Consider the following 144179-nt stretch of genomic DNA (forward strand, 5'->3'; position numbering starts at 1 on the left):
CAACGCCTACTTCAAACCCACAAGCTATCACTTGCAACCCCTGGGTTTATATAGACTCCAGACCATGTGGTCTCCCAAACCCAGTGAGTTCCTGTGTGTAACCATGACAAGTGTCCCCTGTGCAATCCAGCCAGGTGGTTTCATCATCCATGGCTATGTGCACCTAGACACTAAAGTGTCCTTGAGCCAATGAGCATCAGCTGTGCTGATCAACCTTGTCCTTCTGCTGAAATGCTCATGGTCAAACACACACACATCAAGCATTTCCCTGTGTGCTGTGTTTTAACCCTTCAAATCCCTGACAAGATAGACATCAGCTAGTTGTATGATACATACACATTTGATGAGACAGAGAATTTACATCATCAAATCAGTATTCAAACCCTGGTCTTCAGAGTCCTGGTCCAACATTCAACCACTATGACATGCTAGCTTTCAGTTCTATTGCCACCAAATTATTCAGCCAGCCAGTTCTACAGAGTCCTACACTGAGGTGAAAGTGTTATCAAAGTGTGCTCAAGGCTGGCCTGTAACAATTGTTCCTTGTAGGTAAGAGGTAATTAAACACACTGGGTGATATTGGGCAAGTCATATTCTCTTAGCCTCAGAGGATGGCATCAACAAATCCCTTCTGAAGAAACTTGTCAAGAAAACCCCATGATAGGTTTACCTTATGGTTGCCATAAGTTGGAAACAACTTGAAAGCACGCACCAACAATAGGTGGCCATTAAAAAAAAAACATTAACAGCCGTATGATGGAGACCAACAGTCTATAATATGCACAGGAATGCAATATACAGTATAAGAAAAATTCACCCACAGTGGCCAAAGAGGAAACAGCCTCTATCCATTACCAACACCAGAGGGACCCTGAATTCATACTATGGAGACACAACTGTTGAACAGTCAGGTGTCCCAATATTGTCACAGACCATGAGTGTCAGAGGCGAGAGAATTATTTATGCATTGCCAAAAAGACAAAAGACATCATAAAAATGGGACACAACAGAGCACAGACATGCACAAAGTATGCTCATCTCACCAAGATGGGGAAGACTGTGACCAGGTGATCTGTGTATCTGCTTGGTTTGCTGCTGTTACCAAGTTTGGTTTTATATAAATTTTGGGTGCCAAGCGATCAAAAATCATGACCCCTGACTGACCCCATCGCAAGCCGCCATTACCCTAAAAGTGAGCTGACCACGTAGCCAGCCTGCCTTGCTGGACTTGGTCATAGAAAAGGGTAGATTTAAACCTTAAGAAACCAGTTCTGGGAGTTGCCCTACAAGTTTCACAGGCAGCCCAAAGAGAAGAGGACAAAGAAGTAGCCTCTCTCCTAATGAGCAAGTGATTGTATTAACAACTCTGCCATTCAGATATTTGCCTTCCCCTGAAAGGTGTCAGACCTCTCCTTTTGTACATCCATTATGTAAGTTTCAGCTTAGACGAAAGATAGCCATCAAGACCTTTGTTCACCAGGCAGCCATAGCCTGAGGATACGTTTCGCAGTATAAACAAGTCCAATATTTCTCCCCTCATTGGGCTTGTCGAGCTGAAGTTCCAAACTTCAAAAACCTTGCTTGTAGAGCTGCTGCTCCAGGCTTGAGTTCCCCAAGCCTTGGGCTCTGCTGAAATCACTTGAGCTAAGCCAATGCTCACTGTCTCTCTCGGACCTCTAAGTTAGCTCCCAGCCACTGCGGTCGCCACTTGCTTTCCCCGTTCCTGTGGCCGTGTTTCACTATCCACCATCACTCACATCCATCGCTTGGAGAAGACTCCTAAGGTAATTATTCCAATGGTGCCTCTATCCTTTCTCCTTTACCCCCAAGCTCTCCCTCTCCCTTGCTTTAGTATTGAATGTGTGTGTGCATGTGTGATCCCTTTTGTTGTGTGACTTTAATAAATGTTTATATTTTAATTGCATCTAATTGGCATTGGAGTCTCTGTTTCTTGGGGTTGGACTAGATGACCTCTGGTATACACATAGGGACCCTATCCGCTGCGTGTGTTGTTAGGACACACCTCTCGTAAATTTGAGCTAATTAAATTCCCCTAATTCAATCCTTCTTAACACTGCCCAGGTGCTAACTTGATGGACAATTTTAGGCATACTCTCCCTTCTTTCAGTTGTCTTTAAACCAAATTAAGAGTAGTTCCCTTCCATGTACAAGACACCAATGGGAATCCTTCTGGGGCATTGCAACTCCTGGCTAGACAGATGGCTGTATTAATCAGATGTTTACACAAAGAGGTATCCAATACCCTCTTATGCAAGCAGTTCCTCATTTTGCCTACAGCACAATGCCATCCAGGCACAGCTCCACCTACATATCCCTCTCCCAGATATTTTCCTCTCCCTGCTGGTTTTAGGAATGCTAGTCCACTTCGGAAGTCTGAAGAAAGATTTAGCTGTCAATGTGGTTGGCTTCTGTACATGTTGGTGGTACAAATATTGTACAAAAAATGCAAAATGTCAGGCTGCAAAATATCTTGGGCTATCCCTCATAGCATATCACATCAGAGTCTAAGTCATCTCACTTTGCAAAATATTGACCATGCCATTGTATTCCCAATTTCTATGTATGATTTGGAAAGCTGGAGAGCAAAAAACACTGAAAAGAAGAAAAGACAAATAAATGAGTCCTAAAGCAAATCAAGCCTGAGCTCTCTCAAGAATTCACGATGGCTAAGCTGAGATTTATACTTTGAATATATCATGAGAAGACAAGGCACACTAGAAAAGGCAATAATGCTTGGCAAATTGGAGGGCAGCAGGAAAAGAGGAAGACTGCAAAGCAGATGGATGAATTCAGAGAGGCCATGACTTTGCACTTTGCAAGACCTGAGCATGACTGTTGATAACAGGGTGACTTGGAGGTCTTTCATGCTTAGGGTTACAGTAATTCAAGCTCAACTTAATGGCAGTTAATAACAACTGCTTAATATGTCCCATCTTCCTAGCAGACACAGGACTGTCCTTCTGAGCAAATCTAGATTGTGTGGGAAGTAAAGAAATCTTGGCTGGCAGCCTATGAATGACAGATGCAGACATAAGTCTAACTTAAGCTGATGTACATTTTTGCTGTTGTTACAGAGGGAAGATGCTACTACCTCCTTTGTGCAGCAACCAAATGCCCCTTAAAACCCATTTCTTTCATTTTTGGTTCCTGGACTTAGCCATTTACTGGTATCTGGAAAGGTGGGTAGTGGAGAAGGAGCATCCAGTTCTGTCCCTATAATCCAGAGGTGGGCAAAGAGTGAACTCAAGATGCATGCAGCCCACCAGGACATTTCTGTGGTCCTCAACACCTCCAGAATCCCCACCCAATGTTTTTTCTGGCCACAAAAAGAACAAACATTTGCATTTCCCAGGAGTGCTCCAGATCTCCTGGAGGTTGACCTTAATCTTCCAGCTATAGAGATACAGCTGATGTTTCTCTATTATCACAGCCCACTTTCCACTGGCCAGTTAATGACTGAAATCAGTGGACAACAAGCATGAAAACTGTGGGGTGGTTTGTTTGTTTTTTTATATATTATTATTAAACACATCATTTCAATACTATAAAACAACATACAAGGGGGAAAATGGGGATGGGAGATGGGAGACAAGGCCTAATTCCTCTTAGGCAGGATTTCAGCCCTTTGTTGACAAAAGGAGGTGCACTAGAAACTGTTGATTTGTAAACCTTTATTTAGAAATATCCTCAATATAGTCATTATATATATATTTATTTATATATACATACACATTACAACAAATGTGTTTTCTAAATAGCACATCACCTTGTGGGCTTTACAAAGGTAATAAGAATAAAAAGGTACCAGTTCTGGTTACTTAACTTCTGCTATAAAATGCAGAAAAACAAAGTGAGCAAAGAAAGAAATCCATCACATAGTACAACACTGACCAAAAGTGCTGCCTCTTCAGAACTTAACATTTCAAAGGTGTTATATACAACAAGACACAGAACAGGCAAGAAAGGAGGTGTGGGAAAGTAAAGATGTACCATCCAAACCACAATTTAAAGTACATATCAACAGATCTTGGATGCTTGGGTGCTGGGAGACAACAAGAAGACTGTATTTTTGGAAAGGGTCATGGGATCCCCTCACATTTATTTATTTGGAGTATTTATACTCCTCTCTTCAGCCACGAAGGCTTTCAGAACGGCTTACAAATTATTTATTTTTTAAATTAGATAGTTCCCTGCCCTCACATGGATTGGAAGTGGGTCCGTGTCTCTGTGTGGGCGCATGCATGCTTGTGTGTGTGTGTGTGTGTGTGTGTGTGTGTGAGAGAGAGAGAGAGAGAGAGAGAGAGAACAGTCTGTCTAAATATCAAGAATTGTCCTTCCTGACACCCAGATTTCACTCACTACCAAGAGATGACTGTGTAACCCCATGCATTGATCCATAAAATTCTCTTGAGCCATCTCTACAGAGATCTTCTGGAAGGCAGAGAAAGGAAGGAAGAGCAGACAGAAACCAAAGGAGATGCACTGTATTTCATGGTGTGGCCTCCACACATCTTGAAATGTGTTGAACCAAATGAACCTTGCTACTTATTTATTAGTACACTTCCATTGAGCAACTTCCTAGTAGGTCATGCACATTTCAACTCAAAATCAGGCCTAGTGTGTTTTTCCCCTTTACGTTCTCCACCCCACTCCTCATTCACATGCATTATCTGTGATTTGGGATACACATGTCATTTTTCTTCTCCTTGTTCTTAGTTTATAATTGAAAATCAGATGTTGGGCCCTTTCACAGTTATAGCACTTTGATTCCAGTTTAACTGCCATTGTTTGTTCCTATGGAATTCTGGGGTTTTCTGAAGTTTTAGCAGTTTTTGGAGGGGGGCATTTAGCATTCTCTGCCAACGATCTATAGTGCCTCCCCAGGCTACAAATCCCAGGATTCCATTGGATGCAGCAATGTCAGTTAAAGTGGAATCATAGTGCTATAACTGTAGTTTGAAAGACTGCTTTATCATAGATGTAGCTATTATCAGAAAGACTGAGGGAAGGAAGTCCAGGACCTTACTAAAGGGAATGAGCATCAAGGCCTGCAAAATTACATTCCGGCCAAGATCAAACATCAGATTTGCATAGGGTAATGTGCAGAATTATATGTGCAGAATTATTCAACCCTTGTGTTGAGTGTTAAAAAATTGCATAATCAGATGCACAATGGATTATGCAACTTAATGCACAACCAATTGTGCAACCAAATGCACATGCACAATGGTACCACATATGCAACTCTTTTTCCATGATCTTGAAAGGAATATGGACAAAAATATGGACAAAAATATCTGACCACATTCACAAAGGAAGTTATACATGTGTAATACACCAAGAGGAGTCCAGCCTCTGATTTAAGTTAAGTAACACATATTATTATCTAAGCTTTAGAAGGAAAAGCCACCCCATCATTACCACCACAAGATGATTAAGTCTAAAATCTACAAAAACAAACAAACCTAGCTGCACAACTGAGACTCTTTAATATAAACTCCTGGCATACCTTTTTAGAATGGTTTCTCATTTTTTGAGTGAATGCCATGAACCAGTACCAACAAACATACATGGGAGAATTGTGGGTTGTGCTTTGTGTTTTTACTTTGGAGGGGATTGGTACCTAGTCTGGTGCAGCAGAATGCAAACCAAAATAAAGAATGGTTAACACATCAATCATTAACATTGCTTTTTTGCTGTTTCTCCTGTTTTGCTTTGTCACTCTAGCAGTTTCAGTTACAACATGTCCTCCCTCTTCATACGCATTCCACTAACATCTTAAGTATGGGCGCAATCCTGTGTATACATGCCCAGAAGTAAACCCTATTGAATTCAGTTGACTTTCTTCTAAATAAACATAAAATTGTCTATATAGCTGCAATCCTTAACACGCACATTGAAGGGACACTACCTTTTGAATGTGCCTTACACCGTTCCATTAAAATGGCTGGGTTATCTTTCAGAAACCTTAGCATTTCAATTATGTCTTTAGGGCAGCTATTTGTACCATATATTTTGCTTTTTTTTCTGTCACATTTAAAAAGTAAACTGTCTAATATATTGTGTCTCAACCAACATACTTTAGAATAAGAGAACCATTCCCTTTATATAAGGAAAGAATGTAAGGAGCGGTGATGTTAATCAGCAGTGAGAAAATGGGAATTGTTCCATCCATCCTGGACAGTCTTCCCCAATCTGTTTCCCCTCAAATGTTTTAGAATACAACTCCCATCACCCCATTTTCCATGCTGCCTGGAGGGCACCACCAAGTTAAAATAGGCTGATCTAGAATATAATGTGAAAACTTAAGTAAAGCATGAACAAAGGTATCCACATGTTGTTGTGCCACCAGACTGGTAATAAATGTGAAACTATCAAAACAGATAATTGATCCCCCACCCACTTTTGATGTCAACATACATCAAATGATAGAATTCAAGTTTCTGTATTGGTACAGATAAAACAGTTTCTACAAAAGCAGGGCATTTTCATGGGGGAGGGAGATAATTTGTCAGAAACTATCACATCAGTTACTATATCAGTGACAAAGATGTATTTTTATCGCTTTCATGTGGGTGAGCTAGATTGTGGTGGGGAAAAGGGAACAGCCTTTTCTCCCCAGAAGTTCCTCAACAACAGTTGGATGTGAAATGGTGGCTCATGAGACACCAGTAACCTATTGCCATAACGTGGGATGACCCGCATATAAATTTGGGATGGGGAATTCTGTTTGTTTACAAATCTATCAACCCCAACCAGCATAGACAAGTTTGAAGACTTGATGGAAATTCCAGTGCAACAACATCTGGAGGGCCACATATTTCCCTTGCCTGTTAATAAAAGTACATGTCAACATTTGAATTAGTATAGACAAGTGACTTAGCAGCTTGACTGGAGGGGGGACATTTTGTTACAGCCAGTGTCAAACCATTGGGAAACAAAAACCCTTGCTAATCACCCAGAGGTCTATCAGTACATCCTGATCTTCTTGTCTTTGCTCTGGCCAATTTGTAACTATTATAATTACTAGGGCTGCTAAATTAAAGCATCATTTGCTCCATGAAGAAGAGCATTTGAACTTCGGTTTCCTTTACAGGCTGATCAGGTCTACATTTGTCATAGTGTTCCCAAGGAAGTGCTGTCAATACAGTATTAGGAAGGTTTCAGGTTTTTTGATGGCATGAGGTACACATACCTCCATGCACCCATTCTCAGACCAATGCATTTAAAAAGTAGTGCATTTCTCCTGCTCCCCTACATATTGTTAGCACAGCAGTTTGATAAATTCCAATCTTCTCTTTATTGATGCATGGGCAACCCTGTGCCACAGCCTTTGTTAGCTAAATAGCCAGATGAAGCTGCATTCAACTGCCCATTTAGATACTTATCTAGGAAAAGAGTCTGTGTAAACAATGAAAAAGCACATCTTGGTCTGGAAGAAAATACTCCAAACCTGGCGTAATGATGATGGCTACACAAAGCAGTGCCTGAGTGAAACACAGAAACAGCAGAATCCTGTGGTTAGTTACTCAGAAGTGAGTCACTCTGTTCAATGGGGTTTATACACTAATTGTATTTTATATTTATCCTTACAGCCTAGGAATTAGAATTCAATGCTTTACAAGTCATTTACTCTGACTTTCACATTTCTTTTCCAGACTATAGATTTCTTTTTGTTGTTATTTCCAGCTAATAAAAATATATTTTCCAGCCAAAAAAAATTGAAGGGAGATGTTCAAATGTAGCAGCAATAAGACAATGCTACAGCACCTATTGTTGGGTATTTATGGGGCTGCTGTCCAACAGGGTAAACAATCTTTCTCTCTCTTTCATTCTTTCTCTCCCCCCCCCACACACACACAAAATCAAACACAAACACAATCCTTTTTCCTTTTCCCCCAAAATTGTCTGCCCAAAGCAATAATATTTTACGACATCCAACAATCTCACACACATCGGAAACCATTCAGCATTTCATTAGAAATTTTTCTATGAAGCTGTTTGGATTCCCAAGCCATTTTATTTTCTGAAAACAAAATGGCTTCCCAGTGGCAACCTTATGATGGTCATCTTATGGCCACCTTATGCTGGGTTAAGTGTTTGAGCTGAATCAGTGTATGCAAAATGGCCAGAGCAGGTACGTGTAAAGGCACACACTGCAAAAAACACACAACCATAGGGCTAAATTGTACAACAGAATACAAAGGAGCTCTCCATCCATGAAGCTACTGAGAACAGCTGATTTTGAGCAGTTGCTCAGAGGCATCGCCTATAAAAATCCCTCATGGGTCCATGGTACAGCACAGTTGGCCATTTGCCTCTAGAGCCAAGCATGCAACTCAGCTGTTCTGACCAGCTAAGATAAATGATTCTTGGTGGATTGTGTTTGATAACTTTTACGTAAGTAAACCCAAACAAGACAAAAGTGCATTTCCGAAATGTTGTTTTCTATATATAAGACTGTATGCGCACACACACACACACACATGCACACACACAATTTCTCATCACTCTTGTTTCAGGAAAAATTAAACAAGGAACCTCAAAACAATATGTCCAAAGAAATACTACTGCTCACCCATGTCAGAAGAAAACATTGTGATGAATTGTCAGAAGCTAGATAGCAAGACCCCACGCTGATGTACCTTTTTAAAAAAATAAAAATAACTTCAGCAGATACTGCAAGCTGGCATTAAACAAAAAGAATTCCATGTGATAAATACAAGATCTCAAACAATCCAAAACTGGACTATATTTAAAAAAATGAAAGCAAAACAAAGTTAACTGTTCCTTCACAGGGGGTATTTTCTTTCTTCCTTAAAAAAAAAGGCAAAGCTGTTGTCTGAAGAACAAAGATAGATTGCATAAATTTCCACCATGTGAGCTGTGGGAGAAATACCACCACACAGCCTGAATTATTTTTAAGGGTTTCCATGGTCAAGGATGTACATACAGGAAGGAAGATGCTTGATCTGACCAAAAGAGGGAAGTGGGGCAACACAATGCAGAAACAGAGGTAATCTGAACAAGGACAAAGCGTCAGATCTTTTCTAAACCTGGTACAAATCTATGATGAGCCACCTACATATTTCAAGCCCACAGTGTTAAATCTTTCAAAAACACACTAGTAACAAAACAACCTTTGCAGGCTGATGCTGCATCAGGGACTGAAGCAAGGAAGAGGGACTTCATTTAATCCAGTTATTCTCTCACATCCTGCTGCTCTGTCCTTTCTCAGATTGTTGAGGCTGAATGGAAAACTTAAGAAGTACCCATTTTATTCTTTAGCTGAAGAGGACATGCATAAATTCCAAATACCAGGTATCCAGGGGCTTGCCTGTGCCTCTCTGTAGGTTCATCATCGCTGTGTGTTGCTTTCAATAGGAAGAATAGAATGGTGGAGAGCTCTCGTATGCTTAGGATCTAATGTCTCATGCTCCTCAGTGAAACTGTCTGGGCTTCCAGCTCCATCTAATGAGCTTCCACAGCTTGAGTTTGGAGACAGCATGTCCTGAAGAAGATCTTCTTGCACTATGCCAGTGTCTTTGCTTACTTTGCCCCTTTGGTTCCCTTCTTCTTCCTGGTCATTGAGCAACTTGGCCAAGAAATTGATGTACTTCATAGCCAGTCGCAAGATTTCGTTTTTGCTGAGCTTTTTGTCAGGTGGATGGGTTGGGATCAGCTTACGGAGCTCAGCAAAAGCCCCATTGACATTCTGCTGCCTCCACCTCTCACGGCTATTTGTAAATATTCTACGAACCACCTTTGTATGAGGACCTAAAAATGACAAAAAATAGAAAGCATATTAGTCTATACAATACACTGAATGAAATAGCTCTGATTCAAAAATTGTGTGGCCCATTAAGCAGTAGATATTTAGCAGACCTAGCATGGTATTCAAAGATAACATGCATATATCTGCCAGCATAGAAATGGAAGATAAATATTAGATGTCCATTTCATTCCTCCCATATGATGCAGGGCAAACTACAATCTGGCTTGGGAAAGTTTTTTTTTTAATTAACAGCAGCTGCAAGAATTTGAGGGCTACTGCAGGTTTCTGGGAGTTGTAGTCCAAAAGGTGACTTTTCCAAGCATTGCCTTAAGAGCTTGGTGTATACCTCTCCCATTATTTCTGGTAAAACACCAGAACTTTCTACAATGCATGTGGCTGGTCTGCAATCAGTGCATCTGCAAGGAAAGAAATGTCCATGTAATATTTTAAAAAGATAATTGCCCCCAGCTAAAACATGCTGCTTCATTATCCTTATGTTGCAAAAGAAAGACTTGTTTTTTAAAAAAATGTTTTGTTCTCACATGATTTAAACTAAAGACAACAAGAACAGTTGTGAATATTTGAATCTAAGGTGAAAAGGGGATTTCTCTGTCAAGGAGAATCCTGGATGGATGTGAATCTTCATATTCCAGGACTTATTCTGTGTGGAAAATGCCATTTTTCTGTGCAGAAATGTTAATGTGCAGAAAACATGACTTTCTATGCAGAAAACATTTCTGCACAGTCTATGCAATTTGCTACATTAAAAAAAGATTTATGGCAGTATACTGATTTATGGCAGTATAAATCCCAAACTGCGAATGGTCCTTGAAAACTGCACAGTTGTTGAGGACATTCTCACAGTGTAGAGAAACATATATAAATTATCCATTCTTGTCCAAGAGAAGAAAATTTATGAAGATTTACAACTCTATTTTAAACCAGCTATTCTTATAACTCATATCCAAAACAATTCACACTGTGGCATGCATAGCTCACTTGTTTCTCTTTAAAATAATGCCAAGTGTTTGATATTTTGGAATGTGTAACATTATCAGAAAAGGGATTCATTGCCCACATTTCAACAATAGCTCACTTCAAAGCAGGAATCTCATTCTGCAAAACACTGGTTTAATCCAAAGGTGCCTAGTGCAACTGAAATTCAAAGATGGCCACCCTTTCTGCTAACTCCCTTCTCCAAATGCAGCCCTTTCCGTGCCATTCCAGACAACCCCCTGAACACCAAGAGCAGATGTCCAGGAAATACAGAAGACTACATTGGAACCAAGGTACTAAGAAAGCCCTCTGCTATACGAACTAGACTCTGCTTGTGCATGCCTTGATCTAAAGAATTATATGACTTCTGTGTCCGAACCATGCATGAAAATCATGCAGCCCTTCACATGTTGTGAATTGCAGCACCCAACATTCTTCACCATTGATTCTACTAGTTAGGATTGATAGGAACTGCCTTCAATAACATCTGCAAGGCAACACAATTCACACCCCCGGTCTAAACCATTATATTCTATTCCAGCTATACATATCCCTGCCTCTCAAAATTAAGTTTAATGTGCCTAATAGTTGTCATTGTAGAGAGATTATCAGTAAAGTTTTCACAGCAGATGTTCCTTGAAACCACTTGTCTTCCTAATTGTTTGTTTAGATTAACATTGTTTAACTTGAAAACCTTCATAGACTTAGGATGCAATATATGTCTGTGTTAATTCATTATATAAAAATCAGACTGTTCAGATATGGATTGTGTGTCCATCTGTTTCCTTACACATGTGTACATTGCCTGGTACAGATGTCCCAAGATTTATTCCTAGTACTATGGTTGAGAAGAATTAGGTTTGTGATTAATATTTGTAAGTGTATCTTCAACAGACACAAACCAGAATTATATCATAACAGGTTAAATGCTATTGTTAACACAACTAAAGCATAACCACTTAGGTCCAAAACACACTGCAGAAATAATCCAGTTTGAGACTCTTTTAACTGCCCTGGCTCAATGCAAAGAAATGCTGGGAATTATAGTTTATTGTAGCACTAGAGCTTCCTAACAAAGAAGGCTAAATGTCTCACAAGACTACAGTTACCAGAATTCTATAGCATTGAGCCAGGGCAGTTAAAGCAGTCTCAAACTGCAGTGTGTTTTGGACATTAGTCAAACTGATTTACATAAATGTTGATATAACGCGAGTCTACTCTTGAAACTAACAACAGGATTTTGTTAGTTTGTTGTTTCTCTACAGTTTTAAGTTTGGACTTTGACTACAGAATTAATGGGAAGAGCAGCTGTACAGCACAGATGTTGTATTCAAGCAAGCATCCAGAAGAGATCAACAGTGAGAATGAGACAACAATGGAAGATCATAAACTGAGCCATGTTGTTACTTTACCTCATAAGCTTTAATCTTAATGTCTCTTTAAAGCTCAAGAACTGCAATTATTAAGGTCATATTTTGGGAGCTTCCAGCAAAAATTTAAGTTCAGACTTTAAGCTCACTAGGGTAGGTAAACCACTGTTTTCTCAGTCTCACATCTATAATATAGGACTAATCATATCAACCTTTTATAAGAGCTTGTAAGGATGTTAAAATGAATATGTTAACATTTAGCAAAAACACAACATAAAATACTAAGTACTGTCATTTTTATGTATCTTTCAATACTTTTTCAGCTGTTCAGTTAAAGCACTGGGGATAAAAATATATGGCATATTATTTGGACTGTCTCTGGTGTAAATGCCATCTAATTGGATGATCTAACATGCATGATGTGATAAATACACTGAGAGCATTTGGGTCCTTAAAAGCAAAAGGGCTGGCAAACAAAAAGGGATACAGTTGTACATAGCCTGAGGGATGAATCCAATGAGTGCTTCTGTTTTACTGGAAAATACCATCATATGTAATGTGGGGCACCCGATTTTTACCAGTTCCCCCCTACCAACCCACCTCATATGGTCATTCAGGAGTGGGTTTTCAAAGTAATAGGTAGGTGAGACCAATGACATGTAGGTGTGCTACATTGTGCAAACACAAGTACTTCCCACTAGTGTAAAGACACCCTTGAAAACAACCCTGTAACACACACACACACACACACACACACACACACATTACCAGCAACTTGCACACAGCCTCGTCAATGCTAAAAAGCAAATATGCTGGTTTTCTGGATTCCTGTGTTTGGCGGGCCTCACAAGGGAATTAAGACCCAAGATACCTCACTGTGTGCCACCAGCTAGCCCACCCTAAAATCAAAGCAGGAAGTTGATCGTGTGGGATACGCCCACCTGATCCTAACAGATGATCCTGCTCAATGCTCCAGAGGAAGGCGAAAAAGCCCCGGTGTCTGCCAGTGTGCCGCAGGGGAAATTTCCTTCCCGATGCCAACCCAGGCGACCAGTTCAACCCTGTGCATAAGAGCAAGAATCACCATATGTTAAAGCAGAAGGCAGCAGCAAATGTCATTCTCCTTTCTTTTCTGTAAGCAATATTTATCACTACTCAGCACAGATTATGCATTACGCAGACTGAGAAACCACACACAATTGACTTAAATGGCATCATTCGCCTGGCCATGAAATTGGCTTCTTTTATCAGCATCTATAGTAAAAACCTACTGGGGGTGAGTGAATGAGTGGGAAAGTAATAAGGAATATCTGGAGAGGAACTGCGAAAAATACAGCTACTGAGGCTTTAAAAAAAACTTTTCTGTTAAACTCCTTAAAATAAGAGGTACTTCGGGTTGTTGTCTAATCTCCAATACAAGAGAACTGTCAATAGCAGCACCAGCTCTAGCCTTGAAAAGGGTCCTTAGAAATAACCTTCTTTCATTAGTGGACCACTACTTTATCTGGTGCCAGTGGTGAATGGTTATAAGCCATCATTTTAAATTTCACTGAAATTCTATTTAAGTAGGCATTCTAGAAGTGAATAAAATAAATAAAAGGTTCCTAGCCCATCCCACTTTCATCTTGATATTCATCATTATGTAAAGGGCAATTTTCTGATGAGGGCAGTCTCCTGTATTGGAGGTACTAAACTGCATGAAGAACTTCAGGCATAGGAGAAGAATTTCCATTCAGGAAGTCACTCTCCTTATGTACAAAATAATGGAAATAGAAAGGAAGGAGTCAGGGATAGCACGTTTCCCCTCCTTGTACATTTATTTGATCTGATTTTTGAGGTCAGTTTAAATGCACCTGACAAACACCTATTACATTCTGGGGACACTAAAATTGTGGTTCTTAGTTGAAATTGCAAGCACTGTGGAAACTTCAAAATGGTGGCTAGCAGATCTAGGACCTGCTGGAAGACTGGGGCCTTGGCAACTGCCTAAAGATTTCAGGTGTTGATGTTGGATCTAGACAAGTGTGAATTAAAGCTCAAGGAAAACACCTCCTAATGTATTCACAGACTCGACTGGTCAGCAAGACTAAAAGCCAGATCACTTATGAACTTGGAGAAGTTGCATTTGGGGACAACCATTCCCTAAATTCCCCAGTCTGTGTGGAGGATTCTGGAAAATGTAATCCAAAGAAATAATTTTTTTCAAGTTCTGCACCTGCTTATATTAGTAAGAATTATTTTGAAATCTGAAAATGGACATCTTCTTCAAAATCATCATATGTTAAGAAATTTCTGCCAGGATTGCCTTGCTAGTGTGTACATCTGAAAAACCTTCAGATTCTGCAGATGAGGCTTTGATCTTACAACCACTCTCCATCAAAGAGGGTGTTTTACCACTTGCAAGACCCTGTGTTTTCCCACCAATACTTCTACCTTTTTTTTCTTACCATGGGGAGGAAACAGTAGAAATAGTGAAGAAAACCTTTTGACTGATAATGGTAGGAGACCTTCATCTAGAAGCATCCTAAAGATGTATCTAGGAATTCTTTTGACTGGACTCATGGAAGGACTGTGTAAGACCATGTTTAACAGTACATTTTGAACAGTAAATTTTTAATTTTGAACTGCAAGCAATGGCCTCTGGTAAATCCCTTCTGGATTTTAGTTGATTTGTTAAAGGAGCTATCCAAAGTCCTGAACTCTATCTCCAAAATGAGTTTAGTACCTTGACATTCAGGCTAAAATCACTTAACCTGACTTAAAGTTCCAGATGTGTTGAGCTTCAATTTTCCTATTTCCCAAACAGCATGATAAACAGCGGTGGTGGCTGGGAATGATGAGAGTTATAGTCAGCCCATCTGAAAGGCTGCTCTAACCTAATGTCCTTCAGTTGCTAGTTGATTAGCTTCTTTTAGTAAGTTTTCTCATGCCTGGCCATTAAAGCCATAAAGCAAAATGATAGGTAAAATAGATTAAATCAAGCAAAGTTTGTATTGTGAATTTGGATATGGAGGGAGGGGCTGTTCTTTATTGTTCAATCTTTTTTGATCTTCTTTTCGCTTGACCATCTTGACACTGAATACCCTAAGCACAGAAATACCAAACAGAGGTGATCCAAAATAAAATTCATCCTGCATATTCAAAACACTTACAAGCATAAATTTCATGACCTTCATTTGTGAATGCAGTGTGATGCCCTTATAACAACAGAATTCTAATTAAGCAAGAGAATGGCTGACAAATAAAGTTTTAATTGGGGAAAAACGGTGTCCTTCTTTGCTTTCTCATTTTAAAATGTCATTATATCACCAGATAAATTCTAGAATCTCATTCTACTCAGGTGTGCAATTGGAAACTGCCTGTACCTGTCATTGTGGCATGATGATTCTGCTACTTAGAATGATAATGTCTGATTCTGTATTCTCTTCAAGTCAGAGAGTTTAATTGTGGTCACAGTAGGAATTTCAGTTCAAACAGCAGCTTGCCTAAAGCCCTGCTCACCAAGGAACATTTTGCTGATCATCACAGCACTTTAATGTTGCTACCTGCCATGCCAATACTTAGCAAGGCTGTCAGATAACAAAATCTAAAGACACTTAATTGGTCATCATGTCCTACCCTTAAGATGAGAATTTCCTTCAGCATTTCCAACAGAGCTGTGACATGGCTCCATCATGTTCCAGAATCAAGGATGGTCAAATTATCATTCTTGATTTCAGAACATGATGGAGCCATTTTATAACTTCCCTGTCCCTCTATTTTTGAGGAAGGGGCTTTTGGGATCTTACAGACCTCATGCACATGATCCTTCTAGAATAAGCCCATTTTTAGGCACATGCAGTAGTGTGCTAGCCAGTGTGCATATCAGATCCTATTGCCATGTCCCCAAGGGAAATCCAAAAAATGCAGGCAGTTGTGTTGGTCTCAATGAACAAACCAGTTCTAGCAGTTCTGAACAGCTCTTTTCTAAAATCACTGGGTCTAACAGCATTACAATGGAATGAATTCACAACAATATATGGTTGCCGGGGAAATCCATTCTGCAGCCATTTTGATATTGTGAGGATTACTGGTAAATTCAAAAGGGAATGGAAAAGCTGAAGTGGATTAACTGCTAATAAAGATCTCCTGGTGCTCTGGCCCTTTGAGTTCTTTTTCCACTCCACTACTGCAGGCATTGTCTTATTAAACTCAGAAATGTTCAGGAATCATAGAATCATAGAGTTGGAAGAGACCACAAGAGCCATCCAGTCCAACCCCCTGCCATGCAGGAAATCCCTGACAGATGGTCATCCAGCCTCTGTTTAAAGACCTCCAGAGAACCTGAAAGATTGCTCATTATTTTGCAGAGCTTAGGAAAGATACTGATTTGGACTACTGAATGACTATAGGAAGGTCTGGGAGTTAATATTCCCAAGTTTTTAAAAACTCTATTCTCTCTGTGTGTGCAGGCACACTTCAAATTGCTTGTTGACCTATGAATTCCCTAGGGGTTTCTTAGGCAAGAAATACTAAGAGGTGGTTTTGCCAGTTCCTTTCTCTGAAATATAACCTGGAGTACCTGCTATTTGTTATCCAACTACTAACCAGGGCTAACTATCCTAGCTTCCAAGATCAGATGGGATCTGGTGCGTTTATTTTGTGCTATTTGGGTTAGCAGATGTGGAAGCTATGTGGCTTTCCAGGTATAGCTAGACAAAGTCCTAGCAGCCCTGGTCAATCTAGCCAATGGAGAAGAATGATGGAAGTTGTGGTCTCACAAACTGGGAAGGCCACATGATTCCCATCCCTGTTATAATGGTATATCCAACTATGGGTTTTTGAATCTTTTCAAATTTATGGAACAGTGCTGCTTCCTTTGCCTTTTGTGGCTGAATTGATAACTGAACCATTAATTTTCCAGCTCACACTTTTTGCCTCTTTACTTCAATCAAGGAAAGTACCACTCTATTCTGCTTTGGTCAGACCTCACCTGAAATGCTGTGCCTAATTCTGGGCACCACAGTTCAAGAAGGGTATAAACAAGCTGGAATCTGCCCAGAAGAGAGGACCCAAAATAGTAAAAGGTCTGGAAACCAAACCCCATGCAGAATGGCTTAGGAACCTGGGTATGGTTAGCTTGGAGAAGAGGACACAGAGAGGATATATGATAACTCCCATCAAATATCTGAAAGGATGTCATGTAAAAGATGGAGTGAGCTTGTTTGCTGATGCACTAGAGATTAGAACATGAACCAATGGATTCAAATTGCAAGAAAAAAGAATTCACTTAAACATTAAGAACTTCTACTAACCTCCTTACTGTAAGAGATGTTTGACAGTGAACTAGCTGCCCCAGAGTGTAATAGACTTTTCTTCTTTGGAGGTTTTCAAACAGAGGTTAGATGGCCCATCTCTCAGAAGTGTTTGTTATGCATTCCCACATGGCAGGAGACTGGACTAGAATCATCAAACTCTATGATTCTGTGATTCATCAACATTCCTGTTATCATTGACTTGCAAGGTCTGACACCCATTTGGCTGGGCAGAGGTGTTTCTCTATTCCAGACTGATAATGCATGGTTATATTCCCATTCAGTTCCACCCTATGAATTTAATGCAGTTTTCTATCCATGCCAAATGTTTTTTACCGAATGCCCTGAATAGGCATAAATACTACAATTGATATTGCTTATATTAGTTAAACTAGAAATAGATACGTCCTTTCTTTTCACTAGTATTCCTAACTCACTGGTAAGATTTAGTCCTATTTTGTCAACTGTTTACTTCAGAAATGTTCTGACTAGGAGAATATTTTGCCCTTTTTAACCTAATTTGCAGAAAACAGACTTAAGCCTCATTCAATGTTCTGTCATAAGCCCTCATAATTACAAAATCTAGCATAGTTGTATTGAATTGGTTGTCAATCATGTCCATAAGTGGCCTTAAAGTGAGGATCAGCCTCCAATGTGGGACTGACCCAGTCTGCAATGTTAGTCCACAACCATTATGCTAAAGAATATAACCGCTGCCTGGCAAATCTGTAGAAATAAGAAATAATATAATAGCGAACTATGCTTAGCAACTTCAGGTACTTTATCACTTTGAACTACAGAATTATTGATTATGTGTTTATTTAAGCTCATGTTCTATTCATCTGCTACATAGATATCTAGATATGAAATGGGCAGAAAACAGATAGGGAAATACTGTTATGTCTCTGGATGATTTGCAACAGATCAGCAAAGATTTCTGACTCCTGATGGTGTGGTCGCAGCAACAACAAAATGGCTCTTCCTTTTACATGATACCATGAAAATGAAGATGAGTGGGGGGGGATTAGAAGCAGATTTATGTTTGGAAGCACTGTTAACTCTATTCATTTCTGCTAATCAAAACAAATTCCTTATTCTGGCACCAGGCTATAGTTGGTGGCTCTTGGGCATCTGGTGAAGAACAAAATAGAGATCCCACAAGTCTATTTCTCTAAAACTCTCCATTTGGCACTTTCACTCCAAATTAAAAACAAAGGAAGTACATCTAGTATAGGTATCTTAAAATCATTATGAATCAGAGCTTGGAAGCTCCCAGCACCTCCAAGTCAGCAAATGTAATTGCCACTCCTAGATTAACTCCCATGTACTTACTGCAACATCTTTTCTTTATAAGTGTATGACCTTTCCTGCTGCATTATAATGGCATTTATTTTCATATTGTTGCTCTAATCCATTCCTAGAGCTTTGCTGTCTACTAGCCCTACAGAATAAGAGAGCTCCCTCAGGCAAGCTGAGATGCCAAGGCACATGGAGCAGTGGCAAAATCTGTTGGCGGACAGAGCTATTTATATGTGCAGCCTACCCTGAACTCCCTAGATTAGCCTATTGCCCTTAAGTGTAGTGGAGACTGGACTGCTGGTCCAACTGGCTCCTATACATGGCATGAAAAGAGGCGCCGTTCTGTCCATCTTTTCAGGCAACTCTTTTTTTATTAAATGTAATGGCACAGAAAGCTCTATGTTTGCAAAGGATTGGGCACACAAGTGTTTTCTCCTTTGCTGAAGTAAACGAGAAACCCCTCTTCCACAGGAAGGTACACTTGCCAGAAGTTGCATGGAGCTTTGCCTGAGAGGCATTGTCTTTAAGATTGTTGTTGTGTGCCTTCAAGGATATGATCCTAATTTGGCACCTTAAATCCTTTTTCTAGTATTACTTGATACCGCAGATATTCTCACATGTAACATGTGAGGTGGAAGCACAACAACAAAGGTGGCCACAGTCAACCACAGGCACCAACTCCTAGTGCTTGGAGAGATACATCTCGCACAACACACATGGCATGTTTAACACAGCAAGCGCCACAATTAGTGCATGAACATGCTTACAGTAGTTTGTCTCCCACTGCAACAGACATGACACCCATTTAGCAGGCCGAAGCTCAGAGCTAAACTATCACTGATATTGATACGGGTTTTGTTTTAAATGGAAGATTTTCTTCATTGAAGATCAGTCCTACTGCTCAAACAGCTTAGCAAAGAGCCTTTGCTTTTCAAAATGAGCTGCCCAAATGACATCCAATCTATATATAAACTGCAGTAGCTTCAATTTAGGAATAAATGAATCCCTATCCCAAATGTTACATTTGATAAAATGATGTGCTTATTAATAGAGTCTATGGTATAACGTCACAGCTAGTTAGAGGTCATTGTTAACACACATAGCAAATATTAATAGAAGAATATAAAGCAAAATACCTACAGAGAAATAGGAGTGAGGGGGAAAGGACTTTGCCCATATATGTGAACAGGGTGACTGGAAAAATTTAAAACCTGCTTTTTAAAATTCAAAAGCTGAAAAAAGATAGATATTTGGATCTTTTCTCTACCTGGGATTTTCTTTTGATTTTTTTTTTTTAGTTCAATTGAATGACTTAAAACAAACAAACAAAAAAGAATCAGTACATGCAGAAAAATAGGAAGATCATGGACAAATAACCCTGGTTCCCAGGGTTGCTAACTGAGATTCCTACTTCAAATTATTACTCCACATCAGTAAACCTCATCACCATCCTCACTAGTACTTCCTTTAGTCCAGGTCTGAACAACATGTGATTCAGCAAATGTTGTGTAGCTGCCATGCATGAACCCTTGTTAGCAGTAAAACCTTGATTTTGCTGCCTGATTAAGACCACTACTGAAGCGTTGTCAAGAATCTGTGTTTAGTTTAATGGGTCAACTTTGTACAGGCCTGATTTCCATAGATTCTACAAAGTTGTTACTTTGGGACTTGAAGTTAACATTTTCAAACTGTAGCAATAGCAATAGCAAAAACATTTCTATAGTGCTTATCAGTGCACTTAAGTGCTCCCTAAGCGGTTTACAGTGTGTCAGCTAATTGCCCTAACAAGCTGGATACACATTTTAGCAATCTTGGAAGGATGCCAAGCTGAGTCAACCCTGACTCCCTAGCTGGTATTGAACTCACAACCTTATGAGTGGCTGCAATACATTTAACCACTGTTCCACCAAACAACCCTACAGTTCAGTTCGGAGCAACCCCAGAGGTGGGAGGAAGTGATGGTGGAGGGCTGTATGCTGCATCAAGCCCTGTTTTGTGGTCCTCCAAAGCCCCCCAAGGAGACTCCTCCATGCTTCTCACCAACGCCTCATTTTTTACATTCATCCCCCAAGGTTTCCAGAATCAGCTGGAAAATGGCCAAACCACCACAGAAACATGCCCTCCTGTTCTCTCATAGATCAAAACATCCCCTTCACTAAATTTCAATTGAAAGTCAAGTGATATGAGGTCCAGGAAATAATTTAAAGCAGGAGTAGGCGACTGTGCAAAGGCTCAGTTTTTGTTCCCATGCCTTCAACCAGGAGGGCCAGTGTGATGCAGTGGTTTAAGCATTGGATTACAACCCTAGAGACTAGTGTTCGAATCCCTTCTCAGCCATGGAAGCGCACTGGATGACCTTGGGCAAATGACACCCTCTCAGCCTCAGAGGAAGGCATGGGCAAACCCCCTCTGAACAAATCTTGCCATGAAACCCTGTGAAAGGGTCGCCTTAGAGTCGCCCTGTGTCCGAAACAACTTGAAGGTACACAGCAACAGCAACAACAACGCCCTTTAGCCAACCACAGGGATATGTCTCAAGCCTGGAAGAGAAGGTGATACCACTTCCAGTCTGACTGAGACACATCCCTGTGACCAGCTGAAGGCATGGGAGCAAAAATGGACTCTTAGCACAGTTGCCCACCCTTGGTTTAAATTATTCCATGGGCCACAGTGCTGGTGTGTGTGAGAGAGGGAGGGAGAGGTGTGTATGTGGCTATCTGTATTTCAGCCTTACCCTCTCAGTGTGTTTTCGAAGGTAACAAATATAGCAGAAAGAGCAACAGAATGCTATTAAGACACAATGCTATGTCTTGAAATTAAAATTTAATTGGCACCTCCATCCCCATCCCCTACAACACACACATACTTTTTTGCACTAACTCAACCCTAACTTACAAATACCAACCTCTATAGAAAAACCTGGCACCACTTCCAGTATTTGTTTCTCTGTCTTTATAAAATCAGTTTCTTTAGTCATAGAACCTGCCTTTGGGTCCCAAAAATACCCCATGGCAACAAATATATTTTCTTCTTATTGGTTTGATTTTGCTGTTATTTCTGTTGTCATGGATAACTGTAAAATCAAACCGATAAGAAGAAAAGATATTTGTGATGAATTCCATAATGGGAATCAATTCCAGAGGAGAACTGTATACATGTGGCTGGTATAGCTGGCTGCCTATAACCTGCTGGAAGCTGCTCTCACCCTCCTTTTATGGTGAAATCAACCACAGAATTGAGAGATGAGCTGACTGTGGCTTCTCCATCCTATTTTCCTCCCCTCTCCAACTCATAAAACATTTTCTCATCTAGAATTTAATACTGTGGGGCAGCTACTTAGTTCCTGATTGCAGTCAGTGCCTCTCCCCCTTTTATGGGGCTCTTTTACATTCCATTATTATAGCACTATGATTCCACTTTAACCACCATTGCTCTGTCCAATGGAATCCTGTAGTTCGGTGGCTGAAAGTGCTAAATACTTCCCCTTAAATACAAATTCCAGGATTCCTTGTGATGTTGCTACAGCAGTTAAAACCATAGCAATATAATTTTGCAGTGCAGAAAACTGCCCATTGCAACAGGGAAGGGAAAGGGTTGCATTACAGGAGTGTGGGGAGATGTATACGAGAAACCAAAGCTGCTTTGTCTCCCAGTTCAGCACAAAATGTCATGGTAAGGGGGGAATCTCTATGGTTGCAGTCTACTGACCCCACTTTGGAGATCCACACCAAAATAGAATAAAAACCACCCAACACAGTTATTGCTCTTATTATCCGTATGCAATATGAATATTATGTGCTTCAATAGCAGCTCCATGAAATGAAATTTTATGACCAGCACTGGAAAAGCCACAAAGCACTTGGTGAATATTGTCTTCTCTCGGCTTCCAAATTCTTCATACTTAATCCTGAACATATGCATAATCTTCTTTGTCATTGTCACCACCACTGTTTTTCCCCACCTTAGCCATCCTATATATTAACAGCTAATTAATATATACTAATGGCCAATTGTTCTTTGGGTATTGAAAAAAGGACCACAACTACTCACACAACAGAGAGCACTTAGGGTAACCCCTAAATTTGCCATTATTTGTTTAGGTTGTGGAGCAAATCCTAAAGGGATTTTTAAAAAATTACAATTCCTAAAATGGTTTGGGGGAACTGAATATGGGCTTATAGCTGGAGGAAGGGCTGTTCTAGAAAAGGGCATGTCTGAATGACCCAAACAGGAGACTCCACTGTTGCCAGTCCCACTTGTGGGGAAATAAGCCAGAAGAGTTGGGATATTCCAACAATCACCCTAAGCGTAGAGGAGAGGGGAAAAGGGGGATTTCTCACCATCAGAGATCTCCACTTCATAGGGGGATGGTCTTCTTTTCACTCGGTTGTTGTACATTGAGAAGTTGTCTGGCTCTCCAAAAAAAACCACTGCAAAGCATGAAGCAGAAAAACAACAAAATGAGGGGGAAATGTAGGTGGTCCAACTCAGCAGAACACCACTAAAGCCTATGGTACATTATTAATGTAGTCCCTTCAATAGACAATGTATATACAAAGGTTCATTTCCTTGTTATGGGTGTGTGCCTGTGTGCGCTGCATGTGGTAAGTGCTTGCGGTGTGTGTACCTACAATATAAATGCTCTCAGACACAAAGCACCAGAACTGCAATTCTAAGCAAATGTATATGGATGTCATTTCCATTAAAATCCATTCATCTGATACACCTGCCTTCAGTGCTGTTAAAGTATATCTACGAGAAGAATTAAGGGGCGTGTTGCAACCTATTTCTTTTCTTTTTAGATCACAGGGATATTTACTCGGCTTAAAGTATTTTATTCCATGATATCGTTGTCAACGCATCAGCTAGCCTGGACAAACTCAAAAGGGCTGTGGCTGTTACAAAGCCTTCATGCATAGCACAGAAGTGACTTGTCCTTTAAATTGCATGACATTTCTGATGGCAACAAAAATATATCTTTTTAAAAAAAAATCTAAGATCCTCCACAATAATTTAAGTAATTGTGGCAAAACACCCAAGAGCACCTATTCAACACTTTATACAGTCTCCCTATTCCACCAGCAGAGGCTTTACATAGATTATATGTATGTGTGTACATACACACACATATACATACAGAGAGAGAGAGAGAGATTGAATCTAGAAAGAGGGAAAAGTCCAGAAGAACAAGTAATTCCTTTGTCACTTTGGTGCAATTTGTTATCACTGTGCCAGTACTAGTAACAAACCGTTCCATACTATCCGAAGGTAGGAGATGTTTAACAATTCTTCCGTGAAATGAATTTCCAAAATGAACAGCATTTTTAAAGAGCTTCCTAGAAAGGGGTGTGTGTGTGTGTGTGTGTGTGTGTGTGTGTGTGTGTGTGTTGTAAATGCTACAAAGGATGTCTACATAGATAGCGATGAGCCGCTGGATGTTGGCACTTCCCCTGACTTTTGCCCTGTCTGCAGAAAAAGAACAATTATCTAATTGGTAGTTCGCTCCAAAGAAAGGGATGAATTCTTTTGCTGGGAAGGCCTGCTCTTTTCATGTGGCAGAGTCTCTGGAGCTCATCCAGGCACCGCTTCTACATCGGCCATTACAGCAACAGCAACAACGACAACGACAACAACAACAACAACACGGTTCCTAGTAGAAGTCAGGCCCCTCAATGAGAGGGAAAGACAAAAAGGGATTCCGTTATCGAGTTTTGGTTCTGAAAGAGAACACAAAAAGGAAGGACAAAAAGAAAACTGGGAAGGAAAAGAGAGAGAAAGGGGAGAACTGAGAGGGGAGGGGAGGGGAGGGGAGGTGGAAGAACTAAGTGGAAAGGAAAGGAAACAAGATATGAAGGAGGCAACTGAAGCAAAGTTGGAGAAAGGAAAGGAAAGAGAGAGAACAGAGGTTGGACGAAGAAAGAGATAAAGGGAAGGGAAAGGAAAGGGAAATAGAGGATGGAAAACTAAGCAAGAAAGGAAAGGAAGCAGAAAACATGGAAGAGGCAACTAAATGAAATTGGAGAAAGGAAAAGAAAAGGAGAGAAAGAGAACACAGTGGAACCAACTAAGGGAAAAGGGAGCGGAAAGGAAAGGAACGCTGGAACAACTAAGTGGAAAGGAAAGGAAACGAGATATATGAACGAGGCAACTGAAGCAAAATTGAAGAAAGGAAAGGAAAGGTGAGAGAGAAGAGAAGGTTGGAATAAGAAAGAGAAAAAGGGAAGGAAAGGGAATGTGCGGAGGAGGCAACTAAACGAAATTGGAGAAAGGAAAGGAAAGGAAAAGAGAGAAAGAGACCAGAGGGGGAACCAACTAAGGGGAAAGGGGGAAGAAAGGAAAAACGGAGAGGAGGCAACTAAACGAAACTGGAGAAAGGCAAGGCAAGGGCTGTCCTCTGTCAAAAGAAAGAGCGACAAATGAAAGAGGGGACAAAGACAAGCGAGAAAGAGAGAGAAGGAAGCGGGTCGGGGCGGCTGTCCCGGGCCTGTCTTTCCCGGTGGGTTCCCGGTAGGACGTCGGGGGGGCTTCGGGCGGGAAGGCAGTCGGGGGGGCGGACCTGGCGGGGGGGGGGGGGGGGGGGGGGGGGCCGTAGAGCATGGCTCGGGCGGGCGGCTGGAGCGGCAGGGCGGGCGCCGGGCTCGGGCTGAGCTGCACCATGCGGGCGTCGAGGCTGCTGCCGGTGCTCCCTCCTCCTGCTTCTCTGTCGGGGGGGCGATCCAGGGCCGGCTCCGAGGGGGAGGGCGAGGGCCAAGGGGCTGCTGCTGGCGCTGGTGCTCCTCCGGATGCCCGGCTCTTGCTGGCGGCGTGGCTCTGGGGCTTTTAAGGCCCTCCCCGGGCGTCCCAGCTCGATCAGGGGCCCCGGGGGGAGGGGGCCCGGCGCCGGTGCCGTCGGGGAGCCCGCCTCCTTGGCCGAGGCCCCGTTGAGCAGAGCCGGGGAGGGCAGCAGCAGGAGGAGGGCCCCGCCTGGGACGGCCCCGAGGCGGCGGCGGCGGCGGCGGCGGCCCAACTCCGGCTCCCCCAGAAGGGCCCCCTCGCCCTCGCCCTCCCCCTCACCCTCTTCCTCTTCCTCCTCCTCCTCCTCCTCCTCCTGGGCTCCCAAAGGCGCCGCATCCCTCGGAGGGTCGCCGGGGGGCTTCTCCATCAGCATCCTGGGCAGAAAGAGGCCGGAGAGGAGGACGGAGGAGAGGAGGGGAAGGAGGGAGGGAGGGAGAAAGGGAAGGAGGAGAGCAGGAAGGAGGGAGGGAAAGGGAGGGCGGGGGAGAAGGAGATGAAAGGCAGAAGGGGCAGAGGAGAGAGAGAGAGAGAGAGAAGGAGACGGTGGCAGAAGAGGGAAAGGCAAAAGGGAAAAGGGATGGAGGAAGAGGGAGCAAGAGAGGAAGCGCCGCCTTCCGACGTGGCCCTTGGCCGGGCAAGAGAGAGGCTGGCCACTGGCTCAAGCTCAGTGGGGGGACTTCCAAGGGGCCCCCAGGAAGAACCCAGCAAGGCTTCCATTGGGGGGGCAGGAAGGCTAAACAGAGCCCCTCCTTTCCCCCGGACGGGTCCTCCATTGCCGCCTCCTCTCCAGGAAGAATCCCACAATGCCTTCCTTTTGGGGCAGGGATTATAAAGAGCAGGGAATGACAGTCCGACGAGGATCTTTTTTGTGGGTTTTTCGGGCTACGAGGCCGCGTTCTGGAAGAGTTTATTCCTGACGTTTCGCCAGCATGGCATGGGACAGAGGGGGGTATATATACTTGGCCTTGCTATTCAGCAACCCAACAATATACAGTTTGACATGGAAGATAGATAGATAGATAGATAGATAGATAGATAGATAGATAGACAGACAGACACACACACACCCCACTCTCCTCCATGCCAGCCTTCTCTGAAGATGCCAGCCACACATGCCAGGAATAAACTCTTCTAGAACATGGCCACAGCGCCCGAAAAACCCACCAAAAAGCTATCGATGCCGGCCATGATTTGTATTTGGGGGCTTTTATATGTGGTCATGGCTTCCTTCCCCCCCCCCCCGGATGTCCTCCATTTTACGGTGCCTTGTCCTCCTTCGGGGTGGAGATATCTGTTCCCTCTGGGGCGTCGCTGTCGTCTAACTGAAGCGGGTAACAACTGGAGTACCATGAAAGCAATACCAAAATAGTTATTTTTATTGAATAATCAATAATAATCAATAATCCTATCAATAGTTCCTGAAGGGGCTCGGCTACATAGGAGTCTCGGTGGCCCCGTTTTGCCTGATCTGAGTCTTATGTGAGAGGAGGGGATGAGGCCCCTCTTCCAGGCTCCATAACAGGCCAGATTAGGAGCGAACAGAAATCCTATCACAACCGAGGAGAAAGAAAAGGGGAAAATGTCACCCCGGCCTGGGAAAACAAAAATCCAGCAACCAGTGATACCTTTCTTGGCCAACCGAAATGCACAATATATTTGTTGCAAGCTTTCGAAGCTCAACCAGCTTCTTCATCAGGCAAGATGTCCCAAACCAAACAGGAGAAAGCCTGGGAAAAAATAGTGCTGTGACTAGATTCACAAGGTTAGTATGTTCCACTCGCTTAGACTGGCCTCGGACAATAATAGCGTGGATAGCATAAGGAGGTGGAGGGCGCCTGTGTTTGTGGCCTTCAGGTCGTCTCCGAGAGATTTGTTGGCAAGGCTTGTTCAGAGGAGGTTAGCCCTTGCCTTCCCCCTGAGGCTGAGAGAGTGCCACTTGCCCAAGCTTCTTTGGAAAGAAGGGAACGCTCTTCCCCAGCCTGTGCCAAAAAAGTCTAGACACCTGACCCATTTACACGAAATCAAAGATATAGCCGAGTTAGTCTGTAGAATCAGTCTGTAGAGAGAGATCTTGTGGCACCTTTGAGAGTCACTGAAAGAAAGAAGTTGGCAGCATGAGTTTTCCTAGGCTTCAGTCTCCTTCCTCAGATGCAGTGGGATGGAGGTGGGGCTAGACGTTGCTTCCCTTTCCCCTTGTGCAAGAGTGAATTTTGCTTCTTTTAATAATACTGCATTTCCAAATGCATCTGAGAAAGTAGACTGAAGTCTAGGAAAGTTCATGCTGCCAATGTCTTTCTTTCAGTTGGTTTCAAAGGGGCTACAAGATCTCTCTCTCTCTCTCTCTCCCCCCCCCCCCCCCCCACAACTTTGAAATTCTTGGAAGTAGGATGGATTTTTGACCCGAGTTAACCAGTTTAACACAAGAAGGTTAACCCAGGTTTTGCTCCTGGGATTTGCTACTTTTTGCAGGGCCCACTAAACATAGGATGAGATTTGGTCTCTAATTTAAAACGTGTGTTAGGATTGCAACTTGAACTGCCTGTGGTCCATTTACAAAACCCATACACACTATAATAAAGCATCCAGAAACAGGGGCCTTTGGAAGAAGGCGGAAGAAAGAGGAAAAAGCCCCATATTTCAGAGCGCTTAAGTGCAACGTAATTATTTCCGTCGGGTTTTCTCCGCTGAGCTGCGGGTTGTTTAATTTCACGCTTCAGGTCTAAACCTCTCTCGGCGGCGAAGAGGAAAATAATAACGGATGCCGAAGGAATTGAACTCCGAAATCCGTTCCTGTCCTTTCAGGGCCGCCTTGGGATGGTTTTTTAAAGAAATTACCGGCACCGCAAGACTCTACTCAAGAGTAAATCCCATTGACCTGAATGGCTCTAGATTTTCAAGGTGTAGATCCTTGCAGTCTTGACCCTTAAAAAAGACGACAGTGATGTCTACTAGCTAAAGCCTGGGGACCTTTTCGAACTACTTGTTGTTGTTGTGTGGCTTGAAGTTGTTTCCGACTTGTGGCGACCCTACCGTGGGGGTTTGCTCAGAGGGAGTTTGCCATTGCCATCCTCTAAGGCTGAGAGAGTGTGAGTTGCCCAAAGTCCTCCATTGGGTTTACATGACCAAGCCGGGATTAGAACTCAGGTCTTCAGAGTCATCTATTGTCCAGCGCACAAACCACTAGGCAACACTGGCTCTCGACTTTCACACTTGAATTGTATAGAACTTTACAGTGGATTTATTGTTGTTTTCGTGTGCCACACTGGCTCTCGACTTTCACACCATACGATTTAATTTAGCAAGAACTTAACAGGGGGTTTGTTGTTATTGCCTTCAAGTCCTTTCCGATTAATGCTGAACCCTAAGGCAAACCCATTGGGGGGATAAACCTGTTATGGAAAAGCCCGTGTTGGGGTCACCATGGATATGAACGACTTGGAGGTACTCAGCAACAACACATTTACAATCCTTAGCCAGAAAACCCATCCAGTATCTCTACAAAGTCCAGAATTTCCTAGGTCGAAACCATGGCAGTTAAAAGGGAATCATAATGCTACAATTGAATCGAGTGGCAGGTCCCCCCCTGGGAGGCAGAAAACACACGTTGGAAACCTCATCTCTTTGGTGGCTCAACTCTCTCCCAGGTTTCCTTGTTGAATTAATGGGATGTATCCATATTTTGACCCACCATTTTATGCATTGATCCAGTGGGTCTGCTCTAATTGAGACTAGCCAGGTCTTTGCAGGCTAAAATGGCTCTCTAAGCTTCATGTACTTCCTAAAAGCTGGCCATCCTATGCACACTCCTCTGGGAGCCATAAGCATCACTACTAATTCTGAGTAAATTCTGAGTAAATGTGCCAAGAGGTGCCCTGAAAGATGCGAACTGCACGTTTAGGCCATTGATTTCAGGGGAGAAATTCCCTCTCTGTTGCAGGTAGTACTAAAAATGGGTTGGTCTTTTTGCCAAGAAACCCCTATGATAGGTTCTCAACAAGTCCAAAATGATTTGGAGGCACACAACAACGATCTTCAGCTTGGATAAGGATGTGGTTTTTATCCCTGAAATATGATGTTGGGACGCAGGGCTCACACCGATTTAAGGAGCTAGCCAGATACATCAAGCCCTGTGTAAATCCTCCCATCTTGCAACACTTTCACTGTTTGGGTTTGGGGCACAATTCGAAGTGCTGGTTACAACTTTGTTGTGTGCCTTCAAGTCGATTCTGACTTAAGGCGATCCTAAGGCGACCCTATCACGGGGCTTTCTTGGCAAAACTGGTTCAGAAGGGAGGTTTGCCTTGGCCTTCCTCTGAGGCTGAGAGAGTGTGACTTGCCCAAGGTCACCCAGTGGGTTTCCTTGGCTGAGTGGAGATTCAAACCCTGGTCTCCAGAGTCGTAACCCAACGCTCAAAAACCATTACATCGTGTTGTAGTAGTTTTATAACATATACAGCCCTCTATGGTTGGGTCGAGGCTGTCTGAAAGACCATATCTCCCCATAGGAGCCTGTCTTTGTTTTGAGATCTTCGGGAAGAAGTCTTTCTCTCCATAGCCCCAGAGATATATCTTGTGTGGCAATGGAGGAGAAGGCCTTCTCCGTGGCTGCTCCGAAGCCTCTAGAACGCTCAGATGCAGCAATGGCTGTTAAAGTGGGGTCATAGCGCTAAAACTCTGTAGTGTGAAAAGATTTCTTCACTGGAACAAAAGCAGGTTTGAGGTGGTGCTTTTTGTGTCTTTTGGTCAAGTATGTGAGGGGGAACAGCAGAGAATATGAGGAAGCCTATTTTTTAAATATATATATCAGCAATTCGGGGTCCTTCTCTGGCTGTCTTCCTATCAGTTTAATTCAATCCTGTGACATTCTTCCAAGGGAGGCAAGGAATTCCCCTCTTTAGCACAGCAACCTGTTATCTCCTATTTCCACAAAGCCTGTATGCTCTTCTTCTCTTTTCCATCCATCTCTGCAAGAAGTCGCAGGAGACACCTAAGGAAGGAAAGCGGCTTTAATTCGGTGTGATTGTGGGATTTGGCACCATGGATTTAAATCGCGGAGGCAAGAGACAAGAGGGAGGCAGGAGGTTCATAAACTGGGGGATTTTAAAAGCCAGCTCTCTCACACACACAAACACAAACACACACACACACCCCTTCTTGGACAGAATCAGAAACTACAGTTCAGGGTGACTGCCATATTCTTCACCAGGGTTTATCTTTAACATGCATTTTGTTTGCAACACATATTTTGTGCATTTTGGTTGGCCCCACCTTTGTGCCACTGTTTTGTGGATTTGGGATGTTATTGTACTGATCATATACACAGCAATATTCAACCCTGAAACCGTGTATTCCTGTAATCGTGAATTTCGGGTTATTTCTCTGTCAGTCCATGGAGGAAGGTCAGCCATAGCTCTGGCGCTGGGAAAAGGGTGGGAGAAACCCTCTTGGAAACCCCAAAAAGCTGTGGGAGGAATAACACACAAAAAGGAAAACCTGCAGGCAGGGAGGGAGATTTGTCTCCCCTTTGAGATATCTGGGTCTCTTTCCCACTACACAATTAGAGTGCTCTGTATCCTTTTTAACTGCCATGACAACGTCCTGGATGCTATAGTTTGGGGGAGGAACTAGAGCTCCCCGCCTAAAAATTCTAAGCAAACCTCCCTAAACTCCAAATCCTATGATCCATTGGGATTGAAACCCTGGCAGACCAAGTGTCATCAAAGTGCAATATGCTAGGCAGGGCGAAAGGGACCTGACTCTATGTCACATTCAGCCTGTTTAGGAGTGCAGCCTTCTTGCCTTTCCCAGCTGATGGAAATTTCTCATTTTCTGTATGAAAACTGCCATCCTCAAGCAGAGCAGTCCATCTTGGAAGGAAGGCAGCACTTTGGAGCCCCCTCCCCTCCCCTCATATTGGGAAATTATAATCTCTCATATGGACGCCAAGTAGAGAGTGAGGACGAGGCAATGCCTTCCATCTCGCCTTATGCACCCCCAAATATTCCCCTTTTCCCATCTCTGTAGTTGAGGCGGCAAAAGTCTGCAGAGAGAGGCTCCTTACCAGGTGCATCCACATTGTAGAAATCACGCAGTTGTACCCTACTCGAACAGCCAGGGCTCCATCCTACACAATCCTGGGATTTGGAGTTTTGTCAGGTAGCAGCACTCTTTGGCAGAGAAGACCTTGTAAAACTACACATCCAAGGATTCCGTAGGACGGAGCTACAAGCACTCAAAGTAGTATCAAACTGCACTATCTCTTCCCGTCTTTACAGAACCCCGCCTCTCTTTTAGGGTGCTTTGTCCCCTCCACAACCCCCCTCTTTGTCTAGTCGTCCACTTTTGAGACCGATGTGATCTAGAAGCTTGCTTCAGCGCCCCTACTTTTCACAACCTTTGCTCGCCTTAAGCAGGGAAGGCGGCCTTTTCCCTTGGCTCTTTGTTCCTCTCCCTCCTTAGCTCTCTGCTCCCTCCCCTTTTGTGGGCGTGTGTGTGTTGTGTGTGTGTTGTTTGCCTTCAAGTCGTTTTCAATTCATGGCGACTCTAAGGCGAACCTATCACAGGGCTTTCTTGGCACATTTCTTCAGAGGAGGGTTGCCGTGGCCATCCTCTGAGGCTGAGAGAGTGTGACTTGCCCAAGGTCGCCCAGTGGGTTTCCACGGCCGAGTTTGGATTCGAACCCTGCTCTCCAGAGTCCTAATCCAACACTCAAACCACTACGTTGTGTTTGGAGGGCCTTTACTTTAGCAAGGAAGCCCCGTTCCCCGAGATAGTTAGGGCGGAACTATTTGAAACCACAAGCTCCTTTATCCCTCTTGAGTCCCCTGGAGAAGTCTACCAACTGGGATGCTATTATTATTATTATTAACCTTTATTTATGAATAATAATAATAATAATAATAATAATAATAATAATAATAATAATAATAATAGCTGTAACCATAGGCGCCGCGATCAAATAACCTCTCTTCCGCCTGATTCGTTGTTATCTTTACATTTGTCAGCCCTTTTTTATTTTACGGGGGCGTTCAGGGGTCTCAGAATCGGTACCCTGGAGATAGAATCAAATCATTTTGTTCTAACCCACAGTTCAAAATTTAAATTCCAGGACATTCATAAAATAGGGAATTAATTTTAAAAGCCAGTTTACACACACACACACACACACACACACACACACACACACCTTCTTGGCCACAATCAGAAACTACACATGTTGTATTCTTCACCAGGATTTACGGTGAACCATGCCCCTTTGGCATATATTTTACTTGCAACATGTATTTTGTGCATAGCTTTTCGTGGGCTTTTTCAGGCTATGTGGCCATGTTTTATAAAGAGTTTATTCCTGATGTTTCGCCAGCATCTGTGGCTGGCATCTTCAGAGAGATTTTTTATTTTGTGCATTTTGCTTGGTCCCATAAAGTTATCACTGTCTTGTAGATTTGGGATGTTGTTGCACTAACCATATACACGGGACTGTTCAGACCTGCAATCCTATATTCCTGTAATCGTGTACTCCAGATTATTTCCCTGCCAATCTATAAACACACACACACACACACACACAAAGACTGGAATCCTTTTGGGTATAATTGTGGATCGGAATCCCAAATCCGAATTAGAGAAAACCTAACATTCAGAGGGCTTCCCTCACCCAGTTATTTGGTGGATTTCCTCTAGTCGGGACTATGGGCCGTGATGCTTGTATTTGATACTAATCTCAATTATCTGCCCGAATGTATAACAAAGACACAGCGCTTTCTATCTCAGAAGACAGTCTTTATCTGTTTGATGTTTTTTTTTCCGGCAATTAAAAATGGCTAAACCCAAATATGTCGACTAGAGGAAACTGACTTTTTTTAAAAAAGTGTATTATCTGTGTTTATTCTTCGACAAACGAACAGTACGAAGAAGCTTCCTCGACTATTCTTGGCTCTTCGATCTCTGAAATGAGAAGGGAGGAAAAAGGAGGGGGAGAAAGGAAACACTATCCTGGAGGGGGAAGGGGGGGGGGTATCGGAAAACATTCAGGATCAGAGGAATGGTGGGAAAGGGGAGATATTTTTATTCTGACTATCATAATCAGGATTCTGGACATTGATGCCCATTTCTTCTGCAGAAAAGGTTAGGAAGGAGTTGCATTTAGCAAGAAGACCGTCCAATTTTATAGGACTTTTGTCAAGCTGAGAAATAGTGCTCTGAAAACAACACGGAAAGTCCCTCTCTTTTAAAATGATCCAGATTCAAATGCGCCCTGTATTTTATCAGGAGGTTTAAAAAACACGAATAGCTCTCTCTCTCTCATTCTGTACACACACAAACCCCGATCCAGCCTTTCCTTTACTTCGAGGAAAGGATGGGATTATTTTTAGTACAAATAGCTCTCTCTCTCTCTCTCTCTCTCTATCTATCTATCTATCTATATATATATATACACAGTATATATATATATATATATATATATATATATACACACACACACACACACACACACACACACACACACACACTCACACCCTGATCAAGGCTTTCCTTTTCTTCGAAAGGAAGAATATATACGTGTGTGTGTGTGTGTGTATTTTTCCTTTCGAAGAAAAGGCTTAATCATTGTTTGGATTATTGTTAGTACAGACTGCATTCTCTCTCTCTCCCCCTATCTCTCCCTTCTTCCCTCTTTCTTTCTCCCTCTCCTTCTCCGTTTCCTTTTCTTCGATATATATATATTCCTTTGGAAGAAAAGGAAAGTCTCAATCAGAGTCTGGATTATTTAGTAGCACAAATAGCGTTCTCTGTGTGTGTCTCTCTCTAGATAGATAGGTAGACAGATGTTCTTACTGTCCAAGGAGAGAGAGAGAGAGAGAGAGAGAGAGAGAGATCTCCTTGGAAAGTAAGAGCGCCTATCTATCTATCTATCTATCTATTGATCGATCTCTCTATTATATATTCCCCCTTTTCTAGAGCATGTGCCTGTGTGTGCTGGCTCCCCTTAGCCACCCTCTTTTTCCTTTTCTCCCCAAAAGGCAGGCAAGGGCACCCAAATGCCCAGCGGGCCTTCGGAGGTTTCCCAGCGCCCCTTCCTTGTGTATCTGCCGAGAGAAAGGACTACTCCTCCAGCCTCCTCTTAAGGTAGCCTTTCTTCTCGCAATCCCCATTTAATTCCCTTCCCTTTGGCAGAGAGGAGAGACGAGCCAAGAAATGGGGGATCCCTCGAAAGCTGGAGGCCTTCCTCCTCCGCCAGCCTTGCCTTTGTTCGCCTGGTCGGGAGGGCGCCATCCTCATGTTCGCAAAGATCTTTGTATGGTAACCTCAAACCCACCACCACCAATGCCAGGTCTGCGTAAGGATGCGCGATGGTCCATTGGAGGGGGATGCATCTCCTCGGGAGTAATCCCCACTGAACCCGCCGGGAATTACTCCCCGGTCGGTACGCGTAAATTTGGAATAAATGTAATATACCATGGAGCCTACCCCTGATCGCATCGCCTTTATTCTGCAGAATTAGAAACCAGGGGCCTGATAACAAATAGTAGTAAAAATCTTCTCGCCCCCCTGTAAAAGCACAGATCCGGATTCAAAGCGGTTTAGGAAACAGCCGCTCCGAGTCGAGATGGCGGCCTTCAGTTATTGTTCACTTCGCGCTGCTGAGAATGGCCTGGCCTTTTGCAAACGGAAACCAGCTGCCTCGCCACCAAATAATCTTTCTTTCTTTCTTTCTTTCTTTCTTTCTTTCTTTCTTTCTTTCGTATCTATCCATCAATCTATGTATCTATCTATTTATCTAAATTGCAATCTATCTTAATATATTAATCTATTTTAATATATATTATCTACATTAATCTATCATACATTATATATAGATACACACACACACACATACAGTCAGTATATAATCTTAATATAGGAATCTATCTTAATATATACTAAAACAAGGGTAATTTTGGAATTTCTCCTTCCTTATTAAATATTTCAGTGAGAAATATTAAATGTGGCTGTAAAACAACACACATTGCACACACACACAAACACACACACATTGGGGCGAGACTCCTTTATTTTAGGAACGACCCAAATTATTTTAGGTAATCTTTTTTATATTTTTATTATTTTTAAATTGGCATCCCTGTCTGAACCTGCGACTTCCCACAAACACCCGACGCAAAAGAAAAACGCAGAAGGGGGTGGCAGGGAGGGAGGGAGGGAGGGAAGGAAGGAGAGAAACCCGTGAGAAAATAAATAATATTGGGTTCTTTCTATTTTAAAAAAATAAAATGAAAATAAACCTCCTCTCTCTTTACTCACCATTTGGCTTTTCACGGGTGAAAAGGACTGGAGCCATTTGGGGAGGGGAGGGGGAATCTATTCGTGGCGGCTAGATGTGTGGTTTTGCTTTTCTTTCTTAAAACAAATAAATAAATAATGAAAATCTAAAACTAAACCCGCCTCTCTTTCCTCCCTGTAAAAAGACTAGAGAGAGAAGAGAGAGATGTGTCCCTCCTTGCCTGCTCCAGTCCAGTTTCCTCTTTAGTATGGAGAGCGGAACCCTGGAGCAAGGTGGCCCAGAGAGATAAGGCGCTTGCTCTGGCCCGCCTGCCCTGATAAGCCCTTAAACCCATTATTTATGAAATGATTCATTATTATTTGGCAATTTTATCGAAGGAAAGCGGAAAATTATTGCAAGGATATGCAGAGAGAGAGAGAGAGAGAGAGACTTTGGAATGCATGCCTTATAGCTTTTCTAGACTGTGTGTATTTGCGCTTTCAGAGGCGCTTTTGCAAAAAGAGAGAGCGATGAGACTATTATAGGGAAAAAAGGGGGGTTGTAATAAAATATGCACCAGGACTGCCCACATTTGAATAACGAGGCCTTTCTCTTCGCTTTCTTGAAGGTTGTTATCCATCTCCGCTTCTTACACACACAGACAAGCACACACTTCGGTGCATTAAACAGGGAACACCGCCCCGGCTCTTAATTTAATTTAATGAGCCAAAATAAAACGGGTCCAGAAACGAGGAGGAGGAGGAGGAGGAGGAGATATCTCTCTCTCTCTCTCTCTCTCTCTCTCTGTGTGTGTGTGTGTGTGTGTGTGATGTGTGTATTTTTAAAGGGGGGAAAAAAGAGCTAGGGACTGAAGGGAGCTACCTGCTTGGTGCAATTTAGGAGACAAAGGAAACTGATATTTAAAATCTTCCCCAGTCAAACGTTGTTCGTAGCAGGCAGAAGCCGGGTTGAATGTGGCCTCTGATGGAGCGAAAAGAAAGGAAAAGAGGGAGCAGAGAGGGACAAAAGCCCATATATATATATATATATATATATATATATATATATATATATGATTGATGATGATGATGGTTTGCCACATTGCCTCATTGATTCTTGGATGGAATCTGGATCACTGAGGATCCAAAATTACAGTTGAGAGCACCTGGCAAAGTGTAAATCCACTAATAATAACAATAATGTCTAATATAGTAAATACGGTTAAATCTTTTCATGGGAAGGGGACCACTACCTTTAGGAATGGGCAAACTGAGTAGTGAATAAGCTGTGGCTCCTAAGCAGAGTGGGACAATGAGAGAAAGGCAGGAGGCATATCTTTGTTAATAATGATGATGATGATGATGATGATAATAATAATAATAATAATAATAATAATAATAATAATATGATGTATTTATATTCCGCCTTTTCCTTGCGGAATCAAGGCGGATTACAAAGCAAAGGGAGCAAAATACAAAGTACACCCGCCCCCACCAATTACATCACAGCAAACATAATACAATAGATTAATGATACAAGAAGTCAAAAAATACATAGAAAAGTACAAAGTACAAAAAAAAAAATCCAAAACGCATGACATAGCATAATAATCGAGCATAATATAGCATATTATATAGCATAATATCGCATGTTGTGTGCGCCTTCAAGTCCTTTCCGACTTAAAGGTGACCCCTAAGGCGACTTTATCGTTGGGTTTTCTTGGCAAGATTGGTTCAGAAGAGGTTTGCCCTGGCCTTCCCCTGAGGCTGAGAGAGTGTGACTTGCACAACTGGGTTTCATGGCTGAGTGGGGAGTCAAATCCTGGTCTCTAGTAGCCCAACACTCAAACCACTGTTAGTTAATCGGGCAACCTTGGACAGTATTTCGGCAATGACATCCACCTCATTTCTCCTCTATTCTGCGATTAATTGCTTCGGAGTAACTGTTTCCCTCCTGCTTTTTTGCAAATGCACTGTAGACTTCTTCCTCAGAGGAAAAGGAGATAGATTTAAAGAGGGGAGATCCCACCATCAAATAAAATAAAACAAAACGACGGGAACTATAGCCTTCTGAGGTTCCCATGCAGCACCTTCAGTGATCACCATTACAATGCCTTGAGATTCTTCGGAAGTTTGTTAAATTTTGCATGGCAGTTCTTTCTCTCCTTCAAAGCAATAAGAATCAAGGCCGTTCCTTGGGTCAGTGAAGTTTTTCAGAAGATTGCATCCCATCCTGCCTGGCTCTGTCCTCATAATCGATACCCATTTCGATTTGCTTCGAAAAGCAGGGACTAATACCATGCCACAATTAAATAAATAAACACACAATCAATGTAAATTAAAATTGCAGCCTCACCAGATCCAATCCCACCATTTCTTGAGTATAATCCTATATACCTATGGGGATGATAAGGGCATTACTCTCCCAAATAAGAATTGTACTGCCCCCATTGGCACTTTCTTCATTCCCCTTTATTGTACAGATATCTTTATTTCTAGGACTACAGATATCTTTTGGCCTAAGATTCCCAGCAGCCTTCCCCAGGATAGCCCCTGCTGAGGGACTGTGGGATTTGCAGTCCAGAAACATCAGCCTCAGTCGCCCATTTCTGGCCTGAGTGGTCTGCACTGTAGAAATAATGCAGTTTCACACCATTTTAGCTGCCATGGCTCCATCCTACAGAATCCTGGAGTGTTTAAAACTGCAAATCCCAGGATTCCATAGGATGGAGATGCAGCATTTCAAGTGGTATCAAACTTGAAATTCTGCATTCTTTCTACATTGTAGATGCATCCTAGATTCATAAACAGGCCTTTTCAAGATCCATCTGCCCTTCCTCAGTTTGGTGTCCTCTTCCTGCCTTGGACTGCATCTCCCAGAATCCCCGACAGATGGAGGATCCGGAAAGTTGTAGTAAAACATATCCAGAGGATACTAGGTTGGAGAAGGCACTCCAGATCATAGGCTGGCCTTTTGAAGACAACAGTGTGACATGTGTGATAAACTCCAATGATAATTTTGTCTAGATTTGCTCCAAACAGAGAACCTCACACTTACTACTCTGTGATCTCTTAAGCAAGGAACTATATCCCTTTCTATAGTTTTGATCCTGAGTCTGACTATGCTTATATAGAGAGGTTTGAGCGGTGGTTTGAGCGGTGGACTGGAGATTAGGGTTTAAATCCCAGCTCGGCCATGAAAGCCACAGGATGACCTTGGGGGAGTTACACTCTCTCAGCCTCAAGGGAAGTCAATGGCAAACCTCCTCTGAACAAACCTTGCCAAGAAAACCCCAGGATAGGTTCGCCTTGCTAGGGTCGCTATAAGTCGACTTGAAGACACACAACAACAACAACAACAACAACAACAACAACAACAACAACGTAGATAGAATCAAAGAATCATAGAGTTGGAAGAGACCGCAAGGGCCACCCAGTCAAACAGCAAGGGGACATTGTTCCAAGTATGTGTTTACAATTAGGACAAAAATGAGACCCCCGATCCTGAGTACACTTGCTCCTTTTCCAGGAGATGTCCTACATTTTACCCTTCTTTCCAGGGGGAATTCCAAAATGCCCTCCATTTGGAGCCTCACTAAAGAAGCCCATTCGAGGCATAGGTCTACTTGGCAGCCTGTCCTCGCTGCAAATAGGAGGAAATGGTGGAAATGATATAAAATAAAAATACTACAAGGATCATAAAATGCAAGATATGCAATACAGCTGTAAACCAACCATATGGAATTAATTTATGTTAGCATTTTTAGCTTTTATGTGGCCATGCTTACATTTTTTTTTCTTGAATGCCCTACATTTCGCAGTGCCTTGTCCTCCTCTGAGGTTAGGACATGTGGTGGCCACCTTGCACTGGCTGCCTTTTGAAAGTGACACCAATTCGTTGCAAGGACAAGGAAAGGGGATCGTGGATTAGGGTCAGGCCCAGAGAGGTTCTGGGGCCATCACAGGGCACGATCTCCCTTTAAATCTCTGCTTTGGGCGAATGGAGGTGAAGGTGGCCCTTCAGATCTTTTCTGCAGCTGACTGGCCAGGAGGGATCGACTGAGGTCAAAAGGGACCACCTTGATGGAGCAGAGAGCCTTGGAAGATCCCAGCTTTTGAATGGATGGTTGTTAGACAAATGATCAGCAGATTGGCCTCGTTCCCTTTGAAGAAGCTGAGCTGTTTAAACAGACAGGGCTCAAGATGACCAGAGATCCTCCTTTTCCAGGAAACGTCCTCCCTTTCCACCTTCTGTCCAGGAAGCATTCCGGAATGTCCTCCATTTGGAGCAGGACTAAGCAGCACGCATTTACTGTATATTTAAACTCCACATCCAAATTGTCCATTTGGAGCAGGCCTCAGCAGTATGCATTTACATTTATGCTCCCAAATGGTCCTCATGGGTGGCTGAGATAGTGAGACCTTTGCTTTCCGATGGTTCAGAAGCCACCAACTTTGTTTCAGGCACAACATTCTTGAAAACACTGTGGATGGCCCAGAACACACTGCAGCAATAATCCAGTTTGAGATGATTTTGACTGGCTTGGCTCAGTGCTAGGGAATCCTGGGAATTGTAGCTGATTGTGACCCCAGAGCTCTCTGACAGAGAAGACTAAATGTCTCCCAGTTCTCAGAATTTCCTAGCATTGAGCCTGGGCAGTTAAAGCGGTCTCAAAGTGGATTATTCCTGCAGTGTGTGATTTGGAGCGGAGGATTTTTTTTATTTGCCCAGGCCCTCCATTTTTCTGGGATGATCTCCATTTTGCAATGAGGGCATTTTCTGGTCCCCCTGGACAGGGCTGGACATTGCTCAAGACCTCTTCCTCTGCTCAGTGTAATCGTGATCTGAGGAAAGAGGCATGATCTGGCTTTGCCCAAGAGGAGCATCTCACGACTCTGGTGGGAAGCTGGAAATGCTGCATGGAGAATAGTCACGACTGTCCGTGTGCCTGGAGTTATATATACATTCAGGAAACACGAGCATCGCTTCCCTTGGCAGGAAACCAGAACGTCAGAGCCAGTCTGGCAGGGAAAGGCGGGGAGGAAGATTAGGAACTACTTCCCCACTCCTTCCCTTGATGCTGATTTAAACAGAAATGTGCTGAAGTCATCAGTGGTTCCCAAACCTCGGTCTTCCAGATGTTTGGGACTTCAGCTCCCAGCATTCCTGACTGTTGGCCCAGCTGGCAGTTGAAGTCTAGAATATTTGGAGGGCCAGAGTTTGGGCACCACTGGACTAAACTCTCACTTAACTTTGGAACGGAGAAGGAATCGCTACTCAGAGCATCCAAAAGCCACAAAACAGGGATACTTGTATTGGGCCAATCAAAATGCACATTGTACGTGCTACAAGCTTTCGAAGCTCCACTGGCTTCTTCATCAGTCAAAGGTGTTACAAATGACACAGGAGGGAGGGGGGAATAACGATTTTAATCCTAGCCCTGCATTTGGTCAAGATGTTGTTGTGGTTGTTGCCCTCAGTTAAGATGTGATGGAAGAGTATTTGTGCAGGTGGGCCTCTCCTTCTTCTGGCCATGTGGATACTGAGATATTCAGTCCAGGAAATACATTTTCAATTCCATTAGCACACTTGTAGCCTCAGAAAGGATTTGAGACAAACTGGATCTCAAAGTCAGGAGCTTTTTGTCTTGCAAATGGAATATAAAGTTTATTTCCTGGACTGAAACTCCCAGTATCCACATGGCCAGAAGGAGGAAGAGCCCACCTGCATGAATACCTTTCCATAACATCTGAACTAAGAACAACCAGAACATGTTGACCAAATGCAGGACTATGGCTAACATGGAAGTTTATCACACCGGGCTTTTTGCAGCTCAGATCCGGGGTGACTCCTAGTTCAGCTATGCGAATTCACGTTATAACGATAGTCTTTCTTTCTTTCTTTCCTTCCTTCCTTCTTTTTCTCCTGTTTGGTTGTTAACATCTTTGCCTGATGAAGAAGCCAGTGGAGCTTCGAAAACTTGCAATATGTATAATGTGACTTTTGCTTGACCCAATAAATGTATCACTGTTTTGTGGATTTTGGATGCTACTGTACTTTGCTATAGGGCCAATAGAGCTACCCCTGAATATGTTACTCAGAGCAAGTGCAGAGTGCTTAAAGCTGAACATTGATTAGCCCCAGTCAGAACCCATACATCTGACATTAAAGCTGCTAGCACTTTGTGTGATCAGACATATCTGAGTAGAATCATAGAATCATACATTTTATGTATGAATGAGTACATTTTACATGAAAGAAACAAACACTGATCCTAGCACCTCCAGCAATGGAATTCTGGGAACTAGCACCTCCAGCTCACCAAATTTGGAACCAGCACAGTATGCAATATTAATTGGTGTTATTCTGGATTTAATTTATAAATAAGCCTGCCTAAATATCCTAAAAGCACCAGATCCTGTCTGACTTTGGAAGCTAAGTAGGGTCAACCCTGGTTAGTACCTTTATGGTACATGCCCCAACAAATACCAGGTGCTGCAGGCTACACTCCAGAGGAAGGAATTGGCAAACTACCTCTTCCTTGCTCTAGAAACCCCTAGGAAATTCATGGAGTTGCCATGCATTGGGGGGGTGGGGATTTGAAGGCACTCATACACAGAGTTAAAGAGGTTCAATGAAACCTCTTCTCTGGACAGGGTTTTTTTTGTAAGACAGCAAATCATCTCTGGTGTAGAAATTGCTTGACTCTCCACATGTTGGACAGCAGGTCCCAGAAGCCCTAGCCAGCATAGCTAGCAGTGAAATTTAATGAAAGCTGCAGTCTGACAACATTTGGAAAGCTGTGTCTTTCTCACCCTTGCATTACCTGATCCACATAAGTCTGAAATGGAACAGAAATCAAGAGATGGCAATATTGTGTCAGAACAGACCACAAGTAGGGTAGGAAAGCAGAAACTGAGGTGATGGTATAGTATTTTTACTTCCTAATCTAAAGCATACTTAACACCATCAACACAATAATTTTAAACAAGTATAACCCTGGTCCAAAACATACTGCAAAAAACAAAACAAAACAAAACAAAAAACCCAGTTGGAGACCACTTTAACTGCCCTGGCTCAATGCCAGGGAACTCTGGAAACAGTAGTTTTGTGAGACATTTAGCCTCTGTCAAATAGCTTTGATGCCACAATAAAGTACAATAAAGTACAGGATTCCCTAGCACCAAGCCAGGGCTGTTAAAGCAGTCTCAAACTGGATTATTTCTGCAGTGTATTTTGGATGTCAATGTTGTACTACTGATCAGCAACAGTCCTTATCTTATCTAACTGCATTTGCACATTTTATTCTGGACATCTGATTTTTTAATTAATAGTATTAGAAATCAATTCAGCACCAGTTCTCATAAAATCTTGTGAGGTTTCAAATAGAAGATACATCAAATAACATGGCCCTTATTTAATCCAACTTTCTATGGGTTTTATTTTATGGTTGGTGGAGAGCATAAAAAAACAACGCACTTTAGGATGTTTTCCTCCACCACTGACACGCTTTACTAATGTTCCATAGGGAGAGGTGGGTAAGAAATAATAATGTGGCCAATCTCCCACTAGCTTTTTTAATGAACTAGAAATGGAAAAGTTGCAGAACACTTGGTGGCTGTCATCTCTCCAAAGATTCTGTCCTCTTCCATAGGCTGCACAAATGGAAAAGTACCCATTACCATTAGACAAGGACAGGCCAAGATATGTTGGGTTTCATCAATGATAGTGTGATTCTACCTGGAAAATAACACCCAAGCTTTCTAACAGCGCAGTTGAAGAACCTGAACAGAGAGACAAGTGTCACCACTAAAGTCACTGTTTAAGGCCCTTTGGCCAGACTCCACAAGTCCTCTTTGTGGAAGATGATTCAAAACCATTTTGGTAAGTGATGCAACAGACCAGACCAGAAATGAATTTTAAAAATCTGCTTTTAATAAGTTTATATATGAAAAGATTATAGTACATTTTATTTGGACAATCCAATTGAACAGACCAACAATGTATGAAATATTTGTTCCTTATATTTGATACAAATTCAAAACCCAAGAGATGGGTGATATTTGCTGAGCTGGTTTTGCTTCATGATTTGAAATTGAAAGCCACTTCCTCATTTTATTTTAAATTCTTTAAAAAATCAGAGCTATAAAATGAAGTGCATTATACTAATGCTTAGGTGAATCCAAAAAGATCAACCGAATAACAAACACTCATTGTCTGCTTCAACACTAATTGTTGCACCCTGTCCCCTTTTAAAACTCATGAAGCCACCATACATCACATCACACAAGCCATGTTCACATTAGGGCAAGATACCTGAAATACGTCAGAGGTGTAAACATGTCTCTCATGTAACAGCTAATATCGTACAAGGCAACTAGATTGGCCAAGATGAAATGGCAAGCCTTCACCAGAACATCCCTCAGAGATCTTTAGCCAACAGATGCTCTTGAACTGACAAAACTGATACTGAAAAGTCCTGCAGACAGCAATAAAACAAAGATCACAATAATTTTGGCAACTGTCTGAGCTGCTGTACATCAAGAAAAGTACCCACTGAATTCATGTTGTCTGCTTGATTTAAGTAATCAACAGTAGGTGTTTGTGGTGTTTCAGGTACAATCTGAACATTAAGATTCTCTTTGTCAGGATGTTGTGTAAACTCTGCTTTTCCAGATACAAGTTTCATTTTTGGCTTTAAGTCTTTTAAAACTGGATCTGAACTTTCATTTGACTGATGAAGAATTCTGAGTGGAAGGACTGCATTAGTAACATTTCTTAATATGGGGCCTTCTGAGTTTGACGCATCACTACTACAATGTTCACTGCCATGGTGTATGAGATTAAGAGGAACTTCTTTTCTGCCAATTCTTTCAGAAGGGTCTTTCCAGCAGGCTAAGCCATCTATCGCAGGGCTGAAATCCAGCTGTAGGACAGGATTTAAGGTTTCTTCTCTTCTGTAATAATCAGTCAGCTGTTCATCATCATCACTATTATCACAGCTTTGTAAGAGCCCATATTTCTTCATGTACTTTCTGGTTGCAAAAGACATATTGCTTGGGGAAATTAAGCCAAAACCCACAAAGGTCTTGTCTGTATTAGTGTGCAGGAGAGTCTGTAAAGACGAAGTCAAAGAATCCTTTTGACTTGAACGACTCAGAGAAAGTTGTGACAGTTGATTTTCACTTAAATATTTGAGAGCAATAGCATTTGCCTCCATACTCAGATCTACACCATTGGGAGTTAAGCCACTCGTGCCAACATTAGCAAATGAAAAGTAGTTTAGCCCTGGAATTACTGCTTCAGGATGAATACAGGTCATTATACTGTAAGAGAAAGAAAATAAGATAGCTTAAATCAGTGAAACAAACATGAAACTTATTCCACCTACCTATAGATATCAGGTGAAAATAAAACTATCAAGACTACATTGACTGATTGTTGTCAAAGCAGTTGTCAAACTATTTTGATTGTTGTCAAAATACTGTAAAAGATATGGTGCTGCAAATCACTTTGGTGTTCCTGCAATGCCTTCCACCCTTCCTTATATAGCTTCTCACAGAATATATAACCCATTCACACACCGTAACATACATACCAGCTGACTTCTACAACTAGTAGACTGTAGCAATGTTTGACATAATTTCATACACTTCTTTAAGTCAGAGGCAGGCAGCTGTGGGAGGCCAGGGGGCTGCATTAGATCCTAGGAAACCTTGGGAAGCCACTCCCTCACACTGTCTCCCCCAAACACTATACACTCTCCAAAGACCTTCCAGGGGAGCAAGGGACATTTCTGGTAAGTTTGTGGCCCTCGTGAGGCATCTTAGGCCCAGAAAAGGGTTTTTAACAGCAGTAAGTGACCAGAAGTTACTTCCTTTTAAAAAAAGGCATTTCTTGCCCCCAAAATGGTCCAAGAGACCAAAAATGTGGCAGAATGTCCACACACCTTCCTGGAAGACATTTTGGAACAATTTTTTTTTTAAAAAAAAAAATGTTGGCCCCTTGGGGCCCTAAGGTAGCATGCAGCCCATGGACTACATGAGTAATAATCCAAGTCTTCAGTATTCTATGCATTGTACACATTTGAATCCTTTGATTGTATTTTCATTTTCTAGGCACAAGAACATGGCTATCTATCATTAGTGGGATTACTAGTTCTCATAAAATGCTGTTTCATCCTCAAGTGGCGAATCAATCAATCAATCAGTTTATTCAGTCATTGACCAATATAAAATAATAAAAACCAATAAAATAATAATTGTACAGCACAATTACTAACTATTATTAAAATTCAAATCGAGGAGTGTACAGCAGAGTTAAACTCTATCTATTTTACTTTACCTCAAGTGGCCATATAATTATGTATCGTCATAGACACAGGTGTAGTTTGCAAATAAAGTCCAGGTGACCAATTTAGCTTTACTTTCCATTTTGGGATTAATCAAAGTTTAATGTCAGGTTCAAACCTAATACTGTGGTTATTTCTAACTGTAGTTAATGAAAAGAAAAGAAGTATGAAGTTCAGCTGTTTCCACAGTTAAAATCAACTTCACTTTATTTAGGTTCTGACATCATAATATGTTGTGGTTATTCTAAACTCTTCACAGCTGTGCAGCACAGAGAATAGTGTGAGGGCAGCAGAGGATAGCGTGAAGCTCATCCTCTTAAAAGTAAATTAATCTGTAGATTTACAAAGTAGCTAATGTCTTGCACTCCAGAAATGCCACCTGCAGAAAAATCTTGTAAGATTTTATGATAATTATTTGTGAAACTTGGGGGGGAGAGTAGTAATTCACATTCTCTAAAAAGATTTGACAAGTGAGGAACATGCAGTCCATTGACATCTGGAGGGCTGCAGTTCCAATATTCCTGATGACTTCTGACATGCTGGTCTAGACAATAGTAGTAATCCAACAACGTGGGCCATTGGTTCCCTATGTCTGGGATTTATTATTAGATAGTGCCATCAGGACATAAACTATAAATATTATTCACATTTTCTGTTCTTCTTCAGCACTGTAACATCTAAGAAGATACTAGTCTCATAAGCATGAACATTTTGCTAGATATGTATCTTTAGAGAAGCTTGACTCCTAATATCGAGAGACTAACTGCTGTTCTTATAAGCTATAAAATATGACTGGGCTTTGTGAATAACAAGGGGATTTTGCAAGAGGAATAAATCATTTGGTTTGCTCTTAAACTATGTTTTCTTGAAGCACACCTTTCAACAGAGCTTGATGGAGAAGAGAATTATGTTTGGATTAAAAGGAAGTCCATCTGAATTTAAGGATAATATTGCATGAAAGAAAACAGCAAAAGGCAGCAAAAGGTAACATTGTACTTGTTACATTGTATTCTTACTGCCCAAGAAGCTCAGGCTAACATTCAGGATTTACAGAAATGGGCAAATGGCTTTTTGTTTGAATGCTAAACCATGGTGAGTTACAGACCACCCAAAACAGACGGTCTGCCGCCGCCTGCTGCGTCCAGGAACCGCAGCAGCCAAACCACATGGTTCCTGGGCGCAGCAAGAAAGAAGCACCGAAATGGCGCTTCTTTCAGCGACCCCAGGAGTGGTGCCGCGAGGCGCTAGTCGCGCACTCGTGGCGTCACTTCTGCCACGCAACGTCCGGACGCTATGCATCCGTGACGTCAAAATGGCGGCCCCTGTGTGGACGGACGCTGCCATTTTGTACAGACTCGGTCCATATTAGGGTTGAGGGGCGTCTGGAAGGGACGCCCCTTCTCAACCCTAACACGCCCCTTCAGCGAGTCTGTAACGTGCCCATGTATCTTACTTAGTACCTATGTGGAGGACTGGTTAGAGGAGAGTAAAGATCTTTTTCTATCATTTATCAACCTTCATTCCTCTAAGCTTATTCCTACCTATTCACCTCTCCATCCCCTCATGGACCCCAAAGTCAACTGCTTCATTTAGTTACGCTTTTTAAAATCCTTCAGCTCCAAGATGCATACTAGGAGAACCAGAAGTGCTGTTGGAAAATCATTGCATTCTCTCTCCCCCTCCTCAGATAAATAGGATTTTCCTACATGCATCTCTACTGTCTTCTATCTCTATTTGCATGCCATTTGGTCCTGCTAAATTATAGGGCAATAAATACCTTTGTAACTTGGTGAACAGATCATGTGATCTAAGTAACTTCCTTAGGAAGTTCTCTCACACAATAGATCTCTCCTCACATCAACTCACATCATCCTTCACCACTGGTCATGGAAACCAAGAGTGCTGGGACTTAGGTGAGTTACAGACTGCCCAAAACAGGTGGTCTGCTGCCGCCGCCAGTTACTGCATCCGGGAACTGCAGCGGCTAAACTGCGTGGTTCCTGGGTGCAGCCAGAAAGAAGCACCAAAATGGCGTTTCTGGACCCTGTAAGTGGCGCCGCGAGGCGCTAGTCGCGCACTCATGACATCACTTCTGCCGCGCGACGTCAAAATGGCGCCCCCCGTGTGGATGGGCGCCGCCATTTTGTACGGACTCGGTCCGTACTAGGGTTGAGGGGCGTCAGGAAGTGACGCCCCTTCTCAACCCTAACATGTCCCTTCCTAACCCTAGCACACCCCTTCAGTGCGTCTGTAACGCACCTTAGTCTGCCAATACAAGGAGAGCAGAGCTTGCCCCTCCTCCCCTTTAACCTACTAGTGCATCACCTTTTCCCTTCACTTACCTAGCATTCTCTACTTTGTGAGCAGTGTTGATTTGATTAGGACAGTCAAAATTTACTCCAAGTTTTTTTAACTGCTTCAAGGTTGCATTCAAAACACTGTCTTTATTTTTCGGGACAGGGTCAGGTGTTGAATCTCTTTTAGGGTTGTTTGATTTTGAAGAAGTGCTGCATTCATTGCTGATCACCCCCTCTTTTACAGAGGAACTGCTTACTTCAGAAGATGCCTTCAAGAAATGATTTACTTGACCCTATAGAGAAATATAAAAAGTGAACCAAAGCAAAAGCACACAAAAGAGTAACCCCTGGTATATTGTCAATATCTTCAAGGTCAGAGTTATTTTGATAAAGTTGAAAATCACAGGGTTGTGAGAATTAAGAGCTTAGGACTCAATGCTTGTGTAACATAAGCATCCCTTCATCACAGCAGCTAGTTTGGGGTGTAAAGACACTTAAACAGTTGAATTAACTAATTTCTAGATCAACATTGCTTACCTTGGAATATACCTATACTAATTTCAAATGTCCCTTCTACCATCTTTTTTCAAAGGAAACCTCTAAACATTTGTTTTCCTTGAATAATTTTTAAATGTATAGTATTTACAAAGGTGATCAAATCAAGCAGCACTCCACAAACCTATGTATCAACGTTTATTTTTTATATATACAGTCTATCAGAGACAATCATGTGCTCATATATGAACTTCTTAATTATCCAGTTTCATTTTTGATAAATGCAAGGCAAATGTTACCTCCTGTTGTGCCACATATTGTCTTAGCTATGCATCACATAAAATGCAGAGAACTGTCTATCACAGAATGCTAGAAACAAGAGAGTCTATTCAAGAATTCAGAGAAAAATGTGGAGACACAAATAGATACATGTTGATGAGCGAGCCACTGTCCTTTTCAAAAATGAGAAACAATTTATGTGCCAATGCTATTAGCAAACTTTGGTTAAATAAGAATGTTAAACTGAAAGGGTTCTTTATGAACACTTACCAGTATATCCTGGTAAAATTTCTGGTCATCTAGTGGGACATTTGGTAAGGTATTCATGACTTTTTCAATGTTTTGTTCATTAATTGCTGCCAAATGATTATCAGTTCCCTCTGATGGTCTGGATTGTAAGCACATGCTAACACTTTCATTCAGTAGAGAGGTTTGGGCTATCCCTGTAGCAGCTGGCCCACTGCAAGAAGCAGACAACAGCAAGTCAGCAGATAATTCAGAGCAGTAAATGAAATTGTCAATGTCTGCTTGTCTTTGGGACAGAAGAGAAGTGACTATATCTCAAGATAGACTTTTTGAAACTCCTAGTACTGTAAGATGTACCACCTAGTTCCAGGTTTTATAGTTCAGAAATATTTTGTTCATTTTTTAAGCTTCATTCAACAGAAGTGTCTCATGTATCGTTTTATTACTGGCAGGAGAGACAGACTTTCTTACTTAAAATCAAAAGGTGCTTCTGCAACAGGGGTTGGAAAACTTTGAGCAGAATATACTGGTAAATCTCCAAATGATTTACAGAAGAAAAGAAAGTATCTCAGACTTCTATCTGAAAACATCAACAGTGCTTTTTTGATGGTGGTGGGGAGGGTTTAAAGTCTCTCCTAAATTAAGTTGCTGATAAGGAACACTTGGAGGGAAATTAGTAGATTTTTGTGTGGAAGGATTTGGAAGGTGGCTGTGATGACTACACATTCCTACCCTATTGTGGGAGAAAGGTGGTATAGAAATGAAACAAATATAAAAAAATACACCAGCCCTCCACATTTGCAGCTTTGACTTTTGCAGCTTTGATTTTTCACAGATTTTAATAATATATTCTCTCTAGGAATATTTAGGTCCTCCAGTGCAACTCTATGGTGTGTTGAATTTATTTTCTTAAAAAGGTATGAAAAGGGTGAGCCCAATCCACTGTTTCCATCATAGCAACTGCTCAAAATAAAAGCAGGGGCAATGTGAAGCCCACCACAACTGGTCTTAGGTCACAATGGGTCCCCCAACCCCCATCCAAAACTCTATGGTCAACTTTAACCAAAAGTCACACTGAAGGAGCTAGAGATTCCTGGAGAGAATACTCCACCAGGCATTTGTAGCTCCTCCAGTGCAATTCTATGATCAATATCTGGCATTCATAGGCTAACCTGCGCACAGAACCAGTTCTATAATTGTTAATGTTCAAATATCCACCTGATCCAAGGGGTGGACTTCAGCATTCTAATAAATACCAAAGCAGAAGCAAGCTGAAAGCTTACCCACTCCTGCTCTACAGTGTACTACACGCGACTTATGTTTAATATATTGAAGAGGGTATATATTCCATTTTAAATCAGAAATGTTTTCCTCATGGAAAACTACGATGGCTTCATGTATCTGCATACATTCAAACTCTTTAAATTGTTTGGGTCCATTCTACACAGGTAGTTATATATAATTTTGGAATTCCTTCTGGTACATATCTAGTGTTTATTTGGACTATATAGACAAAAACTTTAATTTTTTAAAAAAGAGACATAAATTTGGAAGATCTAGTTCAATCTTTAAAATCATAGAATCGTAGAGTTGGAAAAAACCTCAAGGGCCATCCAGTCCAACCCCCTGCCATGCAGGAAATCTCAATCAAAGTGTCCCCGACAGATGGCCATCCAGCCTCTGTTTAAAGACCTCCAAGAAAGGAGACTCCACTACACTCCAAGGAAATGTGTTCCACTGTCGAACAGCCCTTACTGTTAGGAAATTCCTCCTAATGTTGAGGTGGAATCTCTTTTCCTGTAGTTTGCATCCATTGTTCCAGGTCCTGTTCTTTGGAGCAGCAAAAACAAGCTGGCTCCCTCCTCAATATGACATCCCTTCAAATATTTAAACAAGGCTATCATATCACCTCTTAACTTTCTCTTTTCCAGGCTAAACATCCCCAGCTCCCTAAGTCGTTCCTCATAGGGCATGGTTTCCAGGCCCTCCACCATTTTAGTTGCCCTCCTTTGGACATGCTCATTTCTCAATATCCTTTTTGAATTGTGGTGCCCAGAACTGGACACAGTATTCCAAGTCGGGTCTGATCAAAGCAGACTAGAGTAGCACTATTACTTCTCTTGATCTAGACACTATACTTTTATTGATGCAACCTAAAATTGCATTGGCTTTTTTAGCTGCCGCATCCCACTTGCCAGAGATTAAATGACAATATCTGAATAATATATCCTCCTTCTGCCCAATTTTAGCTGTCCTACAAATCCTCCCGACAAAGACTGATGCTGGTATTAATTTCAGAAATGGGAATAGTAATGCCATGGGCAATAAGCAAGAGGAATCTTGATGGCCCATCACATCCTACAAAGCAAGCTATAGTGACTTCAACAGATGAGAAAAATACCCTGTATTACTTACCATGCTAAAAAATACAAGTACCTCCCCGAGGGAAGCAGTCTGGACTATGGTTAAAAAAATTAACAGCTGGACATTTGCTGTACCACTAACCTAACTATGTAGATCAGGGGTGGGCTACTAGCTCACACCAAGCCTGCAAATATTTGTGGGGGATCAAAATCACAAGCTGACAGGAGGACACTTTTAGTTTCACTTTTCAAATTTTTTAGGAGATGACACCTAACACATAAAACTGCTGTCCCTGCACCTTGAGAACAACATTTTGCCAGCCCTGGTACAGACTACTCCTTAATTAGATGAAATTTAAAACACATTTGCAGGCAATCCCCGAAACATATGCTTAAATATCAGGACTGAAACAAGGATAATAAATGCAAAAATGCTACCTAGGTCATGAAGTGACCCCCATGCTCTCCGAACAATGTAGGTAATAAAGTGCTAGAGCTCTAAGCAATCAATTGTATATGCTGAAAGAGATAAGATATAGATCACATACAGTGTCAGTTAGTCAATACAGGTTATCAATTGCTGCTAGAGGTGGTATTTTTATCCTCCTCAGCAAGATTATGTAAGCTAAATATTTAAAAGTCACCTTGACAACTGTAACTTTGGTATTATAAAGCAATTCACTGCCTGAATAATTAAGTCATGCATGCCCATGAATTGTTCCTAGAATATGAGCTCCCAAACATCAGTGAATGTGTATTTTAGACATAAATCAAAATCACATTGATATTTCAAGAGGCTCACATTATAAGTAACCTCTTACAGTTGCAAGAAGTAAAACAGCTATGTAAAACAAGTAAGTTTAGGGTTCATTCAGTGGTCTGCTTGTACTGAACATTTCTTAGTCAGTGACTAACTACTTCAGTATTTAGTTGTCTGCAGCTGCTAGGCACTCAATGAGAGAAATTCTACTTCTTTTCTATATGCACTATTTTGATCCATTTTAAAGATAAGCCATGACTTTTAACTTGATTGGGTATAACCATATTTTTATGTAGGTTTAGTTGCTATGCAATTTAATCTGGGGTGGGTAACCATCAGGCTTGGGTCGAGGGTCCTCTCTCTTCTTTTAAATTCTCTCCACTAAATAATTTTAGACACAATTTTTACACACAATCTTAGCCTATGAGTTTATTTGGGGCGGGGGGGGGATAAGCCTGTTTTACTTGCTGTTCCACCATCTATCTCTTGCTCAATTATATTTTCTTCCTATTCAATTTCCAGTTTGCTTCCTGGTTGAAAAGGGCCTCTGATGGGTCTAAAATAGCCTGGGGAGAGGGGCAAAAGCACAGGTGGGGTGAATTTTTAAAGCAAATAAAATGGCTTTAACATATAAGTTGTGGAAGAAGGTTGGGGGACCCTTAGGGACCTAAGACCAGTTGTGGTGGGCTGCACATTGCCCCTGCCTTTATTTTGAGCGGTTGCTATGATGGAAACAGTAAATTGGACTCACCCTTTTCATACATTTTTAAGAAAATAAATTCAACACACTGTACAATTTTAAAAACATGTGTGAGAGGACTTTGTATCCAAGCTAATACTTAATATGAATATAAACAAGCAGTTCAGCCAAGCCAAATCAAGTAATCACCTTTCTTCTATTAATACTCATGCTGACAGAGAGAAAAGGTTGCAGCTAGCCAATATGGAATGATTTCTAGAAGTGTAGAAACATATTTGCAACTGTATACTAGTAAAATCAAATGCAAGCGTAAATCCTATAAAATCAGAGAGATTCTGCATGATAGAAGTATGCAAAGATTATTGAAGGAAGTCAAAAAGTAATTTAAAACAGAATATTTACCGAAGCTCAACAGAATGCTGACTAGGCCCTTCTTCAACAATATGGACACTATCTACAAAGCTGGGTATATCAACAACTTTTAATGACGAGGCAATGCTTGTTTGACTCTTGTCTTTTTCTGTGTTCATAGAAATATTAATATCTTCATTGGAAATTTCACCATCATCCTGCATCACAGAATCTTTGTTTCTTTCCAAAGGGGCATTCAAGTACAAGCTAGCACCTAAAAAAGGTCACAGGAAGAAAGTTTGGTTGAATTTGGCAAAATTAGTAGTATAGCACCCTGTTTGCATGGGCTGTTTCAGTAATAAAAGTGCATCAGATTCAAGCCCAGCAAGCAATCACTTGTACCAACTGCTGCAGCTACCAACTAGTCAGTGCTGTACACATAACACTAAGGAGCAAAAAAGTGAAAATAACATACCACTCACGTACAATTTCACATCATGATTAGATTGTGCCTCTTGCAACCTAAAATTCTTTGCAACACTGTCATGTCCTTATAGGAGCAATAAACACAAAACACTGGAGCCACCACTTAGTGAAAAATGAACTGAGATTCCTGCAATCTTATTAGACACTTTTTCTTAGCAAGGTGAAAGCTATTGCACTAAGATGAGGTCAAAACCATGTGATTCCAAAAAGTTGCTTAAAAGTACTTCATGTTCATCACAAACAAACCAATTTACACACATGCAGTTCTCAAGAAACAGTATGATTGCACTGTTTAGAAATCATCCTTGACACAGTGCTGTCTGTTTGGAGGACCCACAATTGGTTGTACAGTTTTTTTACTGGGGCAAATAAGACAGTATAACTGGCTATAAAGAACCAAATCAAAATGGCACCTGTGTCTAGCATTTTCCCACTGCTGTCTTATTAGTGTCAATCAAGAAAGTGCACAAGCCATTACCTGTGCTCACTGCAATGCTGACACTTTTTTTCATGTGCAACACTGGGGAGGATTGGGTTTCCATGGCAACAAATTCTAGCTGCTCCTTAGACTGTAAACTATTGCTTGCTATAGTGGAACAGGACTGAAGCGTCTGTGCTTCTAAAAGCCGCTGGATCTGTAACCATGTAAGATCAGTGTTATTTGAACTGCAGAGATAACAATAAAAATGGGGAAAGCAATTAGTGCAGTAAAAATCACAGTCAACAGTTTGCCTCTTATGAAGAAAAGACTATTATTTCCTCACACTATGGAAGGCAGCAAATTTAATTATGTATATAGAGGATTTTATAGATCAGCAGTTACTTCTACAAAAAATGGAAGTCTCATTATTACAATCTAGCTGGCTTCTGATCTGCATTATTCCTAAATCCAAGCAAGTTAATGGCTCATTAAACTGACTGTAAACTTAGCAACATTAATAACTGTTAAGTCACTGTTTGACATGAAAAATAGTTAAAAAGCATATAATACTAATCCATTTGAAGTTTCTACTTGCCTTAAGAGATTGAAGAAAAGCACCAGTGTACACAAGGAGCAAGTTTTAGTCTGATAATATCATGCCTATTGTGACAATGTTGTTTCTGTAATATTCTAAATAAATTATAAACATATTAAGGAACCACAGAAGGAACCCCACAAACCTGAGCTTGTAGCAGCTTGATCTGCCTGTCTTGTTCAGTAAGAATTCGGTAAACATCTGATGATAACCCCATCATTTCATTATCTGATCTCATTTTTGAACATACTGCATGAGACTGTGCATTCCAAGAGTCCTCAGAAGAAGAAATATTACGTGTAGCTGCCAAATTATCGCTACAAGGAGACCAGTTCCCCATTATTCCATAATGGCCTAGGTTCATAGGGCTACTACTGGCAGATACTAGATTGCAGCCAGAATCAGTACATTCCATGTTTTGATGGACAATTAACTCTGTAGTTTCTTGGGTGCTACCTGACTGAATTTCAGGTGTGTGACTGGAACCCATTTTATAGACTCCTTGCCAAGCATTTGTTGGAGTGTATTGCATATGGTTGTGTAGCTGACAACTGCAGACACAGGGAGGACAACAATGTGGATGCTGAATTGGAATCTGATGCTCCACTGGGCTTCTCACATGTGGAGGTAACTGCCCACAGCTGTGACAGGGGGAATGGGAAGGTACAGGAGACTGCTTAGATTTAGATTCTGTGGGTCCACTAATTGGAAGCTGCCCTTTCCTTTGTGCAGCATCACCACCTCCCAAATACGTTTCAGGTTTTCCAAGTTGATGAGGAGATGTGTTGGGAGATGCTGAAGAAGAGGATGAAGTAGATTCAAAATTCTTCCTTGCTTGAAATCCGACTGCATTGGGCTGCTGTTGTAATGGAGGTTGGATTCTTTTGCAAGGCTTTAAAATTGGAATTTTCTGTTTTAACTGCCTTGGTAATTCCTTTGGAAAAGATTCTCTGGCAAAGCCACTAAATGTGTGTTTGCCACAATCAGAATTCTGGAGTTGGCATGGGGGATGCTTTGCAGGACATGTAATCTTAGCAGGTTGATATCCAAATGGAGGTTTATTTTTTTTATCTGTGATCATGACATGTTTTGGAACCAATTCTGTAGGACCACCATCAAATACAATTGATAGTTCAGGTACTGAAGGCTGGATCTCTGTTATCTGGAAACCAAATTATTTAGATGTAAAACATATGTAAAACTATCCGGTCTATGTATTTCTTATATTACTAATTTAATCTGAATATTTTTTTTCCATCTCAGCAACTGAGTAACATATTTTCCTACACTATAGATATAAAATCAATAGAAAGAGAAAGCATGAAAAACATGCAAATTACAATTCATTATTAAGGAAACAGGAGGCCTTGAGTATGACATCTTTCAAAGTTCTACAATAAGGAATCCATGGAAAGGGCCAGTATAAACCCAAATAACACTATCATACATGTGTGGAAGTAAGATGTACAAGTGGATCAATTTAAAACAGGGATAATGAGAAGGAAGTGTTAGTTTAGAATATACCTGTATTCAGTGTGTCTCACTATACAAAATACAAATAACGGAGCTAATGATGTCTATATAAGAAACATGCACTGACTTTTTAGTTTTGTATTCAGCGTTTTTCCTTCCTAAGCTAATCAATACCATCTCAATTAGCAGTCATTTACGTTCTTAATAAGCATATCTGTATATCTGTATTTAACCCTGGTGGCGCAGTGGTTAAATGCCTGTACTGCAGCCATTTACTCAAAACCACAAGGTTGCGAGTTCAAAACCAACAAAGGGCCCAAGCTCAACTCAGGCTTGCATCCTTCCGAGGTCGCTAAAATGAGTACCCAGACTGTTGGGGGCAAATTAGCTTACTTGCTAATTAGCTTACTTGCTGTTCACCGCTATGATCTTTGGAATAGCGGTATATAAATAAAACAAATTATTATTAATTATTATTTCTGCTTCTTTCTTATGTTGATATACTGCTAGAACATCCCTAATAAATTAAATCAAATAATTAGGCTATGGTTGAGCTGGTTTATTGCCTTGCATGTTCATACAGCAGAATATGTCTCCTCTTGAAAAGCTTTTTCTTAAATTAATCTGAAAGATGTATTGTAGAAATAAAGGGTTAATAGCACTGTAGTACAACCTAGTGGCAAGATGATGGCATAACATCAGCCGGATAATATAGATGCTGAACCTGGGCCCTATCAGCTACCCAAAAGTATAATAAAACCAATCGTTTCTTCCCCTAAACTCCTGAAATAAAAGCTTTAGAATTACCTGTTGACACACTGGGTAAGGACTGGGAAATAGTCTTGGAGATGTATCATCTTCCACACCAGAGTCATGATCAGACAGTTTATTGGGAGAAGTACTTTGAGACAAGCTAAAAAAAGTTTTGAAATTTGTGCTGTTGTAAAACATAATTTACCATAAAGATCTGAAATATCAATTTGATATCCCTGTCACATTTAAAGTGAATAATTTTGCAAATAATAAGGATTCAAAGCTGCAGCTGCTGGTAGGCAAGCTACACATGACACATAAAGACCTTTTCATCTTTCTAACAGAATGAACTTCAAGGTAAGGATTATATCTGTGGATTCCCTTAGACTATTATTGCAGTTATACTAGTCAAAAGGGAAAAGCATGTTTTCTTACTGCAGTCTTTGACTTAGAAAATCAATAACAGTTAAGAGTTAACTAAGATGTGTAATTATGTAGACAAAAGTTTTGAGGAAACAAGACTTACAAAACATTTTTACATATTTTCTGGCATTAAGAACAACTTACAGATGGCAAGAACTTAAGATTCTATATCTTTACCTCTGGTTATCCTGTGCAACTACCTGAAATATGCTGGACATGCTTCTAAGATCATGCTGAATGTGACAGAGTAACTATTAACTATTCTAGCTGAAAAACATGTTATTGCATGGAAGAAATATCTTCAAATGAAGAACTAGATACTGATAGAAAAATGTATTTCTACAGTACAGTATGCATAAATGTCTGAAAAACGACTCACCTGCTAATGGAAACATTTTTCAAAATTTTGCTGAAGAATTCCATTTCTGCATGTTTATTTTCTGAACTCAGTTCAAACTGGATAGGACATTTACCTGAAGGCTCAACATTCTGAAATGAAATAGATGCAATAACTAAGTGTAGTGTTCAATAACTACTGCAAAACTACCTCCAGATTCACCTAGAAATCTGGTAAGAACCCACAACTAACAAAAATGTTAGGGCTATCTTTTATTTGCTAAGAACATTTCCATAGGAAGATTCACAATAGGTAAGACAACTATTACTGTAGTCACATATACGCAACTAAGATAAGGGCTGGAAAATCAAAAGACACTGCAAATCTCTAGCAACCACACTAAAGTATACATGGAGAGGAGTAACAGGAGATCATGCTTTTCACCATCATAGTTAGAGTCACACTAAAAACCGGTTTTGTATCATTTTTATCCTACTGAAGTAGGAATAAATCAATTACTCTTCAAACAGCATAAACGCAAAGACCTTGTATTTATTCCTTTCGGTAACAGAAAGCTTTCCACACATGACATCTTTTTTTTCTCCTAAAGAACAATAATAATCAAGCTATGCACAGAATATACAGACAGTATTCAGTTGTCATACGATGATAATGTTTAGGGTTAAACTTAAAATAAAGCAAAACCTTTCCATTTAATTATAATACTACATTATATCTTAATATTTGAATTTGGAACTTTCAACTTGTAGTCCAAGATTCTAACCACTACACCACACAGACTTGAAGCAGTATTTGTGATTTTTAAAAAGCAGTTGCTAGCTGTGAAAGAAAATTCAATACAAACTTCCTGAACACAGTGCAGTTACAGGAGTCTTTCAGTATACAAATATATACAAATTATACATGGAATAATTTTAAAATGCATCTCCATTCCTTAAACATTTTCAAGCATTGACCACTGCCACTTCACAATCATATTTCCAACATGCAAGTAACTTACTTTGAACAGATGTAATGTCTCCTTGCTTGTAAGTAGCTGGAAACCTAGTTCAGTACATCCACCACAAGGGAAGCATTCATAGAATTCTGGACCATTATGCTTCAGAGAATAAAGCACAATGAGAAAACTACCTGATTCTGAAGACACCCTAGACAGAACAACATTCATTAGACAATAGAAAGAAATTTCTCATCATCGGTGCATCACACTGGCAGATCAATTATCTAGCAAATATGACAAAGATAATTTAACTTCCTTTGACAGAATAAAAACTAAATTATTAGTGTTGAACAAGATTTAGCAATCATGTTTTTTTTTAAAAAAAAAAACCTATGGCCACTTAAAATTAATATAATTAGTATATAAACTCAGCTGCTCCAAATGCTTTTGCCTATGTCAGTGGTTCTTGAGATATTTTGGATTCAGCTCCCTGACAACATAGTCTACGATCAGGGATTACAGGAGATGAAGTACAAAACAGCTGGAGGACCAAAGGCTGAGAAGTTCTGACCTAGGTGGTTAATAATACTGCATCCATTCTGCTTCATCACAAAGCCTTGTTTTTTTCATGTTTTAGCTTTCTATTTTAATCATTTGTTGTATTTTTTAAAGATATAGCATCTTGGATGTTTTAATTCTAAAACATAAACATAGGTTATAATCTTGATAAACAAACAAAATGCTGACAACAGAAGAGAAAGAAGAAGTTTTCCTCTAACATGCACACAGTGTAATGAAAATATATAGTCACCTCTCTTGAATTGAATTGCTAAATAAGTAGCGCAGACAGAACGCCCAGACTTGTGGACTATAGATATGAGATATCCCACTCAGCCAACTAAAAAGGAAGGAAAAATAAAATTCTTTAGCATTTGCAATAGACAATAATGTCACAACAGGGACAGACTCATGTAGCTCTGATGGTCACAGCTGTCCTAAATTGAACTATATTTTAAATCACCTAAGTATGTTCTGAAAATATATTAACCTTAACAGTTCGTCTTTGTACATAATGTTGAACACATACCCAAAAAAATAATAATAATAATAAAAAAAACCCATAAAAAAACCAATACTGGGAAAAGGATTCACATGTCTAAATACTTACATGCCTACCAGTGGCAAAGTATATGCTTTAGGGTCAGATTCCAGAACTAGAAGTAATTTCCTTGTCTGGTCCATTGTAAGATAACTACAAGAAAGAGAGAAAGTGTTTTTCTTGAGTTATTTTATATCTATCTGTGGTACTTTTTTAAGGCAATTGAATGCTAAATTAAATATTATGAGGCTAACATTTTCACTACTCATAATCTGAAAGGTACTTAACAGGAGACTTGTAAAGCAATTTAATATATGTTCCTACATACATTTTCTGTCATACACAAAACTCTTCACAGGCATGGGATGGAAACACCAATTCTCAATACCAGATTGGGAATATGAAAGCATGCTAGAATCCTTTTGGGAATTTATGACATAGTAAATTGTAAATCAGCATAAAACTGTGCAGTTTAGAACTACTGTACAGTGTTGAGCAACAGTTGTATTCCCAGAAGAAGAGCACTGCTGCAGAAGTACCACTGGGATCACTATACAAGTGAAGTGAGCAGCATAGCTGTTGCACAACTACAGTGATGTACAACACTACAGCATTTTGTAGAACAGGCTGCTGTTGCCTAATGGCAGCACAAGGGGTGAATGCAACAGCTCCAACAGAGACTATAGCACTGGCAATCCAGAAGGGAGAGCAGAGGGAAGCCAAGGACACCCAGCTGGAACAATGCCCCCACCTTTTACAGTGCCCAGCTGTGTGATGAAGATCCTGTTGTGCAACAGGACATCTTGAGTGCCCTGTTGTGCAGTAGGAGGCCCTGTTGTACAACGTGACATCTAATAATAATAATAATAATAATAATAATAATAATAATAATAATTTTTATTTATATATATCCCGCCTCTCCCTATGTGGTGTCAGGCAGCAGGTCATTGCAATTCTCTAACATGGTAGTGTATTGTGTTAGTAATATAGCACCAAAGTTATACATCATAGCCTGTGACACAAGATCTGTCTTTAGTTTACATATATACCAAAGTTATTGAACTGGCCTATATGTATACCCAGCTTTATTTGAAAAGATAATGTGATCAAAAGTTAATCATAAATCAATTGTAATATTACAGCTATTCAGAATATTTCTGTGTTGCGATGATGTGGAACATTTCTGTAACAGCCATTTCCAACAACACTGTAATATTGATATGTAAATTCTTCAAAGGATGGGAGCAACTGATGGTGGACAGCTTTTGCACACTGTAACTCCTGCCCAAGCTGCTACTTCCACTGAACAACTTCTAGCAGCTTTTGCATGGGCCCTAAATTTCATCCCTGCAAAGCTAGCAGTTTTAAATGACCTGTAGAAATTGTCATATTAGACAGTGTAATGTGTATAAAAATAATAATTAAGCTGAAGGTGAGAACAGCAATAACAATACACTGATTTGTCTTTATATATTACCAGACCATTCTATGAAGTTACTAACTAGTTGTGAATAGACAGTCATGGAACATTCAGGAAAGATTAACTTCACTATGTATAATTTTAAGAAGCAACATACTAGTTTCCAAGTTTTCTCAGAGAGAATGGATTGATATATTTGATTCCTAAACCAAATGAATCAAAGTTGCAATGAACAATATAAATTTTCACACTGAATTACTATAAAGCATAACTCACCCACACTTGCAAGTCCCCTGAACTTGGGCAATATTCAAGTGGCTGCTTAGGTTTCTAGCAAGAGCTGTAGGAATTATTGGAACAGACTTCACAGGAGTGCATTTCAGGGCATTAGCCAATGTTACAGCTGCCCAGTGAAATTCAAAATTTAGGTTGTCCATATTCTCTACTGAAGAGATGTGAACTCTCAATGTCAGCAATTTGGAAGGATCCAAACAATCTTGGGTGTTTAGATTTTGTTGAAGGACCTATAGCATAAAAATATGTGTCATTAGCAGGGAGCAGATTCAAGGAGGTAGTATGATGGTGTATAAGCACTATTGGTCTTGGAAAGATTTTGAACAGCAGCTGGATGTTAACAAGGCAAGACAACAAAACTGCAACATAGAACACGTGTAGCAAATATACTGGTAAGCACGATTTGAAGCATTATACCTTGAAAGCCAAGCTGAAATCTTGAGAACTGTGCACTGTGACATCACCTGAGGAAGATCCAAAATTAATTGTACATGGAATCAAAAAATCTCCAGGAAGAGGAGCTGTAGGTATTTTCTCCAAACCACCAGCTACTTGACGACCCGGATCAAAACGGTCTATTGTTAGTAATATGCCTTCACCATCTGTGCCAGAAGAAACATCAGTTAAAATACACTACAGTCAGCTCTTCACATTTGCAGACTTGGCATTGGAGAATCTGGTTATTCGCAATTGGAGGAGCCATGGGAGCCTGTGTGCGAGGCCCTCCCACCTCCTCCTATGATGCCTGGGACAGCTTGCCATTGGAGGTAGGCAGAACTCTCACGTGGTCTCTCCTGGCCCCTCCTCCAATGTCTGGGACAGCTGGCTAGATCAGTTCCAGACTTGTCCAGTTAAAAGAAGTATTAGGCAGAAGGGAAAAAAACAACCACTTTTACCTGAAACCTTGGAGTCAATACTAGTTGGAATAGACTAATACTTGACTAATTGGATCAATAGTATGGTGCGCCCTTCTTTTATGTGGGGGATCCCTTCCGCCCGCCCCCCCACGTAAAACAAAAAGCATGTATGCTCGAGCCCCATTACAAGTAATGGGGCTCATACTTGTGGCAGTGGCGCATGCGCCATTGTTTCTTCCGGCGCATAGTGCCTGAAGAAGCAGCACTGCTTTTAGCGTATGCTGAAAGCAGTGTATAATGTGCCTGCATATGACGTGGGCGCACTATATGATATTATAATTCAGGTTCAAAAGTGCTCAAAATACTACAAAATCGTGACTGCAGTTGTGATCTGGCCAGCAATCTAGATGTTTTATGCTACTGCTACAATTGCTGCTGACCTGGGATCGCTTCTCGGCCTGGCTGTAGTCAATCGCAGGTACTTTAAATTTCAAATAGGGACTTTACCATCCATTTTTTTTGCGTGTGTGTGTGTCCTGGAACCAAACTAATGCAGGTACTGAGGGCCCACTGTATTTATCTGAATAATGATTTACTCAAGAAGGTGAGGTCATTTCAATCAAGGCCATGCCCTTCCTCTTATGCAACAATGCCTAAACTGCCTTTCACTTCCAGACCTTTTCTTCTGTATCATTTCAGCAACACAGGTGACAGAGACCTTAGAAAATATCCTGGGATTCATATCTGTGAAAAATTTCCAATCAGCTTTTTCATCAAAGGAACTAAAACACATGGCAGCTCTGAAGTAAAAAAAAGCTTCACAGACAAAAGTTATGTAGAAATTTTATTCGTGATTCCCACATACAAACACTAGCATTCTATATGAAATTATATCTACTCATTAGTATTTAGCAGTCCACTTAGCAGTAAAGCACATTATTTAAACACACAAGGTTCAGGATCCAAATGTTAGAATCTCTAGTTTAAAAGGAGCATAGGCAGAAAAGCTGGGAAAACCTCCCAAGTCCCTGAAAATTACTGGCAAACATAAGAGACAGTATTTGGATTAATCTGCATTTGGCAACATGGCCATTCAGACATTGCAACCTCCATAAGCATACATTAGCATACTCTATGGTAAAGGTTCTTGGGAGATGCAGTCCAAGAATATCTGGAGGGTCACAGCTGCCTACTCATGGGCAGATCATCATAGAATCTTAAGAGCTGGAAGAGTCAATAAGACCCATTTAGTCCTCTTCCTCTTATGTTGTTGATTTGACAAATAAGGCAATTTCATATGCTCACACAAGAATGCCATGTTTTGACAGAAGGGGGGAATCATATAACCAAGATGTATCACTGTATGCTTTACTGATTCAGTCAGAAATAGAATGGCTGGTAAGGGGCCTTTGGCAAATGAATTACCTTCATCTGTCTCAAGAGTTCCAACTAGAAAACAGGTGAAGAGGTTTCTTCGACTTTGTTTAGCATGACGATGGGCAAGTCGTAGTGTTTTCTCAGTCATGTTTAACTTAGGGTTTCTGAAGAGACAAACAATTTCAATAGCAGAATTACTTATGCCTCAAATAATTACATTAGGACTTTCAACTATCTTCTAGAACAAAACTGTCTTATTGAACAAAACGCACAACAGAAGCAACATGTGAACTGAAAAAGATCCACAAAATAGAAAAACAAAGATGCCATGAAAGGGAAAAATGACTAAGTAACTTAGGAAAAGTTGCTGGGATTTGAAATTGTTCCTTTATATGTGTTTTATTCTAAATGAACCACAGTGAATTGCAATCATTTCTAGCCATCTGTTTTAGCTGAAAATCTGATCATAACAGAAAAAGGTGAAATAGCTCTTCTAGGCATTAAGTTAGGAAAGACCCACAATTTATCTTTGCATTTATCTGGACCAACGTCAAGCAGAAAATCTGGTGTTTGTCATAATTATGTCACACTACAGAAAACAAAAGCTACCATCATAGACATGCCTTTTTAAAGAAATCTTTTATTCATTCTAGTTATAAATACCATTTATACCATTACATCTTTTTTGGATAACCTATGATTTTATTGTTAAATCAGTAACTGGAAGACAAGCAGAAAAGGTCCTGTGCAAGTGAGGGAGGAAGAGTGATCAGAAAACAATACAGTGCTTTTAAACCTGATGTCATACTATAATACAATAAGCTAAATCATACCTATAATAAGTCAAGTGAGATATAGAACTTTCTCCAATAGGAGATGGATTCCAAAGTGCATATTTTGATGGAGGAAAGCTGAAGGGCACCATCTTTTCCAGAACAGCTCTGGCAAAATAAACAAATGATTAGACATTTACTACATTTGAAATGGGCATAGTTGAAGCCTAGCAGACAGAATGTTTTTACATATACCAAACCTTCTTAATATGACATGGCAGAAATATTCTTTTAAAGTGTAAAAGGAATGAGCCATATATGCAGTACACGCACTGTCCTCTTTAGGCATGGTCATCTGTCGGGGGTGCTTTGATTATGTATTCCAGCATGGCAGGGGGTTGGACTTGATGGCCCTTCAGATCTCTTCCAACTCCATGTTTCTAATAAACTATGCATATAATGTTTGAATGCAATTCTTGACGATGCAAAGCTACTAAATATTGTGTGAAAACTCTTGCTTTAGGCATCACGTGCTATGCACTATGTACTTCTTGGCACCAGCAATAGGTGATGGAGATGGGTTTTATTTCACTAGTTCAGTCCTACAGGAGAGGCTTCATTACAAAGAGGCCGTAAATCATGGCCTGGTCTGAAAAACAGTCATTTGTGTTCATCACCAATTTTTCCTCCTCCAAATTTGTTTGTTATACCCTCTCTGGGGATGGGGAAAGAGTGAGTTTCTCCTGTCATAATAAGCAGTTAAAAGTCTAAGGGTACTGACATGCCAGTTCCTGGAAGTTTGGCAATATATCTTCCTTCCTTGCACATTTATCTAACGTTGTGGAAAGGGAGACAGCAAATGAGTTTTGAACTTCAGAGTATCAAGTTTCATTACAGTCATGTTCAGAGAAGAGGCCACATTACTATAAATTGTATTTCTTTTCTTACCTTTCAATGAGTATGGAGCAGAATTGGAAAAAAAAACAGTTTAAAAAAACCACAGGTTTTTTGTTTGTTTAAACCAGTGTTCTTTTAAAACTACTGGTAGTTGTTTTGGTTGAACTTATGTTAACTGAAGAATTTGTTTCTAAATTACATTCCTTGCATTTTAAAATAGAGTAATTAAAAAGAAGCAACTGACACTGGATACTGGTCTAACAATCAACAACTGCCAATAAACTGTTAAAATGTTTTAATACAAACAAGCATTGTTGTTCCAGTAAGAGGGTTGAAAAATAGTGATACTGTAATAGCAAGAGTTTAATATATATATATATATATGAATAATTAATTTAATAAGGGAGTGATTTTTTAAAGATATTTGGTTTAAACCAGCCAACCCTGCTGTAGAGTTTAGTACTTGTACTTAAAATCTACAATTATACCCTAAACATAGACACCAACTCTCGTTCAGACATTTCAGTATCATTTTGCATGACTACACACCCTTATTGGAAAGTTTCAGGAATCAATGGAACATTGTCTCAGTAATGTATTTAGGACTCTACTGATCATCAACAAAATGCCTTAAGAGTTCAAACTCTTCATAACAACAGATCTTCTCATCTGCTGTATCAACATTTAAAAAGGAGTATCAGCTTTTAAATATCCTCAGTGCAAACATTCTGCTCTGTTCATGCACTGTAATTACTCATCAAAGGTCTCCAAATACCTCAGATTGACACACGGTAACAAAAACAGACACAGGCATGGCTAAACCCACTGACTTCAGTAAGTTATAAATACTCCCAGGTCTATATGTAATATGACTGTTAATTATATTTCTACTGATAGTGAATAAGCATATTGCAATACTACCTTTGATTGTGAGATACAGGGGAAATTAGATCCATAAGGCTGAATAGATCAACTCTGAAAACGTCACCCTGTGAGAAAATTTAAAATAAGAATACCATCACAGGAATAAACCTAACACATAATGGTAAAATCTGATACTCTAGCACACGAATACATTTTTAACACCCAAAGTTTTCATTTACCAAGTCATTAACACCTAAGCAAATTTTCTAGCCCATCAAGATTTGCACAGTTAGTTTAACAAATACCAGAGCTAGCCTCTGTAAGTCATTAAAATCCATCTGTCTTTGAAAAGGGAATACTACTATTTTCTGACAGGGCTCCAGGGAGCCCTTAGGGCTCAACGTATACTTCCCAGGTATTCCACAGCCACTCCAGGGAAATGAAATAAATAAAAATTGAATGAAATTAAATAATATCAAGATATTCTTATATTTACTCCTAAACACCATTAACTTGTAAGACAGAGGGTAGGCCTCTTAGGGTCTCCACCACAGAAATAAGGGCTAAGCAAGTCAAAAAGGTTGGGAACCCCTACTGTACAACATAAAGCTTTAATGGTGCAAATGGAACATCTCCAACCAATCCAGCATTAAATTATTGCTACTGTGTTCTACCCTTTCACATAAGTGCTCAGGACAGTATATTACATTCACATCTGCGGTAGAAGAGATTCATGTGAGAGCGAGTGATGTCCTAGCCAGTAGCCAAGCTTTAAATTGAGGGAAATGAAGCAACCACCCAGAACTTACTTTTAGAACTGATCAGTTTCTGCATTCTGGCAAAATCATCCTGGTCACATTTCTTGGTAATTTTTTCCTCCCTAGTTTATATTGGCGGCTGGGGGGGGGGAGGGAAGGGGGCTGCCTCATTCATCATATAGAACTGCCAAGTCTGAATGATAACCATTCCAGAGCTAAGAGGGGCTGGGCAGCTAGAAGGCAGACCAAGAGATCCCGTTTTTTCTGCTCTCAGCTCTCCGGTCAGTGCTTCTTACTGCCACCTTATTCAGTCTTCCTTCAAAGCATTTCTCCATAACCCAAAAGACTTCCCAGGTAATGTGAGTCAGCACCAAATCTGTAGTGGGTGGGAAAGAGTGCCCCATGTCCTCCAAGACACTGTGAGAAAGACCACATCTGGCCGGATAAGAAACCTACATAGATGTTTGTTCTTTCTATGAGGATTTGCTTCAAGCACCATGATCAGTGTCAGTTTTCATAATGAAATACATGAAGTTACCTTACACATTCAAGGTGTTTCTGGAGGTTTCAACTTCCACTTGATGTCCACATAGATATTCACAACTAACGCTTTTACACCAGTTGTTTATTTAAGAAACGCATCAACTGTCACACAGCACAGCTGTTCTGGGCAGTTAAAGGGCTACTCAGACTGCTAAGGAGGAGCCCTCAGAAAAATGCTGTGCTAAATTTGTTAAATACTTTGCAGAGAAAATTGCTCAGGCTTATTCTGATTTGGACTCTACATTGAAGGTAGCCTGTGGAAGTAACAGACACATATTCATCTGGTTTTGATGGATGAAATTCAGATTATTCAACATGAGGGGGACAAGTTGCTTAGAGAGCTGAGGCTACTGGCTAGGATCTGCTAGACCCAAGCCCATCCTGGTTAACTAAAGCTGCCAGGACTTCCCAATTGGATGGTGGTGGTTATAAATGCTTCATTGAAAGAGAGTTATGTGGAAAGAAGCAGTTGTTAAGACCTTTGTTGAAAAAAGCTTTATCGGTCCCCACCTCCCTAGATAACTATCCACCAGTCTCTAATCTCCCCTTTGTAAGTAAGGTTGTAGAGTGAGTGGTGGCAACACAACTCCAGCCTTTCTTGGATGAAATAGCTACCAGGACCATTCCAATCTGGGTATAGGCCTGGTTTGGGGCAGAAATTGCCTTGGTGAATGACCTACACTGGGAGTTAGAGGGGGAGTGAGTCCTGTTGGTGCTCCTGGATCTTTCTGTGTTATTTGATACAATCAGCCAAGGTATCCTTCTGAGTCATTTAGGTGATATGAGACTTGGGGGTATTGCTTTGCAGAGATTCTGATCTTTCTTGGCTGAATGTTCCCAGATGGTGGTGCTGGGAGACTGTTGTTCAGCCTTATGGCCATTAGCATGTAGGTTTCCAGAGGGGTTAATACTGTACTCTATGCTTTTTAACATCTACATGAAGCTGCTGGGAGAGGTCAACCAGAGATTTATGACTATGCTGATGATACTCAGCTCTATCTCTCCTTTACAGCTGATGCTAAGGAGATTGTGGTAGTACTGAACTATTGTCTGCATGCTGTAAAGGACTGGATGCGGGTGATTAATCTAGACAAGACAGAAATGCTGCTGGCCAGGAGGAAAACCAACCTGGGATTGGGAGCACATGTTATAGATGGGATTGCTCTCCCTCTGAAAGATCAGAGCTTTGGGGTGTTCTTGTACCCAACACTGCTCCTGGAAAGCCAGGTTGCTACAATGGCTAAGAGTGTATTTGCTCAGCTTCAGCTGGTGCACCAGCCACACCCCTTCTTAGGGAAATCATTTTGGAGGCCACATAAAACCAGTCCTGCAAGAACTACAGTACGCTGGCTTCCAATTTGTTTCAAAGCTCAATTCAAGCTGCTGGTGTTGGCTTACAAAGTCCTAAATGACTTGAGGCCCAGTTATCTAAAAGACCACTTCCTCCCATGTGAGCCTGTCAGAAATTTGAGGTCTTCAAAGGAGGCCCTGCTTGCACTCCCAACAGCTCAAGAAGATAGGCTGGTAGTTACCCATAACAGGCCATTCACTGTAGCAGTACTAACTCCCTATCTCTTTTAAGCTTCTAGTGGGCAGCCAAAACAGTGCTGTTCTGTATGACACTCAATGTTTGAAACTGCTGTTTTTTAACTGTTTCAGAACTGGATTATAGGCTTGTTTTTAAGCTACCTTTAGGAGTTTTGAAGGCATATTTTAACATGTTTAAAAATGTTTTTAATCTAAGCATTAATTGGTTTTTATTTATTCATCACCTTGGGAGCTCTTCTGGGCTGGGAAGCGATACAGAAATGCTTAAGTAAACACTTGTGACTTTTAAACTGAGGCTCTCATTCAACAGACGCTTCTGTTATTGACAGTTCGTGGGTATTACTACACTGGCACATTACCTTGGCAACTCAGGTGCAATTGTTTAATCAACAGGTAATCAATTTCATTTAGCCCAAGCTCTCACCTAGAAACCGCACAGTCAGTTCTCAACAGTGTCTGGTCCTCCCCAGGGCCACCAGTCAAAGCCATGGAGAATGTCACAGCGGGAGCCAGAATTAAGACCAGCTGTCCCAGGGTTGCGAAATAATGCGGTCTGACACCACTTTAATTGCCATGGCTCCATCCAACAGAATGCTGGGATCTGTAGTTTTGTGAGGCTGCACCAGCTCTCTTTGGCAGAGAAGGTCAAAGACCTTGTAAAATGGTAAATCCCAAGACTCCACAGGCTGGACCTAACAGCATTATTTCTACAGTGTCAATGCGCCAATAGACCCTGTTTTAGCCACACAAGCGATGTAGGTGACAGAAGGGGTGACAAGGAGAACATCACCTGTTGAACATTCGCCTGTCAAAGTCACAGCTTAGCCCTGGCAGAAAGAGACGGGAATCCATGGTTTTTTGTGGGTTTTTGGGGCTATGTGGCCATGCTCTAGAAGAGTTTATTCCTGAGGTTTTGCCAGCATCTGTGGTTGGCATCTTCAGAGAAGGCTGGCACAGAAGAGTGGGATATATATATATATATATATATACACACACACACACACACTGAGTGACCCTGCGCAGGGAAAACTGATTTCCATGTTAATCTCTGTATTGTTCTGGCCACTGAAGAACAGAACAATACACAGATTAATATGGACATCACTCTTCCCTACGCAGGGTTACACAGTATACACACACCCCACTCACTCCCATGCCACCATTCTCTGAAGATGCCAGCCACAGATAGTGGCAAAACCTCGGGAAGAAACTCTTCCAGAACATGGCCTCATAGCCCTCAAAACCCACAAAGAAACTATGGATGCCGGTCATGAAAGCCTTTGAAGGGAGAGGAAACCCTCCCAAGACAGAAAACATGCCTAAGATAATAGAAGAACTCCCCAGAAACAACAAAAGAAGAGGGTAGGACACAGCAGGCTGCATCCGCACTGCAGAAATAATCCAGTTTGAGACCGCTTTAACTGCCCTGGTTCAATGCTATGGAATCCTGGAACTCTAGTTTATTGTGGCCCCAGAAGGCTAAATGTCTCACAAAACTACAGCTCCCAGGATTCCATAGCACTGAGCCAGGGGCAGTTAAAGCGGTGTCAAACTGGATTAATTCTGCAGTGCGGATGCAGCCTGCCTGGGGACGCGAAGGAAACGCTTCGGCCCGATGCCGCCTTACCTTCCCATCCACTACAGAGGCGTTTTCGATACTGCCAATACAGGCACTTTAACCGCCTTCCTACCTCCGCCCTGTTGTGGCGCCTCCAAATGGCGGCACGGCCGGCCAATCAGCGGCCCCTCAGCCCTCTCCCTAGTCCCAGCCAATCAGAGACATTGACAAACATTTTTCCCCGCCTTCTGCCCTCTTTGAATGGTTTGCGCCGCGTCAATCAACGGTCCTATAGTATTCTCGGCAGCCAATCGCGAAGCCTCTGGTGAAACTAACCAATCACGTCGCGCCCTTGGTGGTAACCTGCGCGCCGACCGCTCGTGGGAGGGATGTTTAAAAAGGCGGCCTCGTTTCAAACGGTTGCTGCGCTAACGCGCATGCGCACAGGCCTACAGTCTTGTAATGAGACCAGAAGGGGGCGTGGCTCGTCTTGTTGCCATAGAAACATGATGTAGGCCTCCTCAGCTCCAATTGTGAATGTACTGCTTTTGGGAGAGGCCTGTTAACTCCAGGTCAAGCCTATAACAGTGCAATCCTATATAGGGGCTACATCCACACTGGAGAAATAATCCAGTTTGAGACCTCTTTAACTCTTTTGTGGCTCAAGGCTATGGAATTCTGGGAGTTGGAGTTAATGTGGGGCCCAGCGGTGTATTGTGTATTGAAGCAATCAATGTCTTTGGTTTGCCATAAATCAGAGGTTTTGGACTTCATCTCCCAGAAGCCTCAGCCGTGTTGGCCAATAGCATGGCATTCTGGGAGCTGAAGTCCAAAAAAAATCCCTTAAAGGGCACAGTTTGGGGACCACTGTATTCTTACCAAAGAAGCCTAGCGCTTTGGGCGGGGCCAAACTGGTCCTGTCAGGACGCCCCGCCCCTTTCCCTCTGGCCCCGCCCCTCTGGGCTGGAGGGAGGGCAGGGCAGCCGGAAGCGCTTCCCTAGTTCCTGGTGCCACCTCAGCCGGAGCAGAGCGGCGCATGTCCTGGCGCCGCCGCTGCTGCTTCTTCCTCTCGGCTCCTCTGGTTCCTCGTCTAGTCCCTCTGGTCCCGGCTTCCCTCCTCCCTCCGCGCCTCCTGCTCCTCATGAAGCCCCTGGTGGTCTTCGTCCTCGGCGGCCCTGGGGCCGGGAAGGGGACGCAGTGCGCCCGCATTGTGGCGGTAAGGGACTCCAAGGAGTCTGTCTCCCTGTCTTTTCCTCTCTCTTGCTTCAGCCAGCGCGCAAAGGATGATGGGATTCGTAGTTCTTTCCCCCATCCCCCTCCTCAATGGTCTTTGGTCTGGGAGGAAGGGAGGGTTGTTGCCTTTGTGTGCCTTTAAGGCAGTGGCTCTCAGCCCTGGGTCCTCCAGGCGTTTTGGACTTCAGCTCCCAGAATCTCTGATCATTGCGGCAAGGCGGCTGGGGCTTCTGGGAGTTGGAGTCCAAAACATGAGGAGAGCCAAAGGCTGAGAACCACTGCTAAGGAGAATTTATCATGAGGGGTTTCTTGGCAAGTTTCTCCAGAGGGGGGTTTCTTTTGCCATCCTCTGAGGCTGAGAGAGTGTGACTTCTTGCCCAAGGTGGGTTTCAGGGCTGAGGTGGGATTTGAACCCTGGTCTCCTGTACTCAAACCAGTTCACAACTTTGTGTCTATGAATACCCCAGAGGCATCAGATCTTGGAAGCTAAGCAGGTTGCTTGGATGGGGGAACCACCAACGAAGACCAGGTGACACATAGGCTATATTTCAGAGGGAAGGCAGTAGTCAAAGCTTCTCTGAGCTGCCTGAGAAACCTTTATAGGATCAGTTTGTTTAAGTCACCTTGGCCCCATGCAGACAGGCCAAAATAAAGCTGCTTTGAGCCACATTGGAGGTATGCTGTTCGATGCATGCGTCCTAAGGGTCCTTAGTGGCTTTGGCACAGCTTCTGGCCTCTTAGGACGCATGCATCATTTAAACAGCATAGCTCCAATGTGACCTGAAGCAGCATTATTTTGGCCTGTCTGCATGGGGGCCTTGTTTGCACAGTGGAACAGGAAGAAGGGTCCGGCAGGTATGATAAAACCACACGCAAGGCATCATTTATCCACAAATACAGGCCCTGAGGAAGCTATCCTTAGGGCCAGTAGTTCATTGAGACTGGCATTTGTGGATCGACCGTTCTGCAAATGGGGCCCATATCTTGGGCTGGAGAGAGGCAGACACAGCGCTCAGAGGAAAGTGTGCTTTGTAATTTCAAACACGGAAGCAGATCTAAGTAGTATTTTATATTGCTGTCATTTTTGTTCCTAATTTGTTTTTAAGGTAGGGGATTATGTAGAATTGGTTTTATACGTATTGTGTATTCTGTTGTTATTTTTGTGGTATTGTCACCCATCTTGATCTGTAGGGAGAGGCAGGATATGTTCTTGTTCTAAATTGTATGCCGCTTGGCAGGTTATTATTCTTTTTTGTTCCTTATTTTATTTGACCCATACTATGTAGAGCGTTGTGCGAACTTTACAGCGCTCTATACAGTAAATAAATGCTAATAATAACGATAATAATAACAACAACAAGCACCTCAAAGGCATGTGAGAATGAACATGCTTAATTTTTTTCAACCCAAAGGAAAGTGCAGCTGCTTCAGGGGAAAGTATTCCCAGTCAGGCACCGGCTCACATAAAACGTGGCTTCACCTCAGAAGATAAGGGCACCTGCTGCTCAGCCTTTGACGAATATATCAAGTAACTAAGGGCCCTAACAGACAGGCCAAAATAAAGCTGCTTTGGGCCACTTTGGAAGTGTGCTGTTTAAATGACACACATGCCCTAAGAGGTCAAAAGCCACACCAAAGCCACGCTCTAGTCCTAAGGACTGGAGCGCAGCTTTGGCTCAGCTTCTGGCCTCTTAAGATGTGTGTGTCATTTAAACAGCATACCTCCAAAGTGGCCCAAAGCATCTTTATTTTGGCCTGTCTGTTCTGGCCCTAAGCAGGCTTTTAAGGGAGGAAGCAATACTTTGGCTACCTTGGTCTGAGAGGTTACAAAATGCATCCATTTCTATGGGTTTAGCAGCAAAAAGAAAAAGATACCTTAAAGGTGTCACTTTTGTGTCACCTGAAGGACTAACAAGTTTCATCTGATGAAAACTGTCATAGACTACAGCCCCCATCATCAGGTGACGTGGATTGCCTCTCCCAAAAGTATATGCCAAAGAAAACTTGGTGTTCAGATTGCATCCAGTGATGTCACTCAACTCCTCTACTCCCATTTCAAGTTCATTACCTGACTAACTATGCTTCTCTCAGAGCAGCATTTCCATTTCAGCTGTGTTTCTTTTTGTTAGAGTTTAGAGCTTCTGTGAACTGTGGCTTTTGGTTGGAGATACAGTATGGGCTGGAAAAGGTTTGGTAGGAGTAGCGTTCTTTGAAATCTCTGATACGGTGCATCTACTGGTTATGAGCCAGTGTGATGTAATGGTTTGAGGACTGGACTATGACTCTGGGAACAGTTCCCCACTCAGCCGTGGACAACCACTGGTTGATCTTGGGCAAATCACGCACGTTCAGTCAGAAACAAGCTGTAGGCACACAATAACAACTAGTTGTGTAGGCTAAAGCTAGAGAATGAAAGGGGGGAAAGTCTTAGATGTATCACACTTGATCTATGCTTATGCCATACATGAGCAGTGTTCAGTGCTACAGCTCCCAATTATCAAAATCCAGGATCTGAGTACAGTGGAAGGAGTAGCAACTATTTAAAAATAATTTTTAAAAAAACTTTATTTACATGGAAATTCTGTAGGTGGGAAATAAAGGATGAGTCAGATGATCTTAGATACTTATTACACAGTTATAAAGCTGCAAACCACACCCATACTGTACATATTCTTAGGGATGTGTTATTTGTACTGTGTTATGATGAGTGTAGGAAGAATTTGTTTTATCAGAATTTGGGGGGGGGGATTTCTAATCAGTGTTGCTTTGCCAGTACACAGGGTGGAGAATAAGTTTATCCTCACCCAGAATATTGAAGGAAGCATGCCCAGAATTGCATCTTAAACTTATTTAAGGGTGTACTATACATATCAGCCAAACCAGAGTCTGCAAGCTGAGCTCTGGGTCAGATTACCCACTTGTAGTCATTATAATCTCCAAAAAAGTGCTAAATATAGCTTTGGGAGGTTTGAGGTTGATTTTTTTTCTCAGTGTGTTCTACATAAAAACATAATCTTCAGTTGCAGACAGAAATACTTCTTGTCAATTTTCTTGGGTAAAGCTTTTTATAAGAAGCTCTAATTTAGCTTGCAGCCTGGTAGGAATTACTCAGGGAATTTCTTTTTAACATACCAACTTTTTAACATTATTCCTATGCACAATTTAGAGCAATCTGTAATATTTTTAGAGCAGTAGCTGGAGATATGAAGGGCTGGTGGGAGTAGGGAGGAAAATTTGGGGGTAAAACCTGGTTGTTTTTTTCTGAAGCCATTTTTTTCAGAAGAAATGATTATTGAACATTTTCTTTTAGAATAAAGAATAAAATACTTAAGATTTTTTTTGTTATATATGATCCTCATGCATTATTTCTGAAAACCACGTAGCATGTAGAAATTTAGATAAAATTATAAATAATATCTCACATTGCAATTCCTGCTGTTTTTTGCTGTCTGTTTTGTGTTACTTTCTGGGATGCAGTGATATCGACAAAACAAGAAAGATGTTTTTGGATAGCATTTTGATGCATATATGAATTAGTCTTGACATCCAGAATAGGACTGTATAGTTGTTGTTTTTCCCCAAGTGTTTTTGCTATGATGGAAATCCAGTATGGTTTACAAGGTTTTCTGTCATGTGACCGTCTTGAGAGAACAGGAGAGGTATGGACTAGTAGGCTTTTGAAAGCTTCCATTGAAGGGGGTAAGAAAACTTTAGACATTACTCTCAGCATGATTCCTTATAATGAGAGTTCTTAGTACACAGACTGTAATTAAGGCTATATAAGCCTGAAAGAAAATGCTCTCTGAACTTTATGTTCTTTGTAATTTGACTTTTACTGTTTCCAGATCATCTTTATATGCAATGTTGACTAAATTTAATTAAATATGCAAAATGTGTCTGTTTTCCTCTAGAAATATGGTTACACCCACCTCTCTGCAGGTGACCTACTTCGAGATGAGAGGAAGAGACCAGGCTCACAATATGGAGAGCTTATTGAAAATTATATTAAAGATGGAAAGATTGTCCCTGTTGAAATAACAATCAGCTTGCTAAAGAGGGTAAGATGTTCATTTTTCCTTGTAAAGCTAAAGCAAAAGACTAGTGCAGCTTGATTACTTTGGGCTGAAACAGACAGCCCCGATCTGGATTTTTTCCACCCCCAAAAGAAGCAGCAAAATAAAACGCTCCTTTTTTGGGGTGGAAAAAAGATGCCCTTTCTGCTGCAGCGGTAGCTTTTTTTGGCCTTTATGTGTTGCAACCCATGTAAATGCTGCACCACGGAAACACTTTGACACTGCCCACTGTGTGGTCAGTTGGGCAGCATGAGCCCAGCTTGGGGATGGCATTGAGGTGTGCGCTGTGTGTACCCCATGCTCCCACGCTACTCCGAAGCCAGTGTTTCTTCCTGGTCTGTTTTGGCCCTTTGTTTGCCTTTTATTAGTAACTACAACATGGATGGTTTAAATTTTTCATGAAATAATATTTTCTCTTAATAATTTCACAATCTCGGGGAAAGGGCTCAATGTGAGGATCATTTTTTAAATTGATTGGGTGTGTGTGTTCTGGATAAAGCCTGAATGATAAGATTTTTTTCCAGAGATATTCCATATCTCTTGAACCAAGGTGTTTGTAGTCCATATGAAAGCAAGTTTATCCTAAAACGTTTGGCCCACTGACATTTTAAATACAATTGGTACGTTTTTGCACCTCCCTCAAGCTCTCTGTATAAGGTAAATGTCAGGAAAAGAAAACAGTGGATAAAACACAAGCAGCTATATTTTCTGCTTAGGGAACATCTTACATTTAATAGTGCTTTAAGAGAGACATTGAAACATTATTTTGCACTCTGTTCAATCAGCTTTATTGTTTCTGTGACTATAGGCACAGCGGCATTGAGCAGAAAGCCAGAAAAAAACACATCTTTCAATACTGCTTTTTTAAAAAATAAAATGATCATTATAACTTTCTAACATCTGTACCTGCCATTAAAAATATTTGGAATTTACATGAGGACCCTCTTAGACTGTATGCTATGTTCAAGACATTCATTTTAAAGTTCAAAGTTCCTTGTACAAAATCCCTGCAGAAATTTGTCCTGCCATATTGAAATTTGGCAGGAGTCATATGAGAAAGCAGCACTATTACTCATGTCACCCAAATCCGCACAGATTTAACAGCTATTAAACAAATTAACCAGCTGTTCATTGATACCCACATTAAAGTCATTTGGAAAACATCCAAAGTTTTGTAAAACAAAATGAGCAGGAGTCCTTGCATTAAAACCATGATGTCTATTTGGAACTCTGAAATGAAGTGACCTGCTATTTCAGGTGCTAAAGTGGAACAGGACTTCCACTAAAGTTGAATAGGAGTTACTATTTTCCTGTGTGTAAACTTGTTTTATATTCATGCATGCTGCTTTTAATTGTTCAAATTCGTTAGTACACATGGGCTATAAATGAAGTGTATCATTTCATCCTTGGAGTGTTTGTTGTTCAAATCCATTTGAGTCATTCTTCTTGTAAAATTCTGTCCAATTTAATGTTGTTGTTGTTTTCAATAGACCAGTATGTTTATATCATTAAAACTGTGCAAATTTATTTTTAAGGTTTCAAGATTACTGTGTTTTGTATTGCTGTTGCAGATGAAATTAAAAGTTTCTATTTATTGGTGGATTGGTTGTTTCTTTTTGTTTTCTTTATATTTAGTGTAATTATGGACAATTGAGTTTTAATCTCCACTCTCTGTTACCCACCAGGCTATGGATGAAACTATGGCTGCCAATGTACAGAAGAATAAATTCTTAATTGATGGATTTCCCAGAAATGAAGACAATCTTCAAGGCTGGAACAAAACAATGGATGGAAAAGCAGATGTATCTTTTGTTCTATTTTTTGATTGTGATAATGAGGTAATGACAATATCAATACACTTGAAACTTCCTTGTATATTGTGAAAAGTGACAATAGTTCTTCACTGCTGACTTCTCTTTTCTGCTGCATATTGGATATCACTTAACTGATAATCAGGTGAATTGGATTGTCCTCCAGGAAGCAAGATAGTTTTGTAACTAATTCATCTGCTATTGACAGCTATCTTACAAATTAGAAAAGTAATCCTCTAAATTTGTCCCATTAAGTCCTAGTTACAAAAAATAAAGAAAGAATGAATTGTAGAATCTGGGAGAGCATTTTTCTTCATTTGTTGTTGTAGCCACAAACAGTAACAAAGACGTTTGTGCAAGATGTGCTGATGTCCAAGTGACATTAATGAGCTTAGCAACCTCCTATTCCACCCTTCACTCTAATTCTATAATTTAAGAAAGTATTTTTTTCTTTTGAATATGCTGTTTAAGGAGCTATAAAGCATACCTTGTAACTTTGTGTTCATGTTGTTCTAGTTGATACATATTTATGAGATGGTTTAGTATAGTAGTTACATTTGGCTGGTACAATGATAATTTATTATATCTCACTATAGTAAATTAGAATGAATCCTAAGAATTCAAGGGTGCTTACAGTATGTTAGAGACAGATTAGACAAATGATTATGAGTTAATAAAATAAAAATAATTCCACTATTCTTACTATGGGAGAAACAAAGACAATCACAGGAGAAGTATCCCTAGTGCCAGCAACAGTAGAGTTGGAAGAGTTGATGTTCCGAGTCTGTAGAGACCTGGGAGACACTAATGTATGAGAAGCTAATGCATGAGATTGCAGGGAGACCTTGTTCCTGGAAGAAAATCCCTGAAAAAAGTTTGCAATAACACATTTCCTAGCCTTGTAAATATGTGCTAATAAAATGTTTTCAAGAATGAAGTCAATAAAGAGTTTCCTTCTTAATAGAAGGATTGCATTTAGCAGTTTGCTGCTAGACTTTGGCATTTTTTTTAAAAAAATGCCTTTTTTATATATTATGTGGTGCAAAAAAAAACCAACACCAAGAAAAACAACAACAGAGTTTGGCGCGGTACACACAGCACTCAAGCACCATGTTGGCGCTGTACTAGGGTTAATGGACTGCACGGCAACTGCACGGTTCCTAACCCTAGTATGGTGCGGCACCATAACAATGGTGGTGCCCCATGTATATGCACTTGCGTGTATACACACTTGTGATATCCGCCTTGTGGGGCAAAAAGAACCTGCTTTTTGCGAGTTCTTTTTCCTCTGCAGGGAAGCCATGCGGTTTGGTGGCTTCGGCTTCCCTGCGGAGGAAAAACAGGCACTTGCAGGCCTCCCTTTTTGGGAGGTCTGTACCATGCCTTAGTTGATATTCAGGCCACAGTCTATGCCTGCTTCTGCTGTATATTAAGATGGAATTAATTGCTACTGCTTGTTATCACATGTTCTGATAATTCTTTTCACTTTTGTTTGAAGATCTGTATTACTCGCTGCCTTGAAAGAGGGAAGAGCAGTGGCAGAAGTGATGACAACAGAGAAAGTTTGGAGAAGAGGTACTGTGTCAATGCAGGCTTTCACTGTTTGGCTTTCTGATGCTTTTCAATTGTGTCTCATTCTTTTGTTTTTCCTTCCACTAGAATTCATACATACCTAGAGTCTACCAAACCCATAATAGACCTCTATGAGAAAATGGGCAAAGTTAGGAAAGTGGATGCTTCCAAATCTGTTGATGAAGTAAGTAGAAAAGAACCAAGATTTGGTTTTAAATTTTCTTTCAAGGCCCAGTAAACACAGATGAGCTTCAGAAACTCAGATTGAAACTGGTCATATTTCCTGAGATCTAGAATGGGGTAGTGGTTTGAGTGTTGGACAACGACTGGCAACCAGGGTTCAAATCCGTCTTTACCTTGGAAATGTATTAGGTGACCTTGGGCAAGTCATATCCTCTCAGCCTTAGAAGAAGACAAAGGCAAAACCCCTTTTGAACAAATCTGCTCAAGAAAACTCCATGATAGGTTTACCTTAGGGTCACCGTAAGTCAGAAACAGTCTGAAGGCAAAGAACAACAACATTTTCTGAGCATGTGGGGAAATCCAGTTTATTTTTGGTCTTGTATTAAAACAGAAAGAATTTAAACAGTTGAGCACTTCATGTATGTTTATAAACCACTGATTTAAATGTATTTAACTTATAGCCTAGTCATAGGCTCTGCAGCACAATAGAAAGGTTGGTATTGGAAACTTCTAATGCCAATGTCAGGTGACTTATTACCTCCTTAGCAGAAGAAAGTTTTTTTTTTCTTCTCTACTAGCCTAACTTGCAAGATTTGGAGCTGTTTTCAATCCTCATTACATATTAGAGGTGGACAAGGGGTAGGGTGATCAGTACAGCAGTTTTGCAGGGCTCTGTGGTTCAGGAGAATGTTTTAGCAAATCCTGTATCATGTAGAACCACCAGAGTTGTGGTCAGATTTTCGTAATAATTGTGACAACAACAGCAAATTGGTTGGCAGTGTTTTAGCCCAAAGGGTTTCAAAGGAGGTAAGTTCTGCTGCAGCAAAATTCCCCATAATAATAATAATAATAATAAAATTTTATTTCTATACCGCTATTCCAGCGATCACAGCGGTGTACATCAAAGAGTAAGACAATTAAAACATCAGCATGACAATAATACAAAGTTAACAATTAAGAACAGTAAAAACTAACAACACCCTATACAAGTGACTGTGTAGAATGGAATACACAAAAACATTGCCAAGGGGAAGAGAATGACCACAAGGCTCACGGGGGGAAAGCCTGGTGGAACAAAAAAGTCTTCAAGTTCTTCTTGAAAGCATCGAGGGAGGTGGAAGTATGGAGCTGTTGACTGATTCTGATTCTGCAAATGACAGATTCTCAGATCAATGTTACTGGGACACTACCAAGGGGACAGTTAGTAGGATGAAGACATACAGTTATGGTGCTATAGAAATAAATAGAAATAGTAATAAGATGCAGGCTTTACTTTATATCAGATAGAATGACAGATTTATTTGTGTGTTTATATACACCAGTGAATACAAACTCCTTCAGCAGTCAGTCTTGTTTCTCTCATCCTTCTGTCATTGCATACATGCTTTCATTAAAAAAAAAAGTTTAACAAACACATGCATACATCTATCACATTATAAAAACACTTAAACATTTTGAAAAATACAAAACTGCTCTGGAAAATGGATGATAGTGCCTTGGTCACATCACATGTTCCAGCAAGTATTCCCTCAACAGCCTGGATTGACAGTGATAAGAACATTTCCAACTTGGTTCAGTCATTACTCTCACTTCAGTCTTCACCCCAGTTGCCTTAGGTTGAGTTTTATGCCAGTTTGCCTCTATACTGTAGAAGACTTGTTTCCAGAATAGGCCTCAAGGGCATAGAAGAAAGAAACAATTGTGTCACTAATTTACTCTTAAGTCTTTAAATACCTTAGCTTTTACAGAATCCATGTAGAAAAGCTGTTCTATAATGTCTTTTCTCTTTCAGGTTTTTGATAAAGTTGTGAACATCTTTGATAAAGAAGGCTAGTTCTCTACTTGAATGCTGTTTCCAAACATGCTTGAATCTTGCTTTAAGAGCTGCTACAATAGTCCATTTTATAATGGTGACAAATATGCCTTTTTAAATACTTCTGTGTTAAAAGCAGTTTTTAAATTGTTAATTATATGAAAATATGGTTTGTCATTAAGTTGATGCATTGCAACTGACTTGAAGTTAGTGAAAACTTGTAACTGCAAAACAAAGCTAGTAATCAAGTGCTTATTAACATAGCTCTTTTCCAGAGAGCATCTGGCTCTCTTCTTCTCCTTGCCCCCCCCCCAAAAAAAACTATCAAAAGCTATAGCTTTGTTCTTATTTTTTCTATTGGAATTCTACACATTGAAATTGTAAATATGAGTGAAATGACCCAGTGATTTTCTTTCTTTTGTTTTTGAATTTTGGACCAAACAGAGAAAATTGCATAGGTTTTTTTGACTTTAAAAAAGTCACATGGTATTTACTGTTTTGAAGGACAAGCATTTTCAGCTGAAAACAGAGTACACCTTTTTAATTCTGCAATTATTACTTATCTGGTTGCTAATCAGTAATTTACAGGACGTGTCAGTATCAGTCATGCTGCTTGGAGACTGACCCATTCATTTCACCATCCCTATTCTCTTTACACTCGAAATCTCAGAAGAGGAAACCATCCAGCATACAAAACAGAAAATGCCGGTTTGAGGATGGAGTGGCTCCTTTTTTTAATGAGAAATGGAGCTGCAATATCTGAGGCTTACAGGGATTACAGTTTAAGATCCAAATGGACTTGGATCTCATTGAAATCAATGTAAAAATTTAGTAATTAAACACCCACTAATTTCTTTGGGTACTAGGTGCCATAGGTTGGATCCAAATAAGTGTATTTAGGACTTAGTTATCAGATTATGTATACATCATTTATTTTAGGTGTTTCTGTATTTACAAGTAGCTTGGGCATTGGATAATTGTGGTGCTCAAATGGTTCAGGTAATTTGAGAAAGCAGCTATTATATCAACTTTCCTCTGTCACTTATCTCTAGCTGTATGATAAAATTCTTCAATGAAACGGTTTGTAACAAAATTGCTTATTTATTCATTGACTTGAAGTGTATTTGTTTGAGATATTGTGAAAGAAAATATTTTTATGCTTATTTCCCCCAGTAAAATTGTGTAATGTGAGGAACATTTTCACCCAGTCATACATATGATATAGTTTGACCAATGTAAAAGAAATCTCTTTATTTTATAAGTAAATATATTAGATCCTTATTGTTTAAATTTAGTACTGTACTGGTAGCAAATTAGGTTTAGAGAAATCGATAACTAGATTGCACAACCATGGCCAACATATTTGTGCAGCTGTTCTGATGGCACCTTCCTTAAGTTTAAATACTACACAGGGAAAAAACTCACAGGAGTTAGTTACTTAGATCTGTTTGCAGTTACTACTCTTTCACTTTAAAATTATGCTGGATAGAACCTGGAAAATTTAAAGCCTGAATCAAATTGTTAGTCTTATCTAGAATAAGCCTATAAAATCACTTGAATTTATATAGGTGTTTACTTAATGAAGTTCCCACAGATTAAGTGTGTCTTCTCTACTGGGACAAACAATTTGATTTAGACCTAAAATGTCATGCATATTTAGTGTTAACCCCTGAGATTGTTCAGTAAGATTTTTCTTTGTGGGTATCAAACTGCCATTTGAACTGTCTGTGTTAACAATTATGAATTATTCTTCCTGTTTATGTGTATATCTCACAAACAATAATAGAATTTAGTGATTTTATTTTGTCATCTAATTAAAATATAATTAAGGGACTGCAGTTGGCCTTGAACATGTGGATCTTTGTGTTTCTTGCTTTGTCTCTTCTAGAAGTTCAAAGTTTTGTGAGAATATGTAATAACATACAATTGGATCTTTGTGCACAGAATACCCAGTATTATTTTGTTAACTCCCAAAAAATTGAAAAGAGAAGAGGAAAAAATGGCCAACTGTTCTTGGCAAGTATACAGATCATCACACAGTCTTATTCTATAGAAGTGGGTTTCATTTTTTACTTCTTATGTTCTGTTTATGAAGAGACCCAAATGTGTCTTTCCTAGAATCCATGCACTGAGCAGAGGATTTTGGCTGGCATTTATCAAATCATGTGGGGCATTGAGAAGGTCTATTTTGACCTAGCAATTGCTCCATTATAAATAATTATGGATGAGTTTTTATTGTCCATTGTTTCCTGATTGCTTATTGCACCCCATAGTGAACATTTTCTGGACTTTTAGGAACAGAGTTTGAAAACTTGTTTTTGAAATTAACAATATATCCCTGATTCTATATTAGTAGTCCTTGATAGTGACTGAAATCTGCATGCTGCACACTTCTTCAGCAAAGCTGGAAAAAAACAAAGCGCGAGAAAACTCTTTTTGTGTGCAGAGTGATTTACAATTTGGTGATGCCCTAGGAGACTTCATTATGGCTTTAAACGATAAATTTGGATGACACTGAAAACTAGGTTATCTAGTGAGAAAGGAATGAGCCTGGTGCCTGGTAGATATAATGGGCAGGATCCAGTGCTCAGCAGTCACTGACTTCCTATACCAGCCACTGCCTTTGTATTCCCAAAACCTGCTTCAGAAGGATAGGTACCTTTCAAAGCTAGTATTTGGATAGCTACTGGAAAGGAGGAAAAGAGAAAAAAGTTTGATTCCATAGGCATACTTTCAATACCATGTCAGATTTAGGCTACTGTGGTCTGCTAATATTTCTCTTTTCCAGTAGTTATGATTTAATATTCTTTGATCTGTACATGCACACCTTAGGGAGAGACTTGGGTGTTTTGGTGGAGAAGCCTTTCCTATCTATTATTGTAGAATACATACAGTCTATTTGTTTGTTCTAACCTGTACAGGAAGTAGAATATGAACTTCAGTAAGTTGTGGAACATGAAACTCTGGCTGTTCTAGCCTATCCTCACCTTCTAATGGCCTGAGATATCCACAGTCTCCACTATCCCAAATATAAACATTTATTAACCTTTTTTTTGTTTCTCCTCTTTCTACTTTTATTATTTTTTATTTTATTTTCTTATATTCCCGCCTTTTCCCCAATACAAAGACCCTTCAGTTTATTATAAATCCAGAACAGTAACCTTTTATTTCTTGTCATCCTTGACAGGAATATCTGCTTTTTACTAGTTCTGAAGAGATACATATGTGTAAAATAATATAACGCTACAAATCAGTTATTTCTATATCACAGAGAGAAGAGACCTACTAGTCATCTTATCAGAAGGTCTAGATATGATGGGAAAACAGTGTTATAAATCATTAGTGCTATTACACAAATGGTGTTCAGAGGATGTTGAAGGAAACCAGTAGGAAAAAGAAAACCTAACTTCCTCTGTCTGAGCTGTGGAAAGTGAACACTTACTTCTTCACCTGAGGCATGTTTGCAAGCTTTACATGTAAATATGGGTAATAAAATCCCAATGGCTTACCTTTTTATTTTTTAAGAAAAGCAACTCTAGCAGGGGACAGAGATTGTTTACCCACTTGCCGTTTCCCTACTACAGATTGCCTCTTCCCAGGTTTCATTTCCCTTCAGTGAGCTTCCAAAATACATTGGCCCTTCCAAGGGTGAACATGTTTGCTGCCATACAGGGAGCAAATTGAATGGGTGTGAGTGATAGAGCGTAGACACTGGAGAGGACCAAGTACCTCTTTTTTTCCTCTGTGGATCCAGTAGGCTGATTGCATGACAGAATGTCATCTGTCAACAGAACAAAGAAGGGGACAATATCCCTTTTGTATCCTCAGAAGCTCTTCCAGGGGTCTGAATCCCATCCGAGCAGGGTTTGGGATGGTGCAGAGGGCTCTGAAGGTGAAGGAAAGCAGTCAGACACTAGTGTAGCCTTTGCCTCTTCCACTCTAAATTTTCCTCTCTCTTATTTTAAAGACCACCTGTAAGACTTTGATTGGGTACTGTTGTGTATAACATTTACGGTATTTCAGCCCAGTAGGGCACAAATCAAATTTTAGCTTGTCTCTACCAAGGAGAGGTACAATCCATTTGAAGTGGTTGTCCATCACAGCAAGAAAAAGAAAAGGAATTTAGTGGAATCAACTTCAGGCCTCAATCCAAAAAGACTTGAAGACATGTACAGAAAAGTGCTTCCTGAAATGCATGATGATGGAGCCTGAAAACTCCCCAGTTTATGTGCAGAACGCAATACATAATCCCTCTTTGGATTGTGACTTTTACTGCCTATCAACCTACTTGCCTGTGTAGGGAAACCTCAACTGGAATTTGGTGTGAGCTCCACTGATCCTAGCTATTGTTATATATTTCAGTATAGTACTGACTGAGAGTTACCAACAAAGTCTTTGAGAAGATCCTTTCATAAAGATAACCATTAACAAAAGTTCTGTTTGTATTGGTACAGTGGTACCTCGGGATACGAAATACCCAGGTTACGAATTTTTCGGGATACGAAAAAATCCCATAGGGAATTATTGTTTCGGGTTACGAAAGTTTTTTCGGGTTACGAAAAAACTCCGGCGCTATTTTAAATGGAGCCGCGGCGGAGCCGCGGCTTTTTCCCCATTAGCGCCTATGGCATTTCGGCTTACGAAGGCTTTTCGGGTTACGAAAGCAGCCGCGGAACGAATTAAATTCGTAACCCGAGGCACCACTGTACTAGAGGAGCAGTGTTCAGATTTTAAGGATATGAACAGGAATACTGTAAATGTAAGCCGCCTTGCTATGCAGTTGTTTCTGTTTTAGAACGATGTTATTAACATTGAATTTTAGGTTAGTATTGTCTGAACAATAATTCTTTTTTCCTCATTATCAGTAATGAATAAACCAGTGTATAATTCCACAGAGTAGAAAACTTTTTTTAAAAAAAGGCTTCTGAGAGATATGTCAATAAGTTTTGTTCGAAACTAACTGGTGAATCACTGCCATGCAATCTCCACCAGTTATAATGAAGTTAGGAGGTCAGTGCCTGTGAACATATGAGTCTAGTAATCTTACTTGGTATATTATTTTTGCCAGCATGTATTTGATAGAAGTGGCGTTGGGTTCCTGGTGCTCTAAAAATTGGGCAAACATGAAATGGCTGATAAAATGGTCTCAGTTGGTCCTAACCATGCTGTCCCCTCCCATCCATTACACACATGAATCAGTCTGTCAGGAAAAGATTGCCCTTCCATGAATACTTACTATCTTTCTAAGATAATGGCTGTCACTGATGCCTTTTTGCCTGTTTTCGTTACTAATCATAAAGTATAAAGCCTTGTAAATGCTTTTTTTTTTTAATTTGTCCCTAGGTGAGATGGTCTGTGGAATGCCAGCAAGGGACTTGGATGTTCTTCTAGATTAATTAGTGTAGTGTTTAAGTAGACTGGTATTGCTGGTACAGGATTTTTCATGTTCTATTTTGCATTCTTGTTTTCTTTGCCTAGAAATTTTTATCTCTTCTTTAATAAACTTACTTAACTGTACTGTTGGCTTGGTTTCATTTCCTATTTATATCTGCAAAGGTTAATTTGTTCCAATACATATTAGTTTTGTTTGGAATTACACAACAGGAGTCATGGAAGGAAGAATGGGATGAGTGTTAGAAGCAGTCTACCTAATCTCAAGAAGTGTGTGTGTGTGATGTTCATCTAACATCTATCCTGAACAGTTGGAGGCACACAGAAGGCACCACGATCATGACAGTAGAATATTCCCAGACTAGGTTAGATTCATTAGATTCATCACAATTGCCTCCCCCCTCTATTGATACCGATACCAAACTGACAGATACCATCGCTCCTGTCCCCTCCTCCTCTAGAGGAAGATTCATTTCTTGTGCTAATCTGCCTGAAATGTTAACATATTCCTATTGGATAGTTTTAAATGTTTTGGTGTTTAATCTTTTTTTAAAGGTTGATCACTTTTTATCACTGGGGGGAGGGTTGGGGATTTGGGTTTTTTTTAAAGTGGACCTAGTATGACCAGATCCAGATCCCAAATCCAAACCCTGGTGCCTCCCATTGAGGTCTACTAGGAAGTTAAAACAGGATCTATATGGATTCACATTAAAATTGCAGACAAAGTGCCAGGGTTTAAAGCTTTTGTTTAAAAAATTATGAAACTTACAATAAAACATGTACAGTGAGTTAAGTGTTCACTTCTGCCATTACATGCTGCTTTTATGTTGGCACAATCCTAAAAGTATTTGGACATCATGTTGTGGCCCCTAAGCAAATCCCAAAGATAGTACTACTCCACTGAAGGGTTTGGCAAAAGAGAAACAATACACAGATCAATCATGAAAGCCACTCCTTCCTACCCAGGGCCACATTGTGTGTGTGTATGTGTGTGTGTGTGTACACACACACACACACACCCCACTTTCTTCCATGTCAGCACTCTGAAGATGCCAGCCACAGATGGTGAAATGTCAGGAATAAACTCTACTACAATATTGCCCCATAGCCTGAAAAACCCACCAATAATAATAATAATAATACAAAAAAGAAATATGTGTTGCTTTTCTGGGGCTGTGTTGCCATCTTGTGTGTATTCATGTCATTCATGTCCCTTACAATTTCAAGAGAAAAAGTGAAGAAAAAATAAAACATCAGAAACTGAAATCCAAAGAAATGAGGCTGAAATGGAAAGGGGGTCAAGGGATAAAGAAGTGCATTGCTTAACACTAAACTACTGAACAACAGCACAACCAGGCATGCAAACTCATGAAATAAGGGAAAAGAAAAACAACGACTGGGAGATTATTAGGAAGGGTGGATGAAGACAGGAGAAAAAGAAGGCTGAAGAAAGATAAGGACTCTTTCATACTATACAATTATAACATTATAGTTCCATTTTAACTGTCATGGATCTACCCTGTGGCATCCTGGGATTTGCATTTTAGAGAGTAGTACTTAGTAGTGTCAGCCAGAGTCCTCTAGTGTTTCACCAAACTACAAATTCCAAGATTATTTAGGCGGTAGCAGTGGCAATCAAAGAGGAATCATAATGCTATGATTACGTAGTGCACAAAATCTATGTATCTATGTACTTAAAGAAGCTGTTCAATATAGACAGTTCATCCTTCTTCCCCGCAACACTGAGACTGGCGAATTTTGCCTTGCAATGGAAGCTAGAGCTGCCCATAGTTCAACAACTTTCCTTTCTAGCACTTTCTCTGGTAGTGTTGAAGACACACTGTTCAGCTTCTTGTTTTAATGCAGCTAGAGTTCTGCATTTCCCAATTGCTTCAGAGCAATGTGACCTGATCTGGACTTATTTGGAGATTCAGCCAAAAGCAGTTGCAGGGCACAAGTTTAAAAACTACAGATATACTTTTTACTGTGGTGAAACTGCCATGTCCTGAAATGAGATTATCCCCTTTTCTTTTCCCTTCTCTTCTTAAAGAACCTGGAGATCCTTATACTTGGCTACTACAGATATAACAGATTGCCCTCTGGTTGCATTGTCAAAGAAAGTGCTAATATGTCGTGAAGCTTTAAAGGTGGCTGTAGTTTCTTTCAGTGCTGCATTTTGCCACAAGGAGGAGTGCTTGCTTTGTAAAGAGTGACTGGAATTCTATGCTCTACCCTTTATTGTTAAGATTTAATCATTCGGAATATAATACATTTAATTAGTGCATCTACAGAGCCAGAATTAATTTTTAAATTCTGTGGTCAGCTTGATGCTTCAAGGTGGTGATTATGAAAATATAAAATCCCTCCTTGTGGCAAAGCTTTTGTTGCAGCTTTGGGTACTTTGGTCTGTTTCCTAAAGTGGCAATGGATATTCTAATCCTCTAGGTGTTGCTGCACATCATTGCTTACCACTGGCCATGCCAGCTAGACAGATTAGAATTGTAGTCAAATAAGATCTGGAGGGCCACAATTTGCCCTCTCTTGCCATAAAGATATCCTGTCCTTGAGGCTCCAGACTGCAACTTGAGGAGGGTTATTCTACTTCTTGTTGTTATAAGGGTCAGCAGATAAGAGCAAATCTAGTGCTGAAGTCAGTCATCAACCAGCAGGACTAACTGAACAAAGAGCTGCCTTAACACAGTGTTTGGGAGACTAGGCTTCATCAGTCTAGCTGGCATAGCCAATCCCTTCATTGAGTCTAGCCATTGCCCTAGAAACATGCATTGCTTTAAATAAAGGTCTCTGTGACTAAGCTTCTGTCTACAATATTCTGTGACTAAGCTTCTGTCTGCAATATTCAGGCAGTGCTAGTACACCTTACATGGTTATTAGAAAGAGTGCAACAAGATAATGTATACGAAATGTCTTGGACACTTGAAAGACCTGAATGTTTTTGGCAGTAAATATGAAGGGAAAGGGCAGGTAATCCAAGAGACAGTAAATGCTCGGGATCTATCTACAGGCTAAAAAAAAAGCTTAGAAAGACTGAAGATGTGTAGAGATGGGCTTATATGAAGAAGGTGGGATTCTAGATGGTGTACAGCTAATTTGACACACACTGGGCCACTAAGAGGTTTATTTAATATTCCCCCTCCCCCAAAAAGTTAAACTAAAGCTTAAGTAGAATGCTGGTTTAGAAGATATATATATATATATAGTGTCAGCCATATATATATATCCCCCACTCTTTTCCCAGGACTGGGACTCAGAGCGGCTTCACAGCAATTAAAAAAACAAACAAAAAGTACAATTAAAACATTTTAAAAATAAATAGATAAATGACATGCATTAAACAGAATTATTAAACTAGTCCAACATTCCTGCCTGTTCTTATAGTGATTCCTTAAATGCCTGTTTGAACAGGTAGGTCTTCACCTGCCGTCGGAAAGCCATCAAGGAGGGAGCCATTCTTATCTCCCTGGGCAGGGAGTTCCAGAGTCTAGGGGCAGCCACTGAGAAGGCACTCTCTCATGTCCCCACCAAACGTGTTTGTGAAGGTGTTGGGATGGAGAGAAGGGCTTCTCCAGAGGATCTCAGAGTCCGGGCAGGTTCATACCAGGAGAAACGGTCTGCCAAATAATGTGGACCTGAGCCATGTAGGGCTTTGTAGGATATAACCAGTACCTTGAATTGTGCCCGGAAACAAACTGGCAGCCAATGAAGCTGTTTCAACAGGGGAGTTGTATGGGCTCTGTCATTGGCACCTGTTAACAGCCTGGTAGCAGCTCTTTGAACCAGCTGAATTTTCCGAACACTTTTCAAAGGCAGTCCTATGTAGAGCCCATTACAGTAGTCCAAATGGGATGTAACCAAGGCATGTACTACCGTGGCCAAATCTGGCTTCTCAAGGATGTCCTCATCTTTAAAATGCTTAATAAAATATAAACTGTTAGCAGATAACAATATTTAGTATCGATAATATATCTCGATTTCCTTAGAAAATGAGAGTAATCATCAAATTGGCTGGTCTGTAATCATCAACTTTCCTTACCTTGTGGGATTACCTATTTGAAAACATGCCTGATTTATCCATTCTTAAATGTCCTTGGAAGGTGATACCAGTAAACCCCCATGGCTTCTTCTTGTTATTTCTATCCTGCCCTTTCCCCACCCTGGAACGCAAAGCAGTTTACAACATGTGGAAAAAACATTGTTAAAAATCTACAAGATACAATTAATAGGGAGGGTGCCAGTCTAACCTCTTTAGGAAGAGAGTTACAGAGCCAGGTAGGCACTAAGAAGACCATCTCCCATGTTCCCATGTTGCATTCTTTGACATAATATAACCTATTGGTGGATGACCTATGCAGGTGGATGACCTATGGAGGGGGGAAGTGTGAGCCTGTTAGTTCTGCTGGACATCTCAGCAGCTTTCAATACTGACCATGGTATCCTTCTGGGATACCTCTCTGGGATGGGACTTGGAGGGACTTTTATAGTGGCTCCATTCCTTCCTGGATGGCAGAACTCAGAAGGTGGTACTGTGGGGCTCCTGCTCGACCCCCCTGGCCATTGGCCTGTGGGGTTCCTCAGGTTCTGTGTTGTCCCCTATGCTATTTAATATATGCATGAAACCACTGGGGGAAGTCATTCAGAGTTTTGAGATGAGGTGCCATCAATATACAGATGACACCCAAATCCATTATTCCTTTCCCCCTCAATCCAAGGAGGTGGATTCCACCTCAAGCCAAGAAGGCTGTCCTGATCCTAAACCAGTGTCTGTCATCAATAATGGACTGAATGAAGGCAAACAAATTGAAACTTAATCCAGACAAGACAGAGGTGCTCCTGGTCAGTCAGAAGGCAAATCAGGGAATAGGGACACAGCCTGTGTTAGATGGGGTTACACTCCCCTTGAAGATGCAGGTTTGCAGTTTGGAGGTACTCCTGGTCTCACTCTACTTGGGGCTGCCTTTGAAGAGTGTTCTAAAACTGCAACTGGTCCAAAGAGCTGTAGGCAGGCTTTTAAAGCACTGGTTTGGGGTTTTGTATCATTTTAAGTGTTTTTTAAAAAATTATCTTCTTAACTGTATTTTTATTCTTTTTATTCTTATATTCTTTTATTATGTTAATATTGTAACAATTTAATTATGTTTTAATATATCACTTTTCTGTGTTTTTAATTGTATTTCTTTTTAATGTTGCAAGCCACTCTGGGTCCCAGTGCTGGGAAAAGAGCGGGTTATAAATAAATAAATAAATAAATAAATAAATTCCAGAATATTGTTCAGAGGAACCTGGAATACATTTAAGTAAAGGCAGATAATTATATTCAATCATAAAATCCCAGTTAGAGTTATTAAGTTATTAAGTATTCCTCTTCTCATACTCTGGCCACCAGGAGCAAAAGAGGACAAGGCACCACAAAATGTAGGACATTCAAGGACAATGTAGGACATTACCAAATAAAATCTCAAAACACTCATATAAATATAAATGCATGCTTATTAGTCATACTCAAGATGGAGGGCATTAGGAATTCCTCCTTGACAGAATGTTGAAATGTGGGACCTGTCCTGGAAAAGGAGAATGTCTGGTCACCCTGATCAAAAGCCAGCAGTTTAAAATATATTGCATCAGTCTGGGGATTTGTGTCCTAACATGTTACTCAGATGGTCTTCAGAAAAATAAGGGTGCTCTCTCTGCCTATAGGGAAGCTACTGGTGATGCTTCTGATAATTCTCTCTGGCCTCTGGAGATGGTTAGAAAAACATCCTTTCATTGGGTTCTGTGCCCACATAAAGGTTGCAAGCGGAGGTCAAATGTTCACTGAATGAGCAGAGGCCTCTCAAAAATACAAAAACAGCTTTAGTTTATAGCTATAACTGAACTGTATCCAGGTGCTGTAGTTACACTGAATAACATATCCAGAATGCCAATTAATTTATTTTCAAGTCATGATCTTTTCTTAATTTATTTTAAGTCATTATTATATCTCCCATTGACTATAGGTTAATCTTGCTTAATATATCTTGCTTAGCCATATAATTTTTCTTCCCCTGTTTAGACACATTCCTAAAAGTACAGCAAAAAAAATAGTATGTTTCAAGGGGCTGCACTTAATTAAAAATATGACTTCGGCATCTTAGTTCTAATTTGCACTGTAGAAGTAATGCAACTTGAAATTCCTTTAACTGCCATGGCTCAGTGCCATGGAATCATGGTATTTTTGAAATAGTACAAAACTACAAATCCCAGGATTCCATAGGATGGAAACATAGCAATTAACCTGGTATCAAATTGCATTAATTCTGCAGCACAGATGCAGCCGGGGAAAGCAAGATAAACATTAGAATGTTTAGAGAATTTGGTTTAAAAAACCTTTCACAAACTAAATATTTAAAGTTGCAGACAACAAAAACAATAAAGCATGCAGTGGCAAATGAAAATAAAGAAATGGCAACATGCTGAGAACAGAACTGAGGCACGGGATTCAACAGTGAAAAAGTGAAATGTGCTTTCTGTTTATGTAACACAGAAGCGGGACAGCCAACTTAATTCACAGTATGCTCTAATGTGCAATATTAGGTAGGATTGCAACAGTTACAAGTGCAGTAGGGCATGACTGATCTTCTTTTGCTGATTGGCAACTAAAGATATCAAATACCATCCTATAGTGTTTGGTTTGAAAAAAATTGCCCTATTTGATTTATATGCTTCTGGCTCTGAATGTGTCATGGTTTGAAACCCAAGGAGTTCATACCTCCCATTGACTATTGCTGAAAAATCTTAAATGCATGGCTTGTGCCCAGCTTACCTTTGGGAATGCCTCCTCCCATACAATCCTTCCCACACTCTCAGGTCCTCTGGGAAGAACCTACTGCAGTTAGAGAGAACTAGACTGAAGATGACTTCCCAGAGGACGTATTCTGTTGCCGCTCCAAAAATCTGGAATGACCTGCCAGAAGAGATCTGCCACCTAACATCTTTGGAAGCCTTTAAGAAGGCAATAAAAACGAATGTCTTCCGCCAGGCCTTCCCAAACTGATCTCCTCAGAATTTTCACTCTCCATTTGTTTAGCGGTACCCACCGGACTTTGATCTTGATTTATTTTATTAACCATTTTATTGGGAATTGTTTTAATGGTATTTTAGGGTGGGAGGGAGATTGGAGAACTAGGATCTAATATGTCCTGCTATGCTTTTATCTATTGATAGTCATGTTTGATTTTATTGTTTTTGTTTGTTGTTACCCACCTCGATCCAATACAGGGAGAGGCAGTCACTCTTTCTCTTTGCCAGAACTGGATGGAATCTGCCTAGAAGGGTATTACATTCATCAGATTCTAGACAAGTAGGCATTTTTGTGCTACATTTTTTAAAAATTGTATATGCAAGCTGTAAAAATAGAAGTGCCAATAACTTTCATTTAAAATTTCTTGGCAAAATTGGAAAAAGTGCCAATAACTTTCATTTAAAATTTCTTGGCAGAATTGGAAAAATGTTTAGGCCCATATTTGTCCATTGTGAAGGAATTAAAGTTAAAATATTTCAAGCATAGCAAACTTTCAGCATAGCATAAAAACTTTATATATTAGTGCACCTGAACCCATCCAAAAGGGCCCAATTCAGTTTTATCCAAATCTAATGTACATTTATATTGCTAATCAAGCATGTGTTGAGAGAGTTTCACCAGTCCCTAGCTGTGTAGTATTTAGAAGACAATCCCCTTATCAGAAGTCTGATAACAAACAAGTGGGAGAACTTTAGATATCTCCCAGGCATTAGCTGCCACTTCATGAAACAGCACCTCCTCATTGTTAGCAGTGGTGTCATTGAGTAGGTGCGGGGTGTGTGGACTGCAACAGGTGATACTCCAGAGAAGGAGTGACACCCAGACAGACCCTCCTCCCACTGTGGCAGAGAGGTGAACATGGACCTTGTGGATTCATTGCTGGCCCAGGTCTCTCTCTGGGTTGCAGTGCAGGCAGCAGAAGGGCAAGTGTGCCAAGAATCTTGTGGCTTTGTTGCCAGCCTGGTTCTTTCCCGGGGGGAAAGTATAATAATATTTTCTTGGCAAGTTCCTTCAGAAGGGAGTTGCTATTGCCATCCTCTGGAGCTGAGAGAGAATGATTTGCCCAATGTCACCCAGAGGGTTTCCATGGCCAAGCTGGGATCCGAACCCTTGTCTCCAGAGTCGTAGTACAATGCTCAAACAATTAAACCACACTGGCTCTCCAACAGTGTAACACAATGTAGTTACACTGACTCTTGCAGCTATCCACTCAATCATGCAGTGGCCTTGCTCTCCTCTGTTGGACAAAGGTCTGTTAGCTACATACCCACCACCCCTCATCAAAAGTAGAGAGTAGTTTGGGTTCATGTCTATGGGAAGACTAACTGCACTCGAGACCAATTTACACAATCCACGAGAAAGCACAACTGTTTACATAACTATTTTTATACTACCATAGTTCTTCAATAGGATTCTAGTAAAAAAAATGATATTAGATAAGTTTCCTTTTTAAGAGAATAGTTTCTTTTTTCTATTTGAAATGTCAGTGTTGCTTATAAAGACAATAACACTTTTGTTTCTGGCTGTGTTTCCTTATTTCTCTCTGGAGAAAGACATTGTGCTGGGGCTGCTGGTGGTGGAGACCTTTTCTAAAACGAACTTTACTGAGCTTTGCATGAAAATAAATGATTTGATGATTTACAGTTTGAATGACATGCTTGTTAAAAGTTAGTGAAAGGGCATCCTTAATTAAAGCGGTACAGCACAGGTGACCTTAATAAATGTGCCTTCAATGGTTGAAATGACTCATTTCAGGGGAGTATATGACCTTCTGTCAGAGATCTTTACAGGCAATATTTAGTATGTGTTAATTTCAGACCTTCAGTTTTGCCTCCTAGATTAATTTCTGTTCTGTGGTAACCACTATGGTTTTGAACCACAGCTGCCAAAGAGACAATTAAAAGCAGCAATTTTGATATCAAGAATACTTATTCTTTAATACAGTCTTGGGTAGTACCTCTTCTGTAGTGATATGGGAATTTAAAGGTTTCACAAGGTTGATTTTATAACCTTTGCAAAGATAAAACTTCCACCTCTAAGGTACACCCACTACAATTGTTACAGGGCTGCAATTTCTGGAAGCTATACCTCTAGTCCCATTATAATATAATATAATAATATATTTTATTTATAGCCTGCCTCTCCCTGCGGATTGAGGCAGGTCACAATAAACAGAATAATAATAAAATATAATATATACAATTAAAATTCACATTTCTAATTAATCCCCTACCCCAACCCCCCTACCAATCATAAAAATAATAAACTAAAAATAATAACAATATAAAATAAATGACAATATAAAATACTAATTAAAAGAAAATAAAATAAAAATAAGCTAAAATTGAAGTTAATTGGAGGCGAGACTTCTATCGTTCTAGGAGTAGACGGGGGCCATCAATATCAGTGGATGGGAGGCTAATCTGGAAAGGCCTGCCAGAAGAGATCCATTTTAACAGCCTTTTTAAAGGCTTCTAGAGTGGTAATGTGATGGATCTCCTCCAGCAGGTTGTTCCATAGCCTAGGAGTGGAGATGAAAAGGCCCTCTGGGTTACCGCAGCCAATCTGGTCTTCTTCTGCAGCAAATTCTTTCCAGAGGACCTGAGTGTGCGGGGTGGATTATGTGGAGGAAGGCGCTCCCACAAGTAGTCTGGACCCAGGCCATATAGGGCTTTAAAGGTTATAACCAACACCTTGTACTGTGCCCAGAAACTAAAGGGAACACCTTTTTCCGTACTGTCTGTCCCACACACTAAGGTCCTCAGGGAAGAACTTACTTTAGTCTAAAAGATCTAGACTAACTTCAGTCACCCAGAAGGCCTTTTTCCACTACTGCTCCGAAGCTATGGAATGATCTGCTGGAGGAGATCCGCCACATTTCTACTCTTACAGTCTTTAAGAAGGCTCTTAAGATGAATCTCTTCCGGCAGGCCTTCCCAACCTAGCTCCTCTCCCTGTATACTGTGATTCACATCGCTCTGTCCACCAAATCTTCCCATAATTTTAGCACTATTGTATTTTATTGTTTTTAAATGCTGATTATTGGGATGGGGGATTGGGAAGGGACAAATTTTTAATTTTATTGTATTTTCTATGTGTTTTTATTGTTGTAACCCCCCTGGATCCTTTGTGATTGGGCGGGCTATAAATAAATCATTTATTATTATTTATTATTATTATTATTATTAGTTGGCAGCCAATGGAGTGATTTTATCTCAGGTGTTATATGGTTGGTTCTAGATGTACCTGCGACCAACCTGGCTGCCATGTTTTGCACCAGTTCAAGTTTCCAAACTTGGCACAGGGGTAGCCCCATGAAGAGTGCATTGCAGAAGTCAAGTCAAGAGGTTACCAGCGCGTGTACCACTGTTTCTAGGTTGCCCAGCTCCAGGAAGGATCACAACTGGAGTATCAGCCGGAGCTGATAACAGGTCTTTCTCCGTCGTGACTATCTGTGCTGTCAGCTGGAGAGATGAGTCCAGAAGCACCCACAAGCTGTGAACTCAGTCCTTCAGGGGAACTGTGACCCCATTCACAACTGGATGACCTATCTCCATTCCCGGATTAGGGGTCCCTATAGCAAGTACCTCCATCTTATCCAGATTCAGTTTGAGTCTGTTTTCCCTCATCCAATCCATTACCACCTTAAGACATTCATTCAGAAAAGAGATGCTGTCCTTAGTCATTGCAACAGTCTGAGACATAGAGAAACATATCTGGATATCATCAGTATATTGATAATACCCCGCCTCATATCTCCGGATGATCTCACCCAGTGGCTTCATGTAAATGTTAAATAGCATAGGAGACAGTATGGCGCCCTGAGCGATGCCAGATTTTAGCTCTCTTTTAGAAGAGCAGTTGTCTCCCAGCATCACCATCTGGAATCTGCCTGAGAAATAGTAACAGAACCACTGCAATGCAGTGCCCCCGATTCCCAACTCTGCCAAGCATTCCAGAAGGATACCATGGTCTATGGTATCGAAGTCTTTTGAGAGTTCCAAGAGCACCAACAGAGTCACACTTCCCCTGTCGATTCCCAGACGGAGATCATCGACTAAGGCTACCATGGCAGTCTCAACTCTGTATCCTGTCCTAAATCCAGTTTGAAATGGATTTAGATAATCAGTTTCCTCCAAGACTGCTTGGAGTTGAATTATGACTGCTTTCTCAATCACCTTGCTTAAGAATGTCAAAAGTGAGACCGCCCTGTAGTTGTTTTTGTCCAGGGGGTCAGGAAGGCTTTTTAAAAAATGGTTTAACCACTGCCTCTTTTAGACTAGATGGAAAATGGCCTTCCCTAAAAGATACATTGATTATGTGCCTTAATAGCACCTTAGTTGCATCTCCCCCCTGGACAGCCAGCCAAGACAGGCAAGGATCGAGTGAGCAGGTCGTCTTCTTCACACTACCAAGGAGCTTGTCTGCATCCTTGGTACTCACCGACTCAAATTGATCCAGTGTAATAATATTTACAGAGTTGCTGAACGCCTCTCCTATAGATTCTTCAATAATGTATCCTCCCCATCTGTCCCCATCTCTCTCCATTCATCATGCCTCTGTACTACCCAAAAATACATGGAGTTAGCAGTTCTCCCTTGTCATGGTCAGATCACCTCCAGTGAGTTTCTACGGCCAAGTGGGGATTTGAACCTGGTAAACCATTCTGGCTTTCAACTTGTATAGCCTGTGGTATTCATGGAATAGGATGCCAGCTCCAACTGAAATATTTTAAAATTGCAAAAGACTGTTTTTTGTGTGTTTTGGCCTTTAATTTTAATTTTTGTTTTATGAAAAGACTCTTGGGCTGCATCCACACTGCAGAAATAATCCAGTTTGACAGCACTTTAATTGCCATGGCTGAATTCTATGGAATCCTGGGAACTGGAGTTTTGTGAGACATTTAGCCTTTTCTGGCTGAGAGCTCTGGTGCCACTACAGTTCCCAGAATTCCATAGCTTTGAGCCGAATGGTTAAAGTGAAGTCAAACTGGATTATTTCTACAGTGTGGATGCAGCCTTGGAGACATTGATGGAACGACAGGGTATCAGTTCTGTATAAAATTCTTGTGTATATGAAATTTGCTCTTGTACAAAACCCCAGCAGCATCTCTGAGACTACTGCTTAGCTCTGTTCTGTGCAGATCTCCATCTTTTAAAATGTATTTATACATTTTTGGGTGAGTCCAAATATTTGCTACATAATTGAAAATGTGTCCCTAATGAAAAATTGCTTCAACATCTCAAATAGGGAACTACATGTTTCTGCAAGCCAAATTCCATTAAAAACAGAAAAGAAAGAAATCAAAGCCCTCTAGTTGTCTCTCTAGGAAGAAGAAAGAGGTTGTAAAAGCCTAATAAAGTCAAAAGCTTTTTATTATTCTAAAATGAACTGCTCTGTGCTTCTGACCTTTACATATTGAAGACTTACCTGCCATAAAGATTTAGTCTGGAACAAAATCCCATCACCTCACTCTTTTCTTCTCCAGAATAAGACCTGTCATCACATCTTCGAATCTTTTAAGTCTGCCTCAATACTTGTCGTCTCTTTTGCTTAATAAAAAGGGAGGGAAAGGGGTAAGATGCTAAGCATTAGGTCATCCCTCTCTTTTATGGTGGGCTCCTTTTACTGTGTTTCATGAACTTCTGCTTGTAATGATTCTGTCAAACAAGTTTCTGACGAGAAGCTTATTTGAACAGAAACAGAACAAAACAGAAAAGTGAGTCTGCACATGTTGCAAAATATGATTGCTGGCTAAGGCACTGAAGTATCCTTTTGCTAATGAGGACAATGTCTTTAGATACTATCCACTGTTGTGTTGATTTATTTGCTTGCTTGTTTTGCTTTCTAACTATTTGATTTTTTAAAAACTGGCTTTGATATTGCCGTTTTAATTTTATATTGAATCATTTTGTAAATAGGTTTGCAGAAGTAGTACCCATATACAGTTTGCTGTTGTTATGTGCCATCAATTCAGCTCTGACTTATGATGATCCCACTGAATAGTTTTCTTTGCAGGATTTCTTCAAAGTAAGTTTTGCCTTTCTCTGAGGCTGAGAGACTTTGACTTTCCCAAGGTCACCCAGCAGGTTTTCATGGCTGAATAGAGATTTGAACCTTGGTCTCCTAGAGTCCTAGTCTAGCATTAATCAGGCATGTTTAGCAGAGGGGCCAGCTACAAATCTTCAGAGGAACTACATCACCTATAAATAGGTGCAAAAGATTACTGTATACAGATTTGAATAGAATCTGCCGATACTTATTTACAGAGCCAGCATGGTGTAGTGGTTTGAACACTGAAGACCAGTGTTCGAAGGCTGGCTTGTCCACTGATCCAGGGCAAGTCACACTCTCCCAGCCTGAAAGGATGGCAAAAGCAAACCCTCTCTGAAGAAACTTGCCAAGAAAGCTGCATGACAGATTCAGTTTAAGGTCACCATAAGTTGGAAACAACTTGAAGGCACACAGCAACAACAACAACAACAACAACAACGATACTTATTTAGAGATGCAAATTTGGAATTACTATTATTTAAACAGAAATATCTCAGACAGATTCCAGATGGTGATGCTGGGAGACAGTTGCTCTTCTAAAAGAGAGCTAAAATCTGGTGTCCCTCAGGGCACCATCCTGTCTCCCATGCTGTTTAACATTTACATGAAGCCGCTGGGTGAGATTATCCGGAGACAGGGGGCGGGGTGTTATCAGTACGCTGATGACACCCAAATATATTTCTCTATGTCTCGGACTGATGCAATGACTAAGGATGGCATCTCTCCTCTGGATGCCTGTCTTGAGGCGGCAATGGACTGGATGAGGGAAAACCGACTCAAATTGAATCCAGGTAAGACGGGGGTACTTGCTATAGCGACCCCAAATCTGGGAATGGAGATATGTCAACTAGTTCTCGATGGGGGTCACACTTCCCCTGAAGGACTCTGTCCATAGCTGAGGGGTGCTCCTTGATTCGTCGTTTCAGCTGGCAGCACAGGTGCGTGCAACGGTCAGGAGCACGTGTTATCAGCTTCAGCTGATATGCCAGCTGGAGCTGGGAGACCTTGAAACTGTAGTACATGCACTGGTAACCTCTTGTCTCAACTTCTGTAACGCGTTCTACATTGGGCTACCCTCATGCCAAGTTCGGAAACTTTAATTGGTACAAAATATGGCAGCCAGGCTGGTTGCAGGTTCTTCAAGAATTGATCATATAACACCTGTCTTGAAATCCCTCCATTGGCTATCTATTAGTTTCTGGGCACAGTACAAGATGTTGGTTATTACCTTTAAAGCCTTACATGGCTTGGGTCCTGACTACTTACAGGAGCGCCTTCTCCCTTATTGTCCGCCCTGCCCTTTATGGTCCTCTGGGAAGAATTTACTTCAGTCTAAAAAATCCAGATTGTCCACAGTTTCCCAGAGAGCTTTCTCCACTGCTGCGCCAAAGCTATGGAACAACTTGTCAGAGGAGATCCGCCACATTACCACCCTGGCAGCCTTTTAAAAGTCCGTTAAGATGGATCTCTTCCGGCAGGCTTTTCCAAGCTAGCCTCCCCTCTCTGAGCATGATGCAGCTTATTCCCTCCTATTATAGAGTCCTTCTTATATTTTCCCCCCAACTTTGTTGATCTTATCATCACAATGTTTTTATATGGTAAATAATTTAATTTAGTTTTATAATCAGGGATGGGCAGTTGGGCGGGGGATTAATTTTAATTAGATTTGATATGTAGTACACTGTTTTTAGATGTTGTAACCTGCCTTGATTCCCCATGAAAAGGCGGGCTATAAATTATTATTATTATTATTATTATTATTATTATTATTATTTGGCCAGAATCTTCTTGGAGCTTCACACTGGTATAACCTGGGATTAGGCTAACTGATCTACTTTTTACAACATTGTGTCAGGAGGTTTCCAGTAGTTCCTTGCATGTGGCATGTAATGGACAGTGCAGTGGCTGGTGGACACCATGTCAGTGTTGTCCCGCAGCCCACACCCAAATGGCTGGTGACTAACCACAGAGGTGCACAGGGCGTTTTGCATATAAGTATGCTGGCAAAATGTCACTCCATATGCTTTATATAGCAGAGGGATGGGTAAAATGGAGTCCAGGGGCCACATGTGGACCTCTATGGCTATTTTGGCAACCTGAACTCCTTAGACTCCCCAGAATCCTTTTTTTTAAACTGTCTATCCTGGAAGTCTGCAGCAACTGCAATGCCCCTTATAAATAGGCGACAGGCCTCCCCCCAAATTTTTAAGGTTGTATAATATTTAATATGTTCTGTGTTTTACACACACACACACACACACACACACACTTGCCCTGTTTTGCAAAACCAGAAGTGAACTTCTGACTACTCCCTATTTTTTTGTTTTTAAATTTTGTCATTTTTTTCATTTCTTTTATATAAGTTTTCTGTATATTGCATCCAACATCTTTTTATTCATTCCTGATCTTGAATTATGTTATCTTTATTGTCAGTGTCCCTGTCCTTGTTTTGAATTTTTCTTTAATTTCCCGGATCTGGTGGAATAGATCTCTTGTTCTTCCCTTTTTGTTGTTGTCTTCCATTTCTCTGCACTGGTCATTGTAGTAGTTTTCTTTGCTTTACACACTAGACATTGTACTATTGCATTCATGGTTCTTAGTTTGTCCCTGTCTCCCTTTTATTTTGTTTCTCTTCTTTCCATTATTGCCTGTAGCATTTTATCTGTCGTCCATGGTTTCTTCTCTTTCTTCTTGTCTATTGAAAGTGTCTGCCTGCATTCTTTTTTTTTTTTATTATGTCTTTGCCTTCAGACCATAGTTCAGCTGGTGCTCTGTAAATTATGCTTAGTAGCACAAATCTGTTCCTTATATTGTCAATAAATTCTGTTGAGATATTGATCATATTTTAGTATGATGACTGGTTGTGTTTTCTTCTTGAGTTCTACTCTTATTTTTGATATGAGTAATTCATATCACAGACAGCACCTGATGAAAACATGGGATGGGGGGGGGGGGCAACCCTGGATCACAGTAAACCGTGTACAAAATTTAGATAGATCCACTGGCCAGACTGGTTGGAGGATTCTGGGAGCTGTAGTGGAGAAAAGTAAAGTTTTTAAGACCTGAATAGATGCAATACCTATGTTAAGAAGGTGAATGGAATGAGATTCTTGCTGGGGAGCTACTGTTTGTAATCCATGCAACTGACACACCTAGTTCTTGACTAGTCATTAAGTATTGAAAGGAAATAGGTTTTTATTATTGTTGTTGTTATTATTATTATTATTTAGGTACCTTCACATTGACTCAGACCTATTATTGGGTTTTCTTGGCAAGGTTTATTAGGAAGAGGTTTGCCATTGTCTTCATTTGAGGCTGAGGGAGTGTGACTTTCCCAGGGTAACCCAAGGTGTTTCCATAGTTGAGTGTCCAGTTGAGCATGCAAATTATTACATCACACTGGCTTTTATAGGCATGACTATATCATTATCCACCCTCCCTACCTATAGATTGCCATTAAATCTTCTGATATACCAGTTGTAATTTAATTAGAAGATTGTTCAAAATCAATTATGAACAATAACAACTGATCTCAGAATCATTTCAAGAAGAAAATTAGCTTGCCAATGGCAGAACCAACAAGATGTTAAGAATAATGGCTGGTACAATTAGTACATTTAAACCTATAGCCACAGAACTCTTTGCTGGGGCAAGAAAGGAAAACATCATGTGTACTAGGCATGCAGTCCTACACCCATTTAAATGAAAATATCACTTAACTCAATTTGATGTGGTTTGGGATCATGCAGCCTTCCAAATGTTAGACTTTAACTCCCAGCATTCCTCCCTTTGGACTGTATTAGCTGAGGCTGATGGGAATTGTAGGCCAATAATATCTGGAGGGCCAGGTGATTCTCATTACTCCAACAGGATTTACATCTGAGAAGGTTACCAACAGATTGTATCGTAAGCACTTGTTCCTAGAACTATTTATTATTTATTTCATTTTATTTATATCCTGTCTTTCACCCAGCATAGCAACTACTTAATGTGTTATTGGAACAAAATATATAATCAGCATTTGTTTTTGTCTGTGTGGTGAGTGGCATGACCTCAACTTATTTGTTTGCTTTATTGTACATTTTAAAAAATAATAAAAACAACATATTATGGAACTTGACAACTAATCCCAAATGTTAGATATCTGACACTGATGTGAGAAAACAATGCTTTTTTGCAAGTCAGGAGACTGACATGTCAAACTCAGCCTGGAAAGCCTTTAGAACATAGTTGACCCTGGAACAAGACCTTCTGGGTTGACTGACAGCATTTTACTTGAGCATGTGAGATTAGCTGACCTTGTTTATCCAAGATCCACCTGAGAGACAGCAGACATGCCCATGTCTATTAAGGCTCATGCGGTAAATGTTTGCTCAGGTATCAGAGATCAAGTTGAGTTGAAGGATAATAATATCCATTTGGTCTCAGTTATAGGTCCTTGAGAGCAATGGTTGGATGGGCTCACATCAGTCATAGACTAATGGAATAATTAATGGTAGAGTGATGTATTGAAACAAGTTGATTCCAATTAAGCTTCCATTGGAAATATCAACAGAGACTGAGACACATTTCTTTGCCTCAGATTTTGTGCCAAGAATCCCCCAATATGTTAGTCTTTGGGGTCCTCAATATACATTTTAAGATGCTTGAATCAAGACTTTATGGCTGCCATTGGGATGTTCTAACATGTCCTTGATTCATCCCATGTAGCAGCAAACACTCTTGACTTGGTTTTCTCAATTGGAAAGGGAGGTAGTGGTCTTGGAGTGGGAAATTTTACTCTCTTGTCATGGTCAGATCACCTTGTGTTGAGTTTTAGAATCACAACAGCTGGGGATGGAGATGTTCAGCTCTTTCCAGGTACCAACCAATACCCTTGCAGTTTGCAAGACAACAAATCCCCTCCTATATATAGTATTCCCAAGTGAGCCATGTTATTTTAGCATACGAGGCAGAAATTCCCAGAAGTATCACTCTTCACCTCTGCAAATAAAAAAATAATAGCCACATAAAGTATCCACCTGTACAATTATTGCAACTTGATACCATTCTAAGTGCCTTGACGCCATCATATGGAATCTTGATATTTGTAGTTTGGTGAAAGATACAGAATTATTTTCTAATCTAGAAAGTGGAGGTCCTTTCCCCCATTTGAATGCCTGATTACATAATTTGATCCCCAGTCCCTCTCTTTCCAGGGTAACTTGCTATCATCTAATTAGCTCAACAAATCCCAGGATCCCCTAGGATGTAACCATGGCAACTGAAGTGGTATCAAACTGCTATCATTGTGCAGTGTGTCTATACCCAAGTACTTGACTTACAGTTTGCTGCAATTTTGTGACACCTAAAATCTACCGGCTGAAGTGGTTGTCTCCTTCTGCCTAATGGAAAGACCACCCATGCCCTTTCCAATTGCATTATATTCTTAATCTGCATTTTTGCACCTAAATCAATTTTCCTGAGTGAAAACCACAGAGAGTATCCACAAACAGAAAATCCATTTCTATGGTCTGTACATTAGTTCACTTTGAATAAAGGCCAAAGCACAAAACTCACAGTGGAAAAAAATGGTTTAAAATCAAAGATGCTTAAATCAGATGCCAAAGTATAGTAACATTAATGAAGTTGTCATGTTACTCATTCAGAGGTTGGAATGCTAGGTTTAAAAATTAATTATTTAACATTTATTGTTAGTAGCGGGGATAATTGGTTGTAGGTAAGGTTATTTTGTCTTGGTGTTAAATAATTTGTCAGTTAATTAAATTGTAAATTTTAAAAAGAAATAATGGGATTTACAGAGAATGGCACTTATGCTTGTTAACAGTTATCCCATAGTGCCAGCCAGCATTTTGTTACTGGACTCTTGGAAATATGCTGTTTTTAAAATTATCAAGTACCCTTTCTCAGTGGATGAGAAAGAATTAGAATACAAATCCCTCCATCTGAGTGATGACTCAGGATTATGAGATTTGTACTGCAAGGCATCTGGAGACTGCTAGGTTTGAAAAGTTTGACCTAAAGCATGGGTTCTGTCAACATGTTCAATTAAATTTTGTCATTGACTGCACAAAGGTAATTTTTTTCATTCCTCTTCCAACATGTATGCTGTTCACAGTTGACTCCTTAAACATGAGTTACCGCTCTCAGTTGGAAAAGGTGAATAAGGAGTGATGTGTTTATTCCATTTAGATTACTACTCAAAGTGGTGGTCAAGGGACTGGTGTGCATCTGTGAGCCATCAGCTGCTGACTCATGGTGAATATCCAGAAAAGAAATAAACAGTTGTAATCAGTGAGAACAAATATGGTACTAGTCCTTGGCACATTAGGATGAAAAATCCCAGTCTCCCATGTCAGATATCCTGAGAGACGCTGAGGGCCTGTACAGACTGGCACTTTGTGCCGGTCTGTGGGTGGAGTCAGGGCTCAGCATCCTGACAATGCTTGCTGTAACTCCACCCCATGGCACTATGATGGTGCGTGCCACCATCATGACGCACCTCCGGCAGCATCAAAATGATGCAGCACTGAAACAGTACCATAGAGCCACACAGAGGGCGCAAAAAGGAGCTGCAGAGGCCAGATTGGGGCCACGGTGCGAGGTTGCCATGGCCCTGATCCTGCTGCCCCTTAGGGGCAATCTGTACATGACATTGAGACAAAATGTGATTAAAGTGCCATTATCCTGTGAATAAGCAAGCAAGAAACAACAGTAACTCATTCACAGAATTTTCTTGTGAATGACTTTTTGCTGTTTCTTGCCTGGTTATTCCCTGGTTCTTCATGGGATAACGGCACTTGCATTAATGTCATTTTAAGTACATTTTAATGTCAATTCCATGGTTTTCATGGCTTAATCATTGTTTAAACTCCCATTTTCCCCTGTGTGATAAACTCTTATGAAAACATCAGTAGTTTGACTGTAAGGCCAAGTATCTTTTACAGCCACAAGTATTTCATGTTCCAGGCTAGGAAATAAGCCTTCCGCTTCAAGCTTTGGTTTACCTTTACGGAAGATAGAAGCCCACCATTTGGATATTTATTTAAGAAAATAAATATTATCATTTCAAGCGTCGGTAGCCTTAGGGAGAGGAGGTGGGATACACCATTGTGTAAAAAGTGTGTGTTTAATGCAACTCTCTCCACTTGGATGTTATTTTCCTTCACAGTCAGACAATTGAATTTAAGAAAACTCCACTTCTCTTGAGCAAACAACAATGGTTGCTAATGCTACTAATGGCTCTACAGGGAGAGCTGCAACTTTAGTGCACTGCAGTGGCTGACTGGATGGTTTGCTTATTATCCTTATGAGCCTCTCTGTCCTATCTGGCTCAAAGCTGTGGGAGCCAGGATTCCTGGGGAGGGTCCAAGTTCCTTTCAGCTCTAGTATTAGGGGACAGAACTGTGAGCAATGTTTTCTCGGATACATTAGTGGTCTGTGAAGATGTGAGTAGGTCTCCTTATATAACATATTATAAAGTCAGAAGTGCCAGCTAACCTCTCCAAGGCATTTTTAAAGTTTTTAGCTTTTGGATACCCAGTTAAATATGTGAACCATGTTGATTACCACCCTTGTTTCAATGTTTTCTGCATGTTACTCCAAACCAAAAATAAAAACAATTCACAAATATCTCTCTCTCACACAATCCCAGGTCAGTTGTGGGGTCCTTTTTGTTTGATTTCCCCCCCCCCCTTTTAATTAATTAATTAATTAATTAATTAATTTATTTTCCTATATAGGGACTGAAGGTGGGGAAGAAAGTATAAAGATTTTTCAAACAATGCAAAACAATAAGTTTAACACGGGAAAAATAAAACAGCAAAATAGTAAAACATGGATATGATTTTTGTTATGAAAACAGTACACATATTGGTGAATAAACAAGATCACTTGTGTTTTTAGCCAACTTTTATAAGTTTTGATAAGCACTCTAGCAATTTTTCTTCTTTTTAATTCATCTATTCTCTAGTGATGGACAGGATAACAAAATTTCTAGGATCTTAATGTTCTGTTCTGTTCTAGTTCTGTATTGACCTCTTCCTTTAAAAAAAAGAAGAGATGGGAAAACACTTTCAACACAATCTGAATGTCAGGATTGTATAGAGGAGAACAGCCTCCACTCATGAACCTCTCAAATGGTAGAATGGACACCCAGTAACATTTTTAAAAAATGCCCTGAACCTTCTCTCATCTGCTACAATTTGTTATGCATTGATGTTGTTGGCTTATTTATTTTTCAAAGAACATTACCATTAGTCGTGTTCTTGCCACAGTTGTGTTAGTTAACGAAAATGCAAACACACCAGTTTGAATTCAGCCTTTATCACACATTTCTGCAACTGAGCGACTGGGCTGTTTCTGCCATTGTACTCTCTTCCATATTCCCCCTCAACCCTGACCTATGTCCTATCCTGTGTGTCTTTTGGGTTTTTAAATTTTAAATTTACATTTTATTCTTAATGCCATTCCAGAGTTACGGGAATACAGTTTAAGGTTTAAAAATAAAATAAAAAAGAAATAGAGAAAAAAATAAAACGAGGAGCTCGACAGACCGCCCTGAAGGGGCAGTGGGATGCCGCCCCTTTCCTAGCTGGATTGGGGCTGCAGCAGCCTTATGCCATAGCTCTGATCCGGCCTTTACACAGTAGCATTCAAATGATATTACAATACAATTAAAATAGACTGAAAACTGTGTAAAAAAGAGGAAACAGTAACAATCCCATCTCTTTCAGTAGTGCTTGGAAAAAGGAAGTCCACTGATTGCTTAGCTTAGAGTAAAACATGTTGAGGATAGATGTTACCCTACTTGAGATGTTAGATATCAAGGCCTGGTACAGAGTGGTGCAAAGCACCAGCCTCAGGCCAAAATTAGGGCTTGGGATTGCAGAGCAACCTTATGGTTCTGAACTCTAGTACGTGGTGGCGGCAGCATCATGATGGCTTCCTGTCCACACAGGGGCCGCCATGATGACGCAAGCATGGTGCAGCATCCGCACGTCGTGCTGCCATGCTTGCATCATCGACGCATGATGCATCAATGGCGCACTCATGATACCCACCGCATGCAGCAAAAAGAACCCACTTTTGGTGGGTTCTTTTTGCTGAGGAGGGAGGGTGTGTGGTTTGGCTGCTCCGGCCTCCGTCCGGACAAAAACGGGCAGCTCCAGCCCACCCTTTAGGGATGGTCTGTTGAGCCCCTAAGTGTCATAATCACAAATGTGTTCTCTCTTGGACCCACCTGCTGAACATTCAGTTGGTCGTGGCACATAGAAGGTCTCCAGTTTTGAGAAGGATTTTCTACACACTATTTGAAAATATTTAACAGGATGCTGCTTGCATGCATAAAATTGCAAATATTAGACTTCAGGGTTAAACTGTAGACCAATGTAGGTTCTTTAAATTCCTATCACAAAGCAATTTAAAATGGCAAGCCTCTTTCCACATGTGTAGGAATAAATCCCTTTGAATGCAATGGTGCTTACTTCTGAGCAGGCCTATGTAGGATTGTGCTGTAAGTCTTGTTCATAAAAATGCTTTTTCAGCTGGGATGGGGAACCTGTGGCTCTCCTGGTGTTGTTGGATTCCACATTCCGTCTATCTTAAGCAACCTTGCTAATAATTCTGAATTTGGAATTCACCTGCATCTCACGCACATCCCTTTTACTTATGCTTGATTGCTATGAGCTTTGCCCAGTCTATGTTGCTGTCTACAGCATATTCCTCCTAAGAAAAATTGAATTGATTAATGTCAAACAGGGATATGGGCTTGTGTTTCTGACATAGTGTTCTTGAATACTTCAGATAAACTGCCTCTGAAACTAAAATAATTTCAGAAAGAACTGTGCTATGAGAGAGCAAAATCTCACCACAAATAGCCAAGCAATGGGACATTAAGACAATTGCTCTTTTAGGCCTAGGGGTGCATCTACACTGTAGAAATAATGCAGTTTGACATCACTTTAACTGCCATGCCTCCATCCTACAGAATCCTGGGTTCTGTAGTTTTGTGAGCACCAGCCCTATTTGGCAGAGAAGGCTAAACATCTTGCAAATAACAAATTCCAAGATCCCATACGATGGACCTATAGCACTTAAGGTGGCATCAAACTGCATTATTTCTACAGTGTAGGGGCATCCCTAGTCATATGGTGTAATGTGAGCATATAAGGGACTAAGTGCCTGTGGAATATGAATGTGCTGATGCTATGCTGCTTTTTATAACAAAAAAAGAGCAATTTTAGGAAAGGGTCTTTAGCCATATTTCCTTGCAGTAAATTTCTCTCTCCATCAACTATTTTTCTTTAACACACACATAAATTTGTAGGGCTTTATGACATGCATAGTAGGTTGTTAGCTCCGACATCAGGCACAGGGAAAATGTGGGCTTCCAGATGTTGTTGTATTTCAAATGCCAACATTTGTCACCATTGCCCATGTTGGCTAGGGCTGATGGCACCTGCAGTCCAACAACAACAGGAGGGCCACACTGTGCCCACTTAAGACCTGGAACAAAAGTAATGTAAAATAGGGGATCTTCTTAAATTAAGCAGAGATTAGAAGACTGAATTAGCAAAGATTATTTGTAAAAATTATAATAACAACTCTCAGAAATCCCCAGCCAGGAGTTCTAGGACATTCTGGGAGTTGTAGTCCAAGTATGTAACTTCCCTAAATTCTAGAATTAACTAGATTTCTGAATCTGTGACCTAATTCGGACTCATATATGAAGAAAAATATTAGGAGAATTTTGGCTGGGTTTAGAGTGACTAGAATTTAAATTTTACCTCTGCAAGGGATTTCCCTCCATGATCTTCACAATTTGACCTCTATTCTTTAGTTTCCACTTTATAAAAGTGGTCAGCCTCAAAAGATGCTTGGGAAGACAAACCACAATTAAGAATGTTCAAAATTTTATAAAGCACCCTGCAGGTTATGTGTTTAGGAGGCCATTCTGACATTTGGCCAATGCTTCCCAAAGTTCTTCCTAAAACAAATCCTGGGCAGCTCCATATTGGCAAGAGGAGGCCTATTCCTTGCTGGGGAAGGATTAACGATGATATTATACGTACAGTTTCCCAAATATTGCCCCTGCTCCTGCTGTCCGAGCTTGGAAATGTCCTTTTTGGGAACTATACTCCCCCAAATCCTCTAGACAGCTCAAGCAGCCATGCTAGCTGGGAGATTCTGGGGGTTGTAGCCCCCAGAGTAATATTTCCAAGCTCAGTCTGCCACCTCCATCACCAGTGCCACCCACCCCTCCTTTTTGTAATTGCGTGTCAGACCAAGTGCACTTCCAAATGTAAGCACTGTTGGCTACAAGGAAAGTGCAACGAGATAATCCATGTTTTCAACATTCATAGGCTACTCTTTTCACAGGCCGTGGGCCGTACTTTATTAGGTTGAGCAGCTCTGGGTCTGCAAGAAAGACCCGGGCCTTTCTCATCGGTATGAGAATGGCCCAATGAATGGTTTCTAAGTGTTTACTCAGCATTTGTCTCGTGGCTCATCAGAGGAATGGGGAGGGGGGAGTGCCGACAGATCTTTTGTCCAACTGAACTGCCTGATGTGTTATGACAATGTTTCATGAATATGCAGAATGGCAGAAGGGATTAGGACCGGTACAATTCCCCCCAGGGCCCTTTCTTTTTTTCATTTTCTTTCTTTCTTTTTTTGCCTAGGATGTTCAGAGCTTTAAGGATGACCTGTTCACAGTTAGGGCACAAAACATCAGATTTTGCTTCAGATAGGGGTGTAAAAATCCCACACTTGTCCAAAGCTGTTAACATCTGACTTGAAGGTCAGCCAGTCTTATCCACTGCCCTTTCTTTATAATTTTCCAACTGGCAAAGGCAGTCTAATCAAATGCTTTGTTTTGCAGGACACACAGAGATGTCTGTGTTTAGTGTGAATAGCTGATCAGTCAATGGCACATGAAGTCCAAGGCAAAGATGGTAGAACTGGTGCACTCTCTGAGCAGACTTCTTGACTTCTGTAGTTACACTTCCATGTGTTACTCTGTGATGCCAGATTTATCTGTCCCAGAGCTTGGGCATATTACCTGGAAGGAGGATTTGGGGGGATTATAGTCCAGAAATAATAAAATTTTCAAGACCTGAAAGCAGAAGGGCTTCCTTGGACAAGTTCCTACAAATGCAATACTCAACCATCCTTCAGCCTCTTGACTATGGTGTCTGGGGGATCCAAGGAAAACAAAAAGGAAACTCTGTAGTTTAAAAAGTAACTTTTCTCAGACTTTGATCTCTTCTCCCCATTTTCAGGTCAGAACTTAAATAGCTATGAAAGACTTTGTGAAAAAGGAGCATCCCCATTAGGACACTCAATGAAGCATAACCAACAAAAACGACCCAGTAGTTTACATAGAATCACAAGAACAAATTATTTCTTTCATTTAACATTTGATTCTGCTTGTAGTTCATCAATTTTTTTTAAGTAGAGAAGACTGAAACTGAAGGTCGCATAGGGTGATTGTAAGTATTTCATCATCTTTGGTAAAATAATCAAAGGCTTTCAATTAATGATGACTCTGCTATTTGGATTTTCCTTAATCTGTCAGCTCTTTCACATATCACCAGCCCTGACACTTCTGAGCAAAGCTTGGAAAAATGAGTCTTTATACTACAACTCCCAATAGCCTTGTTATTTGGTAGCTTCTGAGGGTTGTAGTCTAACAAGTAACTTCCCCACACTTTGATTCCTAGGCACTATAAGGACCTCTTTCTTCTTTGAATGTTGTTGTTAGCTGCCCTCAAGTTGACTTCAATTTATGATGACCCTGTATTTGATCCAAGGTATGGAAACTTTGATTGTTTCAATGCTCTCATTATCTAGTGTGAATTCCTTTAGATCTTCCATGGCTGTTATTTTTGTTTTCTTAATGTTCAATAGTAAGCCTACCTTGGCACTTTCCTCCTTGACTCCAGGTCTTTGTTGGTTTCTGCTAATAGTACTGCCGTTGGCTTATCTTAGGATGTTAATGTTCCTTCCTCCAATCTTCAGTTCCACTGCCTCTGACTCTAAGCCTGCTCTCTGTGTAATCTTTTCTGCATTCAGGTTGAATAAATAGGGTAATAGCATCCAGCCTTGCCTGACCCCTTTGCCAAGTGAAAACCATTCTGTTTCTTCATATTCAGTTCTGATGTCCCAGCTCTTCGTCTCACCGTTTGGGTGCTGTGGAGCTCTTTGAGAGCAAGGCAAGGGATAGGACCCCCCCTATTAAGTAGCTTTGTTTTTATGTTTATAATGCGCTATTTAGGGGGAATCTCCACGCAGAGATATCGTCTCCACGACCCTTCCTAGAGGCGATCTGCCATTGCCATTGAGTCCAGCAGGAAGTCCATATCCAGTTCTGATGGCAGCCTCTTGTCCTGAGTGCAGGTTTTTCATCAGGACAATCAAATGTAATGGCCCTTCATTTCTTTGAGAGCATTCCATAGCTTTTTGTGATCTAGAACGACTTTGCTGTAGTCAATTAAGCACATTTCTTCATTGATAAGTTCTCTCAAATGCATAACTCAGTAATTTCCCATTTCCTAAGATCATCTATTTTATCCTTTCTAAATATGCCCCTCTAATCCAGATTTCAATGGTGTCTTTACTTAGCCTGGGTTAATTCCTTTGGACTCCTTGACCCACTGTGCCACTATCAAGGAAAGGAGTCTGATGCAAAAAGAATGATTGACCCCAGTCCCAAGGGCCACATATGAAGTCCTACTGTTCCAATGCTTGAAGCTATACTGCCAACAGTACATGGCCTAATAGTCCCCCAACAAAGTTAATGTGATGTATCTGTTAAAAGTATTGGGCTGGAATTTGGGAGATCTTAGTTCTAGTCCTCACTGAGCCATGAGATTCAATGGGCCACTTTGGACCAACCTCTACCTCTCATTATTCTACAATGTAGCAATAATGCTGTTTGACACCACTAACTACTATGGCTCCATCCTACAGAATACTGGGATTTGTAGTTTAGAGCGCCAGCACTCTTTGGCAGAAAAGACTCGAGATCTTGTAAAACTACAAATCTCAGGGTTCCATAATGCAGAGCCATAGCAGTTAAAGTGGTGTCAAACTGCCTTATTTCTACAGTGTAGATGCACCCTCTTTTATACTCTCTCTCTCTCTCTCTCTCTCTCTCTCTCTCTCTCTCTCTCTCTCTCACACACACACACACACACAGTCTGACTTATCTCACTGGGTAATTTGTATAGGGATTGAAAACTGCCTGGTAAATTGCTCTGAGACCTGGAAACATTAATGCTTATGCTAACAGAGAGAATCTAGGTGCTGCAGTCCAAAACAGAACCTTTGAAAGTTCTACCGATATCAAACTGGTACATTTCTAGGACAACAGTTTCTTTGCATGGCAAACAGGAATTGTGGAATTCATTAAACAATATTTAATATTCATTAAACAAATGTAATGTTCAAGCATTGGACTACGACTCTGGAGATTGGGGTTCGATTTCCTGCTCGAGCATAAAAATTCACTGGGTGACATTGGAAACTCTTTCAGCCTCAGAGGATGGCAATGGCAACACTCCTGTGAAGAAACTTGCCAAGAAAATCCTGTGAGAGGTTCACCTCAGGGTCATTATAAGTCAAAAATTACTTGGAGGCACACAACAACAACAACAGCAAAGTAATGTATAATGCATCCACATCTAACTTGCAAGTAAGATAGTCTGACATTATGATGTAGTTAAAGAACCCAAGGCTAGGATGCTACTGTTTCTCCAAGGAGCTCAGGGAAAAATATACAGCCATCCACTACAACATTTTATACTCCTAACAACCCTGTGAAGGTAGGTTTAGCCAACAGACAGTAACTGGATTTTCATGACTGAGAAGAGTTTGAAATTGAAGTCAAACGTGCACTGCAGAAATAATGCTGTTTGACACCATTTTGAATGCCATGGGTCAATGCTATGGAATTCAGGGATTTGTAGTTTGTTTTGACACCAGAGGTCTCTGACAGAGAAGCCTAAATATCTCACAACATGACAAATCCCAGGATTCTGTAGCATTGAGCCATGGCTGTTAAAGGGACATCAAACCACATTATTTCTGCAGTGATTAGACTTGAGTCTCCCAAGTTTAAGTATTAAACTCTAGCTGTGATGGTTTTCAACAGCTTAACAGCCTTCTAATAAGCCCAACAGCTGTTGGACAGGGTTAAAAGATAAGGTAGCCTCCAAACGTTTTTGCAGACACTGACCCATATAATTATCATGTGTTTTTTCATGTGTATTTACTAAAAAGATGTATTACATTTGGTTGTTTAAAATTATTATATTAAAATAAAATATTTGACAAGTGAAAAACAACAAGTGGTCATTAAACAGTGTAGTCAAATTAATTTCAAATGAAAGGCCAAATATACAAATCAGAATTCCCAGTTCAGTTTACAGGATACTTAATAAAGCTCAACATTTTGGTAACTTTAACAGTTGTAATGTCTCAGTTTAAACTTTGTGGCGGGTTACAGACCGCCTGTTTGGGGCGGGCTGCACCCGTCCCTTTCCCTGGGGTATCGGGGCCTCAGTGGCTAGACCGGCAGCCGCTGAGGCCCCAATCCGCTGCTTTCCAGGCTTCAGGGAAGCGGCAAAAGGCTGCTTCCCCGCAGCCTGGAAAGGGGTGTCCTTGGGGCTTCAAGCCCCAAGGGCACCCCGCGGCGGCGGGGTGGAGGAGAAAAGGTCGCTTGGCCCCTTTCTCCTTTGGTCCGCTGGGCGCAGCCATGTGAAGGCTGCGCCCAGCGGACCAAACCAGGAAGGAGCTCCGAAACAGAGCTCCTTCCTGCTCCGCACTAAGGGCGCACTAAGCGCCCTGGCGCGGAGCGAGGGCGTCATGTCCGTGCCACCCCGTATAGAGGCGGCGCGGTCGTGACGTCCTCATGGCGCTGGCCATGTGGAATGGCCACTGCCATTTTGTGTGCGCGGAGCACGTACTAGGGTTAGGGGGGGTGCGGAAGCACCACCACTTTCTAACCCTAGTACGCGCTCTGCGCGTACTTTCCTGCCCGTTTGTAACGGGCCTGTGTAACATGTTTGCAGAATCTATTTATGTGTTCATTTGATACTATATCATCTTGGTTTTTATTTCTATCATTTTTGTTGGTGGGCTTTATGTCCTTTTCTCTTTTTCATTGGGAACTGACATTTTTAATTAAGTTTTCAGGAATGATGCAGCATTGTATGAGATTTAAGCTCCTGGACTCAGCTGCCTAGTACTGCTACAAGCTAAGCCTGAAGATGCTAAGTGAAACCCACTTGGATTCCATCAGACCATGACTCAGCTCTGCATAGGGCCCCATTTCTTCAAACCACAGCCTGAATCAACATTTTAGAGAACTCCACTGTCTCGTCCAGAGGAAGGAAAACATTGACTGTCCAGGTATTTTGGAGTTCAACTCAAAACCCCAGTCATTATGAGAGGTCAGTTTGGAGGTCTAAAGTTTTCCTGCCCCTGCTCTACACAATTCAGAGCTTGGAGGATCTTAGTTTAGGGGATTCATCTTCTTGTTGTGTGTCTTCAAGTAATTTCCAACTTATGGTGATCTTAAGGAGACCCTACCAAGGCTTTTCTTGGCACATTTCTTCAGAAGTGGTTTGCCATAGCCATCTTCTGAGGCCAGAAGGGTGTGAGTTGCCCAAGGTCATCCAGTGGGTGTATATGGCCCCTGAGATTTGAACCCTGGTCTCTAGAGTCATAGTCCAACATTCAAACACTGCACCACACTGCAGTTTGTCTCTTCCGTTGATAGAATAATTTTGTCTTTGGTCTTTATCTGTTTAACCTAGTGGATTTCTGTGGTGGAATCTCATTGGCCTTCCCTCAAATCTAAACTTCTTGTCCATTTTGGAATCTTAGCAGACATCTTCAAAGACCAATGCATACCTTTCAGTTGAGAGTATTAGTGTCTGGAAATATGGTTGATGGGTCCATACTTGTTCAATAAATATAAGTTGGACACCCCCCTACCACCTCACATATATCACAGAATGAACAGTTGACAAATTTTCTTGCATTTGACTTTTTAAAGTCATGCTTAGTAAGGGCTTCTGGAGGCATCTGCAGTTTATTTTGGCTGTTGTAGGGAGGCACACACAGCTGTAGTAGGATCAGGTAGAATAGAATCCCATTTTTTCCCTTTATTGCATTGTTTGCTGTAGACATGCTGCCGCAACCTGATACTAAAAGTCTGTCTTTCTCCAGCCCTCCTTCACCATCTTTGCAGTGCTGTTGCTGCTAAAAAACCTCCCAGCTTGACAGAAAGTAAGAAGGGCAGGTGTAAAAAGGAGCATCTTTGTCAGAGGCTTTGTGAACACAGTTATGCCTGTTCTTGCTGTCAAATACCTCATAGCCTTTTGGACCACAATCAGCATGGACTATTAATTTTGGATATCGTAGTCCACAAAGTAATTTTTCCAAGCTCCACTAACACATGGCATCCAGTATTTGACAGTATCTAAAAGCAGCAGCAAACAGAAAAGAGACATGCTCCACATGCTGTTAGATGGTCAGTTATTTGTTTTTTAAAAGCCCTAAATGTTTCTGCCTATATAGAAGCAGGCCTTCTTCAGGGCATTCAACAAAAATCACAGGAGTTGTCAATAACACTTTTCAAAAGGGGCTGGAATATTGAGTTGTTCTTTTAAAACAATAATCAGACAGCACATGGAGCTTGTCTCCTTTCTATTTGCTGTACATACATACATACATACATACATACATATATTAAAATACATATATATCCAGTATCTCTTCACTAATGATTGTTTAAAAGCAGACAAGTAGTTGTTGAATGTATTTTATGCATAACAGTAAATATTTGACTAGATTTGACAATAATAACAGCCAATATCTTAGAGTTATCAGAGCTGACATTCATTAACAGTGAACAAGTGGCCATGTTTGATAGAAAATTTCCAATGTCATTAGCTACATTTTATATTGACTTCATTTAGCCAGTTAAAAGGGTAGACTTCATACTCTGTCACCAAATTTTAATTCAAAAATTGGAACGTCAATTCAGAACCAAAATTTGCCATTAAGATTTGTTTGCTGACATTTGAATTTTTGTGAAGTCATCTCATCTCTAAAGGGCAGTTTACCTTGCCTGTACAAAAGCATTTAATATCAATGAGTTAGACAAATTAATAGATTTTCCCCACTGTATAAGTAAATTTTCATGTTTTAGTTTCACTTCCAAGGAATGGCCACTCTAATTATTCTCCATTTCCAGTGAATGTGGGTTTCAAAAGAAAGAAAGAAAGAAACCTCTATATTTGAAAATATGCAACCTTCTGTAGCCAATTATTGTTTTATCAAACAGTAATTGAATTTAGAGACATTCCATATTCCTTTCAGTCTCATTTTAGCAGATCCACCAATATTCCATGAAGTAAAGCAAGTCCAACTCTTCTCTCAGGAAATTTATTTAATGCATTCAAACGTCCCCATGCAATTCTTGTGTGTTCACAATTGGAAACAGAGCAATGGAGACACCTAGCCAGATAGGTGGGCCTTGGGATCTTGGTTTCTAAACCACTGAACAATTCCAACAGGAGCTTCAAAATACTAGCTGCAGGCTTGACTGCATTTAAAATTTGAGACAGGCAAGGAAATGTACCCTGACACACAGATTTTCAAAGCCTTGGGGGGCAGGAAAAGCCCATCTTGTTACAAATGAACTATATTGCTACTGTCAAAAAAAATTAGACTGAGAAATGAGACAAGTGGCACAAGATTACAATGGAGGATATCTTACTTAATGGCATAAGTGCCTAGAAGGTTTACCACTGGTATCAGTAGGGTGAGCCAACCAATAAGGGCAGTAAGATGTCCAGTAGAAATGGAGGTTGCCTAGGTTTAGAGACCTGAGTTCTCTTTCTTGAGAACAGAAGGAAGCTGCCTTAGACCACTTTGGTCCACTGAGCAACATTTATCTCTTTGAGATTTCAAACCAAGCTTTCAGAGTGCAGCTTGGAGACACCAGGGTCAAATTTGGGAATACTTTGGATGCAAGGATGGCCTCTGTTGTGCAGTTATAGCCCTTCCCAATAAATAACAGTAGCCTTTCAGCTTCCATTTTCCATCTCAGAAACAATGACAAATAATCTGCATCTTGATGCCATTGTTCTGATGTGCATAAAATTAGGTTTGTTGACATGGATGTACCCTTTCACTGCTCTGTATGTAAAAAACAAAACGAAAAACTTTCCACCACAATAAATTTTAATGCATATATAGGTGGAATTTCAATCCAGACATCTGTAAGCATATTAGCAGTCAGGGTCTACTATAAGAGGGGAAGCAAATAAGGCCATTGCTCCTCCAATAAGAACTCTGGTCCCAATAAACATTTCCTTCCATTCCCAAATTTCTAGCATTGCATTAATCTAAAACTTCAGTTGAGAATTTAGAAATACTGTTTAGGCATCCAAAGAAAAGGGGCAACTAAGGGAATGCAAGCACAGCAAAAGAAGAGTTCTAGTGTGAATGATTTTCAGTGGCTCACTCTCTGCAATGCTAGAAATGCAGGAACCGAAGGAAAATTTCAGGGAGACTCCTGTTTGGAGGCCAATGCCCTTATTTTGTCCTTACCGTAACTCTGTAGCTACACTCCTGGCAACAGTGCATATGAGCAAAAGCTGCTCTGTTCCTTCTCAAACCAAAGCTTTGAAAGTTACTTTTCAAAAAGTAATTTGTTCCTTTGGTCATTGCACTGTTTTAAAAGTAACCTGGTACTATTATTCCTGATGATGATGGAAAGGTTAACTTGTTACATTACTTGCTGCATGATTTCTTCTTTAGTTTTCTATTACTTTCTGTTCCTTTTTTGAATGTGATTTGCATACATTTAGGCATAACAATTGAAAACATCTTCTCAAAATGTTTTCAAAGTGCCCTTAAAAGTAACTTTTGAAGACAAAGGATGGTACTCATTCCACAACAAAGCAATATTGCTTTTAAAATGTAGTCTTATTACACCCTTGTTAGCCAAAATGTAATTAGTTATAGTCAACAACATTGCTGTCATTTGTTAACTTTCTAACTGTCTTGAACTGAATTGAACTAAATGTTGTTAGTGAAAGTATAAGCATATCAGGCAGCAGTGAGAAGAGGGAATATTGTACTGGACTTTAAAATATAGAGGTAGCCTACACAAATGAGAATTCTAGATTCCAGATGAAATGTTCTTTTACTCTCCAAATTTCTAGCATTGCAAAGAGTGAGATGTTGAAAATCATTCACATTTAGAGCTGTTCTGTTTGGTGGATTCATATTCCCTTGGGATTTTTTCAGCCACCTTCTCTTGGATATCTAAACTGCATTTTTAAACGCTCTTGTGAAAATTTTAAGTTACTACTGGGCTAGAATTCAATAGCCAGTGTGACGTAGTGGTTTGAATATTGGATTATGACTCTGGAGGTCTGCATTTGAATCCCTGCTCAAACTCTTTCAGGCTCACACTCTCTCAGCCTCAGAAAAGTGAGGCTAAGGCTGCATCTGGAATTCAGAAATAATGCAGTTTGACACCACTAATTACCATGGCTCCGTACTATGAAATCCTGGGTTTTATAGTTTGGTGTGGCACTAGAGCTTTCTAACAGAGAAGGCTAAATATCTTACAAAACTACAAATCCCAGAATTCCATAGCATTGAGCCATGGCAGTCAAAGCAGTGTCAAACTGCATTATTTATGCAGTGCAGATGCAGCCATAGACTTCAGTGGGAGCTTTTTGTTGGTGGTGATCATAACACATACTTTTATGCTTCAAATTTTTATACTTTCTTCTGGGTTGCCTTAAGAGGGACCACTTTTAGTGCAGAGTCTATCAAGTCAAATAATCTCTGTAGGTCATTCTTCTGGACATGAGGGGCAGGTTTCCCCAGTTTTTCCAACTTTTGGGTGTCTTTGAAGTCTTTATTTTTCTTCTGTATTTTCTGTCCATCCTTTTGAGCCACTTTTAAATTCACGTATGTCATCCTTTTTAGAATGAGCTTTTGTGCACTTATGTGAACCCTCAACTTTGCTATTGTCACTACTATTTCCCTGCATATCTCCTGGGTTATGAACAATTCAGTCAGCCCATTCCAGTAGTGTGTATGTATATATGTGCCTGAGAGAGAGCGCGCACTCCGGAAATGTCGTTGATACATCCAACTGTCTGAATTTTGCCTTCCACTGCTTCTTCCCCTTCCTTACATGTTAAATTACATTGAGTCCATGATGCAATAGCTGGGGACTTTAAAACTTTTCTCTAGAGAGTTTTTCCTGATCTTCTACATTTAGTTGTGTCAAGGGGAAGAGAACTTTTCTGAAAGCAATCAGTTCAGAGAAGGAGGGAAATATTTGCTGAGAAGGTAGAAGGGAGAGTGGACTTTTGATACTAGACAGTTATTCCACTTTAACTGCCATGGCAACGTCTTTCACAAACCTGAGATTTGCAGTTTAGGGAGGGCTATTGAGATTTCTCAGCCAGAGAGCTCCTCTAGTACCTCACCAAATGTCAAACACCAGAATTTAATAAGATGCTGCTATGGCAGATAAAATAGAGTAGTAATGTTATAACTGGGTTGTGTGGCAGATCCCAGTACTCCCCTATTCACACTAGACAGTTATAACACTGTCAGCTCTTCCCTGCTGCAGAAACAAAGCAATTTGACACCACTTTAACTGCCATGGCTCCATTCTGTGGAGTCCTGGGATTTGTAGTTTCTTGAGGTATTCAGTCTGGTCTGTCAGAGTTATGGTGTCTCACCAAACTACAAATCCCAGAATAGACTGAAGGATAGACTCATGACATTTAAAATGATATCAAACTGCTTTATTTCTGCATTGTAAATACACCCTTTAATTCCACCTTAACCACCATGCAACATCATATGAAATCCTGGGGTTTGTAGTCTAGTGAGGCATATGAGCGCTCTTTGGCTTAGAATTCAACCTATGCCTGCTAATCTCAGGATTCCATAGGATGCAGCCATGACAGTTAAAGTGGAATTGTAGTTCATAGAGTGAAAGGCTCTCTTACTGGTGAGGAAGTGACTGAGAGAAGAGGAAGGAAAAAGGATGGTTGTATTGGAAAATTTCAGCAATCTCTCTTCCCTGTGCACTGTGTCCAGTTCTGGGCACCACAATTCAAAAAGGATATTGAGAAACTGGAGCATGTCCAAAGGAGGGCAACTAAAATGGTGAAGGGTCTGGAAACCATGCCCTATGAGGAATGATTTAGGGAGCTGGGGATGTTTAGTCTGGAGAAGAGAAGGTTAAGAGGTGATATGATAGCCTTGTTTAAATATTTGAAGGGATGACAACTTGAGGAGAGAGCAAGCTTGTTTTCTGCTGCTCCAGAGACTAGAATGCAGAGCAATGGATGTAAACTGCAGGAAAAGAGATTCCACCTCAACATTAGGAGGAACTTCCTGACAGTAAGGGCTGTTCGACAGTGGAACAAACTCCCTCGAAGTGTAGTGGAGTCTCCTTCCTTGGAGGTCTTTAAACAGAGGCTGGATGGCCATCTGTCGGGGATGCTTTGATTTAGATTTCCTGAATGGCAGTGGGTTGGACTGGATGGCCCTTGCAATCTCTTCCAACTCTATGATTCTATGGCGAGTACCATCCCTCCAGGTTGAAGTCAACAATGATAAGTCCCTCTTTAAAGCAGGCGAGATCCTAGACTATAGGTGTTGTAGTGCAATACATCTGGAAGGCACAGATTGTGGGGAGGCTGCTATATTGGTCTATTCAGAACTACTCACTTGAATATTAAGAAAACAAAAATAATGACCACAGATGATTTATATAAAGTTTATATAAATATATACTTATATTTATATAAACATTAAAATATATGAATCATCTGTGGTCACTATTTTCATTATTTTAATTATCTACTTTAAATTTTATATAAATATATATTTTTATAAAACTTAAAGTAGATAATGAAGACATTGAAGTAGTGTAAGATTTTCCATACCTTGACTCAGATATTAGAGGAGAGTTTGCAGTCAAAAAACTAGAAGACTGGGACCTGGAAGGGAAGTTATGAAGGAACTAGACAAGATCCTGAGTTCTAAAGATATATAATTGAATACCAAAGTCAGGATGGTCTATGTATGCTTGTGAGACTGGACAATGAACATAGCTGATATTAAAGAGTCAACTCGTTTGAACTGTGGTGCAGGAAGAGAGTTCTGCAGATACCTTGGACTGACAAAAAGACAAATGAATGGGTCCCAGAGCAAATCAAGCCTGAACTTTCCCTGGAAGCCAAGATGACTAAACTGAGACTGTTGTACTTTGGACCTATGGTGAGAAGACATGACTCGCTAGAAAAGTCAAGAATGCATAGCAAAGTAGAAGGCAAAAGGAAAAGAAGGAGGCCCTATTACAAGTGGATGAATTCCATCAAAACCCTGGGTTTGGGAGACTTGAGCAGGGATGGTGATAACAGAGTGACTTGGAGGTGTATCATTTATAGGGGTTGCCATGAGTTGTCATGAACCACAGGACTGCTGGGATATAGGAATGGGATACCTATCACCAAGCTCCAGGAAAAAGCTTGTGTGTGTGTGTGTGTGTGGGGGGGGTGCCTGCCTGTGCCTTCAGGTCACCTGTTGTTATGGTGACCCCATGAGTTTCATAGGATTATCTTTGGCAAGGAACCCCCAGATGTGGTTTTGCCAGTCTCTTCCTCTGAAATATAGAATTATTAAAATGTGTGTATGGCTGGCAGGGAGGGCAGACAAGTAAGGAGGCTTTCCCCCCCCCCCCCCCCCAATCAGACCACTGTTGTGTTGAAAAGGGAAAGGGAAAGGGAATGGAGTATCCTGAAAGTGGGCCTGCAGATCTGCCAGTGGAACTTTACTTCAGATTGAACACTACTGGAGTGGGAGAGACCACATCTCACTGATAAGAGACAAAACATGCAAAAAGTCTCACATTCCCTTTTACATCACACTGCCCACTTTAACTGTTATGATAATGTCCTACAGGATCTTAGGATTTGCAGTTTAGAGGTGGCTATTTAGAATACTCAGTCAGTTACCAAGGAACTACAAAGTGTGGAAGGGTCCCAGGTGACCAAGAACTGACTCCCACTCCACAATGCCAGAGCTGCATTCCCTGGAATCCTGGGGGTTTGCATCTCCCTGAGGGAGGAGAGCTCTGTGGCTGGGAATTCTGAACAACCCTCCCTAATCTATAAATCCCAAGATTCCGTTTTGCATGCTCATCTTCTGCCATTGAGATGCCACCGACTCATACTGATATTCAGAAGCGGCTGAAAAGCGAAGCGTACAAAGCAGCAACAAAAACCATCTCTGAATCTGCTTTCAGGAAGCGAGGCAGAATTGTGGCAAACACATCACCTGATCAGCCTCCCATGGAGTTCTTTTCCTCTTTCATATATACTTAATCCCACAGAGTGTAGTGGTGTCTCCCTCCTTGGAGGTCTTTAAACAGAGGCTGGATGGCCATCTGTTGGGGATGCATGGCAGAATGGGGCTGGACTGGATGGCCCGTGAGGTCTCTTCCAAATCTTTGATTCTATGGTTCTATGGTTCTATGATTTCACTGTGTACAGGGTCTGGGGTACTTACAGTACTAATGATCTTAAATAAAATAAAACAAAAAAAGTAGAATCCATGGCGATTTCCTAAACCAAAAACACCTGAGTTCAGTGCAAACTCCTTCGCAAAGGAGCTGATTCCCTGTGCATCCTCCCGGCCACAGTTCAGTGGCAGAGCAGGTGCTGTATGTACCAGAAGTCTTCCGTTTCGTCTCGGTATTTCCAGTTGAGATAATTTTACAGGAAACCCTGGAAACCCAATGATGCGGGCCTCGGAGCCATGTAGTCCTGCCCAGCCATTTAATTCAGTGTAACAAAGGTCTAGTCTGTACTGCAGAAATAATGCAGTTTGAAATCGCTTTAACTGCCATGGCTCAGTGCTGTGGAATTCTGGGAGTTCTGATTTGTGAGCTGCGCAGCCTTCTCTGACAGAGGGCTCTGGTGTCACAACAAACTACAAATCCCAGGACTCCATAGGATGGATCCGTAACGGTTAAAGCATTGTCAAACTGCATCGTTGCTGCAGTGCAGATCAGACCCAAGAGGCCCATGTTCCCAGAAGCTATAGATCTAGCGTTAAATCCCTCCCGACCAACCTAAGTCCAATCCTTCGCAGATATATTAAGAAACAAGGCCAAGAGTGTGTCTGTACTAGACAGCTATACCAGTTGGATCCCACCTTAACTGCCAGGTCTCGGTCTTAGGTTGTCCTTTGGTGAGGTACTTAAAATTGTCTTCTAGAGAGAGCTGTGGTGTAATACTGTAGTTCGAGGTGTGGATAGGAGCACTCTAACACACCATTGTAACCACGCCCTCGAACTACAAATCCCACGATTCCGTAATACTATGACATTGAAAGTGGTGTGATAAACTGGATACACTCCGAGTCTGTTATTCTTCGTTAAATATGTAGGACTTTGGGTGCCAATTGTGACTTTTCTAGATGTCTACTTTCAGAGTGGTCCTTGTTACTCTTAAGTAAAGGTGGTTGAATGGCCGCCTGCGAGTGCAAGCAACCAGCAAATTTTCCTGAGCAATGAATGGGAGCCACGCACGGCTATTTCATGCAAACTAATTCCTGTGGACGCAGAAGTCCAATTGAGTTCAACAGAGTTTATTCCCAGGTAAAGGGATATCTGACTCTGGCCCTATTGTACAATGGTTTGAAGATTGCGATCCCAACAATGGTTACCTGCAAGAAAGCCCCGTGAATAAGACTTGCTTCCACCTTAGAACAGTCCATTTGAGCGTCGGATTAATTAGATCTGAGTTTTATTCTCACATTTTATTCTCTCATTATCAGGCAACTATTAGGTACTTTTGTCAAACCGAGTTTCACATTTGGTGGTCCTTTTTGCCGAAACAACATGCAGGCATCTGACTGACATCTCCAGATGTTTTTTCTTCCCTCCTGTTTGGTTTGTTACGTCTTTCCTGATGAAGAAGCCCATGGAACTTCGAAAGCTTGCAACAAGTACATTGTGCATTTCCATTGGCCAATAAGGGTATCACTGATGGATTTTTGTTCAGAGGTAGTTTGCCATTGATCGCTTCTGAAATAGTTCCTCTAGCACTTGGTATTCGTTGGCGTTTCCCATCCAAGTACTAACCGGGGGCGACCTTGCTCAGCTTCCAAAATCAGACTCAGTCTGACGCCGCACTGGAGCTATTTTCTAGCCAGCCTGAGAACCACAGTAGGCACTGCTTGCCTAAGCCTTATCCCACTCAAATCTGTCCTTTTCTCCTTCTAAAGTCATCCAAGTCAGGAGCCATCATGGCAATCTTGTGGAAGTTTAATTAATTATCTGCTTAATTGGTTATCAGATGCTGGGTAATTTTTTTAAAAGTCTACCCCGGAAAGAAATAGAATAACATGACTTACAAATAAACTAAAATAATCCAGTTCTTTTGATCCTCTTTATTCCTGTATCACAAGGATGTCTTTGGCTTCCCATGCGGCAGCTCTATCCTCTCTGACCATTTTGGTGGTGTGAAAACACAAATATTGTGAAAACACAAATACATCTTTGTAACGAAAGAAGGCGGATTTTCTCCACTCCAAAACATGCTCTTCCACACTTTTTAATCCGTCCAGCCTCGATGAAGGTTTCTTTGGCACTGAAAGGGCACTCTTGTGCCCGCTTACTCCGAAGTAAGCCCCGTTGTGATCAATGCTAGCTAATACTGGGAAGGATTGCTACTTTTGCGAGTATGGGCCTTCATGTCTCCTGTCAACTTATGGGGACCACATGCACTTCATAAGGTTGGTTTTTTTAAGGCAAGGAATACTCAGAGGTGGTTTTGCTAGCTCCTTCCTCGGAAAAATAGCCCACAGAGAGCTCTGGGGCCACAACAAACTACAGTTCCCAGCATTCTCTAGCACTGAGCCTGGGCAGTTAAAACGGTCTCAAACTGGATTATTGCTGCAGTGTGTTCTGGACCAGAGACGTACGCAAGCGGCTTACGTTGAACACCTCTGGCTTTCAGCCGCTTTTACTGTTCTGAATCAATGCTAAATATTCCTGGAGATTTGCTTTATGAACCAGAGAGGAAGTTCTCCTGCGCAAAACCTACCACTGTTTTTGCGCAAGTCCCCTTCCTCCCACCGAGGCTGTTGCAGCGGAGTTCCCAAGGGGTTTTGCAAGTCTTTCCTCCAATCCCACACCTCTTGGGAGTACGATCCTCAAATATTCTTCCTCCAAGGTTTAAATCCCTTGCAAAATCCCGATCTTTCCTTGCAAAGATGGACCTCGGGTGGGCCCCCCTTGACTAGGCTGGAGGGATGGGGACAGTTTTAAAGGCAAAGTCTGGGGGTTTGATTATTAATGATTTTTGTTGTTGTTGTTGTTGTTGTTAAAAAGTACCTGCAAGCCTCCACAATGAATAACCCCCAACAAAAGAGGGATTCCTTTCCCGCACTTTCGAAACAGCCTCTGCTTATAAATTCAATGCTTTTAGGATCCGGATTGAGGACTAGCCTGACAGATGCTTCAGTTTGAAGATGAAAAACCAATCCACCAGCAGCCAGCCATAAATGTCTTCTTGGTATCCACATCCTGCCCTCCCTGGGCGCCGAAGGGGGAAGGCCATTCTGTTTGGACCCCGGTGCAAACCCACCCATCCGCCTCGCAGACGCCATCTGCTCCCCCTGGTCCTCCTTTCCCCGGACATCGCCTCCATTTTCCCCTTCTGTGCCGGAGGAGGAATGCCAGATTGTCCTCCCCTCGGAGGAGGGCTTCCTCTCCCGGGGTCCTCCCTCGGGGGTCCTCCACATGGCGGGGCCTGTCCTCCTTTCCCGGGGGGGGGCATTCTGGGAGGGGCCAGCCCTAAGTCCTATAAAGGCGGCTTCTTTCTGCTCCTCCTCTCCTTTCTCCTTCGGCCGAGATCCCCGACGGCAGCTGCTCTCTTGGCTCCGCTCTGGCTGCCGCGGGGCCCTGCTAGTCTCGGGGCGTATGAACCTGTCCGGCTTCGCCTTCTTCCCGGGGCTGTGCACCATGACGGCGGACTCCCTCCCTCCCTGCAGCCCGGCCTCCCCCCGGGGAGCCTCGCCGCCGTCGGGGCCCAAAGGGGAGGCCCTGCTGATCAAGGCCGAGCCCCGAGGGAGCCCCGCGGAGGAGAGGGGCGCCCAGACCAGCCTGGAGGAGGAAGGCCCGCCGCCGCCGCCCGCCCCGCCGCCCGCCAACTCTTGCCCCGGGGCCGGCGGGCGTCGGAGGAAGCGGCCGGTGCAGCGGGGGAAGCCTCCCTACTCCTACATCGCCCTGATCGCCATGGCCATCGCCAACGCCCCCGAGCGGCGCCTGACGCTGGGAGGCATCTACAAGTTCATCACCGAGCGCTTCCCCTTCTACCGGGAGAACCCCAAGAAGTGGCAGAACTCCATCCGCCACAACCTCACCCTCAACGACTGCTTCGTCAAGATCCCCCGGGAGCCCGGGCACCCGGGCAAGGGCAACTACTGGACCCTCGACCCGGCCGCCGAGGACATGTTCGACAACGGCTCCTTCCTCCGCCGGAGGAAGCGCTTCAAGCGCACCGACCTCACCACTTACCCGGGCTACGGACACCCTGCCAGCGCCTTCAGCCCCAACCCCGGGGGGCCCCGGGCGGCGCCCTGCCACGGAGCAGGAGGGTACCCGGCGGCGGCGGCGGGAGGCGGCAACGGGGGGACGCCCCTCTACTCCCCCGGGGGCCCCTACAGCCCCCAGCTGCCCTCCCTGGCCCACTACCCCCCGATGCCGCCCCCCCCGCATGTTCAGCATCGACAGCCTCATCAGCTCCCAGCAGCAGCAGCAGCAGCAGCAGCAGCAAGCCGAGGCTCTCGGGCAGCCAGCCTCTCTGGGCCTGGGCGGGGGCGAGCTGGGCGGCCCAGAGCCCTGCTTCCAAGGCCAGCCCCTCAGCCCCGGCTTGTTGGGCCGGCAGCCCCCCGGGATGAGCTACCCCTACTCGGCCTCCCCTCCGGGGCCCCTGGGGATGCCCCAGCAAGGCCCCCCCTACTCGCCCCCCAGCGCCCAGCTCTACGCCGCCCCCAACCGCATGGCTCTCCCCGCCGCCAGGCCCTCGACGGCGGCGGCCGCCCCCTCCTGCGCCGAACACGCCGAGCAGCTCCTGGGGCTGGCCGCCTCCCAGCTCAACGGCCTCGGGCAGTTCGCCGCAGCCGCCTCCGGCAACAACGCCTACCTCAGGCCGCCCCCCAGCTTCCCCTCCGGCCTCGAAAGGTACTTGTGAAGGCAAGGGGCCCCGAGGAGGAGGAGATGGAAGCCCCGCTGCCACGGGGATGGACGGAAGGCTGTCTGCATCATCGTCATCACCATCATCATGCATGGCAGGAGGATGGATTGGATGGCCCTTGTGCTCTCTTCCACTTTGATGATTCTATGACTCGATGATGATGACGATCATCACCATCATCATCACCGTCATGCTTGGTTGGACTGGATGGCCCTTGTGGTCTCTTCCGACTTTACGATTCTGTGATTCTATGATCATCACCATCATCTCCATCATGAATGGCAGGAAGTTGGACTGAATGGCCTTTGTAGTCTTTTCCAACTTGATGATTCTATGATCATGATCAAGATCATGATCATCATGATCATCATCATTCCATCATGCATGGCAGGAGGTCAGACTGGAGGACCCTTCTGGCCTCTTCCAACTTGATGATTTATGATTCTATGATCATCATCCTCATCATCTCTATCAGGTGGAAGGGAGAAGCCAATGTCCTTGGATGGAGGTCCTGGGAGAATGTACTGGACTTGTGTAACTCTTCCCCTCCCCAATCGTAGGAACCAGAATGTGTCGTTTTAGGCTCCCTATCTTTCTCTAGGTCAATAAGGCTCTGCTCCATTCACTGGGAAGCCAGAGAGGAGAAGTCCCTTCCAGAAATATGTTGCTGTTGCTGCTGTTTTCTTGTGCCTTCAAGTCCTTTCCGATGTATGGCTGCCCTAATCTACCGTGGGTGTGTTTTTCTTGGCTAAATTGGTTCAGAGGAGGTGTGCTGTGGCCTTCCTCTGAGGCTGAGAGAGTGTGACTTGCCCAAAGTCACCCAGTGGGTTTGCTTGGCTGAGTGGGGAGTCAAACCCTGGTCTCCAGAGTCCAAGTCCAACACTTAAACCACTACACTATGCTGTTGTGGTTTTATAATATACACAGCCCTCTATGGTTGGATGCAGGCTGTCTGAAAGACCATATAAGAGCCTGTCCTTGTTTTGAAGAGGTCCCTCTCTCCATGCCCCCAGAAGTATATCTGGAGAGGGGGCCTTCTCTGTGGCTTCTATGGCTGAGCTGTAAAATCAAATCCTGGTCAACCAAATCCTAGTCCAATGCTCAAACCACTCCTGGGCTCTGGGTTTCTCAAGAAATTTCCACCATATTTATTTCTTTTTTCTTTTTTTCCTCCAAGAAATAAACACGATGGAAATTCCACTGGAACACCTTTGGCCAGGCTGCCAGAGAACATGCCACAACTTATAAAAGTTTGGCCATGGGTCCTGGAAGAGGTTTGTAATAAGGCCTGGTTAAACAGAGGGAGAGATAGAGAGTGCCATGCTTCAAAACTGGTGTTGATTTGGCCTGAAGAGTTCTTTCCTTTTATTTCTTCTATCAACTTTTAAAAAAAGAATTGGCTTGTTAACGGTTTCCAGGATGCAGAATAGATAAAACTGGTTTTGTAAGGGCAGCCAAATCAGGAGTATGGCAGTTTGTGCACAGACACCAAGGAGGGGACATACAACACTTGTTTCAAACTTGCACATGCAAATGTATAGGGAGAGAAGCAAATGTAGAATGATGCACTGTAATGTAAATAGTGGTATAGTACATTTTACCACAGGGATAATCTCTGGTCCAAAACACACTGCAGAAATAATCCAGTTCAAGACCACTTTAACTGTCCTGGCTCAGTGTTGGGGGATCCTGGGAACTATAGTTTATTGTGGAACCAGAGGTCTCTGCCAGAGAAGGCTAACTGTCTCACAAAACTACATTTCCCAGAATTCCCTAGCATTGAGCCAGGGAGTTAAAGTGGGCTCGATCTGGATTTTTTCTGCAGCGTGTTTTGGTCTTCTGTCACTATTTGTTCAATCTGTCTCCAGTTTTTTACTGTTAGTGGGCAACTTCAGGGCCTGCCCTCTCTTCAGGATCTTCATCTTCATCTGGAATTGGACTGGGCATCTATTCAAACAAGGGACTGTCCTCTTACACCCCTTCTGACAGAGGATCCACTATAATGAAAGACAGCCTAAAATTAAAAAGCAGTTTAGTGATGGGAACCTTTGGATAAATCAAGGAAGGAGAGAAGGTAGGAAAGAGGGCAGTTTAGGATGCATTTCCCCCAAAGGCTGCATTCACACTGCACAATTGCAATGGTTTCATGCATTTTCTAATCCCATGGCTTCCTCATACAGAAACCTGAGGTCTGTAGTTTGATGAAGTGCTAGAGTACACTGGCAGAAAATTTTAAATACCTTGCAAAACTAAGAGCCATGGCTCTTAAAGTGGCATCAAAGTGTTTTTTTTTGTGGGTTTTTTGGGCTATGTGGCCAATTTCTAGAAGGTTTTCTTCCTGACGTTTCACCAGCATCTGTGGCTGGCATCTTCAGAGAATGCTTGCCTGGAAAAAGTGGGTCTATATATACTGTGTGAGCCTGGGAATGCAGGAGTGATTTGTATGTGTATTGTTCTGTGCTGATGGGAGGCTAATGCAAAAGAGGATTAATGTCTGTTAATGGCCATCAGCAGGAAGAAAAGTTTCTAGAACATGGCCACATAGCCCGAAAAACCCACAAAAAACCATGGATGCCGGCCATGAAAGCCTTCGACTTCACAATGGCATCAAAGTGTTGTAGCTGTGCAGTGTGAAAGATGTTTAATTTAAAACTGACTCTAACTCCTTTCCATGGTTTCTGTAGTAAAAGTGCAGTGTTGGAGAACTGCAGAATATCCATGTGTCTTGAAAGGCAGAACTTGAGAGCTGTTGTGCAAACAGAAAGCTGAACTAGGTAAGAATATTATCTGATCTAAAAAGGCTCCTCTTATGTTCAAATCCAGTACTTTATCTTCTTTATCCTAATATGCTGAAGATACCCAGAGGACTGGTAATAATCCCTTGGTGCACAACACTTTATTCCCCTTTTCTTTTACTTTATTTGGATTCTGAATCTGTGAGCTTCAGAAAGACCTTCCTAACTTTTTAAAGCTGGGAGGTTTACATGATTGCTTAGGCAACAACCCATCGTTTTTATTTGGCATACATCTCCCCATAGTTCAGCACTGCATAGGCAGTGTATGATGCATTGCAAATGTGCCATATTCATTTTGGGCATGTTTTATGCGTGAAAGTGATCTGCATTACACATGGTAATGTTTTAATAATGCATGAGTAATGCATCTATTGTGCAGTTTTGGTTACTGTATAATATAACAACACATTATCATGTTGCATATGAAATGTACAGTGTATATAGTGCATATTGCATATATAGTATTAGTATAGACTGTAGTGCATATTGCATAATGAACAATAGTGCCTTCTGAATAGTGCACCGTAGTACTTTGCATGTATAATGCATGTAAATATCCCAGGTTGGGGGATTCCTTGTTGGACTGACAATCTATGATCAAACAAACGCGTCAGTCCACAGTTTAGTTTAACCAAAGTAGTTTGATTAAGCCTACTTGGGCTCAGGCCTAAACATGTGCTTGAAAGTTGATTTCATTTAGATCAACAGGATTCAATTGATTTAAATCAAGCCGTACAAAGTCTTGACTGGGTTAAATCCAAGTGCTTCATCTGAATTGGACTATATTGGAATAGTCTGTGATGCTTACAAAATTAGTATCAATATTTTCAGTATTAATATTTAATACTTTTAAAGTCTAGTTGCTACTGAGTTTTTAATCCTGTCACCTGAGCTTTACCACCTCAGATATCAAGTGAATGACTGATGCCCTATAATAAAATAATGGTAATAAATGAATCACTACATGTACAAAGGTAGCAGATTAGTGGTAAAGCGTAGGTTAGAGTTTTTCTTTCCTGGCCCTTCATTTTCCTTTTATATGGGGCAGCATACAGCCATGTGTGTCTTCACTTGCTATCTTCAGTGGTATAGTCCAAACGCAGATTCTTCCACATCAGTGAGAACTAATTGTACTTATTAAATTAAGCAATACTTTTTTGCTAGTGTTAGGAATTTTTCTTAATTTTTTTTAACTTAGAAAAAACTGAAAGTTTCATTTTGCTAAAATGTATTGTTTTTACTTTTGGATGATGATTATACTGTATACATATGTGCTTATTATTAAGCAAAGGAAGAAAAATATTTGCAATATTATTGGCATGATCCAGAAACTTGAGTCTTAATTTTAATGGAAAAAGTTAAACATGTTCTTTGCTTTTTCTCACTGATATCAGTGTGACTTAAATGTACTGTACTTATAACGCATTAAAATACTTTTTAGTAGCTTCCACTTTCAAAAAGGGGGTGATTCTAGTAAAGGAGAATGTTTGCAAAGTAATTCGGTGTTTCATTTGTTGTTTCTGAATTGAGATCTATATAGTGCCTTCAGGGTTGAGTGTGAAGTGTGTGTTATTTGCATGCTCTTAAGTCAGTTACATCTGTGTTAGTTCATTTTCAGTTTTTATTCCCAGAACAACTGAGGAAAAATATTTGACTGTCATCACCCAAAGAAGTGAATGGATTGAGGAATGCAGGGATTATCCAACTGTTTAGATCTTGATTTTCACAGTACACTTCATGGTGGTTTTCATATTCTTGACTGACCACAATCCAGAAACTATTATTGAAGAACAGAGGTGTGAGATGTCTAACGTATTTTGTGATGTTGCTGTAAGCTGCTTTGAAGATGATTTACCATGGGCAGACAGCATACAAATAAACATCATAATGATGATAAAGACAATTTAGAAGATAGTTCTGTTGTTATCATGATGGCGATAAAGACAGTTTAGACGCAGCAACCATGTTTCTGAGTGATAATGCATGGTAAATCCAGCCATGGTTATTGTATATTTCAAACTGCAGTAGTGTATACAGAACAGCAATCTGTCCTGTTTATATCCACTCTTGAATTCTGGTTTTGACAATGTTACAAAAAAGGCTCTGAGGTTGATCACCTGTTTCCTTGGAAATGAATCTGGATTCAATGGGACTCCCTTTAAGTATGCAGTGACATGCTGAGGATAAGACTGGATTCAGCAGAATGTACTTCTGATATTAAATGCTCAGCATAGGATTGTGAAGTCTTATTCTACTTTTTTTCAGATGAGGAAAGAGATTATCAGTTTGTGTTTCACCTGGTTTTATTCCTTAACACACGCATCCATATTTGGGTGAAGTAATTTTGGCAAAGCTTTTTTTCTACATATCTGTTGGACTTAAGCGCACTTGAGTTCAGTGGGGCTTGATGGTGGGTAAATGGATATAGGATTGTTGCCTCAGTTGCTGGATACAAGGGTTTTCACCTTCATCAATTTCAGAATAACAGAATAGTCTGATTTTCTCTAGACTGTGGATTGGGCAACCTGACATCAGACATTTATGTGACTGGAACACAGGTATGTTTCTTTCCAATACTTGTAAAAATGTGAAGGGAATAGCCAAGCGTACTGCCTATTCAAAACCCCTTTCAAGATCTGAGTAGTTTATGCCTGCTAGAATTTTGCAAGTTCTTTGGCATCCTTTGTGTCATCCTTCACATCCTTTGTTACATTCTCCTAAATTTTATCCTCAATTTATCCACAGGTCTTATCATAATCCATAATTTTGGCCTCCAAATCTGCCCTCGATTTATACATGAAGTCAACTTATAATTGAGTATATATGGTAGTTGTTTTTAAAATGAGCATAGGTCCTTGTGTAATGGCTCCTCTTTAGTCATGTATCTCTCAGACTGCATCTGTACTGCAGAAATAATTCATTTTGACACCACTTTAATGGCCATGGCCCTGTGCTGTGGAACTCTGGGAAATGTAGTCTTGTGAGACATTTAGCCTTCTAGGTAAGAGAGCTCTGGTGCCACAACAAATTACAATTCCCAGAATTCCATAGCATTGAGTGATGGAAGTTAAAGTACTGTCAAACTGGATTATTTCTGTAGTGTGGATGCAGCTTCAGTATTTTAGCAACACTTGCTAAAGTCCTGATGGTTAGCCCCAAATAAAGTAAACCCATTGAATCATTTATTAAATGCTGTGTCAACACATAGTATATCTAGTAGTTGATTCAATGAGTCTGTTCCATTCAAGACTAACAATTGTATATTTAGGTAGTAGTTTACTCCTCAAGGCAATGGGAAAGTCTAAGAAGGAAACAGGCACCCAATTCTCTACTAAAATCATGTACTCTAGCAAAATGTACTCTTACTGTGTTCATTTAAGGATATGAGTTGGAGACAGGACAGTGTAGTATCTGTAGTTTATTTTGCTTTTTAACTGTAGGTAAGCAGGATTAATGTTCCACAAGAGGAAAATAGGCAGAAGGTTGTTGTATCTAGCAGCAAAGATGAACTCAAAAGTTTTTAGCTGGCCACTTTATTGGAGATAGAGATGATACTGACATAGTTCTGGGAAATTCTCTTCAGCCAAAGGTATTCTGTTGCCTGAGGTGACCGCCTCCCCTTGTGCACCTGCATATACAGAGGCTGACTGGATTCACAGTTGACTCTTATTCCAACACCAGCAAAGGGACAGCATCCTCCAACACCAGGCCACATGGCAGATATGGCTTAGTCTGGCAAGAACTAACCACCTTTCCCCACCTTCCAACATCTGCTGCCTGACATAGCAGCCTTTCTCTGACTAATGGTAGGACTGACCGACCCTGGATATTCTTCTCTTTGGAAAATGGAAATTGGGGTATTGAAGCTCTTCCCAGTTCTCCATAAACCAGAAAAAATATCTAGAAAGTTGACTCTGTCTGGAAAACTTCTCAGAAACCTGATGAAGGTATTTGCTGTCTTTAGTTTCTGCTGAAGTAGAACTGGAGCCAGAAAGGCTCAGATTGTCTGAAGAGCTGCATTATGGCTCTCATGTTTCTTTTGCTGACTTCTCCTTTGTGTACTTGAAGTTGTCTTTGATGGCTCTTAACTTTTCTGGGTTAGTCCTTTGTGGAATGTTGCAGCATTTCTTTCCTAACATATCTTGGAGGCCATTATGGTGCAGTTTTTCCTTGGTCAGATTCATGTTTTTATTAAACTACCAGTTACCTTCAGTGTTTCACATGGGATGAATTGGCTATGACAAATGTCTGTAAACACTGAAACCATTGTATTTGTACTTAATCAACAGAATTATTCTGGTTTAAGAGTAAAAAAATTTCTTTAGGTAATTTGGAGATTGTCAGCTTTGACATTCTCTCAGATAAACATCAGAGCCTGAAACAGGCCCTTGGATAATTCAGCAACAGCTTAATGCTTAGTCCCAAATAGAGGAAGCCCACCAATCAGTGGGAATCTAAGTCAACACCTGTGTATGTTCTGTTAATACAGTGGGTCTACTCTAGTTGGGACTAACAGTTGGATTCAGGTCATTCAGTAAACTGTGTGCCTCATACTTCATTCTGTTCACCATCTGAGAACATTCAGAAAAAGCTTCTAGTGTATCCACCTGAACTGCAGCTGATTCAAAGCCATAGAAATGAACAGAGAGATGTATTGTTGACTTTTTAGCTGGAAAAGGTCCAGGAAGAAAGCCATAGTGGGTAAAGCTGTCATTTTTGCCTACTCAGAAGATGAGCTGGATAGAAATACATGTTTTGGGTGGCTTTTAGGCTAATGTGGGGAGTGCCTTCTTGATTATCTTAATGTATCGCAACTAGCCCTTAAGCTTTCATTTCAAAAGCTTGTTTATAGCTAGGATGAATCAAGCAAATGAGTTGGATTAAAGTGTCATGCAAGGCATAAGCCTAGGAGGCCAGGGTGGATTTAGACTAAAGAGAGAGTTTGTGTGCACCTTGCTAGTAGCACAAGGCTCAGCTGCTTTGGGTAGACGAAGCATCAACAGAAGTAATTATTTGCAAAGGCAAAGTAAATTATAAATACTTAGCCCACCCTTGCTTAGCCACAGGTAGGCAAGGCAGCTTCTTTTGTATGCCAGTAGATGGGCAATAGTAAATTCTCTGAAAGCTTTCAGTTCCTGTCTGTGCACAATACATATCTATTATACGGTGAACGATACATATATATTAGGCATGGGCATGGGGTGAGGGAAGCCTAGAACAAAACATAAATGGTTTGTTATTCAGCTGTAATATCAGATGGATCCCCTCCACCATCCAAAGAAGCTCTTTGTCGTGGAGGAAAGTTGATCTTTAGAGTGAAATGCATAGCAGATATTCTTATTGAATGGAAGATCATTTCTCTGTCCATCCCAGCTTCTCAGTACAGATACTCTCTTTAGATTATGCTGGAAGTTTTGTCTCTCCTCCTTTTAGGAATAAGAACAGAAACCAACACAAAGTTTTTGGGCTTGGTGAGAGTTTTTATGTTTGTATAATGTAGCTCTTTTGCTCAGACATGTGCTATGAACAGCTACTTCTGTGCTATAATTTTGCCTATGCAAGGACAGTTTAAGGTTCCCCAAAAGGAAAACATTTGAGTTTACCAGAACTCTTCATCAGGCTTAGTATATTTAGGCCTGAAGAAGCATTCTGGGGCCTCTTCTAGAGTTTTGTGCCAATTTATATTGCACCATTTCAGGTTGCTTCTTGATGCGTCTTGTCATTTTCTCATCCAAATACTTCCCAGACTTAAAAAAACCCCAACACCCTTCATCAGAAGATTACACATTTTGGTTCATTTGTCTTGCTTGTGATCTTAGATGTGTATCCAGACCCGTTAACTTCTCCGAGGTGTGTTTCAGTCCTCACATAGTATCCTGTTTCTCCGCAGTGCTTCTTCCCTGTACCTTATTTTTAAAACATTATCTAGATTTATAGTTGGTCATCTATAATGGTGCTACTGTTGTTTTTCTTTCTTTGGAGTGGTATCACCACACATATACATGCATACACTTCTTCTATGCCTCAGGGAGTGAGTACATGAATGTGAAGGGCATGTGATCTTGCTGTAAGGAAACAAACCTAGGAATCACACTATTACTGTTTAACAACGTAGCACTATAAGTATGGATAATATTTTAAGAAACAAAAATCTGTAGTGCCAGCTGCTACATACACATGGGAGTCGACCTGAACAATCGACTGCAAAGGCTTTGAATGGTCTTCTGTTTTATGATGTGCTGTTGTGATGATTTGTATATTTTGTCTATATAATTTGTTTTGATGGTTTAATTGTATGTATTCTTTAACTGTATTTTAATAATAAAATTTTATATGTTTTCATCTCTCTTTTTGTAATTTGTTTTAACTGTATTTGTTATAATTTTGTTAAGACATCTAGTCTAATTGTGCTTTAATAATAACTTCTTATATGCATTTTCCTTTCTTTTTTTTTCACTGTTTTTAATTGTAATTCTTTTATCTTTTTAAGTTGATTTGGGTCCCAGTATTGCAAAAAAGGGCAGGATATAAATGAAATAATAATAACAATAAAAACAACTTCAATAATAATAGCAGCTATAATAACAACATCGTCTTAAGTGAAGAAAGATTCCAATGATCTTCCCTTTCCTTCTTCCCCAACTTTGCATCTTCAATTGTGATGATTCCTTCTTCTTCTCCATAGCACTGTGCCATCAAAATCTGTCCTGTTGCACAAATGGACAAGCATTAGCATATGATGGGAATCTTGCAGCCTTCCAGAAGTTATTAGATTGCATCTGCTAGCATCCTCCATTATTGATTGTACTGGCTAGAATTGATGGGAGTTGCAGTTCAGTAACATCTGGAGGACCACATGATTCCCACTCCTGTAACAGCACATGGTTGAATTTATGTCTTATTCTTCTAGTAGTTAAAATCTCTATAACATTAGATGAGAGCTGATGGCCTTAAGAATCTGTCGAAAGAATAGTAGCAGAATAGCATTAGCAAAGCTTAACAGAGTGCTACAGAGAGAATTTTGTTACTGTGTGCCTTCTGACTTAGGGAGACCCTATCATGGGGTGTTCTTAGCCATATTTGTTTAGAGGGTTTCCCCCCCCCCCACATTTCCTGTTCTAAATGTGAAAATTTGAAGAGCAGTGTGCTTTACTTGCTTAAAAAGTCATTGGGACAGCTTAGCTCAAGTGCAGCCCCTGCTGTTGCATACCAGAATAGTAATTTAGGATGCAGCTTTGCTTTAATTTTGCTTTTTGGAAGAGAAATCCTTGTGGCTTCATAACATTTTTGGCTAAAGGCTAATTCTGAAGGGTTCCCCCACAAAATAATTTAATTATACCCTGAATTTGCACATAATGATTTTATTCTTTATTTGTTGTTTTCATCTGTTACATGTATATCCTTTCTTCCTATGAGGTTAGGTCAGCATACCTAGCTTGTATCCTCCAACTGCCCTGTGAGACACATTAGGCTGAGAGAGAGTGACTGACCCAGGATAACTCAATGAGTTTTCCTGGATCTCCAATGGTGACTCGAACCTGAATTTCCTTAGTCTTATTCCAGAATTCCACAGTGGTTTTCACTGTTATGGTAGTAAGCCACAGTAAGTCTCAGACTTGCATCCTTTCCCCTTCCTTCTCTCCTCCACCACAGTTTTCACCTCCTTTTACATTGCAGTTTAGTATGATATTTAAATCCTAATTTTTCTCCTACATTTCTGTGCTACCATCACCACCATGGAATAAATTCCAAGAGTTCTAACCCATGTTTAGTTGGACTAATACAGTGGACCTTTGGTATCTGCTGGGTTTTGGTTTCAGGACCCTTTGTGGATACCAAAATCTGTGGATGCTCAAGTCTCATTACATATAGTAGTGTAGTAAAACGGTGTCCTTTATATAAAATGGCAAGATCAAGGTTTGCTTTTTTGGAATTGATGTTCGTTTGGTTTTTTTTAGCATTTTCAAGCCATAGATAGTTGGATTTGTTGATAAAGAATCTGTGGAGAAGGGGGACCTACTACATTTTTCCTTCTTGTTCCAACAATTATTTTGTGCATTTTATCATCCTTGATACTGTAATAACCTTTGCAGCTTGGTGGACTCTGCTAGATGGAAGAGGATGCTTAGAAGTGATTGAGTCAATTGCATAGTTCATCATCTCTGATTTCTAAGGTTCTGCCAGAGCATCCAGATCAGTGCCAGCCAGGTGAGCAGGAAACTACTCCAGTTAGTGTCCTTTGTGGGCAGACATCCCCTTATTAGATGTTGATGTTCTGCTTGGTTCTGCAGCTCTAACAACTTGCTAGAAGCAGCAAGACAATGGAGACACTGAAGTGGGTTCTTTTGGCCTTTCTAAATATACTGGCTGCTTACTTTTGAAAGACAACTAAATGTCATGAGTTGAGAAATTTTGTGTATAAGCAGGAAAATAACATGTTCACAAACAAATATAGGAATACGCTGAACATGGAGACTATAATGTAATTAGCTATCAGGTAGCATTCTATTACATTTGTAAAATAACTTTTATTTCCTTCTTTCCCCTCACAGACATCTCTCAAATATTAATTTTTTTCTTAAAAAAATATTTCCAGAGGTGCAAATATCATATTGTGATATCTCTTCTGAATAAATTGTAAAAAAAGCTCCCAGTTTTTCACAAAGTTGTCTATCAGCTTCTCTCTCATTAGCATGGTTAATTTATCCATCTCGTTGGAACATTTTCAGTATCCAGTCTTCTACTGAAGGTATTTCCCTAATCTTCTATTTTGAGGCCTTGTCACTGTTATCATATATTGTAATATTTTTCTTGCTATCTTTTCATTTGCCCCTCTATTAATACCAATAATAAAATATCAGGTTTAATCTTTTGTTAAGTTTGTATCTTAAAAAAGGAGCCAGACTTGCCCTTAGAAATAGCATGTGTGGCAGTGATACACAACTTAGCCTGTGGGTTATTGCTAGACTGCTAGCTTGCTCTTAAAGGAAAACCCTGTTCACTGGTGAAAGGATTATCCTCAGCAAGCTGGGCTGACTGCAGGACTTCTTGCCTGCCAATGGTTAAGGGCAGGGATCGGAAGCTAATTACTAAATTTTATTCTGTGAAAAGAGACTATTGATCCCCAACACATTCATTTTAATATTTGAATTTGTGTTTTAACTTTATTTTTGTTTAATCTGGAGAACTGCTTTCTGTCACATTTCAGAGAGAAGAAGGTAGGGTATAAGCTCAATAAACGGCTACTACAGGCAGTAATAGTCATTAAGGGAAGTCAAGTTGCCCTAAGATAGTCAAGAAGCTGTGAGTTTCTGGCCCAGACCAGTTGATGTCACCTTCCTGTGGTCCCCAGTACAGTGCTTGCAGGTGACACAACAGCTACAGATATCTCTTTCTTGGTGGCTGCCAAGGTCTGGTGTTTTTTTGTTTGTTTGTTTGATATTCCCTCGGCTCATTTTCAAATAAATTTCTGGACTGCAATCACCACTATTTTCATTTTCCCAGAATGCCTCTGGTGTCTGTGTGGGAGATTAGCTTACTTGATAATTAGCTTACTTGCTGTTCACCGCTATGATCTTTGGAATAGCGGTATATAAATAAAACAAATTATTATTATTATGTGGAAAGCAGTGCTCTCAGCCGCTCAAGAGAAAGGACAGAAAGTAAATTGGACCACTCCACTGCCTGGTTTCCTTTGAAGTGGTGTTTGAATAAACAGTGGAGAAAAAGAGGATAAGGATAGTTGCTTAGTAGGATGGGTGGTTCTTTGTGTGTGATGTGGCAGTGGCCCTTCTTTTATTTTGGTGCAATTAAGTTTAAAGGTAATGCAAGAGGGAAGATTTACAGGGTTGTCTCATCATGAAATAGTTGTTCACTTTGTAGCAGAAACCTATGAGTTCACTAAAGTGACCTTGGACTAATAAGCTCAGATACACTTCTGCATTATATTTACGTTCCTGGCAAGTTATTTGTTTTTTAATCTCTCAAGTCTCCCTTTCTGTAAAATCTTGTGACTGGCTGTGCCCATCACAGCAGCCATTTTATGAATGGTTGCTCTCTCCTAGCGGTCATAGTGTGATAGCTCCCACAACAGTTTCACAAAATTCCCAGTGGGCCTACAAGCCCAAAAAAGATTGGTGAGCTTTGTCCTGTACATTCATGTTTATGTCCGTCATGCTTGAGGAGAGAAATGTAAATATGGAAAGGCAAAGTTCTCCAGTTCTGATTTAATTGCCCACTATGAAGAGGTCTGTTCTGAAATGCTGCTTGAAATCAGTAGAAAAGAGTACATGTAGATTTCCTTTCCTTCTATTTAAAATGGGACTAGTTTTAGAAAGGGAGCAGGAATCATGCAACCCTCCACATGTTGCTGGTCTCCATCTCCCAGCAGCACAGCCAATGATGAAAAATGCTGGGATATGCAATTCAGCAATATCGAAGGGCCACACAATTCATACCCCAGGTTTAAAAGAATCTGGACACCCAAACACTGTTCCAAATCTGCCTCCGTTTGGTTGCCATTCCTTACTGCATTAATCTCTCTAAAGCAGGGATGGGGAATGTTCTGCCTTTCAGATATCCCTCTTTACTACCTAACTGGCTGGGTCTGATATTGAGGGTCCCATGACTGTAGACCTTAAATGTAACAGATATGAACCACCTGGAATTTGTGGACCAAAACTTTCTGCCCTTAAGTTGATAGTGTAATTGTGGAAGAAGGAGTAAACACTACTGCTAAGAACTTTTTCATACACATTAAAACCATGTCATAGATGTAAATAGAGGTTCTTTGGAAGTCAATGTGATTTTCTTACAAAGAAGGCTTGTGAAAGGTACCTTTTCTGGATTGCAACTCCAAAATGGCTGTGCAGGCAAGGTGATTCTCGGAAATTAACAATATTTGTGTATTTTCAAACTCTGCTTACAAGTGGAGGTAAAAGGGCATGCCATTTCCTCTCCCAGAGGCCAAGTCATAAAGGGTTACACAGAAGTTGGCTCTGACTCTGCACTCAATGAAGTGTGTAGCACTGGAGCCAGCTACATGTTCTGCACCATTACCCCCATTATTCCCCTCGTTTCACACACTGATCCATTGTTTGCGACAAAACTATACCAGACACATGGAAAATTACACCTTTGTCTGTCTGACAATTTGAGCATGGAGTCAACTTCAGCATACATTGGAGGAAGACACAAGCTAATTAATTCTGATCCCATCAGCTGGTGCGAGGCATTCTCTTAAGCCTGGGGAAGCAGAAGGAAGTCTACCATGTGAACATCTTTTGAACGGGATGTGTACTGGATCTTGAGAAGCTGAGAAGAAGAGAGGCAAGGCTGGAAGAATGGCTATAACCCTCTCATCAGTTTTATTATTTCATTTTTTGGTACCAGTGAGAAGTTCTTCCCAATGTGCATAAAACTGTTGAATGATTTTTATCAGGATTGAAGCTGGGTAGAAAATGTACTTCCACCAACCATCCATTGTGATCTCAGTAATTATCAGTCCATTGCAGGAGATGCAGAATTGTTCTTTAGCCACATGTGTCAAGAAGGGATACATTACAGCTTCAGGGTCCGGGTTTTTTTGCAGAATCACACAGAAACCCACAATATAGGCATTCCAAGGCATTGTCACCTGAAGATGTGTAAGCATCAACATTTGCCATAGATGGGATTTAAACACACACACATGTATACAAGCACCCAAGAAAAACAAAACAAAACTATTTTGCTTGCTATTGGATAATTTTCTGTCCCATAAAATGTAATGTATTAGGACAACT

General features: G+C 41.0%; 4 protein-coding genes across 6 annotated transcripts; 2 read left to right on the top strand and 2 right to left on the bottom strand.

The window, feature by feature from the left end:
* Positions 1 to 3687: 3687 nt before the first annotated feature.
* Positions 3688 to 25538, bottom strand: TAL1 (TAL bHLH transcription factor 1, erythroid differentiation factor). 3 transcript variants are annotated; one of them, XM_042466138.1, is made up of 4 exons: positions 25343 to 25538; positions 23512 to 23538; positions 23096 to 23185; positions 3688 to 9798 (listed from the first exon to the last, which is right to left on the bottom strand). In XM_042466138.1, the coding sequence occupies exons 1-4, from the start codon at positions 25410 to 25412 to the stop codon at positions 9380 to 9382; spliced, it is 606 nt and encodes a 201-aa protein (XP_042322072.1). In that variant the 5' UTR covers positions 25413 to 25538; the 3' UTR covers positions 3688 to 9379. The 3 variants fall into 3 exon arrangements, with proteins under 3 accessions (XP_042322072.1, XP_042322070.1, XP_042322071.1); XM_042466136.1 differs by lacking the exon at positions 25343 to 25538 and adding an exon at positions 13104 to 13223 and having other exon boundaries at positions 23096 to 24115; XM_042466137.1 differs by lacking the exon at positions 25343 to 25538 and having other exon boundaries at positions 23096 to 24115.
* Positions 25539 to 43722: 18184 nt separating this feature from the next.
* Positions 43723 to 71249, bottom strand: STIL (STIL centriolar assembly protein). The gene is made up of 17 exons (XM_042465228.1): positions 71139 to 71249; positions 66720 to 66787; positions 64962 to 65069; positions 64177 to 64292; positions 62312 to 62496; positions 61877 to 62124; positions 60250 to 60333; positions 59893 to 59979; positions 59142 to 59289; positions 58163 to 58272; positions 57415 to 57520; positions 55280 to 56296; positions 54597 to 54753; positions 53684 to 53906; positions 49483 to 49672; positions 48484 to 48731; positions 43723 to 45116 (listed from the first exon to the last, which is right to left on the bottom strand). The coding sequence occupies exons 2-17, from the start codon at positions 66752 to 66754 to the stop codon at positions 44294 to 44296; spliced, it is 3885 nt and encodes a 1294-aa protein (XP_042321162.1). The 5' UTR covers positions 66755 to 66787; positions 71139 to 71249; the 3' UTR covers positions 43723 to 44293.
* Positions 71250 to 72061: 812 nt separating this feature from the next.
* On the top strand, positions 72062 to 83592 carry CMPK1 (cytidine/uridine monophosphate kinase 1). Its single transcript, XM_042465109.1, has 6 exons — positions 72062 to 72285; positions 76214 to 76360; positions 78061 to 78213; positions 79685 to 79761; positions 79846 to 79942; positions 81734 to 83592. The coding sequence occupies exons 1-6, from the start codon at positions 72106 to 72108 to the stop codon at positions 81773 to 81775; spliced, it is 696 nt and encodes a 231-aa protein (XP_042321043.1). The 5' UTR covers positions 72062 to 72105; the 3' UTR covers positions 81776 to 83592.
* A 44982-nt stretch (positions 83593 to 128574) lies between these two features.
* Positions 128575 to 129598, top strand: FOXE3 (forkhead box E3). Its single transcript, XM_042464307.1, has 2 exons — positions 128575 to 129002; positions 129130 to 129598. The coding sequence occupies exons 1-2, from the start codon at positions 128641 to 128643 to the stop codon at positions 129596 to 129598; spliced, it is 831 nt and encodes a 276-aa protein (XP_042320241.1). The 5' UTR covers positions 128575 to 128640.
* The last annotated feature ends 14581 nt before the right edge of the window (positions 129599 to 144179 follow it).

The sequence above is a fragment of the Sceloporus undulatus genome, chromosome 4, assembly GCF_019175285.1.
Source record: "Sceloporus undulatus isolate JIND9_A2432 ecotype Alabama chromosome 4, SceUnd_v1.1, whole genome shotgun sequence".
NCBI lineage: Eukaryota > Metazoa > Chordata > Lepidosauria > Squamata > Phrynosomatidae > Sceloporus > Sceloporus undulatus.

Excerpts from the sequence above, each read along its gene's own strand:
- CMPK1 (XM_042465109.1), top strand. The coding sequence starts at position 72,106 with ATGTCCTGGCGCCGCCGCTGCTGCTTCTTCCTCTCGGCTCCTCTGGTT. Across the intron at positions 78,214-79,684 it reads TTTTTGATTGTGATAATGAG|ATCTGTATTACTCGCTGCCT; the intron begins GTAATGACAATA and ends TTTTGTTTGAAG. Across the intron at positions 79,943-81,733 it reads CTTCCAAATCTGTTGATGAA|GTTTTTGATAAAGTTGTGAA; the intron begins GTAAGTAGAAAA and ends TTTCTCTTTCAG.
- TAL1 (XM_042466138.1), bottom strand. The coding sequence starts at position 25,412 with ATGGTGCAGCTCAGCCCGAGCCCGGCGCCCGCCCTGCCGCTCCAGCCG. Across the intron at positions 23,539-25,342 it reads CGCCCGAGCCATGCTCTACG|GTTGCAACACGCCCCTTAAT; the intron begins GCCCCCCCCCCC and ends GAAAAGAAATAG. Across the intron at positions 23,186-23,511 it reads CACGCCCCTTAATTCTTCTC|TGGTTTTTTTTGGAGAGCCA; the intron begins GTAGATATACTT and ends CATGCTTTGCAG.
- FOXE3 (XM_042464307.1), top strand. The coding sequence starts at position 128,641 with ATGGCCATCGCCAACGCCCCCGAGCGGCGCCTGACGCTGGGAGGCATC. Across the intron at positions 129,003-129,129 it reads CCCTGCCACGGAGCAGGAGG|CATCGACAGCCTCATCAGCT; the intron begins GTACCCGGCGGC and ends CCGCATGTTCAG.
- STIL (XM_042465228.1), bottom strand. The coding sequence starts at position 66,754 with ATGGATCTAATTTCCCCTGTATCTCACAATCAAAG. Across the intron at positions 65,070-66,719 it reads CCTGTATCTCACAATCAAAG|AGCTGTTCTGGAAAAGATGG; the intron begins GTAGTATTGCAA and ends TTATTTTGCCAG. Across the intron at positions 64,293-64,961 it reads TCTCACTTGACTTATTATAG|AAACCCTAAGTTAAACATGA; the intron begins GTATGATTTAGC and ends TTGTCTCTTCAG.